Source organism: Salvelinus fontinalis, chromosome 10 (assembly GCF_029448725.1).
Source record: "Salvelinus fontinalis isolate EN_2023a chromosome 10, ASM2944872v1, whole genome shotgun sequence".
NCBI classification, from domain to species: Eukaryota; Metazoa; Chordata; class Actinopteri; order Salmoniformes; family Salmonidae; genus Salvelinus; species Salvelinus fontinalis.
The window spans coordinates 33,848,236-33,992,414 of NC_074674.1; the positions used below are offsets into that span (position 1 = coordinate 33,848,236).

Genomic DNA, 144,179 nt, shown 5'->3' on the forward strand with positions numbered 1-144,179 from the left:
GAAACACGATTTATCATAATAAAAATGTCCTACTTTGAGCTGTTCTTCCATCAGTATCTTGGGCAAAGGATCCTTTCTTGGGTCTAATCGTCTTTTGATGGAAAGCTGTCCTCTTGCCATGTGGAAATGCCAACTGCGTTCGGGATGAACTGGAAGCGTGCCCAGCGATTCACAGCGTTTCAGAAATAAATGTCCCAAAATCGCACTAAACGGATATAAATTGCTATAAAACGCTTTAAATGAACTACCTTATGATGTTTTTAACTCCTATAACGAGTCTTAACATGACCGGAGAAAGATTACTCCCAACACTAATGCTTGGAACAGGTGCGGGTCGGTGTCCTCCACGCGCATAACGCAGCTCCAAAAGACTTACTAGCTACAGGGTTTTTTAATTTATAGTGCCTGTGAACGCGCAATCGACCCCATTCAAATCGTCATCACGTAAAGGCATCCAGGGGAAGACGTAAGCAGTGTCCGTATACTCATAGCAATAACAGTGGCCTTTTAACTGACTCCAGATCAGGGGCCAACATTTCTGAAATCTGACTCCATGTCAGGGAAATTGCTGTAGAATGGGTTCTGTTCCACTTAGAGACAAAATTTCAACTCCTATAGAAACTATAGACTGTTTTCTATCCAATAATAATAATAATATGCATATTGTACGATCAAGAATTTTGTGGGAAGCAGTTTCAAAAATTACACGATTAGCATAAATAGTGACAACAGCGCCCCTAGCCTCAACAGGTTAAAGAAGAAGTTACAGGTCTGTGAGAGCCAGAAATCTTGCTTGTTTGTAGGTGACCAAATACTTATTTTCCACCATAATTTGCAAATAAATTCATTAAAAATCTTACAATGTGATTTTCTGGATTTTTTTTCCTCATTTTGTCTGTCATAGTTGAAGTGTACCTATGATGAAAAGTACAGGCCTCTCTCATCTTTTTAAGTGGGAGAACTTTCACAATTGGTGGCTGACTAAATACTTTTTTGCCCCACTGTATGAATGTGTATGACCCATAACCTGTGTTTGTGTTTGTTTGTTTGGGTGGATGTGGGTGGGTGGGTGGGTGGATGTGGGTGTGTGTGTGTGTGTGTGTGTGTGTGTGTGTGTGTGTGTGTGTGTGTGTGTGTGTGTGTGTGTGTGTGTGTGTATGTGTGTGTGTGTGTGTGTGTGTATGTATGTATGTATATATGTATGTATGTATGTATGTATGTATGTATGTATGTATGTATGTATGTATGTATGTATGTATGTATGTATGTATGTATGTATGTATATTCCATGTCAGATATATGTATTTTCCATTTTTTATTAAAATGGAATGGAGTAGAACAGCAAACCCACAAATGGCCACTGCGCCTGCTGCTCCACTCCACCCCATTTCCATATGAAATAGCCATTGGATGCTGTTGGGGGGAGGGCAGGCCCGCAACAATGGCCGGAGTTGAATGGAACAGCACTTCACCATAGTGACTGTGTTCCCTCTGCTCTATACAATACATATCTGTTTATTTTACGTGATGATACAAGGCTCATACATAACAAATATTTTTTTAAATGTTTTCTTTCACAGTGATAGCGACTCCGACTGGGAGCCCCCGGTGCCAAGGTGCCCATCCCCCACTGACGCGCGTTCATCCAGCCGGACCCCTGCTGTCTCCGGCTCCACACCTACCCCCGCCCGGCCATCTAGAGGTGTGAAGACACAAACAAAGAAGCGGAGGAAGGGAAGTGTGGAACCTGCTAGCAGAGAGGTAGAGGGGCAATGGCACTCTGTGCTGGAGGAGGATGTGGAGCCACGTCCTCCATAATTCAGACCAAAAAGGCCACCAGGACCTCAGCTGGACATGACCTCAAAATACAGCCCCATGCAACTTTTTCTATTGTTTTTCACCCCGTCAGTTGTTGATTCCCTGGTGTCGAACACCAATAAGTACGGGGCTAAGAAGCAAGCAGGAAAGAAAGAGTCATGGAATTCCATTTCCATGTCAGACCTTTTCTGCTATCTTTCACTGGTCATTTACATGGGGCTGGTGAAGTTAAAAATCCTCAAGGATTACTGGAAAATATCCCCACTCTATCAACTGCCTTTCCCCCCCACTGCCATGTCCTCTACAAGGTTTCTCACAATCTCACGGGCGGCTCACATCAGTGACCTAGAAGTTGATGAGGAGAATGACAGGAGGAGAGGCACCGCAAGGTTTGACAGGCTCTGCAAAGTCAAACCTCTCTACGCCAGCATGGTTGAGGCCTGCAAGACCCATTTTCAGCCCGCCCAGAACTTGTCCATAGATGAGAGGATGGTAGCCTCAAAGGCCAGAATTGGCCTAATACAATACATGCGTAACAAACCAACCAAGTGAAGTGGGGTTACAAGCTGTTTGTTTTGACTGATTCTGTGTGTGCCTACACATGCAATTTTTTTGTCTATGAGGGGAAGAACACTTGTGCGACCGGTAAGGGACTTAGCTTTGACTCTGTAATGGAGTTATTGGATTTTCAACTGCTGGGGAAGGGCTACAAACTTTTTGTGGACAACTCCTACACAAGCCCTACCATGTTTGCAGACCTGAGGAAGCTGGATATGTGGGCTTGTGGCACTATTCGGACCAACAGAGTGGGCTTCCCGAAGACAAAGGTAAACGACATGCCTAAGCGGGCTGAGCGGGGGACCATGCGATGGATCCGTGAAGATGACCTGCTGTTTGTGAAGTGGATGGATACCATAGAGGTGGTCATGTGCTCCACTATCCACAAGTCCTTCAGTGGCGATCACGTCGTCCGGCGTGTGAAGGACGCTGCTGGGGCATGGACCACCAAAAATGTCCCCATTCCTGCAGCTATCAAGTACTACAACAAGGGCATGGAAGGTGTAGACCTATCAGACGCACTGATAGGTTACTACAATGTTCTGCACAAGACAATACATTATTTTATCATTTCATTGACATTGCTGTGGTGAATTCCTTCATCCTGCAAAAGGAAATGGCGAAGAGCTGTGGACGGCCCCCCATCTCACAGCTAGCCTTCAGGGAGCTGCTCATCCGGGAGCTTGCTGGCTATAGCGCAAAGTCCACTGCATCAACTTCTGCCCCCTCTACCTCTGCCACCAGTGTTGTTCACATGCCAAAGTTCATAACTGCAGGCATGAATGTGCCTCAGGGCCAAAAGGGCACAGCATGTAGGCGTCATTGTGTTCTTTGCTACATGAAGTCCACCATCACCTGCACCATTTGTTCGGTTTGCCTCTGCTTTACAGCAGAAAGAGACTGCTATGGAACATGGCATCAGCAGCAAAATGTTGTGTAGAGGACTGACGGTCTTCCAAAGTGTCTACCCCTGTTTTTTTTGTATATATATTTTTTCAAATATTTTGTAATTTTTTAAATAATTTTTGGGGTTTGTTAGAATTGCTTTTTGATATGTTGTATATAGTTATTTGCACTGTTGTATATAGTTATATATCATTTCACCAATTCGGACACTTGGGTACATTTGGGCAACTTGTGTGGGACACCTGGGGGACTTCATGCTAAATGTCATGTAGCTCACCCATTCCTGAAGTTATCAGTCTAAAACTTTGCACAACTACAGGTGCCCTCTTGTTTTCTCCATCTCAATTGTCCCCAGCATCCTATCTGGCAGTTTGGCTATTCTAGTACATGTGAAAGATGATGCTACAACAATAAAAAAACAGAAAACGTATGCTCTTTCTTTCTCTTTTCTTCTACCAGATCTATTGTGTTATATTCTCCTACATTCAATTAACATTTCCACAAACTTCAGAATGTTTCCATTCAAATGATACCAAGAATATGCATATCCTTGCTTCTGGGCCTGAGCTACAGGCAGTTAGATTAGGGTATGTCTTCAGGCGGAAATTGAGAAGAAGGGATGCAGCCATAAGAAGTTAATAAAGGAACATGTACGCTTACAACGCTGCACCTTGGTCCTCTTTTTCCAACAGCCGTGACAGAACTTCCCACCACCAACGGACCAAGCAGCGTGGTAGAAAGGAGGAATGGATATGGGAGGACATCCTGAACAGCAAGGGATCCTGGACTTGGGAGGAGATCCTGGCCGGAAGGGATCGCCTTCCATGGGAACATGGTGTGGCACACGGGGAGTGTGGCACACGGGGAGTCAGGTTGGAGACCTGAGTCAACTCCCCGTGCTTACCGTGGCGAGCGTCATACTGGTCAGGCACCGTGTTATGCGGTGGAGCGCACAGTGTCTCCTGTGCGCGTGCACAGCCCGGTGCGCTACATTCCAGCTCCCCGCATCTGCCGGGCTAGGGTGAGCATCCAGCCAGGAAGGGCTGTGCCAGCACTGCTCTTCAGGCCTCCAGTGCGTCTCCTCGGCCCAGGATATCCTGCGCCGGCTCTGCGCACTGTGTCTCCGGTGCATCTGCACAGCCCAGTGCTTCCTGTACCTGCACCCCGCATCTGCAGGGCGAAGTAACCATCCAGCCAGGACGGGTTGTGCAGGCTCCTAGCTCGAGACCTCCAGTGCGCCTCCACGGCCCAGTGTATCCGGTGCCTCTGCCTAGGACAGGGCCTCCTGTATGTCTCTCCAGCCTCCAGTGATGATCCATGGCAAGAAGCCTCCAGTGATGATCCATGGCAAGAAGCCTCCAGTGATGATCCATGGCAAGAAGCCTTTAGTGATGATCCATGGCACGAAGCCTCCAGTGAGGAGTCATGAAACCTCCAAAGAAGGCCTCCAGTCCGGAGCCTCCAGCGAAGGTTTCCAGTCCGGAGCCTCCAGCGACATTCTCCAGTCCGGAGCCTCCAGTCCGGAGCCTCCAGCGACGTTCTTCAGTCCGGGGCCTCCAGCGACGTTCTCCAGTCCGGGGCCCCCAGTCCGGGGCCCCCAGCGAGGTTGTCCAGTCCGGGGCCCGCAACTAGGGTGCCCAGTCCGAGGCCCGCAACGAGGGTGCCCAGTCCGGGGCCCGCAACGAGGGTCCCCGCACCAGAGGTGCCACCAAAGTGGGGTGAGCCAGCGGTGGAGCGGGGTCTGCGTCCCACACCTGACCGTGGACCGTGGATAGATGCCCACCCAGACCCTCCCCCTTTGGGTGGGGGGGGGGGGGGGGGGGGGGGGGGGGTACTGTCACGCCCTGACCTTAGAGATCCTTTTTATGTCTCTATTTGGTTTGGTCAGGGCGTGAGTTGGGGTGGGCATTCTATGTATTGTGTTTCTATGATTTTCTATTTCTATGTTTTGGCCGGGTATGGTTCTCAATCAAGGACAGCTGTCTATCGTTGTCTCTGATTGGAACCATACTTAGGTAGCTCTTTTTTCCACCTGTGTTTGTGGGAAGTTGACTTTGTTTAAGGCACATAGCCTTTGAGCTTCACGGTTTGTTTTTGTAGTGTTTATTGTTTTTGTTTTGCGTCTTGTTAATAAAGGGACATGTACGCTTACCACGCTGCACCTTGGTCCTCTTTTTCCAATAGCCGTGACAATAGCCAAATCCACTAATTTGAAGGGGGGCCACATACTTTTGTTTATATAGTGTATGTGTGTTTAGCCTTAATATAGACCATAAATTAATATTTTTTATTTGTATGACTTAAAATTTGATAGATAACGCATCTCAAAAATCTCAACCAGTCGGTTGAGTTGCCCATTTAGGGTAAACTAATTTTGTATTGGAATTTCCATTGACATTATTAACATTATGTCTGTTTCAGTTACTTATACTAGAAGACATGTCTCGTTAAATGAGGACTGATATCAAATATTAATAAAATGTAATTTGTATGAAGATGAATATTTAAATATGTAAATGAATGTGTTTACTGTTTATATGTGTAACTCTGTGTTGTTGTATATGTCGAACTGCTTTGGTTTATCTTGGCCAGGTCGCAGTTGCAAATGAGAACTTGTTCTCAACTAGCCTACCTAGTGTAGTGGCATCTTTCTGCTTTACCAAATGAGGAGAGTTACAAACTACACACCAGTCAGAGTTACACTTAAAAACTTCTCTAGGGTAGGGGGCAGCATTCAGAATTTTGGATGAAATGCATGCCCAAATTAAACTACCTGCTTCTCGGGCCCAGAAGATATGATATGCATATAACTGGTAGATTTGGATAGAAAACACTCTGAAGTTTCCAAAACTGTTAAAATAGTGTCTGTGGGTATAACAGAACTGGTAGTTTTTTTTGTTGGTTTTGTAGTTTTCTATTCAATGCCATTCTGAATGAGTGGACCCTAAAGTGTCACAGAGCTTTTTCATGCACGAGACCGAGAGAGTGCGTTTCTTGTTTACCTTTAAAATTGACAACTACATTTTTAAAATAAATTATATCTAATTATTTATTATCCTATTTTAATGGTACGGTCCATGGCCCTATACCCTAGACACCCACATGAATGGCCCAGATACTAAGGAGAAGTCCCTAACTGTTTTATGTGCATGCTGTAAGCGGTCTGTATGCAGCCAAAATGAGGTCAGGGACCAAGAGCAGCACTGCCCCCTCAAGATTCTGAGCCTGCTTGGCAGGGTTGGTCCTGCAAAGCCAAAGCCCCCTAAAGGGAGAGCATAATAAACAAGGAAATTCTCAAAGCTGCTAATGAGAACCTTGACGACCTTGTACCTAGCCGGTGGGGATTCCGGTGGGGTGCCCCCACCCAGGCAGTGGCAGTGCTGGCAACACTAGCTGCAGTAACCCATGGGGAGGGGGTCACACTCGGACATTCAGAGAGGGGGTATATTATTGTGGCCCTGGTGGCACGAAACCAATCGGACTGCATGGAGATGCTTGGGAACATGGTCAAAATGGGTGACCGTATTGTGGGTGTTTCAGGAAGAAGGTGTACATTTGACCTCCATCATCTAGGATGTGACAATGTTAAATAAATCTCTACATTTATGCTCATTTTTTGCGCGGTCTTGCAGGCCTTCTCATGCAGCTGCAACTGCAAGTACATTTGTAAATCATGACACATCTTGAGTTGGGCTCTGGGTGGGTGCAATTGTTGAGAGGGTGAGCTTATGGTTGTGTGGGGGTAAGGGCTGAATGTGTGTGGGTGTATGTGTGTATCCCACAACTGTTGCGAAGGAAGAAGTAAAAGATGTTAGGGACTATAGAGGATGATTCACAGCAATATGTAATAAAAATCGAGGTGAGGGCGATGGAAATGCATTTGGCAATGGATCTGCTTCGGTTCGGTGGATGGCGCTGTGTGCACTTTTCGAAGGATGGATCCCAGTCGGTCCGGTGCTGTGCGATGCGGGGGGTTGGGGGTGGTCTGCCGGGCATTGGGATGACAACCCAACTCGAGATAGGGGCTTTTGGCGGGTGGAATAGTGGGGACCAATTGGAGGTTTGCTTAGTGGAGATGCAAATGTCATGGTACAACTATATAGACACTCAATCATTATGTTACTTTTTAATAGGACGTTTACAAACATATACTTTGATAAAAATAATTGAAAGGTGTGTCTCATTATGGTAAGTGGTGAAATAAGTATAGCCAGTTACAATTGTAATGGCTTAGCAGATAATAAGAAAAGACGATCAGTATTTACCTGGCTAAAAGAGAAGGATTATAATATCTACTGTTTACAGAAAACCCATTCGACAGTTTTAGATGAAGTTTTGTGGAAAAAGAACTGGGGGGGCGAAATATATTTCTCCCATGGGCAAAGAAATTCAAAAGGGGTGATCTTCAATATAGAAATGCTACCAAAAAAAACGTATTAAAACTTGTTACAAATGATGGAGTCACGCATGATTCACCAAATGATATTTTGAAAGAGGAAGTAAAGTACTTTAAGAATACATTTTCGTTTCAGGCTCCTCCATCTCCACTAACTGAAACTAATTGTATGGATTTTTTCCCTGATAATAATGTAAAATTAACATCTGTACAGAAAGACTCATGTGAAGGCCTAATTACAGAGGAGGAACTACTTGATGCAATTGGGGCCTTTAAGGATGGGAAAACTCCAGGACTGGATGGCATACCAGTGGAAGTATACAAACATTTTTTTGATATACTCAAAGGACCATTATTAGCTTGTTTTAACCACTCCTATATAAATGATAGATTATCAGACACGCAACAAGAAGGTGTGATATCATTATTACTGAAACAGGACCCAAGTGGTATATATAAAGATCCAGTCCATTTAAAAAATTGGAGACCTCTTACACTTCAGTGTTCTGATGCAAAAATCCTAGCAAAATGCTTGGCGCATAGAATAAAAAAAGTTTTGTCAGATATTATTCATCCTAATCAGACAGGTTTTTTACATGGACGATACATTGGAGATAATATAAGGCAAGTACTGGAAAAAATAGAACACTATGAAATATCGGGGACACCAGGCCTGGTTTTCATAGCTGATTTTGAAAAGGCTTTTGATAAAGTACGACTGGAGTTTATATATAAATGCCTAGAATATTTCAATTTTGGGGAATCTCTTATAAAATGGGTAAAAATTATGTATAGTAACCCTAGGTGTAAAATAGTAAATAATGTCTACATCTCAGAAAGTTTTAAACTATCTAGAGGAGTAAAACAAGGTTGTCCACTATCGGCATATCTATTTATTATTGCCATCGAAATGTTAGCTGTTAAAATTAGATCAAACATTAATATTAAGGGATTAGAAATCCAGGGCCTAAAAACTAAGGTGTCATTGTACGCTGATGATTCATGTTTTCTTTTAAAACCACAACTAGAATCTCTCCACGGCCTCTTAGAGGATCTAGATACATTTGCTATCCTCACTGGATTAAAACCAAATTATGATAAATGTACCATATTACGCATTGGATCACTAAAAAATACACATTTTACATTGCCATGTAGTTTACCAATTAAATGGTCTGACGGTGATGTGGACATACTCGGTATACAAATCCCAAAAGAAAGAAATGATCTCACTCCAATAAATTTTTATAGAAAGTTAGCAAAAATAGATAAGATCTTGCTACCATGGAAAGGAAAATACCTGTCTATTTGTGGGAAAATCACCCTGATTAACTCTTTAATCATATCACAGTTTACCTATTTGCTTATGGTTTTGCCTACACCTAGTGACCTGCTTTTTAAATTATATGAACAAAAAATATTCAATTTTATTTGGAACGGCAAGCCAGATAAAATTAAAAGGCCCTATTTATATAACGAATATCAATTCGGAGGGCAGAAATTATTAAATATTAAAGCATTAGACCTCTCACTAAAGGCATCAGTCATACAAAAGTTATACTTAAATCCAAACTGGTTCTCTAGTAGATTGGTACGAATGTCTCATCCTATGTTCAAGAAGGGCCTTTTTCCCTTTATTCAGATTACACCTGCTCACTTTCGGTTGCTTGAAAAGGAAATAATCTCCAAAATATCTTTATTTTTTAAACAAGCCTTAGAAAGTTGGTTGCAATTTCAGTTTAACCCACCTGAAAGGACGGAACAAATAGTACAACAAATCTTGTGGTTAAATTCAAATATAGTAATTGATAAAAAAAATGTATTTATCGAAGAAATGTTTAAAAAAGGTATAATTTTTGTGAATGATATCATAAATAGGACTGGTGGAGTAATGTCACACATGCAGCTAACACAGACATAGGGAAATGTCTGCTCTACCCAAAATTACAACCAATTAATTGCAGCATTACCACAAAAATGGAAGAGGCAGGTGGAAGGGGATAAAAGTAAGGAACTTGTATGTCGGCCTTATATTAAAGAACATAAATGGTTAAAGAAAAGTGTGATAAATAAAAACATATACCAATTTCATTTAAGGACCAAAAAACTTACAGCTGTGCCATATAAATTGCAAAATAGTTGGGAAGAGATTTTCGATGTACCCATTCCATGGCACATGGTTTATGAATTGATACGCAAAACAACGCCGGATTCAAAACTTCGAATTTTTCAATTTAAATTATTGTACAAAATTCTTGCAACTAATAGAATGTTATATATATCTGGGGGATACAATCTTCCCAGCTCTGTAGATTCTGCTGTGAGGAGGCAGAGTCATTAGACCATTTATTTTGGTATTGTCCGCATGTAGCTCGTTTTTGGTCACAGGTCCAGGAATGGTTGAAGAATTGCAACATTTGCGTAGAACTAACGCTACAGATAGCAATACTGGGGGATTTGAAAATCCATAGTCAATCAATCAATAATATAATAATTATTTTAGCAAAAATGTTTATTTTTAATTTACAATCCGTGGAAGCTATGAGAATAGGAAGATTCAAATCTTTTGTGAAGCATCACAGCACAGTTGAAAAATATATGGCAAATAAAAATCCGAAATGGATGATGTTGGAAGATAGATGGGAAAGGTTGAGTGGAGCTGAAGGGTGGGACTAATAACAAGATAAACAATGTAGGGCATACGGGATCTGTGAAATGTGTATAGGTGCGGAGCTATTGTGAAATAGCACAGTTACAAGTGGAAATCAAACTGGATGGACAACAGAAATAGAGGAAGGACTAAGAACAAACAAGAGAGAACTATTATAAAGTAGACTGTGTCTGTAAAATGTGTATAAGATGTATAAATTGAAGGTAAAAACAGAAATGTTTATCAGTTTACTCCAATTGGGGGATCGGTGGTAGGGTTTGCGGGGAATAATAATAAAGGTATACTCTTTAAAAAAGTATGTATGTCTATGTAGGTATGTGTATGTATATATGTGTATATGTATGCATACGTGAATGGATATATATATTTACCCCCCAAAAATATGGGGGATTGGAAATGATGCAGACAATTACATTGGAAGCAACATTCTTTCCACAATATTAAGCTGATCCGACCCCCAAAGAAAAAAAAAAGAAAAGAAGAGAGGACTGAACCTTCTGGAATATCACTTTATCATTCATGCTTTGAAAAAAAAAATAATAAATAAATAAATAATTGACAACGTTATTGTCCGGTTAAAATATGATCGATAATTTAGGCTAAAAACAACCTGAGGATTGAATATAAACATCGTTTGACATGTTTCTATGAACTTTACGGATACAATTTGGATTTTTTTGTCTTCCTGTTTTGACTGCGTTTGAGCCTGTGGATTACTGAAGAAAACGCGCAAACAAAACTGAGGTTTTTGGATATAAAGAGACTTTATCGAACAAAAGGAACATTTATTGAGTAAATGAATGTCTGCTGAGTGCAACCATATGAAGATAATCAAAGGTAAGTGTTTAATTTTTGACTTGTGTAACTATTTTACTTGGCTGGTTACTATTTGTAATGATTTGTCTAGTGGGCTATGTTCTCAAATAATCGTAAGGTATGCTTTCGCCGTAAAGCATTTTTAAAATCTGACACCGTGGTTGGATTCACAAGAAGTTAATCTTTAAACCTATGTAAAATATGTTTTGTTTTCTGAATTTTTATAATTAGTATTTCTGTATTTGAATTTGGCGCACAGCAGTTTCACTGGTTGTTGAATAGGTGGGAAGCTAACGTCTCACGTACCCAAGAGAGGTTAAACTACATCTTTAATAAGCTTTAAGCTTTAGCCTTTGACTTTCAACAATTCACTATCTATAAAGAACCATTGAGAGTGCCACCAGAAAAGTACAACGATCTTTTATAGCCAGGATACACCCCTCTCAAATTCCATGACGAACCACAGATCTTAGGAACAGTTCACAAAGGTTAAGATTTGTATGAAAGATATTTATAAAACATAGCAGACAGTTACTGCTGTGTCAACAGTTCTCATTGTAAAGACCAGTGTCTGGCCCCCTCCTACTCCAAACTGGAACCCGTCTCACCCTGGTACGGTATAGCACGAAAACATTACCTTTACTCTCTGGAATGCTTTTTAGGCTTCATTACCCAAAGACATCGTAAATCTCCTTTGTCAGTGCTATCTCATAGAGGCCCATCCTCAGTGGAACGAACACACACAATACTCTATTCTGTCGAATGTAACAACTATTGTAATGTAATACAAGCATTATAACATCATCTTACAAGCATTATAACATCATCTTGCAATTTTCCACGACACTGGTTAAATAAAGGTGAATTAAATAAAAAAATATATACACTCATTATACCTGTAAAACGTCATATACTGAATAATATTGTGAAATATATTTAATAATAATATTGTGAAACACATTTAAGATAGCAGGCAGACAGTAAATACTGATATGATAATGAAAATAGTTTTCTATTTGCACAGACAAAATAAATCCCATAACAATATTTCTCCATAGTCCAAAATAGCTAGCTATGACTAAATTGCATTTTTTTAATGGGCAACTCAACTGCCTGGTGGAGCATATTTTTCAAGAGTTCCTAAAATTATAAAACATGTAAATCATTCCAAAATGATGCTTCAGAGGTCAACAACATTTTACAGTCTTGTAATTTCCTTTTTTTTATGTGGTTAATGAGGTTAGGTTTTGCTAAAGTTCACTTCCTGGTTTAAAAATAAAGGATTCCAATAATGAAAACCACATGCTCATTTTACTAATAATATCATTTAAAATTGTTTGTCAAAATTTGCTCAATTGCCAGGAAATGCCCCAATCACTTCCATTCAAACAGTGCTGTAGCTCTGCCACCTTCCACCGCAGATGAGGAATGCAGACATCTGCGGGTGAGGTAAATTTAGTTTTTTTTGTAGGGGTTGATCATTTTTTTGTAAGGGAAAGTCAGGTGTGAAATTTCCAATTTGAAATTACAAACTTCGGAGGCCTTTTTAAACCTCAAATACACTACACGTTTTACATTTTCTGCATTGCAGGAAGATCCTACAAATGTAGTAGCATGCCTGGTAAGGAGGCATTACCAACGCTACAACATTACATTTTCATGTCATTCTATTACTCTTCTTGAGTAAACATTTAATCTAGGGGTTCAGGTGTTGCTGTAGCAGTGTGACTAGCAGGCTTACCTCTCTGTTTCATTAGATAGGACAAGGAAAGATCACTCTAGGAACTGTCTCGCTGAATCACATCTTTATGAGCTTTCTCAATGTGCTGTGTGATTACAGCAGCACCTCTATTTTTAGACACAGCAGGGTGAAAGGTTCTGCTCTCTTTTCATGTTATTATCATCCTACATTTACATGTTGGAATCCATGCAAAGCTGTCCTTAAGCATCAAACAGATATGATGAGCGAGGAGAAAGGATTTGCCTCTAGTTTGTTCAATGAAGCCGTCAGAGAATGGCTGAGAGCTTCTTAGCTTTTTCCTGATGATTGCTAATAAAAATATAAAACGTGCTTGATTCTAAACAATATCTTTACCCCGTTAGATGAGAATTAATGTTCTGAATAATGTTTTCAGTAATTAACACACTGGACTTGTTTTACTATACTAAATAAAAGGGTTGCAGCACAAACACTGTTAATCCATCACGAGTTGACTATAAAAAAGATAAATGTTTTAGGGTTTGTTGCAGTCAATGGATGATCTCCCTTCAAACCATACCAATTAAGTAGGACCAGGGTTACACAGGGAGGGTATACTACTGTAAACTTTAGAAGTTTACCAGTAAACTACCAAAATGTTGGCATCGTTCAAAGATTTTATGTAAGACATCTAGTTGCACTTTTGGGTACTTCAGATTATCAGAGGTGTCTGTAATTATCTCTGGCCCTCTGTGTGGCCTTATCACATGTCAAATAAATGAAATAATAAATAAAATGACAAAACTGTAAAAAATGTACCTAATTAAATATGAACCATCAACTTAGTGAATAGCATAGAGTGTTTCAGCATGAAATATCGTTTATACATTTTTACCATCTTTATTTATTTTACTATGTCGATATGTATTTGATGTCAATGTTTTTGCCGTCAAACTGGTGGCAGTTGTGAAAAAAGTCAATAGTAGGAAGAGCTGCAGAGTTACTTGAAAACAATGCCATTGCTGATTGGATGCTTTCTTCATTAATTAGACTATTTACTCTTGAACCATACGGTCTATCTATAAGAAACTCATGGACAATATGGACACAGATTTAATACATTAATTACAACTTTAAAAAAGTTATTCAAGTATAAATTACTAAAGTTATGACAGATTGCCAAAGCTTTTCTGTTACCAACAATGACTGAAGATTCTGGTAACTTTAGTAAATTAAATTACCAATAGGTTTCCAACCCTATAGGACAGATTACACAATGAAACCTTTTAAAGCTGCCCTTTGTAAGATGTGAGTCATCTTACTTCTGACTAGTGCAGTAAAGGACAGAACAGAATGATCTTGGGTAAACTTTGGTTTGGCCAGGCTGTTATTGTAAATAATAATTTGTTCTTAACTGACTTGCCTAGTTAAATAAAGGTAAAATAAAATAAATGTAAATAAATAAAAGCCTGATGGCCTTGAAGGTAAATTTGGTCTATGAATCCTTTGATTAAACTATTAGGTGAGTTCCAGGGGTGTACCTTTTATGTCAAGAGGTACAAGAGTAAGTGAAACATCTTAGTCCTTTGATTGTATGGTTGACGGGTTAAAATCTGGATAAGCTGTATTGATTTTATGGGAACCTTGATGACTTTCTGTGTTTTTAGGACTTTGATCAACAAAAAATTAAGTACGGTAATGAACAGGACTTATGAGAATCTCTGCTCACTCCAAAAGTGAAAAATAAATCCCTGAAAATTCTTTGTGTATTCAACTCTCAAAATGTACAAAATACTTATTCACATTTTTCTATTATTCAAGAGATAACAAATGTTATTGTAGCACCCTTGATCCTTGAAGGCAATTGCAAAGCAGGAGTGGGTAGTGGTTTGAATATAAAAACACATTGGCCATTTAGTGATAAACAAAAGAGTTTCAGTTTCATTGACCGCACAAGCGAATTAGCATTTGAATAATGTATACTTATTTTTAATGTAGCGATTTACATCAACTTTTTTGTAGGCATTTTTGAAGTTTATAATTGTATTTATTTATTTATAAAGTTCCCGGAGGCTTATGAAAAAGTGAAATCACACACACACACACACACACACACACACACACACACACACACACACACACACACACACACACACACACACACACACACACACTTGTTTTATCCTCGTGGGGACCTCAAATTTATTTCCATTCAAAATCCTATTTTGCTTAAAGCCTTTGTTCTCATGGGGATATGGGAAATGTCCCCACCAGGGAGAATGTTCCTTCTTTTACTATCCTTGTGGGGACATTTGGGCATTTCAGGTCCCCACAAGGAGAGAAGAATAAGTGCACATGCACACACACACACACACAAATTTACCTCCCTCTCCTAAACTTTGTCAAATGCCTCAAGAGCTGCATTGATATAAGATCCAGCCTGATCTCACAGCCTGACATTGTTGCACGTTAAAGGATTGAGAGGGGCATGACTGGTAGAGCATGTTAAAACTGGTATCAGCAATAGGATATTGCTGATATTGATTGATTGTCTAAGTAGGCCTACATAATGTTACCATAACTGGCAGTGACAAGACAGATGTTTAATTGAAAAGCCACAAGCAGTCTTTGGTAGTATTGGGTCTACACTTAATTAGAAAGCCAATTTTACAGATGTTCCATTCGGTGATAAATTGAAAACGATTTGCTAAATGAACATTTTCTTTCATCTGCTATTTTGAGACTTGTTTTCCTCTACTGCAGTAGATCGGACAGGCACTGTGACATTTTCAACACAATTTTCATTAGCATGTGGCAAAGGTCTAACAGTTAGACACACAGGCCTGTGACCAAATAGCTCCCAGAGTTAAACTGCTCTAGTGAATGCATTGCCATGAAGTGGTATGATAAATGAATTAGGGACAAACCAGATTGTGCGCTAAGTAATGAAATTTAAGTAATTGGTTGTGGTAATTGGATGAATAAGGTTGGGCAGATAATGAGGTGTCTGGACTAGCATGGCTCTGCCACGCATACACCACACTGACCATAGTGTCCTGTCTATCTGGGGCCAGGCTGGGAGGGCTCTGTCACTAGAGGGAAACGGCTACAAGATGAGCCTCGGTGGCAGTAGGTTGTAGAGGTCAAAGCCCTCTAATCCCTAGGTAAACTGTGAGAGCAGAGAGGAGCACACCTCTGAGAGTGACCTTGCTCTGGGTGCCCAAGTGGATGATTGGAGGATGAGGGAGGTTGAGGGTGAGAGACCGCAGGCTCTGTGGTTCAGTATCTGCTCTGTCGGGACAAATCAGGCATTAAAGCCCTCCACCATGAGCTGGCTCTGTGCACAGGGCCGTGATGAGCTATGGAGTAAATGATGCTCCTTTTTTGGAAATAACGGAAAAACGCATGGTATTTTTATCATGTCAATAGCGTTGGATAAAATCATAATTGTCAACTTTATACCATGGACATACATTAGTGGAACATCATTTTAGGACGCCTAGATGGTATGATGACACACTTTGTTGGTCACAGGAAGTGAATCATACTAAAGCACTGAAGAAGAAAACACTTTCGGATTGTCCACATACTGTACATGCCAGTTGGAACGAATGTTCAAGTCTGTTTACACACAAATAAAGTATTATTTTATGCATGAATATACTCCTGTATACAGTAGCATGTTGGCATTCCTCCAAGGACCATGCATCTCCTTCTAAATAATTACGTTTTGGGCCTTGGTGAAATGGTGTGTCTTTTCAGTAGAGAATGTGTAGAAGCTCTCTCTGAGTCAGTGAGGTAGTGTGGGCGCTGTTCAGCCTACCAGCTGAGGGAGGAGGTCAAGTCCGAGCCGGGGAGCTCTGTCAGTGCATCACCTATCGTTGTAGCGATAAGCTGTAGCACAATTCCTTCAAAGACGTTGCTAATGCATGCAGAGAGGGTCGCTCCCACACTCCATGGTTATCAATCCCACTTCTCACACAGAGGAACATGCACCATGCCCAGTGAGTGGGGTGCCTGCCTGGTTCTCTCCCACTGTGGAAAAAGGGATTTGCAGTCTCCCTGGCTCTGTGCAATGCTGAATGCAACATGAAGGAGAAGCAGGCCTTTAGTCATGTACCCAATAAACCAGGGACCAAGCAACCATTATAGCAGCAGGGAGATATCAGTTTGCATGGCCTGCATCTCAATCCACCACATCCGCTGATATCGCCCTTCCGCATCTGCGGTGAAAGGTGGCAGAGCTAAAGCGATGCTTGTCAGACCATGAGACATCCAGAAAATCGGTCTTCTGACGAAAAAATCTGTAGTGTCCGAACAGTTTGGCTTACTGTCACGTTCGTTGTATTGAGTAGACCAAGGCGCAGCGTGATATGAATCCATTCTTCCTTTTAATAAAGGAAGAACACTGAAAAAAGTAACAAAGTAACAAAAACGAACGTGAAGCTAAATAGAACGAGTGCTGACATGCAACTCCACATAGACAACTACCCACAAAACCTAAATGGAAAATGGCAACCTAAATAGGATCCCCAATCAGAGACAACAATAAACAGCTGCCTCTGATTGGGAACCAATTCAGGCCACCATAAACCTACATTACCTAGACATACAAAATCCCCATAGATAAACAAAAACCCTAGACAAGTCAAAAACACACATACCCACCCTCGTCACACCCTGACCTGACCAAAATAATACAGAAAATATAGAAAACTAAGGTCAGGGCGTGACACCTACAAACGATTATGACCACTCTATGAGATGCTCACTAACACGAAGGTGTTCTCCATTTTGCTCTAGGATGCTCACAAGCCTCACAATACCTGTATGAAGTTTTAAAAATGAATTGGAAGTATACAGTGCATTCGGAAAGTATTCAGACCCCTTGACTTATTCCACGTTTGGTTACATTAGAGCCGTATTCTAAAATGGATGAAATAGTTTCCCCCCACTCATCAATATACACACAATACTTCATAATGACACAGCTAAAACTTGCTTTTATAACAAAGAAAATGAATTATCATGGCACACCTGAATTTGAGGAGTTTCTCCCATTCTTCTCTGCAGATCCTCTCTATAGCTCTGTCAGGTTGGATGGGGAGCGTCGCTATTTTCAGGTCTGTCCAGAGATGTTCAATCAGGTTCAAGTCCAGGCTCTGGCTGGGACACTCAAAAAAAAGAGCTACCTAAGTATGGTTCTCAATCAGAGACAACGATATACAGCTGCCTCTGATTGGGAACCACACCAGGCCAAACACATAGAAATACAAAACTAGGACAACTTAGAACACCAGACATAGAATGCCCACCCAAACTCACGCCCTGACCAACCAAAATAGAGACATAAAAAGGATCTCTAAGGTCAGGGCGTGACAGTAGTGGTTGTCTCTCCTAGCTATCTCAATAAAGATGAATGAACTTACTGCAAGTTGCTCTGGATAAGAGCATCTGCTGAATGGTTAAAATGTCAAATGTAAATGTTTTACATACAGATCTCATATTACCGTATTAAATACGTACAGTATGTCATTGAACAACCATATGCCATGACTAGATAGTGAAAAAACACACCAATCTTTTTCATAATTTCTTTCAACATTTCCTGAAATGGATATAGCGTTTTGGAATGAAACTCTTCATAATGTATGCCCTGAAAAGGCCTGTCTCATGACTAGTTTCCAGGGAGATGTCTGCAGATTGTACAAGCCTGGAAGGGAGGGAATGTAGACAGAGCAGAAAATAGAGAGTGTCAGGGTCAATTAAAAGAAGAGGTGTGTTAAGTTATTAATCAAATGTGTTACAGCCTACTTCACCCACTTACCATCCTCTCAGTTGAGAGAGAAAAGCCATACACATTCTGTTACATGCCACCTGAGTCAGAGCAGTACAGCTACCAGCGGTGTCTTATCACTTGCCAATATACACACTACCTTGGCTTGCTTGTAAGCTTGAGATGTTTTTAATTAGTCATTCAGTGATATTCGGTTTTACATAAACATAGTGGGGATAATCCCAAAATAAACCAAAAAGGTGTCCACAATGATTTTTTAGGAAGACCTACACTGTATTGGCCTGCATGATGTTTCAGGATCATTTTGTTGACAATAAGATCATATTTGATGGCAATATAATATTCTTATCTTGTAGAGAGATAAATGTATGCATTTATTGGGGCAAAAAAGACATCTCAATAGATATTGATTGGACTCCCAAAAATTATGATTTTCAACTTAAGAAACTGATTTGTACCCTCATGGGTTTTCTTCAGTATGCGTTTCACAGAATGAAAGCAGTATTTCACACTGTGATTCGGATGTTTTAACTTTCCTTTGGGTCCACACAATCTCCCCCCCCCAAAAAAGCTAGAGATTGTTTCGGGTTCATAAAAAAGTAAGTAGCACAAAAATACAGTCACTAACAGCCTGTGAAGCCATATCTTTAGATGCGTCTACAAGATATAGAGATAGACGTTATATAGCAGGATACCCAAGGCTTTTCCTCATATCTGGTAATGTTCAGTAAGATATTGTTAATAAGATCCTTCTAAATTAACATAATTACACAATTCCTTTAGCATGATCTCTTTAAATACACTCTTCAGCAGCACAATGATACAAATGTAGAGCTCATAATGTCACTGCCCTTAGGGCTCTATTCAGCTTGTATTGATGAAGCGTCACAGATTGCGCGATAGAAATGTAAAGGTAATTTCTGATTGAGCAGACATTTGCAGCGTTTACCGTGAATGCAGTACCCGCTAACGTGGGAATATTGTCTTTAAATGTTAATCACATTGCAACACTGAACTTCTGTGATACGGATTTAATGGATCCCTTAGTCTTATCAACATTGGCCAAATAATGCACTACTTGTTTCGAGAGAGATGTGTTGTAAAGATACATTATTTTCCAAGAGTGTGACAATAACCAGGTTTCCATCCAACCATTTCACGAGGATGAATTAACTGACACTTGAAAAAAATCACGACCGGGCTAATGGAAACAGGATGTGCCGGTACAATTTTATAAATGCCGACAGACAATTTGTTCGTTGGACATGGTGGTATTTTTTTGTGTCTGTAAATGTAATTATGCAGGAAATTATGGTGGAAAAGCCTTTATGAGCAAATATTGATACATTAACCATTAGATTGAAGTTAACTTGGAGTCACACGATGTTATCCCAGTTAGCAATGAGCAATTGGAAGGTCGCCGTCCCTACTGAGTGGTCACGCACAACGCTTTTTTGCCCATCGCCTCATTCACGGAGCGCCAGTGAGTGGCGCTTTGCATCTTAGTTTTTTTGTAGGGAAAAAACAGATTGAGATTGGCTGGGCCTGGCTCCCCAGTGAGTGGACCTGGCTCCCAAGTGGGTGGGCCTATGCCCTCCCAGGTCTACCCATGGATGCGCCCCTGCCCAGTCATGTGAAATCTATAGATTAGGGCCTAATGAATTTATTCATATTGAGTGATTTCCTTATATGAACTGTAACTCAGCAAAATCTTTGAAATTGTTGCTTGTTGCATTTATATTTTTGTTCAGTATATATACAGTATATAAAGTGTAATATTGGGATGCAAACTGAAAATTGAATACACCATAACCAAGCCCATAACCATGTGTGTGAGGTGTATACTTTTGTTTCAAATTAGATTTGTTTAAGACTACCAAGAAACACTCTGTGTGACCCTGATTTAGGCCACTGCAGTTATTGACGCACTGGTTATTTTAGCAGTTAAGGCCAAATTAAATATTTTACAAAACAATATATATATACTATTTTTTTATACATAAAGGGGTCCTAAATTTCTAAATCAAATAGCTAAAGAATCCATAGCTGTCACGTCCTGACCGTAGAGATCCTTTTTATGTCTCTGTTTTGGTTGGTCAGGGCGTGAGTTTGCGTGGGCATTCTATGTCTGGTGTTCTATGTTGTCCTTGTATTGTATTTCTGTGTGTTTGGCCTGATATGGTTCTCAATCAGAGGCAGCTGTCTATCATTGTCTCTGATTGAGAATCATATTTAGGTTGCCTGTTCTCACCTGTGTTTGTGGGTGGTTGTTTCCGGTTTAGTGTTTGTGTCACCGTTCAGGACTGTTTGTTTGTTGTTTTGTTTAGTGTTGCATATTTTATTAAATGATATGAACACTTACCACACTGCATATTGGTCCTCTTCTTCTCCTCCAGACGACAAGCGTTACAATAGCATGACCATTTTAAAACAATTCTATATGTTGGCTTAGAACCCACCCCTCCGCCAAATACTTAGACTTTTAAGAATGAACTTGTATTTTTTATTTAGGTTTTTATCTGCAAATGTTATTTTTATGTGCACTACTTTAACATGCACAGACTTAAAAATCAGTTTGATGGGAAAATGCACATATTATTTATGCAGATTTTAGAATATTTATATGAAAATCTGTCACAAATTGGATGGACTCATACTCATATACAGTACTCCCCCCCCTGACATTGCTGGACACTATAGTACATGAGACACGTTTTAATCTGATAACATTCCCTGATATAATGTAAGGATTTAGTATTCGTTATGAAGATGAATATCATGGGAGTTGTGTGTGGTTGATGTTGACTAAATCTAAACAGACTTTGACATTGTCTCTAGAAATGATTTACTCATATAGGCCAAGAATAGTCTCACAAAAAACAGCCATCACACTAACCAGGAAGAATGGGATTACCTCATTGTTTGTCACTGGAGGAAATACTGTGCTTCCCCCTGGCACTGCTGGACACTGTAGTACACGAGCCACTTTTTAATCTAATAACATTCACCAATACATGTTTTTAGAATGTAAGGATTTAGCTTTTGTTATCAATATGAATATCATGGGAGTTGTGTTGGTCTAATGTTGACTAAATCTAAAAAAACGTTGAATTTGTCTCTAGAAAATGATTTACACATAGGGCAGGAATAGTCTCACACGCAACAGCCATCACACTAAACAGGAAGAAAGGGATTAACTCATTGTTTGTCTCTAGAGGAAATACATCATTAACAATGACCTAAAAATGGATTGCAAATTTGGATTGAAAGTTATTATGGTAATAGAAATCACAATTTTGTGCCAAATGTCATACGTATTCAAATCTTCAGTTTGAAAACTCCGGGGCTCTTGGACTTTTACTAAAGGAAAGTTTAGAGAATAGCATGTCATTACCATGTATACATGGTCAAGGGAAGTGGACGATAAACATAATCTCCTTTAGTATTTGGCAACAGACAACTGCTGTGGGGTGCTGATGTGCATCATGCTCAGTTAGACATTGGATTCCATGCAGGATCTTGGTGAAAGGCCAAGATGCCCAGAGGCACAGCGAAGTCCACTTGCCAGAGCCCCTATCTCCACGACACCATAGGCAACATCCAATTGACCATAATGTGTATTGTGAGATCATGCCCAAACATTCAATACAGTTTAGATTCAAAGGCATAAACATGGCCAAAGCCGATTCATATGATATCATTAAAGATATTTGACATGACAATATGAATATTACAATATATACAGTATATAGTTATATAGTCAATAGACAGCATTGCACAAACCATTGCCAAGAGTGCATTAGACACAAAGGAGGAAGGGGAAGACCATTCTCCTCAGTGAATTTCATAAAAATAAAAATTGTAAAACATTCAAAAAGTTATAATCTTTAGATAAAACTATACTGAATATATTCACTTGTAATCAAATAATTGATTAAAACACACTGTTTTGCAATTAAGGTCTATAGTAGCCTCATCAGCACTCTGTAGGGTAGCACCATTGTGTAGCCGGACAACAGCTAGCTTCTGTCCTCCTCTGTGTACATTGACTTTAAAACAAAACCTAGGAGGCTCATGATTCTCACCCCCTTCCATAGACAGTTATTGTGACAATGTTCGGAGGACATCCTCCAACCTATCAGAGCTCTTGCAGCATGAACTGACATGTTGCCCACCCAATCAAAGGATCAGATAATTAATCAAGTACTGAAAGCATAAGCTACAGCTAATTAGGACTGCAGTGCATAAAATGTGGTGAGTAATTGACTTTGAGAGAGAAAGACAATAGTTGAAGAGAAAGTAGAGACGGAGTTTTTCATTGTTTTCACTTTCAGTTTCACTTACTTAGCTAGCAAATGCAGCTAACTAGTTTTGCCTACTCAATCACCCTACTCAAACAGAGGGATGCTATGTTAGCTAGCTGGCTATGACTATCCAACACAACACTGGAACTCTTCCAAGTCAAGATAAGTTTTTGGTGTGACTAATTTATTGCCACCGGGGCCCGCCAGTGTAACTGCTAATCTGCTTACTGACTATACACTGTAACGTTACTGCATGATTGTAGCGTGTTTACTAACATGTTCTATTAGCTATGTTGACTATGACATTACTTTAGCTAAAATCAAATCAAATGTTATTGGTCACATACACATGGTTAGCAGATGTTAATGTGAGTGTAGCGAAATGCTTGTGCTTCTAGTTCCGACAGTTCAGTAATATCTAACAAGTAATCTAACCTAACAATTTCACAACAACTACCTTATACACACAAGTGTAAAGGGATGAAATAAGAATATGTACATATAAATATATGGATGAGCGAACGCTGAGCGGCATAGGCAAGATGCAATAGATGGTATAAAATACAGTATATGCATATAAGATGAGTAATGTAAGATATGTAAACATTGCTAAAGTGGCATTAGTTAAAGTGACTAGTGATCCATTTATTAGACTATCCAATGATTTCAAGTCTGTATGTAGGCAGCAGCCTCTCTGTGTTAGTGATGGCTGTTTAACAGTCTGATGGCCTTGAGATTGAAAAACAGCTTCTGTCTATCTGTCCCAGCTTTGATGCACCTGTACTGACCTCGCCTTCTGGATGGTAGCGGGGTGAATAGGCAGTAGCTCAGGTGGTTGTTGTCCTTAATGATATTTTTGGCCTTCCTGTGACATTTGGTGCTGTAGGTGTTCTGGAGGGCAGGTAGTTTGCTGGAGGGCAGGTAGTGATGCGTTGTGCAGACCACACCACCTTCTGGAGAGCATTGTGGTTGAGGGCGGTGCTGTTTGCATACCAGGCGGTGATACAGCCCAACAGGAAGCGAGGCGACCTTCTCTGTCGGCGCCAATATGGTGACAATGATGTGAAGCGGTTATGATATGGTTTGACTTGGAAAGGTTTTTTCACCTGGTCACATATAGCTGATGTGTTGTGCATTGAAGTCCACAAACAAAGGGAAAAAGTGAGAGGAGGAGAGCGCATAGATGCAATAAGGAATACAATGTGGCTGCTATGAAAGTGAACCGTGTTTACGCATGATCAAGGGTGTATTGATTCCGCAGATAAAAACACAAAAAAACTGAAACGGAAACAAACGGAATGAAACGGGGATAAACATACCTGAGTTTCTCCAATAGAAACGCTTGTTTGCAACTGTTGGACTAATGATTACACCCTAGATCAGCTAGATGCAGGCAAGTGTGCGAGGCAGTATTGAATATGTCATTGTCTGTCCATGTGTCACCTCCAATTTTTCTCTCGACCTATGTGAATCAACATTGTAAACTTTCATTCATAAGCTAGGTGGTAGCAACCTCATGATGGAAATAGGGAAAATGTAAGTATTATGTAGTAGCCTAAATCTATAAATGTTACATTGAGCTGGGTGAATGGATTATGAATGGCAGTCATCCAATATGCAATAATAGAAATAAGGCTATGCTCATGAAATAACAAAATCGTCCCTCATCTTAAACGGCACCGACCACCACTGGACGCACTCTAGCACTGTAGCACTAGAAATAGCCTCATGCACCCTCCAGGCAGGAAGCAGTACACATGCAGTACCCTGATCCCTACTTACACCTGCAGTGTTACTGTAAATAACCCCATGCAATACAAACCTGTCTTTATGTTCCACAGCCATATGTACTGTACCACTCCACAGTGGCTCATGTTGCCATGGGTACAATCTGCCGACCGCTGGGATCCAATCCGCCCAGAAACAGAAGTGAATGCATGTGCAATTTAATTGTTTCTCAAATTATTCATGAAAGCAGGTGGTGATCCATATTGAAACAATGGGGAGGCCTATCTATAGTGATATGATGTACTCAGGAGATGGATATACAGTATTCTGAGAATGAGAGTGCAGTCGCAGGCTCTGGTATGGTTGAAACAAGTTCATGCTCTGACAGCTGATAATAAAGGTCCTTTTCTTTTTAGGACCTGGTTGAGGTGGAATTGTCCAGAACATCTGTTAACAACAAACAATTAGCAGAAAGCATGCCCAGTTTAAACCCTCCAATCACAGATTACATGATTCAAGTGTAACCAATCACTTTGCCACCCATGTCCACCTTATAATAGTCAGCACCTCTTAGTAGGCCACCATCTGCACTGAACACTTTCTGCAGGGTCTCTTCTACATCTCACATTGAAGATGAGTTCTGCAGCTCAACATCTGTTTGCCTAGGAGCAAGAGACCGAGTAGAGTGTAGGTCAGGGTGTGGGGTCAGGTCAACCTGTTCTGGTTGTGTTGCACTGTGCTCTGTGCTATCAACACGCAATTCCCTTCGACAGCAGCAAGGTCCTGCTCCAACCCTGTTATCTCAGGGCATGATTCTGCTCTTAGCCATAGTCAAGGGCTGAGAAATCAATGCCGGCTACCCCTTGTCTCTTGCTATGTGTCTGACTGAAATGAATCCCCTTCGGATGTGTGCTGTGCTTCTCTTCTCAGATACTGTGGTAGGCAGGCAGGCTGGGTGTCAGAGCTACCAGGAGGCCACTTCCCCCAGGGAGTCATTTAGCCCCTGCAACATCTCCCAGATGACGGGTCAGACTGGTCTCAGGGGGGGGCAGAGGCTCCACTGCCATTCCCAGTCTTAATCTCATTCTGTAGAAGGATACTTGGCTGTAAGGCACAAACACACACAGAGGATTTTCATGAAGTCAGTAGGGAGAAACAGGTATTACAGCACTGGTCCCAAGAACTGTAAGCACATTATGTGCTGGACAGGAACCGGGTCAGGGCGAAGTCTATGTGTCCTGATATTATGATAACCATCAAATGCAATGTCTCTACACAAAGCTCCTTTACCAGCAATCAGTAAAAATAGTTGTACAAGTCTAATACTAATGTGCACACTTTAGGTTTCGGTTTATTCTGATGTGGTCATGTTAGTAATGTAGGCCATATACTGTTGTTGGGTTCTGAGAATATGAAATATACTTATTCATGTCAGTGAGGGAGTGGTTAGGTTTAGAGGGTCTACACCAGAAGTGAATGGTTATCTATAGGAGGAAAGTATATGGTGGGGGCAATTAAGCTTGGAATGTACTGAGTGTAGGGAAAGCGATCACATGTGGCAGGCATTGATAACGGGAGAGAGCCATGGATTAGTGATGAGGTCAGGTCACGTTAAAGGAGAAATAAAAGTTTATGGCCCATATTACTTAGTTTCCTGCTTAAGCAATAAAGATACAATGTTTGTTCAGATGTGTGAGAGGAGACTCAGCATAGAGAAAGGGTTAAATATCAATGTTTGTATGAACAATATCTTTGTCTAAATGCAGCTGTATTGACCCTCTGGGAAGAATAAACTTGGGTTAAGCTTTCATAGTGTCTGTTTAGTTTTTACTCTGAGAATTAGAGTAACTGTACTACAGTTAAGTGCTTTCCAACCAACACTATCTGGTGAATGTCCAATTAGAGAAAGATTGGAGACTCTGACCATTGCTCGACCAAAGAGGTTTTATTAATGTCAAGATGGACAGGCTAATCGGGCCAGTAGATTCCCTTGCATCCTCTTCCTTTTGTTCACTTCCCTGTAAACTCTCCCCAAGTATTTCTGGTGAGATTGTGTCGTAAATTAAGAGCATAGAAGCAGTAATTACATTTGATTTGTTTTGCTCCTCGATGAGTGTGTACTAAGGTGCGGAGAGCAGGTGGTCAGTCCAGTTTAAGAGTTCAGCAGTCTGATGGCTTGTAGATAGGAACTGTCTCTGAGCTTGTTGGTATCAAACGGAGTGAACAGCTTGTGGCTGGGGTGTGTGGGGACCTTTATGATGCTGCAGGCCTTCCTCTGGAACCATTTTGAGTAGATGTCCTGGATGGATGGGAGCACGGTCCCAGTGATGTACTGGGCCATCTTCAGCACCCGCTGGGGGGCCTTGCGATCGTGGGTGGAGCAATTACCGTACCAGGTCGTGATGCAACCAGTCAGTATGCTCTCGGTGGTGCAGCAGTAGTATTTGGAGAGGACCCGGGGCGGCATGACAAATTTCTTCAGCTGCCTTAGGAAGTAGAGATGCTTTTGAGAAGAAAATAATATTTAACCTTTATTTTACTAGGCAAGTCAGTTAAGAACAAATTCTTATTTACAATGACGGCCTAGCTCGGTCAAACCCTAACCCGGACGATGCTGGGCCAACTGTGCGCCGCCCTATGGGACTCCCAATCACGGCCGGTTGTGATACAGCCTGGAATCAAACCAGGGTCTGTAGTGACGCCTCTAGCAGTGAGATGGAGTGCCTTAGACCGCTGAGCCACTTGGGAGCCGCTTGACAAGAGTGTTGGTGTTGTTGGTCAATGACTAGTCCTCGGTAATGTGGATGCAGAGGAACTTAAAACTGCTGACTCTCTCTACTGCAGTCCCATTGATGTGGATCAGGCATGTTTCCTCCTCTGCTTCCTGGAGTCAACAGTCAACTCCTTTGTTTTGCTGACATCGAGGGAGGGGTTGTTGTCCTGGCACCATAATGGCAGTTCCTTTACCCCCTCCCTATAGGCTAACTCGTCGTTGTTGGTTAGAGAACCATGTTGTCAAGGAGCCAGGAGAGATGTGTTAAATGGAATTACAGCACGTTTGCCTCCCTCTTTCTTTACTAATTCATGAGTTTACAAGGCCCATATAAGTCTGAACACCTTTGGGGGGGGGGGGGTAAAACCATCAGGTTCAGTGTAAAAGAAGTGAACGCATGAGAAACACACAGGCTCAGAGGAGAGAGAATCAGGGCCGTCCACAACAGAATACATTGTTTACATTCCTCCTTCTTCAACTTACCTTCATCTGAACTCCATCAATACAATCACACTGTAGCGCTGAACTTCAGCGATATGGATTGAAAGAGCTCTTAGATAATGTGCTCTGCTGCTGTGTGGGAACAGTAGAGCGATAGGTTGGCTGGCACACAGTGGTTTATTCATATCAAAAGTAATTATGCTCTACTCTTAATTAATAATAGATTAGTAAACAAACGTTCGACTACTTATTGCGTTCATCAGAACCCAATTATGTTCAGTCATTTTGAATCCATGGCATGTAAATAAACTACTAATTAGATTTAACAGTAGAAGTATTGTTGCAATGCAGATTAACAATTTACAGGACGTTGTACAGTAAAGTACAGTACTGTGCAATTAGACAAACAAAGTTAATTATTTTCTGTTATTTTATGCTGTAGAGATTTTGACCTTGAACAATAAGTGTGAGAAATTCCTAGAATCAGATCATATACAGGTTTTTGTTGCTGACAATTTTGCTGCACTGAAGGAAATGCAGATGAGCTTCATGATTGACATAAAATCACTGAAAACACACACTAACACAGTAATGCATTTTTTATTTTCTGCTTTAACTTTCCAAATGTGATAACATTTTTTTAATTACAAGCCTACAGTTTTATGGGTAGTATCAACGATTTCTAATCCCCCAAATCTTCAGCAGAGAGAATAGTTCATAAAGTAACTGTCACGGATCCCCCCGGTACTGCTGCTCATTCTGTTCACCAGTTCTGGAGGACGACGTCACCGGCTTTCTATGCTTCACTGAACGGGATTCATTATCATCAACCCCGGACTGTCTTGTCTGATTACACACGCCTGGTTCCCATTTCCCCTGATTAGTATGTTTTATATGTGCCCTCTGTTCCCTCTGTCTTTGTCGGTTATTATTCCCGTGTCCGTTAGTCGTGTGAGTACCTTTGCGTTGGTGTAGCTGTTATGCTGCGTGCTTTATATATTGTGTATTATGGGTATCGTCACGTGTCGTTCAATGAGGTTTACCCTCGCTCTTTTGTTTGGGTACAGCCCAGTGTTTTTGTATACGTGTTTGTTTTGGAGGTATTAAAAACCCCTTTTGTGTATTCCTGCGCCTGTCTCCAAATCCTTTATACCAGCGTGACAGTAACACATCCACATTTCTTTTTCCTCAGATTCTAGTGAGAAAAGAAATAAAGAAGAAAGAAAGGACATTCACACATACAGTACACACATGGCACTGCTGAAGTGACATTTCATGTTAGTAAGGAAAGTTTACTGACAGGGATGAGAGGGGAACCCCCTGGGTCTGCTCTGACTCTAGAGTATCTGAACAGGTCACAGGTTCACCTCTCATATGTAGTGACATTTCAGTCTTCACTATCGTTCCAACCCAATCACCCAATCAATCTGATTCATACATTGTGTCCTCTCAATCAATACAAAAACGACAGCCACAAGCTGCAATGAAGGAGGTTTTAAAGATCCTCTTCTTTCTTTTTGTTATGCTGATGAAGGAGGACCCAAAAGCGACGTAATAGAAACAGAGTCTTTATTCCAGTCTTAGACAAAAACGATACTCCTGATATATCTAAGGTAAAAACAAAACAGGAAAACTGAAATCCTCTCGTCAGTAGAGATGAACGACTGGAGACGCGACCACTAGACACCTGCTCACATGCAGCATCTGATGAAGGCAAAAACACGACAGGGCGGAACAAGGACACTGAACAGCAAACATCAAACAAGAATCCGACAAGGACTGAAGCGGAAAACAGAGGAAGAAATAGGAACTCTAATGAGGGCAAAAATAGGGGACAGGTGTGAAAGAGTAAATGAGGTCGTTAGGAGAATGAGAAACAGCTGGGAGCAGGAACGGAACGATAGAGAGAGAGCGGGAGAGGGAGAAAGGGAGGAGGAGAGAGAAGGATAGAAAAGAGGGAAAGAACCTAATAAGACCAGCAGAGGGAAGCACAGGGACAAGACATGATGATCAAAAACATGACAGTACCCCCCCACTCACCGAGCGCCTCCTGGCGCACTCGAGGAGGAACCCTGGCGGCAACGAAGGAAATCATCAATCAACGAACGGTCCAGCACATCCCGAGATGGAACCCAACTCCTCTCCTCAGGACCGTAACCCTCCCAATCCACTAAATACTGGTGACCACGTCCCCGAGAACGCATGTCCATGATCTTCCGTACCTTGTAAATAGGTGCGCCCTCGACAAGGACGGGAGGGGGGGAGGGAAGACGAACGGGAGCGCGAAGAAAAGGCTTGACACAAGAGACATGGAAGACAGGGTGGACGCGACGAAGATGTCGCGGAAGAAGCAGTCGCACAGCGACAGGATTGACGACCTGAGAGACACGGAACGGACCAATGAACCGCGGAGTCAACTTGCGAGAAGCTGTCGTAAGGGGAAGGTTACGAGTGGAAAGCCACACTCTCTGACCGCGACAATACCTAGGACTCTTAATCCTACGTTTATTGGCGGCTCTCACAGTCTGCGCCCTGTAACGGCAAAGTGCAGACCTGACCCTCCTCCAAGTGCGCTCACAACGTTGGACAAAAGCCTGAGCGGAGGGAACGCTGGACTCGGCGAGCTGGGACGAGAACAGAGGAGGCTGGTAACCAAGACTACTCTGAAACGGAGATAGCCCGGTAGCAGACGAAGGAAGCGAGTTGTGAGCGTACTCAGCCCAGGGGAGCTGTTCTGCCCAAGATGCAGGGTTTCGAAACGAAAGGCTGCGTAAAATGCGACCAATCGACTGATTGGCCCTTTCTGCTTGACCGTTAGACTGGGGATGAAATCCGGAAGAGAGACTGACGGAAGCACCAATCAAACGACAGAACTCCCTCCAAAACTGTGACGTGAATTGCGGACCTCTGTCTGAAACGGCGTCTAACGGGAGGCCATGAATTCTGAACACATTCTCAATGATGATTTGTGCCGTCTCCTTAGCGGAAGGAAGCTTAGCGAGGGGAATGAAATGTGCCGCCTTAGAGAACCTATCGATAACCGTAAGAATCACAGTCTTCCCCGCAGACGAAGGCAGACCGGTAATAAAGTCTAAGGCGATGTGAGACCATGGTCGAGAAGGAATGGGAAGCGGTCTGAGACGACCGGCAGGAGGAGAGTTACCTGACTTAGTCTGCGCGCAGTCCGAACAAGCAGCCACGAAACGGCGCGTGTCCCGCTCCTGAGTAGGCCACCAAAACCGCTGGCGAATAGAAGCAAGCGTACCCCGAACGCCGGGGTGGCCAGCTAACTTGGCAGAATGAGCCCACTGAAGAACAGCCAGACGAGTAGAGACAGGAACAAACAGAAGGTTACTAGGACAAGCGCGCGGCGACGCAGTGTGAGTGAGTGCTTGCTTTACCTGTCTCTCAATTCCCCAGACAGTCAACCCGACAACACGCCCTTCAGGAAGAATCCCCTCGGGGTCGGTAGAAACCACAGAAGAACTAAAGAGACGGGATAAGGCATCAGGCTTGGTGTTCTTATTCCCCGGGCGATAGGAAATCACGAACTCGAAACGAGCGAAAAACAACGCCCAACGAGCTTGACGTGCATTAAGTCGTTTGGCAGAACGGATGTACTCAAGGTTCTTATGGTCAGTCCAAACGACAAAAGGAACGGTCGCCCCCTCCAACCAGTGTCGCCATTCGCCTATGGCTAAGCGGATAGCGAGCAGTTCGCGGTTACCCACATCATAGTTGCGTTCCGATGGCGACAGGCGATGAGAAAAGTAAGCGCAAGGATGAACCTTATCGTCAGACTGGAAGCGCTGGGACAGAATGGCTCCCACGCCCACCTCTGAAGCGTCAACCTCGACAATGAATTGTTTAGTGACGTCAGGAGTAACAAGGATAGGGGCGGATGTAAAACGCTTCTTGAGGAGATCAAAAGCTCCCTGGGCGGAACCGGACCACTTAAAGCAAGTCTTGACAGAAGTCAGAGCTGTGAGAGGGGCAGCCACTTGACCGAAATTACGAATGAAACGCCGATAGAAATTAGCGAAACCGAGAAAGCGCTGCAACTCGACACGTGACTTAGGAACAGGCCAATCGCTGACAGCCTGGACCTTAGCGGGATCCATCTGAATGCCTTCAGCGGAAATAACAGAACCGAGAAAAGTGACAGAGGAGACATGAAAGGCGCACTTCTCAGCCTTCACGTAGAGACAATTCTCTAAAAGGCGCTGGAGTACACGTCGAACGTGCTGAACATGAATCTCGAGTGACGGTGAAAAAATCAGGATATCGTCAAGGTAAACGAAAACAAAGATGTTCAGCATGTCTCTCAGTACATCATTAACTAATGCCTGAAAGACAGCTGGAGCATTAGAGAGACCGAACGGCAGAACCCGGTATTCAAAATGCCCTAACGGAGTGTTAAACGCCGTTTTCCACTCGTCCCCCTCTCTGATGCGTACGAGATGGTAAGCGTTACGAAGGTCCAACTTAGTAAAGAACCTGGCTCCCTGCAGCATCTCGAAGGCTGACGACATAAGGGGAAGCGGATAACGATTCTTAACCGTTATGTCATTCAGCCCTCGATAATCCACGCAGGGGCGCAGAGTACCGTCCTTCTTCTTAACAAAGAAAAACCCCGCTCCGGCGGGAGAGGAAGAAGGCACCACAGTACCGGCGTCGAGAGAAACAGACAGATAATCCTCGAGAGCCTTACGTTCGGGAGCCGACAGAGAGAATAGTCTACCCCGAGGAGGAGTGGTCCCCGGAAGGAGATCAATACAACAATCATACGACCGGTGAGGAGGAAGAGAGCTGGCTCTGGACCGACTGAAGACCGTGCGTAGATCATGATATTCCTCCGGCACTCCTGTCAAATCACCAGGTTCCTCCTGAGTAGAGGGGACAGAAGAAACAGGAGGTATAGCAGACATTAAACACTTCACATGACAAGAAACATTCCAGGATAGGATAGAATTACTAGACCAATTAATAGAAGGATTATGACATACTAGCCAGGGATGACCCAAAACAACAGGTGTAAAAGGTGAACGAAAAATCAAAAAGGAAATGGTCTCACTGTGGTTACCAGATACTGTGAGGGTTAAAGGTAGTGTCTCACATCTGATACTGGGGAGAGAACTACCATCTAAGGCGAACATGGGCGTGGGCCTCCCTAACTGTCTGAGAGGAATCTCATGTTTCCGAGCCCATGCTTCGTCCATAAAACAACCCTCAGCCCCAGAGTCTATCAAGGCACTGCAGGAAGCAGCCGAACCGGTCCAGCGTAGATGGACCGACAAGGTAGTACAGGATCTTGATGGAGAGACCTGAGTAGTAGCGCTCACCAGTAGCCCTCCGCTTACTGATGAGCTCTGGCTTTTACTGGACATGATATGACAAAATGTCCAGCAGAACCGCAATAGAGACAAAGGCGGTTGGTGATTCTCCGTTCCCTCTCCTTAGTCGAGATGCGAATACCTCCCAGCTGCATGGGCTCAGTCTCTGAGCTGATGGGAGAAGATGGTTGAGATGCGGAGAGGGGAAACACCGTTAACGCGAGCTCTCTTCCACGAGCTCGGTGACGAAGATCTACCCGTCGTTCTATGCGGATGGCGAGTGCAATCAAAGAGTCCACGCTGGAAGGAACCTCCCGGGAGAGAATCTCATCCTTAACCTCAGCGTGAAGTCCCTCCAAAAAACGAGCGAGCAACGCCGGCTCGTTCCAGTCACTGGATGCAGCAAGAGTGCGAAACTCTATAGAGTAATCCGTTATGGATCGATCACCTTGACATAGGGAAGCCAGGACCCTGGAAGCCTCCTTCCCAAAAACAGAACGATCAAAAACGCGTATCATCTCCTCCTTAAAGTTCTGATAAACGTTAGAACACTCAGCCCTTGCCTCCCAGATAGCTGTGCCCCACTCCCGAGCCCGACCAGTCAGGAGCGATATGACGTAAGCGATCCGAGCTCTCTCTCCTGAGTATGTGTTGGGCTGGAGAGAGAACACAATATCACACTGGGTGAGAAAGGAGCGACACTCAGTGGGCTGCCCAGAGTAACAAGGTGGGTTATTAACCCTAGGTTCCGGAGACTTGGAAGACCAGGAAGTAGCTGGTGGCACGAGACGAAGACTCTGAAACTGTCCTGAGAGATCGGAGACATGAGCGGCCAGGGTCTCAACGGCATGACGAGCAGCAGACAATTCCTGCTCGTGTCTACCGAGCATTTCTCCCTGGATCTCGATGGCAGTCTTGCGAGAATCCGTAGTCGCTGGGTCCATTCTTGGTCGGATTCTTCTGTTATGCTGATGAAGGAGGACCCAAAAGCGACGTAATAGAAACAGAGTCTTTATTCCAGTCTTAGACAAAAACGATACTCCTGATATATCTAAGGTAAAAACAAAACAGGAAAACTGAAATCCTCTCGTCAGTAGAGATGAACGACTGGAGACGCGACCACTAGACACCTGCTCACATGCAGCATCTGATGAAGGCAAAAACACGACAGGGCGGAACAAGGACACTGAACAGCAAACATCAAACAAGAATCCGACAAGGACTGAAGCGGAAAACAGAGGAAGAAATAGGAACTCTAATGAGGGCAAAAATAGGGGACAGGTGTGAAAGAGTAAATGAGGTCGTTAGGAGAATGAGAAACAGCTGGGAGCAGGAACGGAACGATAGAGAGAGAGCGGGAGAGGGAGAAAGGGAGGAGGAGAGAGAAGGATAGAAAAGAGGGAAAGAACCTAATAAGACCAGCAGAGGGAAGCACAGGGACAAGACATGATGATCAAAAACATGACACTTTTGCCTTTCAACAGCTGTAATATGCAACCAAAATGTTTGCACTGGGTCTATGAGAGTGTGATGTGCTTAAGAATCAATTTTTTGTTGTTGAATATTGAGTATCGCTGACAGTGACAGTGAGGTTGTTGTGAAAAGTTAACATTAGCAGAGTTTCTGATGAAAGAGACTTTATGACTTTGTAGAAGACTCAAACCTTCTTCTAACCTTCTATGTCAGTTGTTTCTAGCCATACTCTGTGAATGGTAAACGTCTATGCTTTGATGTGCGTTATGCTTTGCAAAATAACTACCCTTCAGAGACAAAGTTATTTTGAAATTAATTAAATTCAGTTGAAATGTATTACATTTCATTTAATGACACTAGTTGCAGTTATTGCTATAAATAACAATACATTGCAAGCATGTGCAAGTAAAGATAGAAACAAACACTTTCTCCACAATACAACAGACCTTGTTTAAAACCATCTCATTCTCTTTTATGCTTTTGCTGAAATGTGAAACTAAGGTGAAGAGTGGGAGTAAGCTGCCTGTTTCAGCCTACTCAAAACAAAGCCTAGAGCTAATAATGCTCAATAATGAGAGAATAAGCTAATAACGGGAGACAAAAACCATTGTATTAGACTTCAGTTTTAATGGCTGTGAATAAACCCGCTCTGAAGGAAATGGTTGGTGATGATAACAACTGCTAATTATGCTAATTATGACCTTTTGTGCTTGAATGATCCTGGCTCATGTCAAGAGTATCAGATAACACAAGTGCCCATAGATTTACTTATGTAAAATGCATGTGACATGTGCCATTTAGCCTCACAAGTCAATCCTCAAACACAAGCGTTTAACCTTTACTGCAGTTGGCTAAATCAGGGACACAAATCTACATTGAAACAAAAGTATACACCTCACACACATGGTTATGGGCAACAACAAAAAAGAAGAAGATACCTGTACCATGGCAGATATAGAGTTGGAATGTATTACATTGTGAGTTTGCATTCCAATATTACACTTTATATACATCACAGAAGACTGAAATATGACAAAACTCTTTAACATATAACACAGGATTTTCATCGTTTTATTTGTAATAATCGTTATGAATAATGAAATTATGAAAAATATTAATAACATTCTCACCCATGAGGCCAAAGAGGGCACTTTTGTTAATTGACTGCAGGAAAGGGCTAAACCCTGCTTGGCCTGAAAGGAACCATCCACAAATACTGATAGTAAGCTCTATGTGCACTGCAGTTCTGGTACTGTACAGTATATGATGTAACAATGGCCTTGAGATTAATCATAGACACTTGAATCAAAGTGGTGTCCCTGTCCCTGATATGACACCTGTTCATGTGTATGATTGGTTGCATGAAATGATGGTGGCTAATTAACTAGGAAACTAACACCAAGGGGGTTATTGTACATCTAATCAACTTCTAATGTCAAAGCTGCCAGTCTGATACTGAACTCTGCATTCTGCACCTGAGTTCTCCTCCTAACCTTTTCAACTTGAGTTTAGATCATCTTTGACATACTCTCAGATCACAGAAACAGCTTGAAAATAAGATGACTTGTCTGACCGGCAGATTAATGAGAATAATTTGGCCCATGATGCTTTTCAAACAGCATGTGTCTCTTCTTGTTCAGATCTGACTCGCAGGTCTACAATTTTCATCCCCTATAATTACCTACGGTGAGTTATGATGACCCATGGTATAATGATCGCTTCATGTAAATCATAATGATGACATACATATAAATAGCCTTCAGTACTCCTCAATGTGTGTGAGTTTATCTTCTGAATCAAGTCGGTAGGCCGATACAGAGTGTTTTGGGAGGAGGAGGTAGAAAGAAACGGGTTGCATTAAACATAAATCGGAAACCATGAGCTGTGTAGAGCAGTTCTTTGACAGAGACATCTGCAGACTAAACTGTCGGTTCCACTGCTGCAGCTCTACCTGATACACACACACACACACAGGCATCAGGGACACAGCCAAGCTCAGGCGCGCGCAATCACGGGCGCACGCTCGCATCAGACTGCACACTACAATGCCAGCCCTGATTTCTCTGCTCTCCCTCAGAATTCGACGATTTCTCTGGATGTTTGTGGCAAGACACCTATGAGGGCATCGACAACGGCTGTTCTTATTCTTTTAGCAAAATGTAGAGTTTTATTTAAACTTTTCATCATGCCTTTAGCATTATCGTTATGTTGTGTATTCCTGCTGTGGGTTAAACCACATCCGAACAAAAATATGAGTTCAGTGCGTCGGTAATAAAATGTCTTTAGGCTACGTCGAAAATAACCTAGATTCATGCCTAACTTGTACGACATTCTGAATATGACTAAAAGTTAACAAATCGTGGATAGCCTAGTCATGGGGGTACACTTGAATTTGGGGTATATAAACTAATAACGTTTGGATTAATTGTTTAACATGAGAGCAGGTGAGCCAGTCTTCGTGTTTGTCTAGTGAGGAGCTGCGCGCATTTCCCGCGGAAAGAACGAAGCGGAGTGTTGGAGAACGGTGGAGAACAGCGAAGTGATCTGTGCTGGGGATTACGCCTCCGAACACCGCATACAAGCCAGGGGCGCCGATATGGGTGAGTGGATACCGTCCGATTTCGAAACGATTGTGGCGGGGACCCGTTGGTACTGTTCAATTTAATAAATTAATAGTCAAGCACTATCTTTCAATCAAGAGCTGATGATTTGAGTCAAGTGAACATTTTTTTCTCACAAGGGTAGAGTGGCTGCAGTCTGCACAGGTAACAGGAGATTGAAGGGTATGAGATGAATATTTTGCCATAATCAAGATTCGAAGCGTAATGGACATAATATGAACCATTATACCACTGTTTAAAAATGCGCATGTGTCTGCTGCTTTTAATTGGAAGGCTATAAAAGGTGTGGTGGACTTGTTTACAGATCATTGGATGTTGCTAATTGCTTAACGATGTATTTGTTAATGTGCAATGCACTAATGCGTTATGGACAGTTTTTGAGATATTCTAGTTCTGCCAAAGTTTTGCTCTGCATGAGGATTACGCTTTTTTTTACTAGGCAAGTCAGTTAAGAAGAAATTCTTATTTTCAATGACGGTCTAGGAACAGTGGGTTAACTGCCTTGTTCAGGGGCAGAATGACAGAATTTTAACTTATCAGCTCGGGGATTCGCTCTTGCAACCTTCCAGGTACTAGTCCAACGTTCTTACCACTAGGCTACCTGCTGCCCCATTGTTAATCCTAATTGGTTAAACGTCTGTTTGGTCTCATTTGTATTTTTTTTCAGTGTATATATATATTTGACCTCTGCCCACCTTAGTCATCCAGTGTGGACCTAGCTGATGAGCTATCCCTGCCAGTCTGCAGCACCCTGGTACAGCCAGTTCTTAGGTTCTAAATACTAAGCAGTGAGGCAGGACCCAGCAGGTCAAAGGGGCAATGCAGTCAAAAACGTTATTTTCTTCTATTTTATATATATTTCCACACTATGAGGTTGGGATAATACTGTGAAATTGTGAAAATTATGATAATGCACATTTAGTGTGAGAGTTGTTTGAAAAGAGCTTCTTTCAGCTTCTTTGGCTGGGTGGCATCACCAGGCAGTATACACTGAGTATATAAAACATTAAGAACACCTGATCTTTCCATGACAGCCTGACCAGGTGAATCCAGATGAAAGCTATGATCCCTTATTGATGTTACCTGTTAAATACAATTCAACCAGTGCAGATAAAGGGCAGTAGTCTTGAGACAAGTCTTGAGACAATTGAGGCATGGATTGTGTATGTGTGCCATTCAATGGGCAAAACAAAATATTTAAGTGCTTTTGAACGGGGGTATGGTAGTATGTTTCAAAAACTGCAACGCTGCTGGGTTTTTCACACTCAGCAGTTTCCCATGTGTATCAAGAATGGTCCACCAGCCAAAGGACATCCAACCAACTTGCCACAACTGTGGGAAGTATTGGAGTCAACATGGGCCAGAATCCCTGTAGAACACTTTCAACACCTTGTAGCGTCCATGTCCTGACGAATGTGTTCCTAATGTTTGGCATATGATATACTCAGTGTAAGTGAATAGACGAATAACAAAGAGTTTTCCCTCCTCTCTGGCAGGTTAGCGTTTTTCGTCATGAATCTTGTTCTGGATGCAGCTCTGCAGAGTGGTTACTAGCTAGCACAGCCACAAAGTCATACAATCATATTTTAAACCTAACCTTAATCTTAACCACACTGCTAACCCTAATGCCTAACCCTAACCTTAAGACCAAAAAGCACATTTTTGTTTTCATGAATTTATACAATATAGCTAATTGTGATTTTGCAGCTGGCCTATCCAAGGGGACATCGCCCAGTTCTGTCTCCAGGACAAGACTCATGACAATAAATGTCCAAATGAAATCGTATTGGTCATGTACACGTGTTTAGCAGATGTTAGTGTGTGTGTAGCGAACTGCTTGTGCTTCTAGTTCTGACAGTGCAGCAATATCTAACAATTGCTTGTACCCAATACACACAAATCTACAGTTGAAGTCGCAAGTTTACATACACCTTAGCCAAACACATTTAAACTCAGTTTTTCACAATTCCTGAAATGTAATCCTAGTAACAATTGCCTGTCTTAGGTCAGTTAGGATCACCACTTTATTTTAAGAATGTGAAATGTCAGAATAATAGTAGAGAGAATTATTTATTTCAGCTATTATTTATTTCATCACATTCCCAGTGGGTCAGAAGTTTACATACACTCAATTAGTATTTGGTAGCATTGCCTTTACATTTTTTAACTTGGGTCAAACTTTTCGGGTAGCCTTCCACAAGCTTCCCACAACAAGTTGGGTGAATTTTAGCCCATTCCTCCTGACAGAGCTGGTGTAACTGAGTCAGGTTTGAAGGCCTCCTTACTCACACATGCTTTTTCAGTTCTGCCCACACATTTTCTATGGGATTGAGGTCAGGGCTTTGTGATGGCCACTCCAATACCTTGACTTTGTTGTCCTTAAGCCATTTTGCCACAACTTTGGAAGTATGCTTGGTGTCATTGTCCATTTGGAAGACCCATTTGCAACCAAGCTTTAACTTCCTGTCTGATGTCTTGAGATGTTGCTTTAATATATCCACATAATTTTCCTACATCATGATGCCATCTATTTTGTGAAGTGCACCAGTCCCTCCTGCATGAAAGCACCCCCACAACATGCTGCTGCCACCCCCGTGCTTCACAGTTCGGTTGGGATGGTGTTCTTTGGCTTGCAAGCATCCCCATTTTCCCTCCAAATATAATGATGGTCATTATGGCCTAACAGTTCTATTTTTGTTTCATCAGACCAGAGGACATTTCTCCAAAAAGTACGATCTTTGTCCCTATGTGCAGTTGCAAACCGTAGTCTGGCTTTTTTTATGGCGGTTTTGGAGCAGTGGCTTCTTCCTTGCTGAGCAGCCTTTCAGGTAATATCGATATAGGACTCGTTTTACTGTGGATATAGATACTTTTGTACCTGTTTCCTCCAGCATCTTCACAAGGTCCTTTGCTGTTGTTCTGGGATTGATTTGCACTTTTCGCACCAAAGTACGTTCATCTCTGGGAGACAGAATGCGTCTCCTTCCTGAGCAGTAGGACGGCTGCGTGGTCCCATGGTGTTTATACTTGCGTACTATTATTTGTACAGATGAACCTGGTACCTTCAGGCATTTGGAAATTGCTCCCAAGGATGAACCGGACTTGTGGAGGTCTACAATGTATTTTCTGAGGTCTTGGCTGATTTCTTTTGATTTTCCCATAATGTCAAGCAGAGAGGCACTGCGTTTGAAGGTAGGCCTCGAAGTAGTTTGTTAACAAGAAATGTATGGAGTGGTTGAAAAACGAGTTTTAATGACTCCAACCTAAGTGTATGTAAACTTCCGACTTCAACTGTAAGTAAAGGAATAGAATTAAGAATATATAAATATGGGGTCTCCCGGGTGGCGCAGTGGTCTAAAGCACTGCATCGCAGTGCTTGCTTGCTGTGCCACCAGAGACTCTGGGATCAAGCCCAGGCTCTGTTGCAGCCGTCCGCAACCGGGAGGTCCATGGGGCGACGCACAATTGGCCTAGCGTCGTCTGGGTTAGGGAGGGTTTGGCCAGTAGGGATATCCTTGTCTCATCGTGCACTAGCGACTCCTATGGCGTGCTGGGCACAGTGCTCGATGACCAGGTCACTAGATGTACGGTGTTTCCTCTGACACATTGGTGCGGCTGGCTTCCGGGTTGGATGCGCGCTGTGTTAAGAAGCAGTGCGGCTTGGTTGGGTTGTGTTTTGGAGGACGCATGGCTCTCGACCTTCATCTCTCCCGAGCCCGTACGGGAGTTGTAGCGATGAGACAAGACACTAACTACTAACAATTGGATACCACGAAATTGGGGAGAAAAAGGGGGTACAAAAATATTTAAAAAATAAGAATATATAAATACACGGACGAGCAATGTCACCGCGGCATAGACTAAGATACAGTAGAATAGTATAGAATACTGTATATACATATGAGATGAGTGCAAAATATTTAAACATGATTAAAGTTACATTATTACAGTGACTTGCATTTTTTAAAGTGGCCAATGATTTCAAGTCTGTGTATATAGGCAACCTGCTCCTCTCTGCCAATAATATCTAGTTTTCATGTTACACATCCCTCCCATTAGGCTCCTCCAATTAAGCCACTCTCTGACTACTCCCAGACACCAGACAGTCCTAGCAAAATTCTTCCTTGAGAAATAATATTTTTCTAAGAAGCTATTGAGATAAAAGAAAACGGCTGCATTGAACCTTTAAACCCAATTACTGCTTCGGCTATCGACTCCTTTAATCAGTGGCTAGAGATAGATTCCTCACGGAGTTATCAGCTGCTGCCGGCCACATCACTGCACATTAAGTTCACTCTAACTCCTCAGTATGGATAGCAGGGGAGAGATAGTCTGACTGGGGCTTTAGGCATACATTTCTACCTACCAATGCCATGGGTAGCTTTTCTGATGGGATATGTTATTCCTACTGATACCTGTGCGTCAAAATGTAAGTTCCAGTGATCTGACAGGCTCCACATTAAGGGTGGAAAGAGCTGTCCCATCTGTCACAAATGTCAAGTGCTGGTATGGTTGCATGACTGGAGGAAGGGGGGTTATTTTGATAGGACCTGATTTTGTCTGTTGAAGCATGATCTTTGTACACCTGGCAGCACTGTAGTCTGGTGGAAGTCCTAGAAATTAGGAATTCATTTGCTTTAATAATGGTGACATTTGACTCGCCTCGTGTGTCATAGCTTCATGTGTCAGAGGAAAGATGGACTGAAATCCAACAAACTAATTGGTTCTCATTAGTAGCACTGGGAAACTTTCATAAATATACTTGCTTCGCTTTGTATGAATTCTGAATGCTTCATACATATAGCAACCTGCATCACAATGAGACAAATCAATACTCACATGAATAACAGCTGTTTTTATTTAACCTTTATTTAACCAGAAAGTCTCTTGAGATTAATAATATTTTTCAATTGAGACCTGTATATCAAGCCCTTTTACCTTTAACTGTGATGGAGCAAATGAAAACAGTTATACTACCTTCTACTTAAAATCCCATCCCTACCCAATGACTGTACAGATCCATTGACGCATGTCTCAAGGGCCTCTTAAGAATTGGTGTGGTGGGAAATGTAAGACCAATCAACATTTCATTGGTGGGTCTTACCTACAAATGACTGTTGAAAACCATGACAGATAGGTGAGAGAAACCATTGGGGCTATAAGATGACATGGTCTAATTGCCAGCTGTCTGATGTAGAATGGTTCCTCTATCTGTCTGCTGCCATGCTCAGTTACTTGTTCCTGGCTCATTGTGCTTGTTAAACAAAGTGTAGTGTGGATGCATGTTTAATCCCCTCCGCCTTGCATGTGTACTAAAACAAGACATGCAGTAACTGCTCTCAGCTTCGTTGAGATCTGGAATCACATATGGCTTAATGTAGCCACCTACTTAATCTCCTACTGGATAAAGTACTTACAGATATGTTCTTTTATGGACATTTTTAACACACTTTGTGGTTGGGATTTCAAAGAAACAATGGAGGGGTCTATTTTTGATTTAGTTGCAATGTATTCCTTATTATTTATTCTAAAGCTTTGTCGTATGAACATAAAGCAAACAGGTATAAAGCATTATGGGGCGGCAGGTAGCCTAATGGTTAGAGCAGTGGACTAGTTACCGAAAGGTTTCAAGTTTGAATCCCCGAGCTGACAAGGTAAAAATCTGTCGTTCTGCCCCTGAACAAGTTAGCAGTTAACCCACTGTTCCTAGGCCGCCATTGAAAATGAGAATTTGTTCTTAACTGACTTGCCTGGTAAAATAAAAAAACTATAATGTGGTTATAATGCATTGCAAAACTTGTCATAAGCATGTATGACCCCCTCATAGATGCTTATAATAAGCATCTATAAAGCTTCATACCTGTCTGCTTTAAAAAAATAAGTTGTTGGTTAAGCTGCAAGGCTGCTCATTGATAATGGGTAATGAAACCCTAGAATTATATATAATCTTTTCATTCTTGTGATTATATTAGCTAATCAGCACTTAATGCTCATAATTGTGCAGTTTAATCTGGGCATTAACTTTTAACCCTTGAGTTGTTTTCTACTGGAATTATGGAATTCTGGAAAATATCGCTTTGCATAATTTAGAATATCATATGGAAAAATGTACCCACTACTATACTATTATATCATCTGCACTGACAAATACTAATAAGCACAGTTATGGCACAGAAACATAAAAAGTTAAATGCAAGCTAGTTCCCCCCCAAAGGTAGTCAAAGAGAGTGCAGAAGGCAGCTCTTGCTCTTCTCTTGAGCCTTCCCCGATATGTTTTTTTCTGAAATAATTTATTATGCTGTGCAAATCCCTTCCCCAGCCTCCCACTCCGATTCCAGGGTTGTGTGTGGGTTGGCCTCTCTCTCTCAGTTCTGCTTCGGCAGGTCAGAGATGTTCCAAATCTGCCTCATTCCAGCCACACAGAATTGGGCGTCAGGTAGCCAAGTGGTTAGAGCTTGGAATAGTAACCGAAAGGTTGCAAGATCGAATCCCTGAGCTGACAAGGTAAAAATCTGTTGTTCTGCCCCTGAACAAGGCAGGTAACCCGCTGTTCCTAGGCCGTCATTGAAATTAAGAATTTGTTCTCAACTGACTTGCCTAGTTAAATAAAGGTAAAAAAATAAATAATAATCATTGAGCTTGGTCCTCGTTGGTCCTCATTTCATTTAAGGCTCTAATTTATGCACTGTAATCCAGGCTGAGTTCCTCTCTCTGATTAACCAGCTCCTATACTATACGTCTAAAGCTCTTGCTGTGCTATACACTCGTAGAAAAAAGGTGCTACAGTATTTAGAACCTTAAATGGTTCTTTGGCTGTCCCCATAGGAGAACTCTTTGAAGAACCCTTCTGGGTTCCATGAAGAACATTTTCCACAGAGGGTTCTACATGGAATCCAAAAGGGTTCTACCTGAAACCAAAAATGGTTCTACCTGGAACCAAAAAGGGTTTCCTTTTGGAAGGAGAACCATTTTGGAACCCTTTTTTCGAGGAGTGTAGCTTTAGCTCCTCTACCTCTGCCTCCACTACCTCTGCCTTTGCTGCTACACTTCTGTTAGCTCTACCTATAAAATCTGTTTTTATCATAAATCAGTCGATTTTATACTGCTCCCTTCTTCTACTGTGAACGGGAATTACAGCTCTCTCCAATTTCTAAATTAATGTGTAAAATAAATGGGTGTAAAATAATGGGTTTAAAGTGTGTAAAGGGTACTTCATTTCAATATTGCAATTTAAGTGTGACCAATTAATCTGTGTTGCATGATGGCAGTCCTGCATTGGTAATATGTCCCAGGCTTATGTGGCTTGAAAGTCTGTTTCATTTTATGTGTCTTAAATCTGAGTGAATACACTCAGTAATGCAGTATATCACATACAGTGCTACTAAGCCAGACCTTGGCTCAGCACTAGTGTTGTCGTGAAACCCGAATGTTGACTTCGATACAGATACTAGGTTTAGTATCACGATACTCAATGCCGAAACAATATCACCAAAAAAATAAAGAAAGCTTATTAGCTAGTCACAGAATAACCACTGGCTTAATTTTTTTAAACATTGCACAATGTTGACTGGTAGATAACTGGTAGAACAACTAAAATAACAAATAGAATATCTTCTACATTCAATTTCTTTAAAAAATATAACGCCATATTAAATAACAGAACACTATTTTTGGGACTCAGAGCATACAAAGTATTTTTATTTATTTTTTACATCAACTGTTTAAAAATGTAATTTGATATATAGCAGGGTTAATTATTTGCTAATCTATGGCCATAATATTGGGTCAAATTACATTTATTAGATCTAAGATTCATTATTCATTACAAATATATGATTTAATGTATTAAATGAAGAGTTTAGTTCCAAAACAACTTTGAAGCTAATTTCTGAAGCTTCGATATTGCAATAGTCTACAATGGATTTTACACAGCATACTACAATTATTTTCAGTGCTTTTCAACTCCCAGGGTGCAATGCCTTCACAGGGCTGCTGGCTGGGTACTGTTAGAAAGGCCAGAGAAACGCGAAGTAGTCTATATACAGTATATTGTTGTCATAGAGAGCATTTCACACAACATTTTTTGTTGTAATCATATTATAATGCTCACATGAATGTCATGCAGAATATACTGTATGTTCATGTTAGTAGCTAGGTTTCCATCTAAATGGCGATTTTCATGCAAATGTTCTAAAATCCGCATAAAAACAAATTTTTCCCAGCAGAGATGTGTTTCCATTAGGGTTGCAAAGGGTCTGAAATTTTCTTGGAAATTTTGCTTAAATTCATCAAAAAAGTTAGCTTATACCAGTGAACCTTTTTTGTGGGATACACATACGGCAATTATGGGTCGTGTTGCATATTTTGGTTAAACTATCCCCAAATCAATGGAATTGCAACCCTCTGCATGCATTCTTTCATCGCATGTACAGCTGATTCTCAAGATCTTGCACACTAATGAGATGCTATTGAGCCCACTGCTACACTGTCTGAGCCAAGGACTACATGCTTTCTGTTAGATTTTGATTACAATACTGGGTGTGGTGAATATATTTTATATGACATACATGATTACATGAACTAGTAAATAGTAGCCTACAGCAAAGTGTGTTCAAATAATTTCTAACTTGTTAACAATTTCTGCTAGTTACCTTTTGCTACCATGTGGGTTTTAGCTTGCTTGAGCCTGCTAACTGAAGAGTGTTAATTCACCAGTTTCCATACATGTTTCATTTTAAAACATTTATCATTTAAAACATTTATCAACAAAAGAGTTGTTTAATCTAACTGCTTAACTATTTATCTGTACATGGAATTGTATTTGTTTTTTTATTACTCCTTTTTAAAATCTTTATAGGAAAATGCCACAGAAAATGCCACACTATCTGATGTGTGAAGACATTTCACTGCAGCTAATGTAGAAGGAAAAGCTGTGTACATTTGCAAATACTGTGCCAAATCATATGTGAAGAATGCAACAAAGATGCAGAATCATCTGGCACTTGGCCTAAAACAATGGATAGACTTTACAAGAGAGCCAAGGAAATGGTTAGGTATGTGAAGGGTCATCAAGTTATAGCAGCAATCTACCTCACCAAGCAAAGTGAGAAGAATAAGAGCACCACATTGAAGCTGCCCAGCAACACCCGTTGGGGTGGTGTTGTCATCATGTTTGATAGTCTCCTGGAGGGGAAGGAGTCTCCAAGAAATGGTCATATCACAGTCTGCCAATATGGACAGCCCCATCAAGAGGATTCTCCTGGATGGTGTATTTTGGGAGAGAGTGGTAAGCAGCCTGAAACTCCTGAAACCTATAGCAGTAGCCATTGCACGGATTGAGGGAGACAATGTCATCCTTTCTGATGTTCAGAGAAGAAATCTGTACTGCCCTGCCCACTTCACTGTTGCTCCAAGCAGAGGAAACTGCAGTTCTGAAATATCAAAAAGAGTGAAGACTTCTACCTGAAGCCCATACACGCCGCAGCGTACAAGTTGGAGCCCAAGTATCCTGGCAAGAGCATCCTGTCTGGTGCAGAGATCAACACGGCCTATGGTGTCATCACTACCGTGTCTCTCCACCTTGGCCTGGATGAGGGCAATGTTCTTGGCAGTCTGGCGAAGTACACTTCCAAGCAAGGGCTTTGGGATGTAGATGCAATATGGCAGTCATGCCAACATATCTCATCAGCCTCCTGGTGGAAGTGACTTTGTGGATCTGAGGCGCTTTCCCCTGTTGCCTCCATCATCCTCCAAATCTCACCAACATCAGCCGCCTCAGAGCGCAACTGGTCCTTGTTTGGGAACACACACACCAAAGCACGCAACAGGCTGACCAATACAAAGTGAGGCTTTTTGAGCCTGACAACGAGCCATCCTCAACAAGGTTGAAAGTGACAGTGAAGATGAGGCCTCAGAGTCTGATGTTCAAGAGGTGTACATTGAGGAGGTCCACAGAGAAACATGGAAGCCTGAGAGGAAGACAACCAAAGCTTTAGTTTCTGGACTATCATTTTAAAGATGTATGTTGAATTTTTTGGGGGAAGATACAATGGATCATTGGGATCATTCAATAATCCCTTTCTTTTGTTGTTCAGTGAAATCATTCCATGTGAAGAGTCAACTCATTTAATTAAAGTTCAATTCATAACTAAATTGTTTTTAAAATTTCTATTGGAAGTGTTGCAATTATCTCTACTTATGATAAGGTAAAAGGTTTTTGTTTCTGTCTCCATATGATATGGTAAATATATCCAATGCAAAAAAAATCTCCATTAAAATTGTATTAGTATTATTCTCATATATTTCCATTAATTCCCATATATTCCCATGAAAATTTTACACCTCTGAATAATCCCCAAAATGTGCAACCCTAGTTTCCATCAAATGTACTTGTTGCGGATAAAAGGCTGTGTGTGATGATGTAATGCACATAAGAGTTTCCGTCGCATTTTCAACTCTACTGATGGTTTTCTCACAAAAAATGTGGCGTTATATACCTAGTGTGCACATTCTGGTATTGACACCTGCATTCTAGCCAATAGCTCGCAGATACAGTGCGGGGTATAAGCCTACGTTATGAGATTTGTCAAAAGGCAGCCAGGCATCGATCATCAAGTCACCAGAATAAGAACCTGGATATTTATTGTAAAGGAGCATCAAGCTCATCACCGTGCACTTTCACCACACTGTGAAGTTCATCATAACTTCTTTCATCTGTAACCTAATAAACTTCATGTTTTCCAAGTCATAGTGGGAGGACCACACACTATATCATCACTTGACTCCAAGTTTACTTCAATATAATGGTTATTATATCAGTATTTGCGTATAAAGGAGTTTCCACTGCCATTTCTCACATATATTAATTTTACAGAGACAAAAATATCCCCCCCTTCTCACACCCAGGTGGCGACAGGCATTTCTGCGCGCTTGGCAGATATCTCAGTTTGGATATCGGCCCACCACCTCAAGCTCAACCTTGACAAAACGGAGGTGCTGCTCTTCCTCCCGGGAAAGGCCTGTCCACTTCAAGACCTCTCCATCACGATTGACAACTCCACGATGTTCCCCTTCCAGAGTGCAAAGAACCTTGGTGTGACCCTGGACAACACCCTGTCGTTCTCTGCAAACATCAAACCAGTGACTCGCTCCTGCAGGTTCATGCTCTACAACATCCGTAGAGTACGACCTTTCCTCACACTGGAAGCGGTGCAGGTCCTAATCCAGGCACTTGTCAATTCCCGTCTAGACTACTGCAAATCTCTGTTGGCTGGCTCCCCACTTGGATCGGCAAGGGGAACTTCACCCTATCTCTTTGAAGAGTATCTTAAATAATAAAGAAGTACCCCCCAAAAAGGTACTTATTTTTTCCCACTTACACTGACCTTGCTGATAAATTTACTTGATACAATTGTGATGTGTTGTTGTCTCACCTAGTTATCTTAAGATGATTGCACTATTTGTAAGTCACTCTGGATAAGAGTGTCTGCTAAATGACAAAAAAAGGGAAAAAATGTAATGTCATACGAACCAATTATCTGTCGGCATTGATCTTTTTTTAATTTAGAAGAATAACGTTACAGTGCAAATGTCATTTGTAAAATAGTTTTTATGTCGTTTTGGAACTAAACCTCACTTGCGCTGCACTGCTTTGTAACACCTCTTTCTTATTTGTTTTGGTGGGCTGGCCCTCATCATCCTTACCGTAGTTCACTTCTGGAGACAGTTTTGTAAACTAGATGCGGGCGAGAGATAATGTTTTTGTTAGAAGTCATTCTGTCAACATTTTCTCCCTTTCTCGCTTGCTCTTCAAAAGTTGCTCTTGCTATGTCAACTGCATGTACAAGTAGCCTGGCTAGCTTACTACTGATCCCCCTGAAAATACTCAGACAAATTACTAGACAGACTCGATCCTCTCAATCTGTATCTGACGTGAGACACATTTGACAGAAGTACTGAAAGTAACAACAATTCTAGTACCGAACCGTTTTTCATGTTCTAGCATCAAAAGAATACCGTGCAACACTACTCAGCATTATAACATACTTTAAGCTGTCTGCTCTTGTGTCGCAAAGAGACACTAACAATGGATGATTCTAGACTGTGGATTCTCTTGCGTCCATTACTTTCCTTATCCACTCACTAACCTTAACACCAGAGACCTTGAGTTAGCCTGGGGTAATGTACTATAAAGGAAGTGTTTGATCTTGCTGTTTTTAATAGTCCTCCATTTTGTTATTCTTTTAACCCCTGGTAACTACCCACTATAGAGGAGAGCATGTTTACATGTATGCAGCAGCTCAGGGTAGAATACCAGAGATGTTCTACTTAAGCAATAAGTCCCGAGGTGGTATGGTCTATGGCCAATATACCACGGCAAGGGCTGTTCTTAACCACGATGCAACGCGGAGTGCCTGGATATAGCCCTTAGCAGTGGTATATTGGCCATATGCCACAAACCACTGAGGTTCCTTATTGCTATTATAAACTGGTTTCCAACGTAATTAGAGCAGTAAAAATCTATGTTTTGTCGTACCCATGGTATGCAGTCTGATATACCATAGCTGTCAGTTAATCAGCATTCAGGGCTCGAACCACCCAATTTTTTATGTTTGATATAAGACTGCTTTCAGCCAATCAGCATCCAGGACCCAAACTACCTGGTTCATAATCACCAGTGGTGGAAAAAGTACCCAATTGTCATACTTGAGTAAAGATACCTTAGTAGAAAATTACTCAAGTAAAAGTGAAAGTCATCCAGTAAATTACTACTTGAGTAAAAGTCTAAAAGTATTTGGTTTTAAATATACGTAAGTATCAAAAGTAAAAGTATACATAATTTCAATGTCCTTATATTAAGCAAACCAGACAGCGCCATTTTATTTTATTTATGCATAGCCAGGGGCACGCCCCATCACTCAGACATAATTTACAAACGAAGCATCTGTTTAGTGAGTCCGCCAGATCACGCAGCAGGGATGACCAGGGATGTTTTTGTGATGTGAATTCAACCATTTTCCTGTCCTGCTAAGCATTCAAAATGTAACGACTACTTTTGGGTGTCAGGGAAAATGTGTGGAGTAAAAAGTACAGAAATTTCTTTAGGAATGTAGTGAAGTAAAATAACAATTTTCAAATATAAATAGTAAAGTACATTTCAGATACCCCAAACAACGACAACGTATTTTTTACTTAATCAATCAAATTAATTTATAAAGCCCTTCTTACATCAGCTGATGTCACAAAGTGCTGTACAGAAACCCAGCCTAAAACCCCAAACAGCAAGCACTTACGTACTTCACACCAGTGATAATCACTGACATTGACGTTTTTTACGGAGCTCTTAACATACAAATTGAGTATCTTATTCTTCATTTCAAAGACACATTACAAATAAACCATTTTGAGCCATGTTATCTTAAGACCACATTTTATTTCCCCATTGCTAGAAGTTTAATGTCCATATTGATTTATACTTATCCAGGAAATCTATTACTGAGTGTGATTGAATAAGTTGTTTTTTTAGACATCCTATACCGTATCTGACCCATGTTATATGCTGAGGGCTTTGGCTATATGCAATATTTTTGGGTTCTCTGAAGTGCTCCACGGTGCAGCTCTCACGGTGCTGGCCGCTCTATTAACATGGGCACTCTGGGTAATAGCCTTTGTGTCAGCGCACCACAAGAGCACTGTGCATTCAAATGAAATATCAACTTGTCGCCCCGCCAAGGAAGATGACAGCTGACTCTGCCGTGGCCGCCAGAATCCAACTCAGTCTTATGAAAGAGCCAACCTCTGTTTTAGATGATTTTAAATTAGTTGCTTTTAAATGAACTGACCTCGGAGGAGCTCGATGCCATCAATTTACAGTATTTTAGCAACAGGGAAAAGCTGGGGGAATTTGGATACCTTTTTATTTGCAGCGCAACCCTGATGTGGTAGCTATGCTTACACCAGAACCTTGTTTCATGCCTTCGACTATGAAAAGAAGGTTCTGTGGAATGTACTAACATTCTGCAACGGCCTTGAAGTAGAATGTTGCGGTTGAAAATGGCATTAGAATAAGTTGAGCTGCCAGTATTCATCCTTTTATGAGATGTTCCTCTCACTGATGATTGTGGCAGAAGTAGAACACTGGGAGGCACAAGCTCAATGTGTTCATCCCAAAATCAGATGAAAAAGTAGCCGTAGTCTCTAAGTGTAGCATTATATCATTGGATAGAGAGGGTGCCAGATAAAAACCTGGCTCAGACTATTTTATGTCATGGTTATGTTAGCTAGGCATCGTGATGAATATAAAATAAGTGTGTGTGTGTGTGTGTGTGTGTGCATGTCTCTGTGTCTGTAAGTCATTGTAGTCCTTTGTCATTGCACCTCTCATGTTCTTTCTTAATTCCCCTCGGTATGCCTACAGAGGCAGGCAGGGGCATAACAATTTGTTTTACTCTATTTATCTAATAGGCTTGTTGATTAATCTCTGTCAGGCAAGTGGTTTCTAGAGAGCATTAGCCCCACCTTGGAAAGGTGGACTCCTGGCAGGCCCTATATTATGTCAGATCCATGTGATAAGGGAAAATCAGGTTACGGCTGAACAGGATGTCACGTTTAATGACCAGTAATGACCTGATGATCAATCTGAGACGCGTGGCCACGTCTCTCTGCCAGGCGCTCTTTAAAAGCCCTAGACACTAGGGTGGGTTTTATCGCTCCACGTCCGTTCTGAGATCTATGTTGTGCCGACGTGTGCTAATTAGCGTAGCCGTCATGCGGAGATGTCAATGAGCCCAAAGCATGAGGTAAAATGGTCCTGCCCCAGATTATATGTTACATCTGGGGAATGTTCCCGGAAGTCCAGGTGTGTCTATTGATTTCCTCCCTATGGAGCGGCACGTGTGCTCATGCAAGCCACCAAATGGTGTGTAAGTGATCTAATAGGAGAGAGGGTTCTCTGTAGGCTTTCGGAGGGACATGCTAACCGTACCAATGGAATTACCATTTAGTTGAAAGTGATGAGTCTGTAAATTGCAGTGGATGCTTGGCCAGCTCTGTTGGTGTACTCTTAATGAAGGTGAGGGCCCTGGCATACTGTATTGGTTTAATGACCTCAGGGCTTCATTTACACAGTATCTTGAATCATCATTTCCAATACACAGTTTGAATCATAATTTCAGAAACTGCAAGAAGTATTGGAGGCTGCGTGATTTTCTCTCAGATGAGTTTTTCCTCCAACTATGAGTCAGAGAATCATGGGAAAAGAGATTATAGGAGGAAATTGCCTCTCCTGTAATGGATTTAATTTTGATGCCTCAGAATATCAGGATTGTTCGGGGCTGCAATGGGTGACTGATCAAATGCAGCCTCAAATTGGATACTGATCATTTTGTGACCATACTTGTTAGTCAGAGTTTAAACAAGTTTACATGGGTGAAAGGCAACTGAAAGCCAGAACCAAAGGACTGTGAGATGAAGGATAAAACAAGGCATCAGCGCATTTATTCATCCAAACCAAGTAAGAACTCTGATCAGAGTCGTAACAGGCTACTAACAGGCTTCTGTTTCTTCATGTCTAGTGCATGTCCAGTTCTGTTACTAACACCACTGGACACGAAGAAACAGAAAGATCTTAATAGACACTAAAGCCAATGTACGGCAATAGTCTGTCCTCTCAAACCACCAAGGTCAGAACATGATCAAATACTGAGGGAGCACAAAATGTAAATGCAATTCAAAGCCCAGACATGTACTGCATTTAAAAAAACATGACATCATGAAAACAATACATCTTTTCATCAGTGAGCTGTGGTTATACCATATAGGTTAGGACATTTCAAATCAGAGATTGATATTCCATTGGAAAAAGGAAAACCTGCACTTACTGGAAATAGTCTTTAAGTTTAATTTTCTTAAACAGCTGCAAAATACTTACTATGACTGTGATATGTGGTTGTCTCACCTAGCTACCTTAAAATGAATGCACTAATTGTAAGTTGCTCTCTGTAAGTGTGTCTGCTAAATGACTTAGAACATAAATGTACATTTTACATTTAAGTTTCAATATTCAATAGTTTCATTGTGCTCAAGTCCAGGGCATGATATCTAGCATTCATCAGTGGCATGGTGTGGTAATTAGGACAGTCAATAGATAATAGTTGCACCTTTATGTCCTCACGGATATCGAGTGAGGAACACTGCTCTAGAAAATTGGCTGCTCTGATCAGGGGCCACATTAGACTTGTCATACCTTCATACTGACATTTTGCTATCTCAGGATACTCGGTAATACCGGCACTGAACACAAGGGGTGCTATTTTCAAACCCCACTGTGCCACTGTAATCCGAAGATTAGCAACACTAACAAGTACATGTAAAATTCTATAGCGAATGCTAGCTAAATGCTAAAGAGCGCATTGCAATCATTTTATACAGTCTCTGACAAACTATTTGCAGGACAGACATCCCAGCTCCTAAAGTTATACAAGGAACAAAAAATGCTACTCAGAGTTTGCTGCATGCACAAAAAAATATTAGACAGCAAGGAAGGTGATTCCCTGCTGTTACCAAGATAAGCTTGATTTTGCAAGAAGCTAACCACTTAGCTAGACAACTAGCTACTAAATAAGCAAACCAAATGCACAACTGCAGAGCATTTAGCACATTTTAGACCGTTAACTTAATAGTTAATATTCTATACTGTAGGTAGATCACCTGGCGTGTGCTGCAGTGACTGACTCACAAGGATCTGGTCTGTTGTCCTTGTGTGCTTGTAAACAAACACCATGTGACTGGGGACTACCGGTAGGGTTCAAATTTAAAAATTATGTGATAGGTGAAATGAAGAACGCAATCTGCTTTATCTCCTAACGTATTGCACTGTAGGTATTTACATTAAAAGTAGCTACAAATATTAAAATACATTTTTTAAACTTCAATTAAATAGTTTAAATGGTATTGAAGGTCTTGAAAAACTATCCCATTACTATTTCCAAATACCCTGGTATACTGTATATACCGCGGTATACCGCCCAAGCCTAGGCACCATGTCAATGTACTGTACAGAGCATCTGATCTCACACGCAGTCTTCCATCCGTAGACTACAGACCTCCTTGATAACTGAAGCAGCAATTCAGCTGAAGGGGCCACTTCATGGACACACATCAGTGCTCAAGGGAATCCAATGACATGTCTGAGGCTATAATCCTTAATTTAATCACAAAGCGGGCATCCCGCCACTGTTTTGGTATAAATCTGAGAGATGGGCCTAGAGAAATGTAACAACTTTCAAATTCATAGACAGAGCTATGGATGAAAGAACTGTAATATACACATTCACCCTGTTTCTAGCTCCTAGACAACTTTGCAGTATTTGTTTTGTGTTTTTTCTTACATTATTTGCTCAGAACGTTACTTGTATTATTACCTAAAGCTGAAAATAACTTTTGGATATTAGATCGTGGTCACTTACCAGAAATTTGAGCAGAAATTCGACTTCCCTGAACTGGACCCTTTGTTTGAACTTCCCGAGGCAGCTCTATTCATCCCGGGGACTGCAACGAAACGCTGACGCCGGAAAAGAGGAAGAAGAAGTAGGGCCCTAGTCAGACTCAAGTGGCGTGCATATCATCCACCACTTCTAAGTACATTACTCGCTAACGTTCAGTCCCTGGACACTAAAGTAGACGATCTCAGGGTGAGGATCTCCTTTTATTTATTTTATTTATTTAATCTTTATTTAACCAGGTAGGCAAATTGAGAACACGTTCTCATTTACAATTGCGACCTGGCCAAGATAAAGCAAAGCAGTTCGACACATACAACAACACATAGTTACACATGGAGTAAAAACAAACAATAATAGTCAATAATACAGTGAAAAAAAATAAGTCTATATACAATGTGAGCAAGTGAGGTGAGATAAGGGAGGTGAAGGCAAACAGATATATGTATAAATAAATAAAATATAAAAAGGCCATGGAGGCGAAGTGAGTACAACACAGCAAATAAAATAAAAACTAAAAAACACTGGAATGGTTGGTTTGCATTGGAAGAAAGTGCAAAGTAGAGACAGAAATAATGGGGTGCAAAGGAGCAAAATAAATTAATAAATAAATACAGTAGGTAAAGAGGTAGTTGTTTGGGCTAAATTGTAGATGGGTTATGTACAGGTGCAGTAATCAATGAGCTGCTCTGACAGCTGGTGCTTAAAGCTAGTGAGGGAGATAGGTGTTTCCAGTTTCAGAGATTTTTGTAGTTCGTTCCAGTCATTGGCAGCAGAGAACTGGAAGGAGAGGCGTCCAAAGGAAGAATTGGTTTTGGGGGTGACTAGAGAGATATACCTGCTGGAGCGCGTGCTACAGGTAGGTGCTGCTATGGTGACCAGCGAGCTGAGATAAGGGGGGACTTTACCTAGCAGGGTCTTGTAGATGACCTGGAACCAGTGGGTTTGGCGACGAGTATGAAGCGAGGGCCAGCCAACGAGAGTGTACAGGTCGCAGTGGTGGGTAGTATATGGGGCTTTGGTGACAAAACGGATGGCACTGTGATAGACTGCATCCAATTTATTGAGTAGGGTTTTGGAGGCTATTTTGTAAATGACATCACCGAAGTCGAGGATTGGTAGGATGGTCAGTTTTACAAGGGTATGTTTGGCAGCATGAGTAAAGGATGCTTTGTTGCGGAATAGGAAGCCAATTCTAGATTTGACTTTGGATTGGAGATGTTTGATGTGGGTCTGGAAGGAGAGTTTACAGTCTAACCAGACACCTAGGTATTTGTAGTTACAGAGAGACAGACGACAGGGACTGTAACATACTCTGTTTTACGGAATCATGGGTCTCTCCGGATATATTATCCCCGGGACAGGAAGAACAAACATTCTGCGAAAAAGAAAGGCAGAGGGGTTTGTTTCATTATTAACAACTCATGGTGTGATTGTGGTAATGTACAGCAATTCAAGTCCTTTTGCTCTCCGGATTTGGAATACCTCACCATCAAATGCCGACCACATTACCCATCAAGATAATTTCTTTGGTCATTGTCACTGCCGTGTATATTCCTCCCCAAGACAACATCACAATGGCTCTAAAGGAACTACACTGGACTATGTGCAAACTGGAAACCATGTAACCTGAGGCCATATTTATTGTAACCTGGGACTTTAATAAACAAAATCTGAGGAAAACGCTACCGAAATTCTATCAAGACACTTCCTGTCCTACACGCGCATCATGGACTGAATCATTGCTACTCTCTCTTCCGGGATGGCTACAAGGCCCTCCCTCGCCCTGTAGCCATTGCATCCATTCTGCTCCTCCTCACCTATAGGCAAAAACTTAAGCAGGAAGCACATGAAGTAAGGACTGTACAACGTTGGTCTGACCACTCGGAATCTATGCTTCAAGATTGTTTTGATCATGCGGACTGGGAAATGTTCATGTCGCCTCTGAGAATAATATTGACGTAAACACTGACTGGATTCAGCAGGAAGTCGATAGAGAATGTTGTTCCCAATCAACCAAAAACTGTGGATAGATGGCAGCATTCTCCCAAAACTGAAAGTGTGAACCACTACATTCAACCATGGCAAGGTGACTGGGAACATGGACGTGTACAAACAGACCATCTATGACCTCTGTAAGGCAATCAAAGAGGCAAAACCACAGTACAGTACAGTACCAGTCAAAAGTTTGGACACACCTACTCCAGTTTTTTAACACTATTTCTACATTGTAGAATAATAGTGAAGACATCTGTCATCATGAAGTGCTTTGAGAGGCTAGCTAAGGACCATATCACCTCCACCTTACCCGACACCCTAGACCCACTACAATTCACATACCGCCCCAACAGATCCATGGACGTCACAATCGCCATCACACTGCACACTGCCCTATCCCACCTGGACAAGAGAAATACCTTTGTAAGAATGCTGTTCATCAACTACAGCTCAGTCTTCAAGCCCATCATTAAGCTGAACCCCCTAAGGGTCTGAACCCCTCCCTGTGCAACTGGGTCATGGGCTTCCTGATGGGCCGACTCCAAGTGAAGAAGGTCGGCAACAACACCTCTACTACGCTGATCCTAAACACGGGGGCCCTACATGGGTAAGTGCTCAGCCCCCTCCTGTACTCCCTGTTCACCTATGACTACGTGGCCAACTCAATCATCAGGTTTGCTGACGACACAACAGTGATAGGCCTGATTACCAACAATGACGAGACAGCCTATAGGGAGGAGGTGAGACCCCTGGCAGAGTGGTGCCAGAAAAAACAAAAACAAAGGAGCTGATCGTGGACTGCAGGAGAATGCAGAGAAAGCACGATCCCATCCACAGGGCTGCAGAGGAGAGGAAGCACTACCATCTAAAAAGGCAGAGACAGTACAGATGCATCAAAGCTGGGACCAAGAGACTGATAAACAGCTTCTCAGCGCCTTTTCAACCACAGGAAGCTGAAGAAATTCATTTTGGCCCGTAGACCCTCACAGACTTCTACAGATGCACCATTGAGAGCATCCTGTCGGGCTGTATCACCGCCCAGTATGGCAATTGCACCGTTCGCAACCGCAGGGCTCTACAGGGGGTGGTGTAGTCTGCCCAATGCATCACTGGGGGCACACTGCCAGCCCTCCAGGACATCTACTGCGCTCTGTGTCACAGGAAAACCAAGTAGATCATCAAAGATCTCAGCCACCCGAACCACAGCCTGTTCACCCCGCTACCATCTAGAAGGTAGAGACCAGTACAGGTGCATCAAAGCTGGGACAGAGAGACTGAGAAACAGCTTCTATCTCCAGGCCATCAGACTGTTAAATAGTCACCATTAGCCGGCTTCTGCCCAGTACCCTGCCCTAAACCTAAGTCACTGTTACTAGCCAGCTACCACTAGGTTCTCTACCCTGTACTTTAGAGATTGCTGCCCTATGTACAATGAGTCATTGAACACTGTTCACTTTAATAATGTGTACATACTGTTTTACCCACTTTAAATGTATATACTGTATTCTAGTCAGGGTTCATCCTATATAACTACTGCTGTACACACCTTTTCTATACTGTTCATACACACCATTTTATATATATTCCGGACTCTGACATTGCTCGTTCTGATATTTCTTAATTTATTCCTTTTTACTTTTGGATTTTGTGTATTGTTTTGGATTTCTAGTTATTACTAAACTGTTGGAGCGAGAAACACAAGCATTTTGCTACACTTGCGATAACATCTACAAATCTGTTTACGTGATCAGTAAATTTGATTTGATTTGACCATCCATGATTTCAAAATGATAGTTTTAACCATGTTTTAAGGCTATACAGTGTTTGTTTACTTTTACATTGTTTACAAACATTGTGGTAAAATAAGCTTTTATTTTGGCTTCTCATGGTGTGTGACAGTTGAACTAAACTCATGAGGCATTTATAAGTTATATTATTCAAGAATCAATGGGTATGGGGCCTCCCAAGTGGAGAGGAGTCACTACAGACCTGGGTTTGATCCCAGGCTGTGTCACAGCCGGCCGTGACCGGGAGACCCATGAGGCGGCACACAATTGGCCCAGCGTTGTATGGGTTAGGGGAGGGTCTGACTGGCCAGGATGTCCTTGTCCCATTGCACTCTAGTGAATCCTTGTGGCGGGCGACTTCGGTCGCCAGCTGTACGGTGTTTCCTCTAACACATTGGTGCGGCTGGCTTCCGGGTTAAGCGAGCAGTGTGTCAAGAAGCAGTGCGGCTTGATGGGATTGTGTTTCGGAGGACGCATGGCTCTCGACTTTCAGCTCTCCCGAGTCCGTACGGGAGTTGCACCAATGGGACAAGACTAACAACCAATTTGGATATCACGAAATTGGGGAGAAAAAGGGATAAAATAAAGAATCAATGGGTATATATCATTATACCCCCCATTCTCTCTAAGTTGTTCCTTCCACTCTCAAACCATCCTAGAGTACCCCTGCCCCCATATGTTCCCTAGTAAGTGGTTCCTTCCACTGCCAAACCAACCAGGCCAGAGACTAGAATAAGAAGCTGTCAGGTCGGAGTGTGTCTAAGGAGAGAGCTCAGCTGAACAGCCCCATCCTGTTGCTACCTCAGCCTGCCTGCACAGCCGTTTTGCTCACAGTCACTTCACGCTGTCTTTATGTGCAAAGGGACGACATCACACAGCAGGCAGCAATGTGTCTCAATTAGAGCTAAATCTACGGGTGTTCTTGTTTCCCAGCAAACGGTTTAAAATGGGGACAACCCATTACTGTCTGCTGCACAAAGAGAACAAAGAAAAGAAAGAATAGGATTAAAGCTTTGAATCACAGAGGGGTTGAGAGGAGTGTTATTTGTAGGGTCTTGTCTCCTGTTTATCAGGGCATGTGCTTAGTCTGTGTAATGTCTGCTTCAGCATTAGAAATGTAAAAGCTGTAACAGAAGACAAAGACCCCTGCACAGGTTTACCGGGGTGAAAAGAGAGCACACCAGTTACCCAAAACAAACATTGTGTGCGTGCACTTTGTCATAGCAAATGAAGTAGGCATGTTTTTTTAACTGCTGTCTATCAACAGACCCTGAAGGTATGGGATAGATAATGTACTCATTTCTTGTACATCAATGTAAAATTGATTACAACGAGAATCTAAAAACATGATGTATAAGTGTTTACTTACAGTATATGTATTCATTTCAAATCAAATATTTTTTACAATGTACGGAGCGTTCTTGAATGTGGCCATGATAAACGTACTCTAATTTAACTACAATTATTAGTATTTATCCTTTTATGGGTATTTCCATGGATCAACATTAGTAAAAATTCCTCTCTAACATGCCTGCTTCTTCTCTCTCTCTGTCTCTCTATCTGTAGGTTCCAGGCTGTGTGATGCACGACCGGCGCACCCCATCCTCCTCCTGCTCCTCGTCCTCCAGGCCATGCTGCCGCTCTGCTCTGGTGAACGCACCTGCCCTCACAGCTGCCGTTGTGAGGGGAAGATAGTCCACTGCGAGTCTGCTGGCTTCTTGGACGTCCCTGAGAACATCTCAGTGGGCTGCCAGGGCCTCTCTCTTCGCTACAACGACCTGCACACGCTGCTCCCCTACCAGTTTGCCCACCTGAACCAGCTCCTCTGGCTCTACATGGACCACAACCAGATCTCTTCTCTAGACAGTCGGGTCTTCCAGGGGGTTCGCAGGCTTAAAGAGCTGATCCTCAGCTCCAACAAGATCTCTCAGCTCCACAACGCCACCTTCCACGGGGTGCCCAACCTCCGCAGCCTGGACCTATCCTACAACAAGCTGCAGGTGCTTCAGCCGGGGCAGTTCCACGGCCTGAAGAAGCTGCAGAACCTCCACTTGCGCTCCAACGGCCTCACCTTAGTCCCCATCCGGGCCTTCCTGGAATGCCGCAGCCTGGAGTTTCTGGACCTGGGCTACAACCGTCTCCGGGCCCTCACCAGGACCACCTTCCTGGGGTTACAGAAGCTCATGGAGCTGCACCTGGAGCACAACCAGTTCTCCCGGATCAACTTCTTTCTGTTTCCACGTCTTGCTAACTTGCGAGCGCTCTACCTGCAGTGGAACCGCATCCGAGCAGTCAACCAGGGCCTTCCCTGGACTTGGCACACGCTGCAGAAACTGGATCTGTCTGGCAATGAGATCCAGACCCTGGACCCTGCCGTGTTCCACTGCCTGCCTAACCTCCAGACCCTCAACCTGGAGTCCAACAAGCTGTCCAACGTGTCCCAGGAGGCAGTGTCTGCATGGATCTCCCTGAACTCTATCAACCTTGCAGGTAACATGTGGGACTGTGGGACAGGCATCTGCCCCCTGGTGGCCTGGCTGAGGAACTTTCGTGGCACTAAAGACACGACCATGATATGCAGCAGCCCAAAGCAGCTCCAGGGAGAGAAGATCATGGAGGCTACGAGGAACAATGGAATTTGTGAGGAAACTGATTACTTCCAGACAGAAACCCCTTCACCAACCCCAGATTTCATTGAAACGACATCTGACCCAACCCCTGCTCCCACCAGCCCACTTCCACCCCTGCCTCCACCTACCACCCTGGCCCCCCTACCCCCACCTCGGCCTCAGTCCCCCCCCCGGCCTACTTTTCCCAGCCGGGTAAGGATTGACCCCAGAGACTCCCCTCCACGGGCTCCGCCCTCCCTCCGCAGCCTGGTGGTGACTCAGCCCCCAGAGCCGGAGCACATGTCCTTCCACAAGGTGGTGGTGGGCAGCGTGGCACTCTTCTTCACCATGTCACTCGTCCTGACCGTCATCTACGTATTATGGAGGCGCTACCCGAATGCGGCACGGCTCCTGCAGCAGCGCTCCGTGGTGGGCCGCAAGCGGCGGAAAAAGAGCCCGGAGCCTGAGCAAAACCTGAGCTCCCAGCTGCAGGAGTATTACATGAGCTACAATCCGGCCGCCTCCCCGGAGGGCTTGGAGGTGCTGGGCAACGGGACTGGCTCCTGCACCTGCACCATCTCCGGCTCCAGGGAATGCGAGGTATGACCCGTCGCATCAGCCTTTAAAAACAAAACCCAAAAAGCAAAAACACAAAGGCTCAAGAGAGAGAGGTAAATCCTTTTTCAGGCATGAACTGTTTAGAGAGACTTTGAATCAGGGCTAAGCACCCTTGACTCTTGGTTCATAACATGCTCAACCTAGAACTTTGAATGTTTCCAATTATTTCTGCAGTTTTCATTCATAAATTGAATTGGACACTGGAAACATGAAAATGACATTTAGAACCAGGAGGCAACGGTAACCTAGCTCAGGTTCAGAGAGCTACATTATTGCACTGCCACAAAATACCTTTTGTTCACTTTTTTGTTTGTTTAGTTTATTGGTCAATCAGCTTATTTTTGTTCAGCGTTACACTTCAGCAGCGTTTTGAAGCACAATTCTTAATCATGCTTGCACACTGTTCATGTTTCAAGGTCTCACACAAGTCATTGCTACGACATCATGGCATGGCTCACTGGATGCTTTGATATACAGAACCAGTAAAAGTTTGGAGGCACCTACTCATTCCGGGGTTTTTCTTTATTTTTTACTATTTTCTACATTGTAGAATAATAGTGAAGACATCAAAACTATGAAATAACACATATGGAATTATGTAGTAACCAAAAAAGTGTTTAACATATCAAAATATACGTTCGATTGTATGTTCTTCAAGGTAGCCACCCTTTGCCAAGATTGTGCAAAGCTGTCATCAAAGCAATCTCTCAACCAGCTTCATGTGGTAGTCACCTGGAATGCATTTCAATTAGCAGGTGTGCCTTGTTAAAAGTTAATTTGTGGAATTTCTTTCCTTCTTAATGCATTTTAGCCAATCATTTGTATTGTGACAAGGTAGGGGTGGTATACATAAGATGGCCATATTTGGTAAAAGACCAAGTCCATATTATGGCAAGAACAACTCAAATAAGCAAAGAGAAACGACAGTCCATCATTACTTTAAGGTAATTACTTGAACGTCAGTCAATGCGGAAAATTTCAAGAACTTTGATAGTTTCTTCAAGTGCAGTCGTAAAAACCATCAAGCGCTATAATTAAACTGGCTCTCATGAGGACCGCCACAGGAATGGAAGACCTAGAGTTACCTCTGCTGCAGAGTTCAAGTAACAGACACATCTCAACATCAACTGTTCAGAGGAGACTGCGTGAATCAGGCCTTCATGGTCGAATTGCTGCAAAGAAACCACTACTAAAGGACACCAATAATAAGAAGAGACTTGCTTAGGCCAAGAAACATGAGCAATTGTCATTAGACCGGTGGAAATCTGTCCTTTGGTCTGATGAGTCCAAATTTGAGAGTTTTGGTTCCAACTGCTGTGTCTTTATGAGACACAGAGTAGGTGAACGGATGATCTCTGCATGTGTGGTTCCAACCGTGAAGTATGAAGGAGCAGGTATGATAGTGTGGGGGTGTTTTGCTGGTGACACTGTCAGTGATTTTATTTAGAATTCAAGGCACACTTAACCAGCATGGATACCACAGCAATCTGGTTTGTGCTTAGTGGGACTATCAATTGTTTTTCAACAGGACAATGTAGAAAATAGTAAAAATAAAGAAAGACCTTTGAATGAGTAGGTGTGTCCAAACTTTTGACTGGTACTATATATGTGTTTGTTTGTATATGATTGTATGTGTTTATTATGTGTAGTACACTATGTGTGTGAGTAAGTGAATAGGTACATTTCTTTCAAGGCCAAAAATGAAAGACAGGGCAGGGGTTAGCTTAAGGCCACTAGCTTTCCCAGTCTTGACCAAACTGGAAAGGTTAGCTCTCCACCTCATGAGATGCCAAAAAAACAAACTCCAAATCGATTCAAGCCAAATCACAACATGGATTAATGAGGTATTGATCAACATTGGTTGGATGCCCCATAACAGAGCGACTGGAGCTCCATGTGCTCTTATGTGGCAGAGTAGAAAAAGAAGAGGTCCCAGTCCGCATGGCTGCATGCCCATTACTGGTGGTTTATTTCACTTCCTCAGTGGCCCTGTACAAGCTACATAGTCCACCTGCCGGCCAGGCTGCAGTAGCTACGGCCCTCTTTAGCCTAATCTCTTCAGCCACTTAACTCAACAGTGTGTTTAGTAAAATAGTAGAGGGCATAGTGGAAGGGGCATTAGCTCCCGCCTGTTTTGGGAAGATATATGGTAATCTCAAAAGAGCCATAGTGATATGTGTAATCCCAAATCTTATGAAATGCTCATTAATGCAGATGGATCCCTCCGGCCTGCCAAGATGAGGCACCTATTTATACCCAATACCAGGGTAATTACAATCACCAGCCATCGCACTGCGTCTGCGTTTGATCTCAGGAAGCATGTTTTCCTACACAGATGTGCTGTTTTATAAAAGGATATTCACCTGAAGTGATTTTGTAAAAGGGGATTATTTATGTTCAGAGAGGAACTGTTTTGGAAGGAGGAGAGAAAAAAATTGCAGAAAGTAATCTGTTTATTACACTCCACTGGAAGGAACCAAAGATCACAGGAAGCAAAAATTAAAACCCTGTAAATGTTTGGTTTGTATAATGAGGAAATGAACTGACACACTCGGTGGTTTTACAGGTTGAATTAATGATTCTATGACAGTGCTGCAAAACAAAACAAGTCCACAGAGCCCATCTTATCCATATTAATTATCACATTCAACATTATCCTTTCTGCTGACTGCAGTTTGCTACATTTTTTTATCAAGAGTTTAGATTTTTGCTCAGTAAGCCTCCAACATCATTAATTCTATTGAAGGAATAAGGCGTTTATTTAATATCAGAACTCCCATGGCGCCAAATTCAAATTTTTATTCTGCTCAAAACCTTTTCTAATACTTTTTATATGCCTAACGTTTCATGAGTTATTTCAGAAATATGACATGAATCACCTATAGGCACCAAGCTACCAAGCCATTCATTTTAATTCCTCTGACTGGCAAAGCAACTCTATGACACGGAGAGCTGTTGCGTAACTAATTATTTTTGCACTCTGTCAACGCGTTATACCCTTAATCCATGGAGATAGAAAGACCTCTTATTACCTGCAGTGTGATTAACTCAACTTTGAAGGCTGGCATATTATTTCTGATTGGAACTTCATTTAATTCAATCTGAGTTTCTCGCAGACAATGCATAGATTTTCCCGGAAGTGGATCGCAAGGCCTGTACTTTCTTTTTTTTCATGGAAACATGGCAGTGAAATGAAGTACAAATGTGTTTCTCCCAATTACAGTGACAATGTGAATCTCATCCCCTCAAACACAGACACTCTTCTCCCTGTTCTCTGCAAAGTACTAAAGGGGGTCTGCAGAAGTTTTTTTTCTATGTTATGTTGTTGCTCATTTCGGTGAACGTTTAATAATTGAGGAGCAGGCGTCAGCTCGGTTTAACTTGATGAAAGAGCCATATTGCCGGCCGGCACAGCTGGCTGTGCCTTTCATTATGGCTCAGTGCGGTGCAGGCAGTCCCAACGGAAAACGGTGAGAAAGACTGGGAGCTGCGGCACGCTCTCAACTGTGCCTGTGATGAAATAAGAAACAGTCAGGATGAGAGAGGAATACCGGGTCAAAGCCCAATTAAAGCACCGAGGAGAAAGTATCAGAGATGGTGTGATTTTTCCTCTGTGGCTGATTCAATTTGGTCATGTTTGGACGCACCAAAACTTCTATTCAGAATGATGATGTTTTGTATCATCATGATGATGTGGCCGGTGACACTTTGCTTCTTGTAAGTACAATATCTTGAAAACCTGACTGCTGACATGCAAAACATTTGGGACTGTATCAACAGTGGACTATTGAGAAAAAAAAAATTATACTTTTTGGATTTTCCCTTTTGAAAATAAATAGTTTCACCATATTTTACATTTATATTTTATATTTTAGTCATTTAGCAAACACTTTTATCCAGAGTGACTTACAGTTAGTGCATTCATCTTAATATAGCTAGCTGGGACAACCACATATCACAGGCATAGTAAGTACACTTTTCCTCAATAAAGTGGTTATCAGCAGAGCTAGAAGTGTTGGTTCAGGAAATTCATTTTTATTTGTATTTATTTTTAAAAACAAGAGTTCAGTTGTCACGAACCGGCTCAAAGCCCGTAACAAAAAGGGAGACAATGTGGAGATAAGGAATAACAACATATATTTATTAACTAACGTAACCTATATACAAATAAACAATAGTGTGTCTGCATGGAGAGAGTCCCAATGAATGGGGAAGAGGTCTATTTATCCTGGGACACACCTGGGCCCAGGTGTTTCCCATGTCGCTGACAACCCTCCCGGCTCCGCCCACCGGCATCCTAATAAGGAAACAAGAGCAAAGAGAGAGAGAATACGACAGACAGAGTGGGAGGGTCGTCACACAGTTCACGTAACAGGGTTGACATTAAAATGAAGGATAGGTTTTTTTTTTACCGTAAAATTAATCACTAAGCACGTTAAATAGTTATGATCTTCAGAAATGACTATGTCAAAGCAACAAAATAACTAGGGCTTTACAATGATGGTGAAAACTTGGAGAAATGTTGAGGTTAAGTAGGTTAAAATATCCAGAGAAGTCACAAGTGTGCACAGAGGAACATGTTAAAATGCTGAATTTCGGGAACTTTAGCAAGTCTTTATTCATATAATTTCTTTTTTAATGTGGTCTATATTAAAGGACACTTAATTTAATATAACAGGCTTTTAAAATCAATGTTTTATTTAAAATATGTAAAGGGTCACGAAAGGGATTTATTTTGTGGAACGACCCTTGTAGGGAGGCATATCTCTTGCATACTAAATCAGACTTAAGTCTTCTTCCTTCTCAAAACTCTAATAATTGACAAGAAGCGACCATGCATTTTGCCCCAAGAGCTCAAATAGAAGAGATTTACATTCAGGCAGCTCCAAAACACTAGAATTCGTATTTAAATACCTGTACAATTCCCCCCTCTCTCTATTTGAAAATAAATGTCTGAGTGTTTTCTTGGCAGTGGTAATGGAAAATAGCACTGAGATAAGCAAACTGAGAGCATAGTCACACTACCTTTTCATATGGTAGAAGTCATAACAGAGATCTATTTGAACTTATTGGCTGAAACACAATGAACCACTCAGGAAATAACAGACAAGGTTTTATGATGAAAAACAGCAGTTAGGTGCAATTAATGGAATAATTTTACATTGAAAAGTGCTTATCACGATAAGCATTCAATCAGCATGATAGTTTGAGTATTAGTATGATGCATTGCTTCAATTGAGTAAGCCACTTTTCCTCATCAGGAAATTATGAGCTACTCTCCGCTCACCACTACTGGATAGAACTGTTTCAGTCATCTGTTAAGTGATTGAACATTGTCTGCTTCCTCAATGGATATGGTCAGAATAGGCCGTTTAAAGGCACTTAACAGTCACCAGCGTATGAGCAGTTTTATGTTCCCTTTAATCTGAAACCTAAATTGAACTGCTTCTCATATACCAAGTCCCTCACATGTACACGCCTTTCCGATGGCCTCAAGGGCACCATCCCACTTCTGACACCATCGTAGCGAATTTGGGGGGTAGCCCTAAGATGTTGGCTTGACAGCAGCAGGCTTGACGAGGTTGCTAGATGTTGGGTTAAGTTTTCTACAGTATGTTTATTAGTGTGATATCTTGTTTGTTATGATTATGAACATATTGCTCAATATGAGTGCTAGGAACAGGTTACTGGCTACCTCAACGGCTGTGGAAATTCAAACTGAAAAATAAATGTACAGTATTAGGATTTTTGTGTTAGATATTTCCATGTCATAAGATTTCAAGTCAGGTATAACTACCTTTTTGATCTGCATCTCTTCTCAAAGAGAGCTGCCCCCTATTCAAAGCCCTATATATACGTATGTAAGAAGGTAAAATGTTCTTTAATTTCAAATAAACTATCATCTCGTTTTCATACCCCTGGATATTTATCTAGATACTAGATATTGCTGCTGACATGATCTTGTACAATATATCGGAATCTTTGCATTGTGATCCAGGTTCCAATATAATATTACATCAGGCAGACACATTAATAAAAATCAGTGTCAAATCAGTGCCGCTATTGAGGTATTGTTCATGTCTATCTTGTGTTAGGGGAAATACATGGGTCCTCCATTGGGTCCCCTTTCATACCGGGTCTACCCTGCAGCACAGAGTGACTTTCAGAGATGCCCCTCCTCCCCTCAAACAGCTTTGAAGACTGGGGGCATGTCATGCAGCCCGACAAAGGCCTCCCTTGGCTAATTTCCCTTCACGTCCCGTTCAACTTGACAGGCATTCCTCCAAACACCATTTACAGAATGCTTTCATTCTCCACTGCCTCTCCATCTCTTTCTCCCCCCTTTCTCTCTCGCTCTCTCTGCCTCATCGGCTTTAAGTAGCCATTAAGTGCTTAAACGCACACATTCCACTGAAGCTTCTTAATGAATATCCAAAAGATTCTGGTTTGATATTTTGTCCCCATTTATCAAATCCCGTCTCATCCCTCTTAACGGGATCTATGGTCTGCAAGAGAGCTGTTTAATGTGTGCGTCATCTGATCTTTTTCACTTACACTTTAATGATGAATTAACTGATAAATTAATTGATTCAGTGATCAGGTCAATATTGTCTCCGTAACAAATAGGGGTGTGGGGGGTAGTCTCACGGTTAGAGGGTTTAGGTGGAGGATGATGAACTAGTCCCTGAACACTCTCCATCCATCTCTACATCACACTGCCAAGGAGAGTCTAAATCTGTCTATAAAAAGACAGTGACTGACAGAAACAAGACTAAATAGCATTGAGGCCTGTGAGGCAAACGCATGATCCACCTGATGGTTCTTTCATGCCAATGTTGCCATCCCAAGATTGAACTCCTCAGCTCTGTTTCTTAGGGACATGGCTTTGTTCCTCCTTGCCTAGATTGCAGGCATGACCTCAAATTGGTGCCAGTGTGCAGTAGCTCCTCAGGACACCCAGTGTGAAGACTCTGGATGGATGGATAGGATACCCCAGGCCTATGCAGGTTATTCCCTCGTCCCAATCCACCCGCACATCAAATCAAATCGAATCTTATTTGTCACATGCTCTGAATACAACATGTGTAGACCGTACCGTGAAATGCTTAATTACAAGCCCTTAACCAACAATGCAGTTCAAGAAATAGAGTTAAGAAAATATGTACTAAATAAACTAAGGTGAAATAAAAAAAATAGAAAAAGAGTAACACAAGGAAATTACAGTACATAACAATAACGAGGCTATATATAGGGGGTACCGGTACTGAGTCAATGTGCGGGGGTACAAGTTAGTCGAGGTAATTTGTAAAATGACTACACATAGATAATAAACAGAGTGTAGCAGTAGTGTAAAAACAAAAGGGGGGGGGGGGGGGGGCAATGTAAATAATCCAGGTGTCCATTTGATTAATTGTTCAGCCGTCTTATGGCTTGGGAGTAGAAGCTGTTAATTAAGGAGCCTTTTGGTCCTAGACTTAGTGCTCCGGTACCGCTTGACGTGCGGTAGCAGAGAGAACAGTCTATGACTTGGGTGACTGGAGTTGTTGACAATTATTTGGGCCTTCCTCTGACACCGCCTAGTATATAGGTGTAACAGTCCTGACCTATTTATGTTAGTTTTTATGTGTTTATGGTCAGGGCATGTGTTGTGGGTGGGCAGTCTATGTTATCTGTTTCTATGTTGGTTTCGGTTTGCCTGGTATGGCTCTTGATTAGAGGCAGGTGGTTTGCATTTTCCTCTAATCAAGAGTCATATTTAGGTAGGGCATTCTCACTGTTTGTTTGTGGGTGATTGTCTCCTGTGATGTCTTCGTTTATGTTTCGATGTATTCACTTTTGGAGCTGTTTGGCTGTTCGTATGTTTCGATGTCCGTTCCTGTTCGTGAGTTTACGTTTGTCTATGTAAGTTTATGTTCAGGTTGCGTCAACGTCGTTTTGTTATTTTGTAAGTTTTGAAAGTGTTTTGTTTTGTTTAGTCTACGTCGTATTTGTAATAAAAATGGCTTATTTCCCTGACTCCGCATTTTGGTCCGAAGATCCTTCTCTCCTCACCTCATCCGAGGATGAGGAGAGCGACAGCTATTACAATAGGTCATGGATGTCAGGAAGCTTGGCCACAGTGATGTACTGTGCCGTACGCACTACCCTCTGTAGCGCCTTACGTTCAGATGCCGAGCAGTTGTCATACCAGGCGGTGATGCAACCGGTCAGGATGCTCTCGATGGTACAGCTGTAGAACATTTTTAGGATCTGGGGACCCATGACAACTCTTTCCAGTCTCCTGAGGGGGAAAAGGTGTTGTGCCCGCTTCACAACTGTCTTGGTGCATTTGGACCATGATAGTTCATTGGTGATGTGGACACTAAGGAACTTGAAACTCTCGACCCGCTCTACTTCAGCCCTGTTTATGTTAATGGTGGCCTGTTCGGCCCTCCTTTCCTATAGTCCACGATAAGCCCCTTTGTTTTGCCAGGTCTCTGACCTCCTCTCTATAGGCTTTCTCATGGTTGTTGGTGATCAGGCCTACCACTGTTGTGTTGTCAGCAAACTTAATGATGGTGTTGGAGTCGTGCTTGGCCACGCAGTCGTGGGTGAACAGGGAGTGAAGGAGGGGACTGAGCATGCACCCCTGAGTGGCCCCAGTGTTGAGGATCAGCATGTTAGATGTGTTGTTGCCTACCCTTACCACCTGGGGCGGCTCGTCAAGAAGTCCAGGATCTAGTTGCAGAGGGAGGTGTTTAGTCCCAGGGTCCTTAGCTTAGTGATGAGCTTTGTGGGCACAATGATGTTGAACGCTGAGCTGTAGTCAATGAACAGCATACTCAAATAGGTGTTCCTTTTGTCCAGGTGGAAAAGGGCAGTGTGGAGTGCGATTGAGATTGTGTCATCTGTGGATATGTTGGGGCGGTATGCGAATTGGGTGGGTCTAGGGTTTCCGGCATGATGGCATTGACGTGAGCCATGACCAGCCTTTCAAAGCACTTCATGGCTACCAACATGAGTGTTATGGGGCGGTAATAATTTAGGCAGGTTACCTTTGCTTTCTTGGGCACAGGGACTATGGTGGTCTGTTTGAAACATGTAGGTATTACAGACTCAGTCAGGGAGAGGTTAAAAATGTCAGTGAAGACACTTGCCAGTCGGTCCGCGCATGCTTTGAGTACACGTCCTGGTAATCCGTCTGGTCCAGTGGCTTTGTGAATGTTGACCTGTTTAAAGGTCTTTCTCACATCGGCTACAGAGAGCGTGATCACACAGTCATCCGGAACAGCTGGTGCTCTCATGCATACTTCAGTATTGCTTTCCTCGAAGCGAGCATCAAAGCCATTTAGCTGGTCTGGTAGGCCCGCGTCACTGGGCAGCTCGCAACTGGGTTTCCCTTTGTAGTCCGTAATATTTTTCAAGCTCTGCCACATCCGACAAGCGTCAGATCCAGTGTAGTAGGATTCAATCTTGGTTCTGTATTAACGCTTTGCCTGTTTGAGGGCTTTGCAGGATTTCTTATAAGCGTCCGGATTAGTGTCCCGCTCCTTGAAAGCGGCAGCTCTAGCCTTTAGCTCTGTGGATGTTGCCTGTAATCCATGGCTTCTGGTTGGGAAATGTGCGTATGGTCACTGTGGGGACGACGTCAATACACTTATTGATGAAGCCAGTGACTGAGGTGCCATTGGATGAATCCCGGAACATATTCCAGTCTGTGCTAGCAAAACAGTCCTATAGCGTAGCAGCCGCGTCATCTGACCACTTCCGAGTCACTGGTACGTCCTGCTTTAGTTTTTGCATGTAAGCAGGAATCAGGAGGATAGAATTATGGTCAGATTTGCCAAATGGAGGGCGAGGGAGAGCTTTGTATGCGTCTCTGTGTGTGGAGTAAAGGTGGTCTAGAGTTATTTCCCTCTTTTTCACATGTGACATGCTGGTGGAAATTAGGTAAATTTGGCTCCCAAGTGGCGTAGCAGTCTAAGGCACTGCATCTCAGTGCTAGAGGTGTCACTACAGCCCCTGGTTTAAATCCAGGCTGTATCACAACTGGCCGTGAATGAGAGTCCCATAGGGTGGCGAACAATTGGGGTGGTTGGGGTTTCTCAGCTGTAGCAGGCAGCCTCCGAGCTAACTCCCTGATTTGCTCCATAATCTCCTTAAACCCATGGTCGTGGCGTTCCCTCAAGGAACGGAGCCCTCCCAGAAGGTCCTGTAACAGCTCCTCATGTCTCCCAATAGTGGCTCCCTGCAGAGAGACAGCGTGGCGGAGCTGATCCAAGTCTGCTGGGTCTGTCATGGCCAGTTCGTACTATAAGGCACTAGGTGAGACCCAGATGCAGACACAGGAGGCAGATGGTTAGAGTCTTTGTCGTTTATTTACAATCCAAAAGGAGTAGGCAAGAGAATGGTCGTGGACAGGCAAAAGGTCAAAACCAGATTCTGAGACCAAAAGGTAAAGAGTGCCAGACAGGCTCGATGTCAGGGCAGGCAGAAGGGTCAGGCAGGTGGGTACGGAGTCAAGAAAAACAGGCAAGGGTCAAAATCGGGAAGACTAGAAAAAGATAATAGGAGCACAGGAAAAACACACTGGTTGACTTGAAAACATACAAGACGAACTGGCACAGAGAGACAGGAAACACAGGGAGAAATACACTGGGGAAAATAAGCAGCACCTGGAGGGGGTGGAGACAATCACAAGAACAGGTGAAACAGATCAGGGTGTGACACTGCATGTCCTGCCGATACACGGAGAAGCTAGTCAGCGCTATATTATCCGTGTCGTCGTTCAGCCAAGTCTCGGTGAAACATAAGATATTACAGTTTGTAATGCCCCGTTGGTAGGATAGTCTTAATTGTAGATCGTACAGTTTGTTTTCCAATGGTTGCATGTTGGCCAATAATACAGAGGGAAGTGGCAGTTTACCTCTGCAAGCTCTTCACGCTAATGACGGGCCTTGTCTTGACAAAGTAGTATAACCTTTGCGTCAGACTCATTAACTAAAATATCTTCGTCCAGTTGAGTAATCGCTGTTCTGATGTCCAGAAGCTATTTTCGGTCATAAGAGGTGGTAGCAGCAACATAATGTACAAAATGAGATACAAACAATGCAAAAAATACAAACAAAATAGCACAGTTGCTTAGGAGCCCGTAAAACGGCAGCCATCCCCTCTGGCGCCATTATAACCCTACTGAGCTGTTATTTTAAAGCTGCAGATGGCACCACAACGGGCCCTGAAGCTAAGACAAATAGGGAGGGGAGAGTGAGGGGAGAGATTCTAAGACTGATCTGCTGCTGTGACACCTAAAGGAAACATATGCAGTGGCAGTGTGGCACCTTATATCAAATCTACCCCCTCCATTACCTTAAATTGAATTTTGTAATCTTCTACCTGCTTCTGTTTCCTTTTGCCACCGGCGCTGGCAGACACTTTGTACTGTGTCCACGGATAACAGTAACATCCACCCACCTTCCAGCACACCCACACACACTGCTATAGTCTACATACAGCAACGCAGAGTTGCAGACCCACACACATACACGTGTGTGCGCAGGCTAGCACTCAAGCTTTCGCACGCACGCACGCACACACACACAAAGTCCAATCGCATACAGCAGGTGATTTTGAGAGTGTGTTATTCTTTCAAACAGACAAAAACTACTTTACAGTATTGTCCAGGTTCCTCCACGCAGGTCTTCAGTGTCAAGCCATTTGTCATATTAGAAACCCCAACCTCATTTATTTTGCTGCCTTCTCCTCCCCACTTCCTTGTATCCCTCTGGTCCATAAGCAAGGAGAGGTCAATTAAATGGGTTGATGGACAGAGGGGAAAAAGCCTGCAGGGATTCAGCTGTGATTGAAAGCAAAGAATGAGCGGCTCCTGCACTCCAGACTCTATTTATATCAAGATGACGTGGGAGGATAATGTGCCATCAGCTAGGAGATGGCATTAAATGAACTTTGATCAGGGAAACATGGATCCAGCCCTTGAGAGAGGCTTAAGTCCTACAGCCCAGTCTGTCCCTTTACGGAAGGGTAAAGGAGGAGATATGGATCTGCGTCTAGGTACGCTTGGTCTACAGGACAGTGAACCTTACCAGTTACCACTGGGAACCACAAAGGACTTTCATCTGACAAGCCAATACAGCTGTTTCCCTTTGACTTGCTGAATACAATTACATGTCACATATGGCAGTTTCTAAAACATGATTTGGCTTTTCACCTATTTTCTGAAAAGTCAAAGTAAGGTATTTTCATACGTAGATACACATACCACATTTCCTTTCAGAGTATTGTCTGAATAGTTACATTTTGGCATCTTCACAGTGTAGTTATTTTAATTGAAGAGCCCAAAGCTAAGGAGTCCAGAGCCCCAAGGTCTCATAGAGACAATATCATTTGATAAGGAGATTCTAAAATGAAGCAACAGTGTTTTTGTCAATTCCCCCTCCTAGCCACTAACTGTACATCACATGATTTGACTGTACCATTCCTAGGGTTGCTTGAGTGGAGGCATATTAGAGGGATTAAATTCCTTTGAAAGCAATGGACTAAACATTGCCCTGTGTCACCTCTGTCATCTCCTCCTGAAGACAAATGCATTAATAGAAAGACTGTCATTGAAAACCAGATCAACAGCACCAGTAGGCATCAACACGACTAACTTCTGCTTTGAAGATTAAAATGTTTTATATCAGGGACAATGTTTTGCCTATAACGCTTTTACAGAACCTATTTACAGCTTTGTTCTCTTGTCACATTAATTTTAATTCACAAAGACTTTGGCTCTCTTTCTTAGCAAATGTTTGAATTATTAAAGGTGGTTTTCAGAGGGGAACGGAGACATTTGTCGAGATCCACATATTTTTTAAACGTGCCCTATAGGCTCGTTCACTCTGTGCCTGTGTTAGCCACAGTCACTATCACAGTGAGAATACAACCCACGCTTCCTGTGTTCTTTACTTATTTTTGCCAGTTTTCCAACAAAGCCACTTTTCTACTTAGTGGTATTACAATACAATCCTTCTTTGTGTAGAAATGAATGATGCCGCTTGAAGAATAATGGTGGGAGGAGATAGCCTTGTTTGCCCTAATTTAACCACGGAATTACAGCTAAAGAAGGCTGATTTCTTTGTTAGATATTCAAGGTGGAGAGCTTATCCCTATTTAGGTCGTTTGATAAAACATGAATAAATGGGTAAATACATGGATTAAAGAGGTACACTCAGTCAGCGACAGAAAACTATTTTAACCTCTTTGTAATATATTTTAATTTGTATTTAACCTTTATTTAACTAGGCAAGTCTGTTAAGAACACATTTTTATTTACAATGACGGCCTACTGGGGAATAGTGGGTTAACTGCCTTGTTCTTTGTTGGAATTAAGAGTTTGTTGGATTTTTTAAAGATATTTGTTTGTGTGTGCATGTGTCAGAGAGGGAGGGATAGAGTGAGATTGTGTTGGAAGGAAGCTGCCGCTCCTAATGGTGTCGTCCATCACTGTCATAAATCATAAATCATAACACACACATACACACACACACTTTCATTGTGACATGTTTGGTTGGATCCTCTACAAGTAAATTGCATCACATTTCCTTTGAGAGATCCTTGAGCCACCACCATTCCTAAAGCATGGCTTATGTGTCTTTTTTCTGCTCTCCTCTGCAATGCATGTACAGTATATACACAATCATTCTCCACCGCCACCAGAATCTTATCGCTATTCTATCACATACTTAGTGACTGCAGCAGTCCATAGTTAAATCCTATATATGATAATTTGTTCCAATATATCTCAGCTACTGCCTGTGCTGGCTGCCTGCCTACCTTTGTAAGGCTCCTGGAGATTTGTGCACCCTGTCACGCTGAAGTTTGCGTTCCAGTTTGAGTCATGATACACGTCTCTGGGCAAAATATTACTCTTGCTGTCAAGATTTATATATTCATGCATTCATGCTTTCAGCACTACAATTAATCTGTGCTTTTATTATTTTCTTCTTAAGGAGGAGGGGAAATGGTATACATTCAAAATAAGATAATAATTCAACACTATGTTTAGACATCGTATGATGTGATCACATTGTCCTGTAATAGCACAGTATATTGGGCGGTAGGTAGGGACCTCCATGAGAATGTGATCAAAAGAGTTCCTATTAATCAAATTTGCCTCCAGTATAGTTACAGATGGTTGATACTCCATTTAGCTTGTTTGTTTTTAGATCTACCGATGTCAGATCCTAATTTGACCCGTTTCTTTGCAGCAGGAAAATTATCCTGCAGCAGGAGGATTTGAATATCTGATTAAATATTTTGAATTGCCGCCAGGGAGTAGCTGGAAGCGGTGTTCATATACAATGCACACTGTACCTATATTGTACTTTATGTAGGCTACGTGCAGGCTACAGCGCGTCTCGTGTTAATGTTTATGTGGATTATCATAAATTGACATATTTGTAGGGGTAGATGTATTTTTGATAGGGAATATCTGTTTTTGTTAAATCAATTGTTGAATGATATTTTGAAGGGAAGCAATACCCACAGCCACTGACCCCAGCACACATATGACAGAGTTGGTGTCACTTTCTGACCTTAGTTCCTTTTTTATGTCTTTATTTTAGTTGGTCAGAGCTTGAGTTGGGGTGGGCATTCTATGTTGTTTTTATATGTTTTGTTCTGTTGTTCTATTTCTATGTGTTTGGCCTAGTATGGTTCTCAATCGGAGGCAGGTGTCAGTTGTTGTTTCTGATTGGGAGCCATATTTAGGTAGCCTGTTTTCATTTGTGTTTTGTGGATGGTTGTTTCCTGTGTCTGTACCATACGGGACTGTTTCGATTTTCGTTTGTTCTGTCACTTTGTTTTTTTTCTATTTTTGTAGTGTTCATTTTTACATATTAAAATGGACACTTACCACGCTGCAAATTTGTCCGATATCTCTTACTCCTCGTCAGAAGAAGAGGAAAGTCGTTACAGAACCACCCACCAAAAAAGGACCAAGCAGCGTGGTATCGGGCAGCAGCGAGTTCTGGACTCATGGACGGGAGGAGATTCTGGAAGGAAAAGGACCCTGGGCACAGGCTGGGGAATATCGCGGCCCCAAGGCGGAGCTGGAGGCAGCGAAAGCTGAGCGGCGCTGGAATGAGGCAGCGCGGCTGGGACGAGAGGCAGCCCCAAAAATGTATTGGGGGGTGGCACGGGGAGTGTGGCTAAGTCAGCTAGGAGACCTGAGCCAACTTCCCGTGCTTTCCGTGGAGAGAGGTGGTCCGGGCAGGCACCGTGTTATGCGGAGAAGCGCACGATGTCCCCAGTGCGCACGCATAGCCCGGTGCACTACATTGCCGCTCCTCGTATCGGCCGGGCTAGAGTGGGCATCGAGCCGGGAGTAATGAAGCCGGCTCTGCGCATCTGGTCTCCAGTGCGTCTCCTCGGTCCGTGTTATATGGCACCAGCCCTATGCACTGTGTCTCCCGTGGGTCTGCACAGCCCAGTGCGTCCTGTGCCTGCGCCCCGCAAGTGCCGGGCTAAAATCAACATCCAGCCAGGACGGGTTGTTCAGGCCCTTAGTTCGAGACCTCCAGTGCGCCTCCACGGACAATCTGCCAGAGTCTCTCCCTCCAGTCCGGATCTGCCAGAGTCTCTCCCTCCAGTCCGGATCTGCCAGAGTCTCTCCCTCCAGTCCGGATCTGCCAGAGTCTCTCCCTCCAGTCCGGATCTGCCAGAGTCTCTCCCTCCAGTCCGGATCTGCCAGAGTCTCTCCCTCCAGTCCGGATCTGCCAGAGTCTCTCCCTCCAGTCCGGATCTGCCAGAGTCTCTCCCTCCAGTCCGGATCTGCCAGAGTCTCTCCCTCCAGTCCGGATCTGCCAGAGTCTCTCCCTCCAGTCCGGATCTGCCAGAGTCTCTCCCTCCAGTCCGGATCTGCCAGAGGCGCCCATCAGTCCAGAGGCGCCCTCTACTAGGGTCTTCAATCCGGGGTCGGTGGTGAGGGTCGCCGCTCCTAAGGTGTCACAGAAGTGGGCCAAGACTATGGTGGAGTGGGGTCCTCGTCCCGCTCCAGAGCCGCCACCGCGGTAAATGCCCTCCCAGACCCTCCCCTATAGGTTCAGGTTTTGCTGCCGGAGTCCGCACCTTTGGGGGGGGGGGGGGGGGGGGTACTGTCACGTTCTGACCTTAGTTCCTTTTTTATGTCTTTATTTTAGTTTGGTCAGAGCGTGAGTTGGGATGGGCATTCTATGTTTTTCTATGTTTTGTTCTGTTCTATTTCTATGTGCTTGGCCTAGGCAGGTGTCAGTCGTTGTCTCTGATTGGGAGTCATATTTAGGTAGCCTGTTTTCCTTTGTGTTTTGTGGGTGGTTGTTTCCTGTGTCTGTGTTTACACCATACGGGACTGTTTCGATTTTCGTTCGTTCTTTCACTTTGTTATTTTGTATTTTTGTGGTGTTCAGTTTTACATATTAAAATGGACACTTACCATGCTGCAAATTGGTCCGATATCTCTTACTCCTCGTCAGAAGAAGAGGAAAGTCGTTACAGTTGGCATGGGTTTGAATCTGGTCCACTGCTCATGGATGAATGTCTATTTCTGATGGGTTAATTCTACGTGGTTGCTGGGTTAAGACAGAAACAACTCAAAGGTTAACAGTTTATGCATTAATTCTGAGCGATTAAGGTTAGGGATATGGCAGGGGTAGGCAACCCTGGTCCTGGAGTGCCGCAGGCACTTCATGTTTTTGATTTAACCTTTCACGCCTCTCTACCCCGGGTCCGGGAGCACCCCCCCCCCCCCCCACACTGAGTAGCATCGCTAGCATAGCGTCACAATTAAATAGTAGCGTCTAAATATCATTAAATCACAAGTCCAAGACACCTAATGAAAGATACAGATCTTGTGAATAAAGCCACCATTTCAGATTTTTTAAATGTTTTGCAGGGAAGACAAAATATGTAAATCTATTAGCTAACCACGTTAGCAAAAGACACCATTTTTCTTTGTCCACCATTTTTTCTCTCCACCAGTAGCTATCACCAATTCGGCCAAATAAAGATATTGATAGCCACTAACCAAGAAAAAACCTCATCAGATGACAGTCTGATAACATATTTATGGTATAGGATAGGTTTTGTTAGAAAAATGTGCATATTTCAGGTATAAATCATAGTTTACAATTGCACCCACCATCACAACTCGACTATAAAAAATACAGAGCAACGTGTATTACCTAATTACTAATCATAAAACATTTCTTAAAAATACACAGCTCACAGCAATGGAAAGACACAGATCTTGTGGATTCAGACAACATTTCAGATTTTCTAAGTGTCTTACAGCGAAAACACAATAAATCGTTATATTAGCATACCACATGTGCAAACGTTACCAGAGCATTGATTCTAGCCAAAGAGAGCGATAACGTAATCATCGCCAAAATATATTAATTTTTTCACTAACCTTCTCAGAATTCTTCAGATGACACTCCTGTAACATCATATTACAACATACATATAGAGTTTGTTCGAAAATGTGCATATTTAGCCACCAAAATCATGGTTAGACAATGACAAAAGTTGCCCAGCTGGTCAGAAAATGTTGTGCGCCATATTAGACAGTGATCTAGTCTTATACATAAATACTCATAAACTTGACTAAAAAATACAGGGTGGACAGCGATTGATAGACAATTTAATTCTTAACCTGTTGAGGCTGGGGGCGCTGTTGTCACTATTTATGCTAATCGTGTAATTTTTGAAACGGCTTCCCACAAAATTCTTGATCGTACAATATGCATATTATTATTATTATTGGATAGAAAACAGTCTATAGTTTCTATAGGAGTTGAAATTTTGTCTCTAAGTGGAACAGAACCCATTCTACAGCAATTTCCCTGACATGGAGTCAGATTTCAGAAATGTTGGCCCCTGATCTGGAGTCAGTTAAAAGGCCACTGTTATTGCTATGAGTATACGGACACTGCTTACGTCTTCCCCTGGATGCCTTTACGTGATGACGATTTGAATGGGGTCGATTGCACGTTCACAGGCACTATAAATTAAAAAACCCTGTAGCAAGCAACTCTTTTCTTGGTGCGTCATGCGCGTGGAGGACACCGACCCGCACCTGTTCCAAGCATTAGTGTTGGGAGTAATCTTTCTCCGGTCATGTTAAGACTCGTTATAGGAGTTAAAAACATCATAAGGTAGTTAATTTAAAGCGTTTTATAGCAATTTATATCCGCTTAGTGCGATTTTGGGACATTTATTTCTGAAACGCTGTGAATCGCTGGGCACGCTTCCAGTTCATCCCGAACGCAGTTGGCATTTCCACATGGCAAGAGGACAGCTTTCCACCAAAAGACGATTAGACCCAAGAAAGGATCCTTTGCCCAAGATACTGATGGAAGAACAGCTCAAAGTAGGAACAATTTATTATGATAAATCGTGTTTCTGTCGAAAAATGTTAGTGGCTTAGGACGCCATGTTTTTTGACGTAGCTTCGCTTGGCGCAAACTGTATTGAAAAGTAAGGATAATTTAAAAAATGTAATTCCGCGATTGTATTAAGAATTAAATTGTCTATCAATCCCTGTCCACCCTATATTTTTTAGTCACGTTTATGAGTATTTATGTATAAGAGTAGATCACTGTCTAATATGGCGCACGGACATTTTCTCACCAGCTGGGCTACATTTCACATTGTCTAACCATGATTTTGGTGGCTAAATATGCACATTTTCGAACAAACTGTATATGTATGTTGTAATGTGATGTTACAGGGGTGTCATCTGAAGAATTCTGAGAAGGTTAGTGAAAAAAATAATATATTTTGGCGATGTTGACGTTATCGCTCACTTTGGCTAGCATCAATGCTGGGCTGCTTTGTGCTATGTGCTATGCTAATATAACGATTTATTGTGTTTTCGCTGTAAGACACTTAGAAAATCTGAAATATTGTCTGTATTCACAGGATCTGTGTCTTTCGATTAGTGTATGCTGTGTATTTTTACGAAATGTTTGATGATTAGTAAGTAGGTAAACACGTTGCTCTATGTAGTTATTCTAGTCCATTTGTGACGGTGGGTGCAATTGTAACCTATGCCATCTACCTGAAATATGCACATTTTTCTAACAAAACCTATCCCATACCATAAATATGTTATCAGACTGTCATCTGATGAGTTTTTTTCTTGGTTAGGGGCTATAAATATCTTAGTTTAGCCGAATTGGTGATAGCTACTGGTGTTGGTGGACAAATAAAAGATGGTGGATTATGCTAATGTGTTTTTAGGTAATAGATTTACATCTTTACATATTGTGTCTTCCCTGTAAAACATTTTAAAAATCGGACATGTTGGCTGGATTCACAAGATCTGTGTCTTTCATTAGCTGTATTGGACTTTAATGTGTGAAAGTTAAATATTTTTAAAAAATATTTTTTTTGAATTTCTCGGCTCTGCATTTTCAGTGGGGGTGGGGGGGGAGTGCCGCTAGCGGCACCCTCAGCCTAGACAGGTTAATACAATCGCTGAATTACATTTTTTAAATTATCCTTACTTTTCAATACAGGTTGCGCCAAGCGAAGCTATAACAAACAAAATGGCGGCATAAGCGTTTAACATTTTTCGACAGAAACACGATTTATCATAATAAATTGTTCTTACTATGAGCTGTTCTTCCATCAGAATCTTGGGCAATGAATCCTTTCTTGGGTCTAATCGTCTTTTGGTCGAAAGCTGTCCTCTTGCCATGTGGAAATGCCCACTAACTTCGGGCATGAACTGGAAACGTGCCCAGCGGTTCAAAGTGTCTCAGAAAGAAATGCCTCAAAATCGCACTAAACGGATATAAATTGCTATAAAACGGTTCAAATTAACTACCTTATGATGTTGTTAACACCTATAACGAGTAAAAACATGACCGGAGAAATATTACTGGCTAAACAGCAGGTTGGAAGGAGGCGAGTCCGACGTCCTTCGTGCGTCAGGCGCAGGCAGCCAAAGGAAGTTACTTCCGGTATTTGGTGATTTATAGAGGCCCTGATTGCGCAAACGACTCCATTCAAAGCGTTATCACGTACTGACATCCAGGGGAAGACGTAAGAAGTGTCTGTTTCTCCATAGCATTTACAGGGACCTTTAAACTGACTCCAGATCAGGGGCCAAGATGTCTGAAATCTGACTCCATGTCATGAAAAGTGCTGTAGAAGGAGTTCTGTTTCACTCAGAGACAAAATTCCAACGGCTATAGAAACTAGAGAGTGTTTTCTATCCAATAATAATAATAATATGCATATTGTACGAGCAAGAATTGAGTACTAGGCAGTTTAATCTGTAGAGCAAATTATGCTAATCGAAACAGCACCCCCTATATTCGCAAGAAGTTAACTGACCTGGAAGACCAGGTGTGTTGAATTTAAGCCATCACTGAATTGATCAATTAGCTCAGTTGGTCAGGTGTGGTGCCTAGTTGGAACATCCTGCACTCTAGGAACAGAGTTGCCTACCCCTGGGGTATGGTTTGGGGAAGGCTGACAACACAATTATTTAAAAAACGATGCCTCTTTGTTTCATCAGTATTAATCATATTCTTGGTGGTTGCTAGAGCATCGTGAACTGCCGTAGTGCAGTGGTCCAAGCAGTGCCCTCTGGGTCCGAGCCTCATGAATTAGGCATGCACTGCTGGCCGATAGTGACCAGCCTGAGCCTACATTAGGACCCACAAGTTAATTGTGTTTGTTTCAATATTTTCAAGAAGTAAAATGAATATGATAATTTACACATCAAACAAAAGTGTCTCACCCTCAACAAAATTGTCTTTGGATATGCTCATGCATAAACATCTTGACAGCTTTACGAAATGAAATATTAAAGCCACACAATACATGCTTTCAATCCTCGCCAAAGAACAGAACTATATTGACAAATTATACATAGGTGAACTATAAAACGTGGACTAGTATCCACACTGGGGGAAAGTTGATCATTCTACTGTAGGCCTACATCTGTCAATCAACTGATGGCCCAAATCAAGTCAGCCAGAGACACACAATCTGTAGCCTATTATGGGTTTTCACACCTTTCATTATGTGACAATGGACAGGCAAATCAAATAACAAGGAGCCTATTGCAACCATCGATGGAACTAGATCATCGCCATCTGACGCCTTATTAAACCATCAGCAGGGGCTGATCTCATTTGCAACCATTATTGGTGACCTTATTACCGCCCGCTAAAAGATGATGTCGGTGTTACCCTTATGCCTCGATCATGTGCTAGTCAGAACTAGGAAACTCTGAAATGTCCGACTTGCTATCTGGTTGTAGTTATACACGTGCCGTTACACAAGTCCTGCTTGCAACCAGTCTTTCAATTTATGTTCGCCCTCTTATTGGTATTGTAATCTGAACAATTTTGGCCTTTTTGAACAGACTAAGGGTGATTGAGCTATTTGACAAGCATTCTGTACAATAGAAATATACAGTGGTGTAGTGGTTCCTGGAGAAGTGGGTATACTCTAATTTACCAAACATTTGCCAAACGGCCCGCCAAATCATATAGACTCACAAAAAAAGAAACATCCCTTTTTCAGGACCCTGTCTTTCAAAGATAATTTGTAAAAATCCTAATAACTTCACAGATCTTCATTGTAAGGGTTCAAACACTGTTACCCATGCTTGTTCAATGAACCATAAACAATTAATGAACATGCACCTGTGTAACGGTTGTTAAGACACTAACAGCTTACAGACGGTAGGCAATTAAGGTCACAGTTATGAAAACTTAGAACACTAAAGAGGCCTTTCTACTGACTCTGAAAAACATCAAAAGAAAGATGCCCAGGGTCCCTGCTCATCATGCTGCAAGGAGGCATGAGGACTGCAGATGTGGCCTAGGCAATAAATTGCAATGTCCGTACTGTGAGACGCCTAAAACAGCACTACAGGGAGACAGGACGGACAGCTGATCGTCCTCACAGTGGCAGACCACGTGTAACAACACCTGCACAGGATCGGTACATCCGAACATCACACCTACAGAACAGGTACAGGATGGCAACAACAACTGCCCGAGTTACACCAGGAATGCACAATCCCTCCATCAGTGCTCAGACTGTCCGCAATAGGCTGAGAGAGGCTGGACTAAGTGGTTGTAGGCCTGTTGTAAGGCAGGTCTTCACCAGACATATCCGGCAACAACGTTGACTATGGGCACAAACCCACCATCGCTGGACCAGACAGGACTGGCAAAAAGTGCTCTTCACTGACGAGTCGCGGTTTTGTCTCACCAGGGGTGATGGTCGGATTCACGTTTATCGTCAAAGGAATGAGCATTACACCGAGGCCTGTACTCTGGAGCGGGATCGATTTGGAGGTGGAGGGTCCGTCATGGTCTGGGACGGTGTGTCACAGCATCATCAGACTGAGCTTGTTGTCATTGCAGGCAATCTCAATGCTGTGCGTTACATGGAAGACATCCTCCTCCCTCATGTGGTACTCTTCCTGCAGGCTCATACTGACATGACCCTCCAGCATGACAATGCCACCAGCCATACTGCTCATTCTGTGAGTGATTTCCTGCAAGACAGGAATGTCAGTGTTCTGCCATGGCCAGTGAAGAGCCCGGAGCTCAATCCCATTGAGCACGTCTGGGACCTGTTGGATCGGAGGGTGAGGGCTAGGGCCATTCCCCCCAGAAATGTCTGGGAACTTGCAGGTGTTCATACAAATATTTACACATGTTAAATTTGCTGAAAATAAACGCAGTTGACAGTGAGAGGACGTTTCTTTTTTTGCTGAGTTATGCATGCAACAAAGATGTAGAATCATCTGGCCAAGTGCATAAAGTTCCCTCAGTGCTCACAACAAGCAACCTCTGACAAAAGTCCCTCCCCTTCTATTCGATGTGAGATTGATGAATCATACACCTTATCGATAGCAACAGCTCATGGTCATCCTGAAATCAGAAGTTTTTTTGACTCAATTTTTTTATTTTTTTATTTCACCTTTTATTTAACCAGGTAGGCTAGTTGAGAACAAGTTCTCATTTGCAACTGCGACCTGGCCAAGATAAAGCATAGCAGTGTGAACAGACAACAACACAGAGTTACACATGGAGTAAACAATAGACAAGTCAATAACATGGTAGAAAAAAGAGAATCTATATACAATGTGTGCAAAAGGCATGAGGTAGGCAATAAATCGAATAATTACAATTTAGCAGATTAACACTGGAGTGATAAATCATCAGATGATCATGTGCAAGAAGAGATACTGGTGTGCAAAAGAGCAGAAAAGTAAATAAATAAAAGCAGTATGGGGGTGAGGTAGGTAAATTGGGTGGGTAGTTTACAGATGGACTATGTACAGCTGCAGCGATCGGTTAGCTGCTCGGATAGCAGATTTTTAAAGTTGTTGAGGGAGATAAAAGTCTCCAACTTTAGAGATTTTTGCAATTCGTTCCAGTCGCAGGCAGCAGAGAACTGGAAGGAAAGGCGTCCAAATGAGGTTTTGGCTTTAGGGATGATCAGTGAGATACACCTGCTGGAGCGCGTGCTACGGGTGGGTGTAGCCATCGTGACCAGTGAACTGAGATAATGCGGCACTTTGCCTAGCATAGCCTTGTAGATGACCTGGAGCCAGTGGGTCTGACGACGAACATGTAGCGAGGGCCAGCCGACTAGGGCATACAGGTCGCAGTGGTGGGTTGTATAAGGTGCTTTAGTAACAAAACGGATGGCACTGTGATAAACTGCATCCAGTTTGCTGAGTAGAGTATTGGAAGCTATTTTGTAGATGACATCGCCGAAGTCGAGGATCGGTAGGATAGTCAGTTTTACTAGGGTAAGTTTTGCGGCGTGAGTGAAGGAGGCTTTGTTCCGGAATAGAAAGCCGACTCTAGATTTGATTTTGGATTGGAGATGTTTGATATGAGTCTGGAAGGAGAGTTTGCAGTCTAGCCAGACACCTAGGTACTTATAGATGTCCACATATTCTAGGTCGGAACCGTCCAGGGTGGTGATGCTAGTCGGGCGTGCGGGTGCAGGCAGCGAACGGTTTGGTTTTACTAGCGTTTAAGAGCAGTTGGAGGCCACGGAAGGAGTGTTGTATGGCATTGAAGCTCGTTTGGAGGTTAGATAGCACAGTGTCCAGGGAAGGGCCGGAAGTATACAGAATGGTGTCGTCTGCGTAGAGGTTGATCAGGGAATCGCCCGCAGCAAGAGCAACATCATTGATGTATACAGAGAAAAGAGTCGGCCCGAGAATTGAACCCTGTGGTACCCCCATAGAGACTGCCAGAGGACCGGACAACATGCCCTCCGATTTGACACACTGAACTCTGTCTGCAAAGTAGTTGGTGAACCAGGCAAGGCAGTCATTAGAAAAACCGAGGCTATTGAGACAGCCGATAAGAATATGGTGATTGACAGAGTCGAAAGCCTTGGCCAGGTCGATGAAGACGGCTGCACAGTAATGTCTTTTATCGATGGCGGTTATGATATTGTTTAGTACCTTGAGCGTGGCTGAGGTGCACCCGTGACCGGCTCGGAAACCGGATTGCACAGCGGAGAAGGTACGGTGGGATTCGAGATGGTCAGTGATCTGTTTGTTGACTTGGCTTTCGAAGACCTTAGCTAGGCAGGGCAGGATGGATATAGGTCTGTAACAGTTTGGGTCCAGGGTGTCTCCCCCTTTGAAGAGGGGGATGACAGCGGCAGCTTTCCAATCCTTGGGGATCTCAGATGATACGAAGGAGAGGTTGAACAGGCTGGTAATAGGGGGTGTGACAATGGCGGTGGACAGTTTCAGAAATAGGGGGTCCAGATTGTCAAGCCCAGCTGATTTGTATGGGTCCAGGTTTTCCAGCTCTTTCAGAACATCTGCTATCTGGATATGGGTAAAGGAGAAGCTGGGGAGGCTTGGGCGAGTAGCAGCGGGGGGGGGCGGGGCTGTTGGCCAAGGTTGGAGTCGCCAGGTGGAAGGCATGGCCAGCCATTGAGAAATGTTTGTTGAAGTTTTCGATTATCACGGACTTATCAGTGGTGACCGTGTTATCTAGCCTCAGTGCAGTGGGCAGCTGGGAGGAGGTGCTCTTGTTTTCCATGGACTTTACAGTATCCCAGAACTTTTTGGAGTTAGAGCTACAGGATGCAAATTTCTGCTTGAAAAAGCTGGCCTTTGCTTTCCTGACTGACTGCGTGTATTGGTTCCTGACTTCCCTGAACAGTTGCATATCGCGGGGGCTCTTCGATGCTATTGCAGTTCGCCACAGGATGTTTTTGTGCTGGTCGAGGGCAGTCAGGTCTGGAGTGAACCAAGGGCTATATCTGTTCTTGGTTCTGCATTTTTTGAACGGAGCATGCTTGTCTAATATGGTGAGGAAGTAACTTTTAAAGAATGACCAGGCATCCTCAACTGACTCAATGGAGGAGCTGTATATGCAACTGGTTCACCTCTGATGCTCACAGGCAATGTGTATTGGAAGAGATTTCTGAATGTTCTTCACCCAGCATACACCCAACCAGACATGCTTTATCTACTCATTTGCTAGATGCAGAGTTCAACAGAGTTCAAGTGAAGGTCAAGCAAATCATAGAGAAAGCAGACTGTATTGCAATCATCTCTGATGGGGTGGTTGAATGTCCGTGGGCAAGGAATAATGAACTACATCATCTCCACCCCTCAGCCAGTATTCTACAAGAGCACAGACACAACATAACCACCAAGATGGCGTAGCAGTCAGACGTCTTTGTCATCGTCTTTTCGTGTCCCATGTATATATCTTTTTATATCTTTTTTCTTTGCATATCTTTTTTATATTTTTCTAAACCTCAACTTCAGAACACTCTCCTGCATCCCACCTCAATGTGGTGTGGATCGGCCTTTTTCTAAAGTATTTTTCTTTACTTTTGAACCGGAACCCCAACAGAAGCTAGCCAGCTAACTACCTACTAGCTAGTAGTCGGCTAACCACTGCTAGCGGTCATCAACCTTTAGCTCGGAAAACTCTCGCCAGTTTGCACAACGCGATTCAAACCAGAGCATACCGGACTTATTTTCTCTCCATATCCCCGGATTCATACCGTAAGTTCTGAAGCTTTTCACCTGGATCATCGCAGCTAGCTAGCTGCAATCCGAATGGCTACTCCTGGCTAACGTCTCTGTCCCAAAGCAAGAACCAATTTGGCTGGAGCTAGCCCATACTAGGCCCATCTCCCGGCTAGCTGAAGAGGTCCATCAGCCACTCCTGGGCTACAATACCTATTTTGCCAATTTTGCCAATTGGCTTGGACCGCTTTTACTGCCGGTTCGGAGCTCCACCAAACCTTCACGACTGGACTACCGACGTAATCTGCCAGAGGGGGTTCTTCAACTGGCAACAACGTTGTGAAGTCCCCTGAATGCCCATCTGCTAGCCTGCTAGCCACAGCCCGCTAGCTGTCTAGAGCATATTGGACTGTTACCTAAAGAGATCCATCGGCCAATTTTTTTTTTCTTGGGCCACTACACCTATTTTGCCAATTGGACTGGACCCCTTTACTACAACGAACCCTACTAATCCATTACGACTGGTCTGCCGACGCAACCGCTGTAATTTGAAGAAACTAATTTGAAAGGAATAATATCAAAAAAATGCTTAACTATCACTTTTCAATCTCTGTACAATAATGTCACCAACTCACCAAGATTCTCAACACATAGAACCCCCCCCCCCCCTGTGGCACAACCCCAATACAACACACTAGGTTTATTCTCTGATCCCATTTTTTTCGTGTTTCACTATTTTTATTTTTATGAAATTTCACTGAGGAGGATGGTCCTCCCCTTTCTCCTCTGAGGAGCCCCCACTGGTGCCAACTGTAACGTTTTGTGGAGGAGGAATAATGGTCTAGGGCTGTTTTTCGTGGTTCAGACTAGGCCTCTAACTTCCAGTGAAGGGAAATCTTAACACTACAGCATACAATGACATTCTAGATGACTCTGTGCTTCCATCTTGGTGGCAACGGTTTGGGGATGGCCCTTTCCTGTTTCAGCATGACAATGCCCCCGTGCACACAGTGAGGTCCATACAGAAATGGTGTGGAAAAACTTGACTGCCCGAAACAGAGCCCTGACCTCAACCCCATCAAACACCTTTGGGATGAACTGAAGCGCCGACTGCAAGCCAGGCCTAATCGCCGAACATCAGTGCCCGACCTCACTAATGCTCTTGTGGGTGAATGGAATCAAGTCCCCGCAGCAATGTTCCAACATCTAGTGGAACGCCTTCCCAGAAGAGTGGAGGCTGTCATTGCAGCAAAGGGGGGACCAACTCCATATTAATGCCCATGATTTTTGAATGAGATGTTCAACGATCAAATGTCTACATACAGTGCATTCGGAAAGAATTCAGACCCATTCACTTTTTCCACATTTTGTTCCATTACAGCCTTATTTTAAAATGGATTCAATTGTATTTTTTCCTCATCAATCTACACACAATATCACATAATGACAAAGTGAAGAGGTTTTTAGACATAAAATAAATAAATATTAAACATAAAAACAGAAATACCATATTTACATACTGCAAGTATTCAGAACCTTTGCTATAAGACCTGTCCGGGGGCATCGTCGGACAGGGCCACAGTGTCTCCCAACCCCTCCTGTCTCAGCCTCCAGTATTTATGCTGCAATATTTTATGTGTCGGGGAGCTAGGGTCAGTCTGTTATATCTGGAGTATTTCTCCTGTCTCATCCGGTGTCCTGTGTGAATTTCAGTATGCTTCCTCTAATTCACTCTCTCTTTTTCTCTCTCTTTCTCTCTTTCTCTCTCTCTTTCTCTTTCTCTTTCTCTCTCTCTCTTTCTCTCTTCTATTGGAGGACCTGAGCCCTAGGACCATGCCTCAGGACTACCTGGCCTGATGACTCTTTGCTGTCCCCAGTCCACCTGGTTATGCTGCTTCTCCATTTTCAACTGTTCTGACTGCAGCTATGGAACCCTGACCTGTTCACTGGACGTGCTACCTTAACCCGGAGCTGCTGTTTTGGACCCTCTCTCTACCGCACCTGCTGTCTCTAACTCTGACAGATCGGCTATGAAAAGCCAGCTGACAATTACTCCTGAGGTGCTGACCTGTTTCACCCTTTACAACCACTGTGATTATTATTATCTGACCCTGCAGGTCATCTATGAACGTTTGAACATCTTGGCCATGTTCTGTTATAATCTCCACCCGGCACAGCCAGAAGAGGACTGGCCACCCCTCAGAGCCTGGCTCCTCTTTAGGTTTCTTCGTAGGTTCTGGCCTTTCTAGGGAGTTTTTCCTAGCCACTGTGCTTCTACACCTTCATTGCTTGCTGTTTGGGGTTTTAGACTGGGTGTCTGTACAGCACTTTGTGACATCGGCTGATGTAAAAAGGGCTTTATAAATACATTTGATTGATTGATTTGATTGAAGTAGTGACGTGCAACATACACCTTGTTTCCTGAAACTAGTCACATATTTGATATTTCCAAAATGCTCATTTGAATGGTGTAAAGCGAAAGGGAGAGAGGGAGAGAGAGAGCAATACAGAGAGAGAGAGCGTCCCAAAAATATTTGAGGTGAAAAGCTCCAGAGTTTTACTGTATATTAATATATGACCAGCAGGATACATCATTAACAATGTGCTATCCTCTACAGAGACAGGCAGAGGGAAGGAGATAGAGAAGCTCAGTTTTACTCCCCTTTCATCCCTCTCTCTTTTGTCCTTTTCTGGTGAGAAGATTAGAGCTGCCACACGTCCATAATGATCTCATTTGTTGGCGGGGGTGAATCACACAGTCCCCAGTGTGCTTCCTCACACTCACCTCCTCCCCAGTCCTAGCAGACCTTGTTAATCACATGCCCTACAAAGACCTAGCATTGGCCGTGTTCATCCACTGCCACCGCAACCCGGTCCACGATCCATGCACAGGTCACTGAAGCATCATTTAGCTCTTCTAGTTTCTTCTGCTTGCTGTTTCGTCTCACAATGTTGAATATGAGAGGAGGGAAAGCTTCAGTAAAAGTAGTACAAGAAATTGGTGGCTAATTGGAGCCCAGGGTGGAGGGAGAGAGAGGGAGAGAGGACCCTGTGCTCCCAGAAAGAGAGCCTGTTATATGTCTTTGTTAGCTCCCGCTACTCTGGCACAGAGCAAACTAATTACCTCATGTTTATATCATCCTAATTAGTGCACACTCTAACAGGCTAATTACACAGTGTCGCAAACTCTCAAAAATGTTCCTGTAAAGTAGAAGACTTTCTAAGAAGTGTTGACATTTTGGAGTGAGGAATCTCTAAACTGTACTTTGTTTGTGATGAATACGTCTTTGTGCTTTGTTTTTATCACTTACATCATAGCTACAGGTGTAGAATCTTAATTTGAGCCAGATTGCTACAGCAGAAAAATTATCCTGCAGAATAATTATGTGGATTATAATGAATGGACATTTTTGTAGGGGTTGATACATTTTTTGTAAGGGAAAATCAAATCTGAAATGTCAAAGTGTAAAGTACAATCTTCAGACACCTTTTTAAACCTCAAATACACTACAAATATGAAATGTCCTGCATATCCAACAACAAGGTGAGAAAATTAAGATCCTACATCTGTAACACAGCTAACACCCATGGCATGGTATGTAAATTAAATAAAACATTTACGATGGCGCCGGAGGGGAGGGCTGCCGTCTTATCGGCTCTTAACCAACAATGCTATTTTGTTTGTTTTTTCGCGTTGTTCGTAACTTGTTTTGTACATAATTTTACTGCTACCGCCTCTTATGACCGAAAAGAGCTTCTGGACATCAGACCTGCGAATGCTCACCTCAAACTGGACAAAGAGTTCTTCTTCAATGAGTCAGATGGGAGGGATATACTACTACAGACACCCGACCAGGCTCAGATCCCCATCATTCGCTGGAGAAGGAAACTGAGATTTTGTGGAAAAAGATCAGGGTGCTTTGCGAGGATCAGGTGACGAGTGGCTAATCTGCCCCTGCCTTCCGTCCTGCTAGCTAATTTTCAATCACTGGAAAATAAATGGGACAAGCTGACAGCACATATATCCTACCAACGGGACATTAAAAACTGTAATATCTTATGTTTCACCGAGTAGTGGCTGAACGACGACATGAAGAACATAAAGCTGAAGGGTTATACACTATCGGTAGAACTGCAGCCTCTGGTAAGACACGGGGCGGGTGCCTATGCATACAGTTAAAGTCGGAAGCTTACATACACTTAGGTTGGTTTTATTAAAACTCGTTTTGCAACCACTCCACAAATTTCTTGTTAACAAACTATAGTTTTGGCAAGTCGGTTAGGATATCTACTTTGTGCATGACACAAGTAATTTTTCCAACAATTGTTTACAGACAGATTATTTCACTTATAATTCACTGTATCACAATTCCAGTGTGTCAGAAGTTTACATACACTAAGTTGACTGTGCCTTTAAACAGCTTGGAAAATTCCATAAAATTATGTGCTGGCTTTAGAAGCTTCTGATAGGCTAATTGACATCATTTGAGTCAATTGGAGGTGTACCTGTGGATGTATTTCAAGGCCTACCTTCAAACTCAGTGCCTCTTTGCTTGACATCATGGGAAAATCAAAAGAAATCAGGCAAGACCTCAGAAAAAGAATTGTAGACCTCCACAAGTCGGGTTCATCCTTGGGAGCTATTTCCAAACACCTGAATGTACCACGTTCATCTGTACAAACAATAGTACACAAGTATAAACACCATGGGACCACGCAGCCGTCATACCGCTAAGGAAGGAGACTTGTTCTGTCTCCTAGAGATGAATGTACATTGGTGCGAAAAGTGCAAATCAATCCCAGAACAACACCAAAGAACCTTGTGAAGATGCTGGAGGAAACAGGTACAAAAGTATCTATATCCACAGTAAAACGAGTCCTATATCGACATAATCTGAAAGGCCGCTCAGCAAGGAAGAAGCCACTGCTCCATATCCGCCATAATAAAGCCAGGATACGGTTTGCAACTGCATATGGGGACAAAGATCGTACTTTTTGGAGAAATGTCCTCTGGTCTGATGAAACAAAAATAGAACTGTTTGGCCATAATGACCATCATTATGTTTGGAGGAAAAATGGGGAGGATTGCATGTCCTAACCGACTTGCCATAACTATAGTTTGTTAACAAGACATTTGTGGAGTGGTTGCAAAACGAGTTTTAATGACTCCAACTTAAATGCATGTAAACTTCCGACTTCAACTGTATGTCTGAATTCAATAATGGGAAGGCTATTTTACAAGTACCCCCATTGAGTTATCTGTCTCTATTGCATAAGTAACATTTCTGTCACATGTTTGCTTCAGTGAATTTATTTGTTATAGTGTCCTGAGGTAAAGGTTGTCTCTGTGAATGTCTGTCGTCAAAGTCTCTCTATGTGTGTGTGTGTCCCTCTGGCTGTAGGAGGTGTGTTAAAGTTGAACTTGCATGAAGTTCTAAGATTAACTCAGTGCACCGTTAGATCCCCCACCTGAGAGACTAAAATGGCATATATTATATTATTAATTTCAGCGAGAGATGAGTGAGTTTTGTCTGGCTGTTTGATAACAGGCTTAATCAAAGTTGGGCTCAGGGCGTACTATAGATGTAGCCTTACGTCAAAGGGAGACAGGATCTGACACTCACACACACAGTTATCTAAACTGTGGCACCAAAACCCTTCACCTTCATAATTCCATGCAGATTCTAAGAGGTCCAGAAATTGCTTAGGACTGCAAAATCCAAAGTGTCTCAGTACATGTACATTATTAACACTGGATTTACCTGGAGCCAAGCCCACAAAATAAGATTTTTTTAAAGGCTAAAATGCAATACTAGTGGTTTTAAGGAGGGAAAGGCAAAGAGGCAACCTTGGTAAGTCTACTGCCACTGTTCGGGTTTAAGATTAATTGACAGCTTGTGGCTCTGGAGTTACAGTAAGTGTGGAGATTCCATTACCTAAATACAAGCTGGAGTGGAGCTCAGTGAATTTCATTGGCATTCAAAACACTCCAGGACGAATGAAGATCTTTTTTTTACCAGGTTAATGGACATTTAACCCAAGGGAGAAAACACATGTGTGACTCGTTTCAGAAAACTAGGCGTATGTCGCGGGTCACTACTTCACACGAGAGCCATTTGAAGTTAAGTTAAAGTTTTTTATCAAAATGCGTTTTTGGCAGAAATGCATTCTAGAACATGTGAACTTTCATGTACCTTAATAACAGACGTGTATGCCATCTGTAAATACGAATACAATTGTTAAATTACGAGCCTAGTTGGTTTAGCCACCGAAAAAGTAAGGAACCTTCCCGCTAGCCATTATTGGCTGAGATACTGAGTGGGCTGGACATGCTGAGAGATGAGTTCGGATTGGTCTGCTAGCTGGCTAACATTGAACCTGGTTGGTTAGCTACCTGCAGATTCATGCAGGGTAGTAATGTCATGAGTTGTGATTATGGCTCATTGTTTATCTAGCTAGCTAGCTACATGTATTAACAAAAGACCCTACCATGCAAGTAACCATTTCATTAGAATGTCGCTGCAACAACTGTTTATAGACATAGCTGGTAAATCCGCTCTGGCAATCTACTCCGATTTCAGAGCACTCTCATCTGAGTGTACCAGAGCGCAGAATAACTGATGAATTTAAGAACACACAACACCCGTTGAATATGGCCGGTGTCAGTAAACGTTGGCAAAAAAAGCGTAAATTGTTGCCAGCTGCATAGATGCAGTCACCAACGCTCTGGATAACATAAAAACAACCTAACAAGCTCTGCTAAGGCGAGTAAAATGGTCAGTGAACGGTTCTCTCACGTTAGCCAGTTAGCTTCAGTGCTTGACTGTTGTTGTTAGGACAGAGTGCTCGGATCAACCGTTAAAGTGATGGGTGGGGCTAAAGCTTAAGAGGTTGTGAATGATGCTGAATGGGTGTAGACAAAGAAGAGCTCTCCAGTAGGTACCAAAAAATTCAAAGACCATTTTCTCAAAAGTGAAGTTACAAGTTTATCAACTTTCACAGCAGAATTACTTTCCCATTGTTCCTCAAATGCAGTGTATGAAATACCATTTTGTAGCTCTGTATCTCTTCTTTTATCCAAAGTAAAAAACACCATTTCAAATTTTGCTACATAAGACCAAATCAAGGCGGTCGTCACATCTGTGGTTTGGAGGAGCAACATGGGTTAATTCATTCCCATATCTACAGACTGCTAGCTGAGATGTGTCATGTAATTACAGATGTCTTTCACAGGGGGAAACATCATGTAGCCTAATACAGTAGGTCTGCACCAGAGCGATTTTTTACATTGAGGCCTTTATCGAACAAGAGGGTAATGGAGATAATGATCATTGCGCACAATACACATTACCATTAGTATTCAGAAAGGATTTTAAAATTTTGTTTAAGGTAAAATGTAAGCAAGGTGAATTGAACAGAATAGAATATTTTGCCGAAACTTCAATTAACATTTTTGAAAATTAACATGGATGAAGAGTCAGTATTTAAATTTTGTGGAGTCTCATAGTTCTGTCTCTATCATTAAGTGAAGCCACTCCATTTCAAACTTCTAAACCGTCCAAGCGGTGTCAATTTCATTCTCTGCTTAATCGCTTATCCTAATTTGCTTTGCCTGCATTGTCATGGCTGCTGTGTGTCATGATCAGAATAACCAGGAACTCTACTTAACTTTATGTTGTAACCACCACCAATGTACCATACTCACCGGCTGCTAGATTGTTTTAACTTTGGTATCTTTATCTTCCCCTCAGAGTGAATACACATGTCCTCGTCCACTACCTGGAGCTTGGCTTGGAGACGTACCCACCATTCACTAGGAGACATGTACGTTTTACCAGCCAGTTGCTAACAAGCAGAGGAATCAGGGCCTACAACACTATGGCTACCCCATTACTGTCTGTCCTGACATTACGGTGGCACTCTCTAAACATCTGCTACAGACATATGTCAAACTATACCTCAACAGGTCCATGGACAACGTAATTTGGAAGCAAGAATGACTTTCATATTTCTACCACTCCGAATATTTATGTTTTCTTTTACAAGATCTATATACTCTTTCTGTATCTTAGGTTCTCAGCTGCCCTACAGCAGTGTTCATCCAACTATGACTAAAGTTGCTGTTAAAGCATTGGCCATGTTAACTCTTTGATTGGCCAATTAGGCTGGTCCAGATTGGGGGGGTTTGGAACACTTCACGTCTGCAGCACCTCTCTGGCCGTTGGCATGGAAACTTGGGACTCTGATGGGGCGGCCTGTGCCACGATGGGCGGTATCACTCTGCTGGAGGCTGGCGAAGTGAAAATGGGCTGTGGAGCATATGGACCATTACAGTTAATGAAGGTGACTAGTGAACAGGGCGATGGCCGTCCAGACGCAGATTGTCCCTTCTTTCCCGGCTAGGAACCACAGGCTTCACAGTGAAGTGTCAGCCCAGCAACGATTTGATGATGTGCACTGAACAAGTAGCTCTGACTGCCTAGCAAAATGTAATGTGCAAACTAGGGTGTGTAATTTAAAATACATGTCCATGGTTTTTCTTTGCTGTTGAACAACCCATTATTTGCAGCTGTGGTTTCGAAAAAGATGAATAATTTCTATTCTGCCAAGATGGCTTCAAAATAATCTATGCTCTCGGCTCAGAAGTGTTCATGTGGATTTTGTTTGCTTTATAAGTTTACAGCGTGTACCTGTCTCTTGAGTAATATTTGAGTAAAGCTCTCATTGTTCATTTAGTCCCCTGGGGAGAGCTGCATTCAATAGCTGGAGGTACTTTTCTGAGAAGTCTGAGGATCTAGTCTGGAGAACAGCTGATCTTCCTGCCAATCACACCTGGTGGTGGAGGAACTCAGTCTATTCCCAGACACACAGACAACTGTAATTACACATCTTGGCTCAGGACAGGAAAGAAAAGAAAAAATTAAACTGAGACTCAAACTTCTCAACTGTATATGACTATTTACAGTATTATTTGTTGCTACCATCTCTCTCTGACACCAAAGGCCTTTAGGGGTGGGTGTTTTGGATCTCTGTCTCGTGGGCACTGGGGAAAACTCTAGCTTTGGTGGTTCTGTCTCATTAAAAGGACCAGAGGATTTCACAGCAGAACCATTTCAAAGCGGAGTTGCCTTGGGGGATAATCTCACTGATATGAGACTAGTGCCATAGGGTGAGAAGACTATAGAGATGGATGTTCTGTATGAGACATTTTATCTGTGTGCGTGTGTGTTGGAATGATGAACGTTCCAGAGAGGTTTCCTTGAATTTCTCTGGAATCTTTGAAGATGGATGAAGCCTCAACGTTCTTATAGTACTACCATGCTCTTGTGCCAAATCAACATGCATGTCTGTGTGGGTGAGGGGGTGTATGTGTGTGTGTCTAGCGTGTCTGACTTCATTCATGAGTCTGCTTGCATTGCTTGACAGTGGTTTTGAACAAGAGATTATGTATGTGTGTCACAAATACGGTTCCTGCCACTGCTAACAAATTATGAGTACCGCTGAATACATGCTGTGTCTACATCAACATCTCCTTTAAAGGATATGTCAAATCCCCTTTAAACGGATGTGTTGAATTTGTGTGTGTGTGGGTGGGTGGGTGTGTGGACAAGTGGGGACATTTCACAGGTCCCCAAAAGGAAAACTGCTATTTAGGTTTAGGGGTTAGGTTTAGGGTTAGGATTAGGGTTAGAATTAGGGGTTATGAAAAGCAGTTAGGTTTAGTTTTAGGGTTAGGGGTTAAGGTTAGGTTTAGGGTTAGAGGTTAGGGAAAATAGGATTTTGAATGGGAATACATTTTTCGGCCCCCACTTGGATAGTAAAACCAACGTGTGTGTGTGTGTGTGTGTGTGTGTGTGTGTGTGTGTGTGTGTGTGTGTGCGTGCGTGCGTGCGTGCGTGCGTGCGTGCGTGCGTGCGTGCGTGCGTGCGTGCGTGCGTGCGTGCGTGCGTGCGTGCGTGCGTGCGTGCGTGCGTGCGTGCGTGCGTGCGTGCGTGCGTGCGTGCGTGCGTGCGTGCGTGCGTGCGTGCGTGCGTGCGTGCGTGCGTGCGTGCGTGCGTGCGTGCGTGCGTGCGTGCGTGCGTGCGTGCGTGCGTGCGTGCGTGCGTGCGTGCGTGCGTGCGTGCGTGCGTGCGTGCGTGCGTGCGTGCGTGCGTGCGTGCGTGCGTGCGTGCGTGCGTGCGTGCGTGCGTGCGTGCGTGCGTGCGTGCGTGCGTGCGTGCGTGCGTGCGTGCGTGCGTGCGTGCGTGCGTGCGTGCGTGCGTGCATGCATGCATGCATGCGTGGAGAGAGGACTGGGGACTCATATTCACTGCTTTCTTCATTAGTGTTCAAATGGGGTTGAGCTCGGAGGCATTTGGCATATCTCAAAACAGTATCAATGGATTTCTACATTAAAAAGAGAACTATTTTGTACTGTATATTTCTGCTTTCTCCCCATAAAGGTATTGATCATTTTATAATTAACTGTGTTATTTGTTCACTGAAAAATGTTCTGTTTTATAATGTAAATAATAACTGAATCAATGGTGAGCAATAGAAATTGGTCAAATAGAAATGGTCATTGATCCTTTTTTTCTAACATACTTTAATGGAAACCATATACATTTGTTACAAAGCTGTTCTCAAGCATATGGATTTTCAGGGTGTACACCATTTAATAAAATCAAAGAAAACGTGAGCATGAGCACAAAAACTTGAGAAAGTATCAATCGTGTTTGAATGAGCTTGTTAGTGCCATACTTGTGTGTGTGTGTGTGAGGGGGGGGGGGGGGGGGGGGTCTGTCTGTGTTTATGTCCATACGCAAGTATTAAATATGTATGAAGTTGTATGATGAACTCAATGTACCTGCTAGCTACTGTACCAACAAACCAAGACATCAGCACAAGAAATGCGTGTGACTGAGACTGCAAATGACTGACTGCCACACAGTATGTGTTTATTTGTATATGTCTGGTTTGTGTTAATGCTCGATAGAGTCTATCCTATTCCCCACACATCTCTCAGTGATGGTCCTGTCACATCACCATTATTAGTCCCATTAATTCGGAGATTGGAGGATTGATCTCTGTTCGACCGTATACTGTTCATGGTGACACTTACCACGGGCGCCGAGCCGCTGCACCGGCCCAATAATTACGCTCCATGTACCACAGCATTACTTTTCTCAAGAGGGGGCCAAGTTTGTGAATTTGCTTCTACGTTTCACTGCTCTTGGAACGTGTCAAGCTGTCAGCTCAGAGGTCCAGATGGCAAATATGCCTTGCATTCCCTGTGGCGTTCCTTACTCCCCGTCTCTCTCTCTCTATGGCTCTACCTCTATCTATCTCTCTCTTCCCCCTTTTTTCACTCATTTTACCCCCTCCCCCATTTCTCTATTTCTCTCTCTCTGTCTCTTTTTTTCTCCCCCCCTCTTCAGTGATGGTAACACAGACAGAGTGCTGTGTTGAAGTGACTACACTGATTGAATAATGCATGAGGCTGTATAGCCCCTGTGCGGACCAGGGTCCAGACCAGACAGTTAGCAGTCCATAACATTTCTTCCTCCAGAAAGGCCCCAGAGTGAGTATGTTCAACTATGTGAAAATACACTGGTGTGGCCTTTACTAACTCTGGTCGTGACACTGTACACAATCCAACTTGACACAGTGAAAGTACTACTCCGTCACATGTCTTTCCATGTGGGTGCAATATGGATTACATACACAATCACAGCTGAGTCAAACAAACAAACAAACAAGAGAAAAAAACAGTGGGTTCAGGCCAGTCTGTTCAGATTTTTCTTAGATTTTGCACGGGTATAGACACTCCCCTCAATCCTTGAACACAAAAAGAAACAACCTGGACCACCCTATTGACGAAAAGTTTTTCTTTATTTTTAGTATTTTCAACATTGTTGGTTAATAGTCAAGACATCAACACTATGAAAAAGCACATATGGAATCAAGTACGAACCAAAAAAGGGTTAAACAAATCAAAATATATTTTTGATTTTAGATTAATCAAAGTAGCCACCCTTTGCCTTGATGACAGCTTTGCATACTCTTGGCATTCTCTCTATCACTCTCCTTGGTCAAATAGTCCTTACACAGCCTGGAGGTGTGTTTTGGGTCATTGTCCTGTTGAAAAACAAATGATAGTCCCACTAAGCACAAACCAGATGGGATGGTTTATCGCTGCAGAATACTGTGGTAGCCATGCTGGTTAAGTGTGCCTTGAATTCTAAATAAATCACAGACAGTGTCCCCAGAAAAGCACCTCCACACCATCACACCTCCTCCTCCGTGCTTCACGGTGGAAACCACACATGCAGAAATCATCCGTTCACATATGTCTCACAAAGACACGGTGGTTGGTACCGAACATCCCCAGATTTGGACTCATCAGACCAAAGCACAGATTTCCACCGGTCTAATGTCCATTGCTCGTGTTTCTTGGCCCAAGCAAGTCTCTTCTTCTTATTGGTGTCCTTTACTAGTTGTTTTTTTGCAGCAATTTGACCATGAAGGCCTGATTCACACAGTCTCCTCTGAACAGTTGGTGTTGAGATGTGTCTGTTACTTGAACTCTGTGAAGCATTTATTTGGGCTCCAATCTGAGGTGCAGTTAACTCTAATGATCTTATCCTGGGGCTTCCTATCCTGTGGTGGTCCTCATGAGAGCCAGTTTGATCATAGCGCTTGATGGTTTTTGCGACTGCTCTTGAAGAAAATGTCAAAGTTCTTGAAATGTTCCATATTGACTGACCTTCATGTCTTAAAGTAATGATGGACTGTCATTTCTCTTTGCTTATTTAAGCTGTTCTGGCCATAATATGGTCTTGGTATTTTACCAAATAGGGCTATCTTCTTTATACCACCTCTACCTTCAAATCAAATCAAATCAAATTTTATTAGTCACATACACATGGTTAGCAGATGTTAATGCGAGTGTAGCGAAATGCTTGTGCTTCTAGTTCCGACAATGCAGTAATAACCAACAAGTAATCTAACCTAACAATTCCACAACTACTACCTTATACACACACAAGTGTAAAGGGATAAAGAATATGTACATAAAGATATATGAATGAGTGGTGGTACAGAACGGCATAGGCAAGATGCAGTAGATAGTATAGAGTACGGTATATACATATGAGATGAGTACTGTAGGGTATGCAAACATAAAGTGGCATAGTTTAAAGTGGCTAGTGGTACATGTATTACATAAAGATGGCAAGATGCAGTAGATGATATAGAGTACAGTATATACATATGAGATGGGTAATGTAGGGTATGTAAACATTATATTAAGTGGCATTGTTTAAAGTGGCTAGTGGTACATTTTTACATCATTTCCATTAATTCCCATTTTTAAAGTGGCTGGAGTTGAGTCAGTATGTTGGCAGCGGCCGCTAAATGTTAGTGGTGGCTGTTTAACAGTCTGATGGCCTTGAGATAGAAGCTGTTTTTCAGTCTCTCGGTCCCTGCTTTGATGCACCTGTACTGACCTCGCCTTCTGGATGATAGCGGGGTGAACAGGCAGTGGCTTGGGTGGTTGTTGTCCTTGATGATCTTTATGGCCTTCCTGTGACATCGGGTGGTGTAGGTGTCCTGGAGGGCAGGTAGTTTGCCCCCGGTGATGCGTTCTGCAGACCTCACTACCCTCTGGAGAGCCTTACGGTTGTGGGCGGAGCAGTTGCCGTACCAGGCGGGGATACAGCCCGACAGGGTGCTCTCGATTGTGCATCTGTAGAAGTTTGTGAGTGCTTTTGGTGACAAGCCGAATTTCTTCAGCCTCCTGAGGTTGAAGAGGCGCTGCTGCGCCTTCTTCACGACGCTGTCTGTGTGGGTGGACCAATTCAGTTTGTCCGTGATGTGTACACCGAGGAACTTAAAACTTTCCACCTTCTCCACTACTGACCCGTTGATGTGGATAGGGGGGTGCTCCCTCTGCTGTTTCCTGAAGTCCACAATCATCTCCTTTGTTTTGTTGACGTTGAGTGTGAGGTTATTTTCCTGACACCACACTCCGAGGGCCCTCACCTCCTCCCTGTAGGCCGTCTCGTCGTTGTTGGTAATCAAGCCTACCACTGTAGTGTCATCCGCAAACTTGATGATTGAGTTGGAGGCGTGCATGGCCACGCAGTCGTGGGTGAACAGGGAGTACAGGAGAGGGCTCAGAACGCACCCTTGTGGGGCCCCAGTGTTGAGGATCAGCGGGGTGGAGATGTTGTTACCTACCCTCACCACCTGGGGGCGGCCCGTCAGGAAGTCCAGGACCCAGTTGCACAGGGCGGGGTCGAGACCCAGGGTCTCGAGCTTGATGACGAGTTTGGAGGGTACTATGGTGTTAAATGCTGAGCTGTAATCGATGAACAGCATTCTCACATGGGTATTCCTCTTGTCCAGATGGGTTAGGGCAGTGTGCAGTGTGGTTGCGATTGCGTCGTCTGTGGACCTATTGGGTCGGTAAGCAAATTGGAGTGGGTCTAGGGTGTCCGGTAGGGTGGAGGTGATATGGTCCTTGACTAGTCTCTCAAAGCACTTCATGATGACAGAAGTGAGTGCTACGGGGCGGTAGTCGTTTAGCTCAGTTACCTTAGCTTTCTTGGGAACAGGAACAATGGTGGCCCTCTTGAAGCATGTGGGAACAGCAGACTGGGATAAGGATTGATTGAATATGTCCGTAAACACACCAGCCAGCTGGTCTGCGCATGCTCTGAGGACGCGGCTGGGAATGCCGTCTGGGCCTGCAGCCTTGCGAGGGTTAACACGTTTAAATGTTTTACTCACCTCGGCTGCAGTGAAGGAGAGCCCGCAGGTTTTGGTAGGGGGCCGTGTCAGTGGCACTGTATTGTCCTCAAAGCGGGCAAAAAAGTTGTTTAGCCTGTTTGGGAGCAAGACATCCTGGTCCGCGACGGGGCTGGTTTTCTTTTTGTAATCCGTGATTGACTGTAGACCCTGCCACATACCTCTTGTGTCTGAGCTGTTGAATTGCGACTCCATTTTGTCTCTGTACTGGGACTTAGCCTGTTTGATTGCCTTGCGGAGAGAATAGCTACACTGTTTGTATTCGGTCATGCTTCCGGTCACCTTGCCCTGGTTAAAAGCAGTGGTTCGCGCTTTCAGTTTCACGCGAATGCTGCCGTCAATCCACGGTTTCTGGTTTGGGAATGTTTTAATCGTTGCTGTGGGTACGACATCGTCAATGCACTTCCTAATGAACTCGCTCACCGAATCAGCATATTCATCAATATTGTTGTTGGACGCAATGCGGAACATATTCCAATCCGCGTGATCAAAGCAGTCTTGAAGCGTGGAATCAGATTGGTCGGACCAGCGTTGAACAGACCTGAGCGCGGGAGCTTGTTGTTTTAATTTCTGTTTGTAGGCTGGAATCAACAAAATGGAGTCGTGGTCAGCTTTTCCGAAAGGGGGGCGGGGGAGGGCCTTATATGCGTCGCGGAAATTAGTATAACAATGATCTAGGGTTTTTCCAGCCCTGGTAGCACAATCGATATGCTGATAGAATTTCGGGAGTTTTGTTTTTAGATTAGCCTTGTTAAAATCCCCAGCTCCGATGAATGCAGCCTCAGGGTGTGTGGTTTCCAGTTTACAAAGAGTCAGATAAAGTTCGTTCAGGGCCATCGATGTGTCTGCTTGGGGGGGAATATATACGGCTGTGATTATGATCGAAGAGAATTCCCTTGGTAGATAATGCGGTCGACATTTGATTGTGAGGAGTTCTAGATCAGGTGAACAGAATGACTTGAGTTCCTGTGTGTTGTTATGATGATCACACCACATCTCGTTAATCATAAGGCATACCCCCCCGCCCCTCTTCTTACCAGAAAGATGTTTGTTTCTGTCGGCGCGATGCATGAAGAAACCAGCTGGCTGCACCGACTCCGTTAGCGTCTCTTGAGTTAGCCATGTTTCCGTGAAGCAGAGCACGTTGCAATCCCTGATGTCTCTCTGGAATGCTACCCGTGCTCGGATTTCATCAACCTTATTGTCAAGAGACTGGACATTGGCGAGTAGTATGCTAGGGAGTGGAGCGCGATGTGCCCGTCTCCGAAGCCTGACCAAGAGACGCTACGTTGTCACAACACAACTGATTGGCTCAAACGCAAATTCACTTTTAACAAGGCACACCTGTTAATTGAAACGCATTCCAGGTGACTACCTCATGAAGCATGTTGAGAGAACGCCAAGAAGTGTGCAAAGCTGTCAAGGCAAAGTGTGGCTACTTTGAAAAATCTCAAATAGAAAAATATATTTTGATTTGTTTAACACTTTTTTGGTTACTACATGATTCCATATGTGTTATTTCATAGTTTTGATTTCTTCACTATTTTTCTACAATGTAGAAAATAGTAAAAACTGTCTACATTGACTTCAGTTGCAGAATAGCTAGCTAATGCTTAAACCAAAGTAGTGGATTTTTTCTTGAAGAACCCCTTTCATTACCCACATGAGATTCAAGCTACTTGGAAAAAACCACATCGACTGTCACGTTCTGACCATAGTTCTTTTGTATTTTCTTTGTTTTAGTGTGGTCAGGGCGTGAGTTGGGTGGGTATTATCTATGTTTTCTGTTTCTATGTGGGGTTTCTCGTTTGGCCTGATATGGTTCTCAATCAGAGGCAGGTGTTAGTCATTGTCTCTGATTGGGAACATTTACATTACATTACATTTAAGTCATTTAGCAGACGCTCTGGATAAGAGCGACTTACAAATTGGAAAGTTCATACATATTCATCCTGGTCCCCCGTGGGAATTCAAGCCTGGTCCCCCCGTGGGAATTGAACCCACAACCCTGGCGTTGCAAGCGCCATGCTCTACCAACTGAGCCACACGGAACCATATTTAGGTAGCCTGTGTTCTATTGTGTTTTGTGGGTGGTTGTTTTCAGTCTTTGTGTGTCTGCACCAGATAGAACTGTTTCGGTTTTCACTTTTGTTGTTTTGTATTTGAAGTGTTCTGTTTTTTGATTATTATTAAATTAAGATGAACACTAACCATGCTGCGCTTTGGTCCTCTCCTTCCACCGACGAAAGCCGTTACATCAACCATGTAACGGACGAACATCTGCTTATTTAAACTGTGCAACACAACGAGAAGGTAAGAAGAAAGTGTCACAAGAAGCTTATCGGCAAGAGTTGGCTTTTACTTAGAACCACAATGAGAGGGAAAGCTCAGCTAACAAGGCCAACTACAAGGAGCTTACAGAGGTAAATGCACATTACGATTCTTTACTTCCTAAGCATGTGAATGTTTCTACTTCTCTGGGATGTCAAAATCAATTCAGAATGAATTTTAATCGTCCATTAAAAGTGAGATTGAAGTGAGAGTTTAACGCAGTGCATTTTTTTGCGCACTCTCAAATAGGCTTTCCACTTTCTTCCAGTATTTATTTAGCAAAGGTGATAACACAATCACTCCGGACAGACAAGCAAAATCTCATTACATGAATGTTGCAGCAGCCTAATTAAACATTAGAGATCTGACATGATGTATGGGATGAAAACGAGACGATTGTTCAGTCTGATCAACTGTAGGCTACTTTTAATAGCAGATGTATACAGCCTATGCGCCGTATCCATCTGGTCAGCCTAAACAAATTGGTAACGTTATGTATTTATAATCCATTTGTTTGTCAGGAGAAAATGTGAATGTGATTTGGTTTATATTAAAACTTGGGCTGGTTAGGCTGCCTACACCTTTTCAAGACAAAATTATTAACTGGAATTAATCAATCAACATAATAGTGATGTGACATGGACTGTGAGTACATTTTCAATTAGGCCTACAGTTGCATAGGCCTGGATGATGCAAACATGCATAAAGCAAGCTCAGCCCTTTGAGTTCTATCTGTATCTAGGTAGAGGAATCCCTGTTAATCTAGTCTAAATATAATTCATACAAGTGTAAGGTTGCTGCAGTTTAACAGGGTTTTCATCCTCCCAAGGGCCAAAAGTTTTTACCAGGAGTTTTTTTTAAACCATATAAAACCTTTTTACAACTGATTCATCACTGTCATACCCATTATGATCATCATTTCCCAGGTTAGGTTACCAGATAAGAAAAAAATTATGCCCCACCACTCTGGGACCTATGGTGCCACCAGTCTACTCGCAGTTGTCAGTTATAGTCAGGTATGTGGATGATCAGGGCATTACTGAGAAACGTTTCAGGTTTGCCCCAGATGCAGACAACGTCGAGTTAACAACAATTTAATAATCCAACAGGGGCAGGCAAAAGACAGGTCAAGAGCAGGCAGAGGTCAATAATCCAGAGGTGGGTCAAAGGTACCGGATGGCAGGCAGACTCAGGGGCAGAAAGAGTGGTCAGGCAGGCGGGCTCAGAGTCAGGACAGGCAAGGGTCAAAACCAGGAGGGCGAGAAACGAAAGACTGAGGAAAAGCAGGAGCAGAGACAAACTGCTGGTTTACTTGACAAACAAGACGAACTGGCACAGACAGACAGAAAACACAGGTATAAATACACAGGGATAATGGGGAAGATGGGTGACAACTGGAGGGGGTGGAGACAAGCCCAAGGACAGGTGAAACAGATCAGGTTGTGACACTACTTTGATGTGTCAAGTGGGCGTGATAAGCAGTCTGTGTTTGACATTGGAAATTCTAAGAGGTCTAAATTTAAATTCATGGAGAAACGTGTTGCCCAAACCTATCATAACGTCCCTGCTGTAATGGAACATATCTGCTATTTGTATTTACAGCTAAGTCCCCTCCTGTTCCCTGATTAAAAGGTGATGACCACTCCACTACCATTGTCAACTCTCTCCTGACATGAACTGAAGCCATGTGCCCCCTCATCCACTGGCACATTGAACGGTTCCTCTCCAAGCACTGTCAGTAGACCTGTACATTTTCTCTCATTACTGTTGTAGAGTCAATCACATAGACAAACACAATCACATTATTACACATCAATGATTTTACTCCTTGCTTGGACTAACTCATTCTTGGCTCTTTTGACTAACTGTGTAGTGTATTATGTTATTGTTTTCTGTCTTCCCAGTCAAATCCTGTCCTGCCCTCAGTTGAAGTGTGGAGCTCTTCTTCAACACTATTTATCCATGATGAGCCTGTCCTGCACCGAAGCCTCTGAACACCTCAACTCATGCCTCATACCTTAATTCAATCACTGCTGTGATCCCTTCCCAACACCGTGTAAGTAGCCCTCTCATTCCTATTGCCCATAATATTGCACTATAAATGTCTTTATTAAATGCTTTAGGTTAACATAATTAGTCTTTGGGCCTCCCGAGGCTCGCAGCGGTCTAAGGCACCGCATTGCAGTGCTAGAGGTGTCATTACAGACCCGGGTTCGATTCCAGGCTGTGTCACAACCGGCTGTGATCGGTGCACAATTGGCCCATTATTGTCCGGGTTAGGGGAGGGTTTGGCCGGGCGGCCTTTACTTGGCTCATCACGCTCTAGCAACTCCTTGTGGCGGGCCGGGCGCCTGCATTCTGACCTTGGTTGTCAGTTGAATGGTGTTTCCTCCGACACATTGGTGCGGGTGTGTGTTAAGAAGTGCAGATTCCCATACTCCTAAATTGTCACCAGGCTCCACTGGTGTGTTGGTATTTTAAGTACAGCAGGTGAGATACTACACCCTATGCCCACATATTGCACATTGAAATGAATTCTGACCCACAAGGGACCTATTTGTCCTGTGGCCCCTGTCTAAAGTGCCCAAATCAGAGACCAAATGGCTCTGTCTCCTGGCTCTCCAGGGGCCCACAAATTGGGCTGCTGGCTTAATGTAATTGGACTGGTTTAAATGAAACCAGTGAGAACGAGCGGTTGATCCACTGCAAGCAAGTGATAACGAAGACAAATAATGTGACATGGCATCGATGGAGACCAAGTACCGCCGGTGTGAGATATACCCCTACTAGGGAGCCTGGGCCAGACAAAAAGCTTTTCGATCAACTGTGCAATCGAGCGATAGCGATTAAATCACTTTCACTAGGACGTAATCCTTGTATGACTGGTTCATCCATCTCACACTCATCCAAGTGTGTGGAAGTGCATTGTGTGTGCGTGTGTGGGTGGGTGCATGTGTGTGTTTGAATGAGTGAGTGAGCACTGCCGGGCGATCCTCCAAAGCTGCGTTAGAAGGTTTTTGCTGCTCTTTGGGAAAAACAACATATCATAAATGTGCTTTTCAAAACCCAGTCAAAATCAGGTTTTGAAAGGAGCGTGATCCTCTAGGATAAGAGTGTGGCGTCCATCTATTTATTTCTCTTTTAACAAAAATACCTAATTTAATGCAAATGAAACCTACATTGTTGGCTACCTGCTGAGCAAACATGAAGAAATGTGGAATATTCTAAGAATGAAGACAAACCATATGAGAAGGCTACGTATTGTATTGTCCTCTATTTACCATTCTACTGGTGTACTGTCCATGCCATTTGAGAGTGAAATGCATGTCAATTTGATTTGACACACTACTGATCTTGTTAGCCTATGATCATTTCTGTATTCTTCTCTAATGGAATAACTCAGAGGCTGATAACTGTATAATTTGATTTGATGTTATGAAATTATTTGATTTATGGCTTAATACGACTAGGGAATCTGGTCGATTCAATCCGTATCACGGAAGTTCAGCACTGTTGAGCAATTTAAAGGTAATTTTCGATTGAGCTGACATATGTGACATATGCAGTCAAAAGTAAAAGTTTTTTTTCTTTAATATAGGTCTTTTCCTGCACATTATAGGGTACAAGCATGACATTTTTTTAAGGGCCCGATTCCGACTTAGGAAATTACGTCTTTCTTACACACGTCTTTCCTACATACTTCTCAGTAGCTGGTATTCAGACTTACCTTATGAAGGTGCATAACAGGTTTTGCAGGCTTAGTTCCCTTGTGCGTGTGCGAAATAAATGTAATTCAACCACTGAAATCCCTCCCACTTGCTGGCCAACATATTTTCTTGTGGAGTTTTTATTCACTAGGGTTTTCTGTACGTTTATCTTAAGCCATCCCTTTAAATATGGTGTACCTTTAAGTTAGACTCAATAGAATATATCAAGAGAACGGGTTCAGAATATTTGGGATCAATGTAAGAAAGCCATCTAAATATATGCATATTCATCTCAGTTTCAGCACCAATTGGTAGAATTAAAAACACTCTGATTTTGTAGATTATTTAGGGTTAGAAAGTCTTCATGAATCATAAAAAACAGGATAGAAATAGGAAACCCGAGAAAGTTGGGGTACCCTACAATTAAGACATTCAAGAGTGCCCATCCCTGCAAGTTAAAAGGCTGGACAATTGCAGCATTTTATACATTTTACTGTGGAAAAGTTGATATGTTGATATGCTTCAGTTGGCTGCCATATGACTAGTTTCACATTTGTTTACAGCGATTATAAGGTTAAAGAAATATCTAATACAAGTGTCATTTATATTTACCCTTCACTTATCCAAACAGATTACTCAATTACCTAGTTCTTATCAAAAGCTCTTATCCAGTTGTAGATTACAGTGCATGGAGAATGATGTTATTTATATGGGGAAAAATTTAGTAGATGCTTTTTCCACTTTGAACCTGTAGGTTTGCTAGACCTTATTCATGATTTTCTTGTGCGTAAAGGAGGTAGAATTTTTTACTGCAGTGGGCTAAATGAGGGTCAGAGTGATTCTTGGTAGTTTTTTCTTGCACCTTGTTCTGGAGACAGTAAAAGGCCACTCTAAAATGTGCAGTTTTGTCACACAACACATTGCCACAGATGTCTCAAGTTTTGAGGGAGCATGCAATTGGAATGCTGACTGCAGGAATGTCCACCAGACCTGTTGCCAGATAATTGAATATTCATTTCTCTATCACAAGACGCCTCCAACGTCGTTTTAGATAATTTGGCAGTACGTCCAACCTGCCTCACAATTGCAGACCATGTGTAACCACGCCAGAGGTAGCCTGTGTTGACCTCCACATCCGGCTTCTTCACCTGCAGGATCATCTGAGACCAGCCACACGGATAGCTGCTGAAACTGATGAGTATTTCTGTCTGTAATAGTTTATTATGAAAAATATTAAAACATTACACACATGAGGCCAAAGATGGCACTTTTGGTCATTGACTGGAGGAAAGGGCTACGTCAAGTTCAGAATAAGGTGGACACACCTCAGCCACACTGGATATTAGATATCCACCCAAAATGAATAGCAAGTGAATAGCACGCTATTCTCATGCTAAAGTTCAAGGTCCGAATACACATAGAGAGTAAAGTGCATGAAAAATAAATTACTTTCCATTTACTTGCGCTGAACTCTGGTTGGAATCGGGCCCTAAATTAAAACATTTCCACAAAGCAAACAGAGTGTGCACTGTACTGTATGTCAGAGATAATTCAATCACATTAAACGTCTTTAAAGGCATTTCCCTCTCAAGTGGATGTTTAGTCAACACAACAACATGTTTTACTCAGCAATGCCGCATAATGACAACATTTTTGCAAATGTATTAAAAATAAAATGTACATAAATTGTACTTATTTACATAAGTATTCAGACCCTTTGCTATCAGATTCAAAATTGAGCTCAGGTGCATCCTGTTTCCATTGATCATCCTTGAGATGTTTCTGCAACTTGATTGGAGTCCAACTGTGGTAAATTCAATTGATTGGCCATGACTTGGAAAGGTACACACCTGTCTATATAAGGTCCCATAGTTGACAGTGCATGTCAGAGCAAAAACCAAGCCATGAGGTCGAAGGAATGGTCCGTAGAGCTCCGAGATTGCATTGTGTTGAGACACAGATCTGGGGAAGGGTACTAAACATTTGTTGCAGCATTGAAGATCCCCAATGACACACTGGCCCCCATGATTCTTAAATGAAAGAAGTTTGGAACCACCAAGACTCTTCCTACAGCTGTCCGCCCGGCCAAACTGAGCAATCGAGGGAGAAGGGACTTGGTCAGGGAGGTGACCAAGAACCCGATGGTCACTCTGACAGAGCTCTAGAGGATGGGAGAACCTTCCAGAAGTACAACCATCTATGCAGAACTCCACCAATCAGGCCTTTATGGTTGAGTGATCAGACTGAAGCCACTCCTCAGTAAAAGGCACATGACAGCCCGCTTGGAGTTTGCCAAAAGGCAACTAAAGACTCTCAGACCATGAGAAACAAGACTGGGGCGATGATTCACCTTCCAACAGGACAACGACCCTAAGCACACAGCCAAGACAACACAGGAGTGGCTTCGGAACAAGTCTCTGAATGTCCTTGAGTGGCCCAGCCAGAGCCCAGACTTGAACCTAATCGAACATCTCTGGAGGGACCAGGAAAATAGCTGTGCAGCAACACTCCCTGTCTAACCTGACAGAGCTTGAGAGGATTTGCAGAGAAGGATGAGAGAAACTCCCAAAATACAGGTGTGCCAAGCTTGTAGTGTCATACCCAAGAATAATCTATTTTGAAATATCTGCCAAAGGTGCTTCAACAAGGTACTGAGTAAATGGTCTGAATACTTATCTAAATCGGATATATAAATAAATATATAATAATAATTGCAAAATATATTATAAACTTGTTTTCTTTTTCTTCGTGGGGTATTGGGTGTAGATTGATGAGGGGGGAAAAAATAGTTCAATGCATTTTCGATTAAGGCTGTAATGTAACAATATGTGGAACAATCTCAAGGGGTCTGAATACTTTCCGAAGGCACTGTGATATATACACAGTGCCAGTTAAAAGTTGGGACACACCTACTCATTCCAGGGTTTTTCTTTATTTGAACTGTTTTCTACCTTGTGGAATAACACATATGTAATCATGTAGTAATCAAAAAAGTGTTAACAAATTAAAGTATATTTCATATTTGAGATTTTTCAAAGTAGTCACCCTTTGCCTTGATGACAGCTTTGAACACTCTTAGCATTTTGTTAGGTTACAGACTGATTTTAGAATTGATTAAATTGGGTTTCTATCCTCATCAATCTACACACAATACCCGATAATGACAAAGCAATAACAGGTTTTTAGAAATGTTTGCTAATTTATTGAAAATAATTTACATAAGTATTCAGAGCCTTTACTCAGTATATACACTGAGTGTACAAAATATTAAGAACAACTGATCTTTCCATGACATGCTGACCAGGTGAATCCAGGTGAGAGCTATGATCCCTTATTGATCAGTGTAGATGAAGGGGAGGAGACAGGTTAAAGAATAATTTTTAAGCTTTGAGACAATTGAGACATGGATTGTGTATGTGTGCCATTCAGAGGGTGAATGGGCAAGTAGGTGCCAGGTGCACCGGCTTGTGTCAAAGAACTGCAACGCTGCTATGATTTTCACGCTCAACAGTTTGCCTTGTGTGTCAAGAATGGTCCACCTCCCAAAGGACATCCAACCAACTTGACACAACTGTGGGAAGTATTGGAGTCAACATGGGCCACCATCCCTGTGGAACGCTTTTGACACCTTGTAGAGTCCATGCCCCAACGAATTGAGGCTGTTCTGAGGTAAAAAGGGGCGGGTGAAACTTAATATTAAGTTGGTGTTCCTAACGTTTGGTATACTCAGTGTACCTCATTTAGTTGACACTTATATCGAAAGTGACTTACTGTATAGTCATGTGTGCATACATTTTACGTATGGGTGGTCCCAGGAATCGAACCCACTATCCTTGCAAGCACCATGCTCTACCAACTGAGCTATAGAGGTTTGCTGCCACAAAGCTAACGTCCAGAGCACTACCTTCCGAACCTGTCCAATCCAGACTCAGATCTGTGGCTGAGCCAATAGGATGTTCTGTGGAAGGTGTGGGTTGGCATGGGCCAGAGTCATGGTTCTGGTTCTGGGCAGGCTACACAGCCTCCTGCTCCTCCTGGGTCAGGGTGAAAGGCCACAGCCTGGCTACAACCTCCAGGGCTGCCCTCTGACCTGACTAAATAGCCCCATCCATGTAGCCACACCACTGTGTGGCCATCTCTGTGTGTCACGCCCTGGCCTTATTATTCTTTGTTTTCTTGATTATTTTAGTTAGGTCAGGGTGTGACATGGGTAATGTTTATGTTTTGTTGGTTTTGGATGTTTATTTGGTAAAGGGGTTATGGGGTGTAAAATATGGTTTTGTGTCTCCTGTGATGTCTTCGTTGTGTTCGATGTTATTCACTATCGGGACTGTTTGGCTGTTTCGTACGTTTCGATGTAACGTTCCTGTTCGTGAGTTTACGTTTGTCATGTGAGTTTATGTTCAGGTTCCGTTCTACGTCGTTTTTGTTATTTTGTAAGTTTTGAAAGTGTTTTGTTTTCGTGTCATCAGTTTTCGTATATTTAATAAAGATGGCATATTTCCCTGACTCCGCATTTTGGTCCGAAGATCCTTCTCTCCTCACTTCATCTGAGGATGAGGAGAGCGACAGCTATTACAGAATCACCCACCAACAAAATGTGACCAAGCTGTATGGGAAAAATCGACGGAGCAACAAGGACTTCTGGACTTGGGAGGAGATCCTGTCTGGTAGAGGACCCTGGGCGCAAACTGGAGAATATCGCTGCTCTCGTGAGAAGAGTGAGGCAGCCACAGCCCAGGAGCGCTGGTATGAGGAGGCAGCTAGGAGACGTGGATGGAAGCCGGAGAATCAAGCTCGTAACCGGAATTATGAGGGGACTCGTTTTGCACGGAAGCCCGAAAAGCCCGTGAGTAACTCCCAAAAATTTCTTGGGGGGGGGCTAAAGGGTAGTGGGCTAAGGGCAGGTAGGAGACCTGCGCCCACTTCCCAGGCTAACCGTGGAGAGCGGGAGTACGGGCAGACACCGTGTTACGCAGTAGAGCGCACGGTGTCTCCTGTACGTGTGCATAGCCCAGTGCGGGTTATTCCACCTCCCCGCACTGGTAGGGCTAGATTGGGCATTGAGCCAGGTGTCATGAGGCCGGCTCAACGCGTCTGGTCTCCAGTGCGTCTCCTCGGGCCGGCATACATGGCACCTGCCTTACGCAGGGTTTCCCCGGTTCGCCTACACAGCCCGGTGCGGGTTATTCCACCTCCCCGTACTGGGCGGGCGACCGGGAGCATTCAACCAGGTAAGGTTGGGCAGGCTCAATGCTCAAGAGAGCCAGTACGCCTGCACGGTCCGGTATTTCCGGCGCCACCTCCCCGCCCCAGCCTAGTACCTACAGTGCCTACATTACGCACTAGGCTACCAGTGCATTTCCAGAGACCTGTTCCTCCTCCACGCACTCTCCCTATAGTGCGTGTATCCAGTTCGGTGCCTCCAGTTCCGGCCCCACGCACTAAGCCACCTGTGCGTCTCCCAAGTCCTGTACACACTGTCACTTCTCCCCCTACTAATCCTGATGTGCTTGTCCTCAGCCCGGCGTCACCAGTGCCGGTACCACGCATCAGGGATAGAGTAGGCTTTGAGAATACAGTGCGCCCTGTCCCTGCTCCACGTACTAGTAGGAAGGTGCTTATCATTAGCACGGTGCCTCCAGTTCCGGCACCACGCACCAGGCCTACAGTGCGCCTCAGCCGGCAGGAATCTGCCGTCTGCACAGCATTGACTGAACTGCTCGTCTCCCCAGCGCCATCTGAGCCATCCGTCTCCCCAGCGCCATCTGAGCCATCCGTCTCCCCAGCGCCATCTGAGCCATCCGTCTGCAATGAGCCTGCAAAGCCGCCCGTCTGCCATGAGCCTGCAAAGCCGCCCGTCTGCCATGAGCCCACTGAGCCGTCCGCCAGACAGGAGCCGCTAGAGCCGCCAGCCAGACAGGAGCCGCTAGAGCCGTCCGTCAGACAGGATCTGCCAGAGCCGCCAACCAGACAGGATCTGCCAGAGCCGCCAACCAGACAGGATCTGCCAGAGCCGCCAACCAGACAGGAGCAGCCAAATCAGTCAGCCAGCCATGAGCAGCCAGATCCGTCAGCTAGCCATGAGCAGCCAGATCCGTCAGCTAGCCATGAGCAGCCAGATCCGTCAGCTAGCCATGAGCAGCCAGATCCGTCAGCTAGCCATGAGCAGCCAGATCCGTCAGCTAGCCATGAGCAGCCAGATCCGTCAGCTAGCCATGAGCAGCCAGATCCGTCAGCTAGCCATGAGCAGCCAGATCCGTCAGCTAGCCATGAGCAGCCAGATCCGTCAGCTAGCCATGAGCAGCCAGATCCGTCAGCTAGCCATGAGCAGCCAGATCCGTCAGCTAGCCATGAGCAGCCAGATCCGTCAGCTAGCCATGAGCAGCCAGATCCGTCAGCTAGCCATGAGCAGCCAGATCCGTCAGCCAGCCATGAGCAGCCAGATCCGTCAGCCAGCCATGAGCAGCCAGATCCGTCAGCCAGCCATGAGCAGCCAGATCAGTTAGCCAGCCATGAGCAGCCAGATCTGTCAGCCAGCCATGGGCTGTCCCTCAGTCCGGAGCTGCAGTCCCTCAGTCCGGAGCTGCAGTCCCTCAGTCCGGAGCTGCCGTTCCTCAGTCCGGAGCTGCCCCTTACCCTGGAGCTGCCCCTTCCCCTGGTGCTGCCCCTTACCCTGGTGCTGCCCCTTACCCTGGTGCTGCCCCTTACCCTGGTGCTGCCCCTTACCCTGGTACTGTCCCTGACCCTAGTACTGCCCCTGACCCTGGTACTGCCCCTGACCCTGGTACTGCCTCTTACCCTGGTACTGCCCCTTAGTCTGGAACTGCCCCTGAATGCAATGGGGTTAATGTGGAGGGGGGTCGTTTGGAGGAGGCCTAGGAGGTGGTTAGGTACTGTGGTGACGTGGGGACTACGACCAGAGCCGGAGCCGCCACCGTGGAGGGGAGCCCACCCAGACCCTCCCCTAGACTGTGTATGGTGCGCCCGGAGTTCGCGCCTCAAGGGGGGGGTTATGTCACGCCCTGGCCTTATTATTCTTTGTTTTCTTGATTATTTTAGTTAGGTCAGGGTGTGACATGGGTAATGTTTATGTTTTGTTGGTTTTGGATGTTTATTTGGTAAAGGGGTTATGGGGTGTAAAATATGGTTTTGTGTCTCCTGTGATGTCTTCGTTGTGTTCGATGTTATTCACTATCGGGACTGTTTGGCTGTTTCGTACGTTTCGATGTAACGTTCCTGTTCGTGAGTTTACGTTTGTCATGTGAGTTTATGTTCAGGTTCCGTTCTACGTCGTTTTTGTTATTTTGTAAGTTTTGAAAGTGTTTTGTTTTCGTGTCATCAGTTTTCGTATATTTAATAAAGATGGCATATTTCCCTGACTCCGCATTTTGGTCCGAAGATCCTTCTCTCCTCACTTCATCTGAGGATGAGGAGAGCGACAGCTATTACACTGTGCCAGCCCAGTGGATCCTGGGAAGGACAGTTCATGAAGATATTGTCATGACTGATCATGAGACTCCAAATAGGTCAGATTAGGTTTGCAATGAATAACTTCAATCAGGCCCTCTTTCACCCATAGAGGGGAAGGAAAGAACTTGTGAGGATTAAAAACTCACGTCCTGTTGTAAATCAAGGGAGAAGATCCAAATTCACCAAAGGAATGTGCTTGTCTCAACAGACCTTTTTGCTGCTGAAACTCTAACATGTTCAAAAGCAAATACTGGAACAATATTTCTAATGTAGAATGTGGGGAATGGTCAGAGTCGATCTATAGAACACTAATGTAATTTTGTTTGTTATTTTGTAATGTCATTAAAAATGTTATAAAGGAAATACTGTAACTTGGAAAGTATATCCACTACACATAGGACGTTTCCATACTATGCATTGTGCATGTAATATGAAAAATTATGCTTCAAAGAAGCATCTTCAAGAGCGAATTTTCAAGCGTGAAAATCAACTCTGTAATTCTTTTCAGGACTACACGACAAGTCACTGGATACCGAACAACTACAAAGAAGGAACACAGTAGAAGACTTGTTGGAACCATTTCGTACAATCAGAGCCTTACAAGTGTGCCACAAAAAAGTCCAACCCCCTTTCCAAGGCTGTCCTGTTCACCGAGAGATCCATGGCGAACCCAGGCATTTCACGTAAATACATACATTTTTTACTCAAAGTGGGCAGCGGTTCGTGTGCAAAGTATATGGTTACTGTAGGGGAAAGTTTTTTCTGAATGTACCAATGTTAAGTGTCTCTGTCCCTCTCTCTCTCCATCTCTTCTTTAACAAGCAGCCATGTTGTTGTCATTCCGCTATAGACCTGTTTTCAGTGTATTAAGTCTCCAGTCAATAACCGGTGCAGAGTGTCACAACCTGATCTGTTTCACCTGTCTTTGTGATTGTCTCCACCCCCCTGTGTATTTATACCTGTGTTTGCCTCCATTAGCCCCTGTTTATTTATGTGTTCTCTGTTTGTCTGTTGCCAGTTCGTCTTGTTTGTCAAGCCAACCAGCATTTTTGTGTCATCTCCTGCTTTTCCCCAGTCTCTCTTTTCTCGTCCTCCTGGTTTTTGACCCTTGCCTGTCCTGATTCAGTACCAACCCACCTGACCACTCTGCCTGACCCTAAGCCTGCCTGCCATCCTGTACCTTTGCCCCACCTTTGAATTACCGACCTCTGCCTGACCTGACCCTGAGCCTTCCTGTCGTCCTGTACCTTTGTCCCTGTTGATGTAATAAACATGGTTACTTCGACATGGTCTGCATCTGGGTCTTACCTTGATACCTGATACAGAGTGTGTATGTTTATCCTGTGTTCCCATTTAATTAGCTAGTAAATAAAAAATTAAACCAATTTGTGTAGTACTGAATCATAAGTAAGGCTCAGGTTTTTGCAGATGCAAGGAGGTTACGACTGTTCAGAATGATGATATGATACGAGGTTATGATTAATAAGTTGACTGTTTATAGATGTGATAGGTAAACACCTTTTAGAGTTTCATTAGGGAGATGGTAACTCTTTAAACAACTGATCCTAATGAGTTAATTGTTACAAGACTAATTTAATCGGCTAACAATTAAACATAGTTAGTTAACTTCTTCTGGCTGCAAGCCCGAAGCCGGGCACAATATGACAACGGCCAGCTCAAGTGCAGGGCGCGAAATTAAAAATATATTTTTTAGAAATATTTAACTTTCACACATTAAAAAGTCCAATACAGCATTTGAAAGATAAACATCTTGTGAATCCAGCCAACATGTCCGATTTTTAAAATGTTTTACAGCGAAAACACCACGTATATTTATGTTAGCTCACCACCAAATTCAAAAAAGGACAGACATTTTTCACAGCACAGGTAGCATGCACAAAACTAACCTAACTAACCAAGAACCAACAAAACTAACCAAGAAACAACTTCATCAAATGACAGTCTTATAACATGTTATTCAATAAATCTATGTTTTGTTCGAAAAATGTGCATATTTGAGCTATAAATCAGTTTTACATTGCAGCTACCATCACAGCTACCGTCAGAAATGGCACCGAAACAGCCAGAGTAATTACAGACACCAACGTCAAATACCTAAAAAAACATTTCTGAAAAATACATGGTGTACAGCAAATGAAAGACAGGCATCTTGTGATTCCAGCCAATATTTCCGTTTTCTTAAGTGTTTTACAGCGAAAACACAATATACCATTATATTAGCTTACCACAATAGCCAGAAACACAAGCCATTCCCCAGCAGCAAAAGTTAGCGATCGCAACAAACCAGCAAAAGATATATAATTTTTGACTAACCTTGATAAGCTTCATCAGATGACAGTCCTATAACATCAGGTTATACAAACACTTATGTTTTGTTCGAAAATGTGCATATTTAGAGTTATGGTTATACATTGTGCTAACGTAGCATCTTTTTCCCACAACGTCCGGATATTTTTCTGACACTCACATATTCTGACCAAATAACTATTCATAAACATAACTAAAAAATACATGTTGTATAGGAAATGATAGATACACTAGTTCTTAACCTGTCTAGGATCAGCGTGGCGCTAGCGGCACACCCCCCCCCCCCCCACTGAAAAACCAGTGCCGCGAAATTCAAAAAAAATATTTTTTTAAAATATTTAACTTTCACACATTAAAGTCCAATACAGCTAATGAAAGACACAGATCTTATGAATCCAGTCAACATTTCCGATTTTTAAAATGTTTTACAGGGAAGACACAATATGTAAAGATGTACATCTATTACCTAAAAACACATTAGCATATTCCACCATCTTTTATTTGTCCACCAACACCAGTAGCCATCACCAATTCGGCTAAACTAAGATATTTATAGCCCCTAACCAACAAAAAAACTCATTAGATGACAGTCTGATAACATATTTATGGTATGGGATAGGTTTTGTTAGAAAAAAGTGCATATTTCAGGTAGACTTCATAGTTTACAATTGCACCCACCATCACAAATGGACTAGAATAATTACAATGAGCAACGTGTTTACCTAACTACTAATCATCAAACATTTCGTAAAAATACACAGCATACACGAATCGAAAGACACAGATCCTGTGAATACAGACAATATTTCAGATTTTCTAAGTGTCTTACAGCGAAAACACAATAAATCGTTATATTAGCTTAGCACATAGCAATTAGCAGCCCAGCATTGATTCTAGCCAAAGTGAGCGATAAAAGTCAACATCGCCAAAAGATATTAATTTTTTCACTAACCTTCTCAGAATTCTTCCGATGACACTCCTGTAACATCACATTACAACATGCATATACAGTTTGATCGAAAATGTTTATATTTAGCCACCAAAATCATGGTTAGACAATGTGAAATGTAGACAAGCTGGTAAAGAAAACGTCCTTGCGCCACTTAGACAGTGATCTACTCTTATACATAAATACTCATAAACGTGACTAAAAAATATAGGGTGGACAGGGATTGATAGACAATTTAATTCTTAATACAATTGCGTTATTACATTTTTTAATTTATCCTTACTTTTCAATACAGTTTGCGCCAAGCGAAGCTACGTCAAAAAACATGGCGTCCTAAGCCACTAAAATGTTTCGACAGAAACACGATTTATCATAATAAAAATGTCCTACCTTGAGCTGTTCTTCCATCAGTATCTTGGGCAAAGGATCCTTTCTTGGGAGAAATCGTCTTTTGGTGGAAAGCTGTCCTCTTGCCATGTGGAAATGTCAACTACGTTCGGGATGAACTGAAAAGCGCACCCAACTTTTCACATCGTTGCAAAAATAAATGTCCCAAAATCGCACTAAACGGATATAAATTGCTATAAAACGCTTTAAATTAACTACTTTGTGATGTTTGTAACTCCTATAACGAGTGAAAAGATGACCGGAGAAATATAACAGGCTAAACTAACGCTTGGAACAGGAGAGGGTCGGTGTCTTCCACGCGCGTTACGCAGCAAGAAAAGACTTGCTAGCTAAAGGTTTTTTTCATTTGTAGGGCCTGTGAACGAGCAATCGAGCCCGTTGGAATCGTCATCACGTAAAGGCATCCAGGGGAAGACGTAAGAAGTGTCCGTATAGTCATAGCAATGACAGAGCCCTTTTAAATGACTTCAGAAAAGTGGCCAACGTTTCTCAAATCTGACTCCATGTCAGGGAAATTGCTGTAGAATGGGCTCTGTTCCACTTAGAGACAAAATTTCAACTCCTATAGAAACTATAGACTGTTTTCTATCCAATAATAATAATAATATGCATATTGTACGATCAAGGATTTTGTGGGAAGCCGTTTAAAAAATTAGCCACATTAGCATAAATAGTCTAAACAGCGCCCCCATCCCCAACAGGTTAATGCAATCGCCATGTTAGAATTCTAAGAATAACTTCATTACGATATGCAGTTTACGTTATGGCGAGAGTGTGCCCAAAACCTGGCCGCAAACTACTAGTTCACATGTACGACAGATATATGAAATAACATCATAAAATGGGTCCTACTTTTGCTGATCTTCCATCAGAATGTTGTACAAGGGGTCCTTTGTCCAGAACAATCGTTGTTTGGATTTAGAATGTCCTCTTCTCCAGTCAATTAGCATGGAAAGCTAGCAAAGTGGCGCGAAGCTCTCCTTCCTGAACATACGCAGACAAAGCAACACGCCTAACGTCCCGAAAAAATTTCAATAATCTAATAAAACTATATTGAAAAAACATACTTTACGATGATATTGTCACATGTATCAAATACAATCAAAGCCGGAGATATTAGTCGTCTATAACGACAGCTGTACAGAAGGCAAAACCAGGTCCCTTCGCGCGCTCTCCAGAAAACAGGAAACTGGTGACACGTCATACAAAGATCTTTTATTCGACCCCAGATCAAGTTATACACTCCATTTCTTCTCTCACTGCCTGTCGACATCTAGTGGAAGACGTATGAAGTGCATGTATACTGATATATATCAAGGACATTTATAGGCAGGCCCTAGAACAGAGCATCAATTTCAGATTTTCCACTTCCTGTCAGGAAGTTTGCTGCAAAAGGAGTTCTGTTTTACTCACAGATATAATTTAAACGGTTTTAGAAACTAGAGAGTGTTTTCTATCCAATAGTAATAATAATATGCATATTGTACGAGCAAGAATTGAGTACGAGGCCGTTTGAAATGGGCACCTTTTATCCGGCTACTCAATACTGCCCCTGCAGCCCAAACAGGTTAATTAGATAAATAAGTCTTCAGATTAATGTTAAAGTCAAGTCACAACAACAGTTACCACTCCCTGCCAGCTGTCTTCACTTTGAGAGGTTTATCATGGTTATTTCATTGCCTGCCAATGCTAGATAGGAACAGATTTCATCGATGAGTACAATTTATTTGCTTCCTGAAACAAGCGAGTTGGCGATTATGTATGAAATCAGAGTGATAATGAGAAATGACACCAGCACTAACAATATGCTCTAAGCAGAGCAGTATATGTTATTACTTTGATTGAGATATTAACACTAGAACTTCTCAAACAAAGACATCTGAAATTGTGTTTTTCTTAGCTTTGTAAGAAATACCTCACAGGCATAGAAATATTTGTTGTACTTGGAGTGTTGCAATATTAAACCCTTGTCAAGTAAACGGAACCTCATATTACTTTGAAGCCTTGGCGAGAGAGCCTGCAGCAGAACACTCCATTCTGAAATGTCATTTGGTACTATTACACAAGACTTGCTACTTTTTCCACTGACTATCAACATCTATAAATAAAAAACAATGTCCAAATGTTCTAACAGATACCATTTTCAGAAGGATGTGTTTTGGGGGGAGTGAATTTGCTACTTCTCACGGTCAAAAGAGGCTGTTTTCTGTGCACAGTATTTACTCTGAATGCATTATGGATGTGTAGGCTTACTTATCCATGAATCTCTGGGGTCACTTTACCAACATTGCCTTTCAACAACTGAATGCTCCCCCCCCCCCCCCCCCCCCCCCCCTCTCCATACGGATCACTCACATGTGAGTGGCGGATGTTCATGTGTTGGGCTGTCCTGCACAATAATAGACGGTAAACACACTCTCTCTCTTACTAAAACGACCTCATCCCCTGGTTAGGGCTTCCATTCATTGGGGAGCTCTTAAAAGTAATTACAGTTTCTTACATTATTCATCATCTCCTCTAAATATGCAGTAATCTTATAGCACTTCATGGGATTGGATGAGATATATAATGAGAGGTTTGGCTAGTCCACTGATTCTTTCGGCTTCTATATGTACCTTATTTGTTCATTATTGGTTTATTTGGATCCCCATTCACTTTTGCAGAAGGTACTCTTCCTGTAGCCCACAAAGAACACAACACATGTCAAGTAACAAAACACTGATACACTGATAGACAAGGACAGTCACACACATTTTAAATACAACTATATACAAACAATAAAACTTAAAGATAATGTGTGTGTGTTAGAGTGTCTGTGTGTGCAGGTGTTTGTGGTTGTGTCCTGCCATTCCATGAGATGTTGTTTAATAAAAAAATGTAAAGGTCATTTTGATGTTTGCTTGAGTAATTGGCGATGGGAGATCCATGCGACCGGGGCCTGTATAATACTGTGCGTTGCCGTGAATTCATGTTGGACTTGGGGACTGTGAAGAGACCCCTGCTGGCATGTCTTGTGGGGCGTGTACAGTATGGGTATCTGAGCTGAATGTTATTTGATAATGCAAACAATCTGGAATTTACATCACAGTAACATTTCTTATAAAAACTACAAGAGATGTAGTTAAAATCATCAACCCTCTACCAGGAAAGACTGGCATGCATGTTGTTGATGTTAGTTTTGTATGTGCAGTTAAGGGCAAGGAGTGCTGCTTTGTTCTGTCTTTATTTGCTGCATTTGACCGTATTACCAGACAGTCATCAAGATGGGACCAGAGCCTGAACAACTAGTACAGTTGTTTTTTGTGTAAAAAAGGCAGAACATCATTTTATAACAGACATACTTCTTTCTCCCCATCTTCACAGCAACTTTGTCAATATCACCATGATAATTGACCATCCAATGTTACACCTTGTCATGTATACTCCCTCTCTGGCCTCTAGGTCATCAGGCTGCTGATTATCCCGCACACCTGTCATCATCGGCTCGCGCACCTGCGCCTCATGACACTCACCTGGACTCTATCACCTCCTTGATTATCTACCCTATATCTGTCACTCCCCTTGGTTCTTTCCTCAGGTGTTATTGACTCTGTTTTCATGTCGGTGCTTTGGTTGTGTTTGGTGTTCATTGTTTCTTTTATTTATTAAAACACTCGCTCCCTGAACTTTCTTCCCGACTCTCAGCGCACTCGTTACACACCTGGAAGTTTAGCTACCTCAACGGTCACACCCTTTATGCACAACTCAATTCTTAGAGAATGTTTTGAAGCAAATACAATCGTTTTAGATGTATTTAATACCAGTTTATTATGAATCACCCCTTACTGATCGTAACTCCTTATTTCAGTGAGCTCACTGGCTTTGGGTGCTGACATGTTGAGTGTGGAATCATTCGCATATGTAGTCATTTTAGCTTTGTGTAAGACCAGTGGCAAATCATTTGTAAAAACAGAGAAGCGTAATGGCCCAAGGCAACTGCCTTAAGGGAAACCACACTGTACATATCTGATGTTAGAGAAGCTTCCATTGAAGAACAATCTCTGGGTTCTATTGGATAAATAACTTTCCAACCATGTGATGTAAAGCCATAGCAAGTGAGTTTCTTCAATAACATAAAGGGTGCACTGAAATCTAACAATACAGTTCCAACTATCATCTTATTATCCATTTATTTTAACCAATCATCTGTCATCTGAGTCAGTGCACTACAATTGGTGTGCCCTTCTCGAGTGCGTTGCCACGCATGACTCAATACTGTCATGAGTTTGCCTACGACACAACAATGGTAGACCTGATCACCAAAGATGATGAGACAACCAATAGGGAGGAGGTCAAAGACCTGGCAGTGTGGTGCCAGGACAACAGCCTCTCCCTCAACATCAGCAAGACAAAGGAGCTGATCGTGGACTACAGGAAACGGAGGGCAGAGCACGACCCCGTTCACATCGACTGAGCAGTCGAGAGCTTCAAGTTCATCGATGTCCACATCACTAAGGACCTTTCATGGTCCAAACACACCAACGGAGTCGTGAAGAGGGCACGACAACGTCTCTTCCCCCTCAGAAGGCTGAAAAGATTTGGCAAAAAGTTCTACAACGGGACCATTGAGAGCGTATTGACTGGCTGCATCACCGCTTGGAATGGTAACTGCTTGGCATCTGACCGTTATGAGTTACAGAGGGTAGTGCGTACAGTACATCACTGGGTCCGAGCTCACACATAGACACACATTCACACATGATGCTGCTACTCTGTTTCTTATCTATCCTGATTGCCTAGTCACTTTTACCCCTACCTACATCAAATCAAATTTTATTTGTCACATGCTTTGTAAAGAACAGGTGTAGACTAACAGTGAAATGTTTACTTACGAGCCATTCCCAACAATGCAGAGAGAGAAATTTTTATATTTTTTAATTATAACACGAGGAATGAATATACAATGAGTAATGATAACTTGGCTATATACAGTACATGGGGTATCAGTACCGAGTCGATGTGTAAGGGTACGAGGTAATTGAGGTAGATGTGTACATATACAGTACTCTCTCTCCCTCTCGTTCTCTACATCCATCTTTCCTGCTCTCTCCATCACCCTCTCCTCTCCCACCTCTCTCTTGTCCATTGATTTATTTATGTATTTTACTATAATTGTCATTATCCGACATCAATAGCGACAGCTAGTCATACTGGGGTCCGACACATAACGAAAAAGACACAACAGACAAAAGTGTGACTAGTGTGCAAAGCTGTCATCAAGGCAAAGAGTAGCTACTTTGAAGAATCTTTTGTTTAACACTTTTTTAATTACTACATGATTCCATATGTGTTATTTTATAGTTAGGATGTCTTCACTATTATTCTACAATGTAGAAAATAGTAAAAATAAAGAAAACTGTAATGAGTAAGTGTGTCCAAACTTTTGACTGGTATTGTAGGTAGTGACAAAGTGACAAGGCAACAGGACAGATATTGGTACATATTACCACATTGACTTTGTTTCGGTACTCCTTGTATATAGTCTTGTTATTGTTATTTTATTGTGTTACTATTTCCTTTGTGAATAATATGCACTTTTTTCGCACTTTTTAACTCTGCATTTTTGGGAAAGGGCTTGTAAGTAAGCATTTCACTGTATAGGCTACATCTGCTGTATACGACGCATGTGGCAAATACATTTTGATGTATGAATGCTGAAAGTCCGTAGTTAACCTGCTCTCTAAAAAATTGCATTGTATTTGTTCAAACACAATTATCTTCATCAGTTTTCTAAGAACAGGCAGCAAACTGATTGGGTGGCTGTTAGAGCCAGCAAATAATGTTTTACTATTTTTACGCAGTATAATTACTTTAACTTACTTCCACACATGTAGACAAACACACTCCTTTAGGTTTTGGTTAAAGATATGCTACTATTCTCAATAGTTTCCCATCAAGATTGTCTATACAATATACCATTCATTGTTGTCCTTTCACTTCTGAGTTGTCCACTTTACTAGTGAATAAGTCATTAAAATTATTGGCAATATCAAAAGGTTTTGTTATAAATGACCCATCAACTTCAACGAATGATGGAGATTAATTGGGTTTTCTGCTCATGATATGTTTTAAGTCATTTATCTTGGTTTGGTAATATAATTGCTCTTTTTGATAAGTTTAATCGCAACATTTCTCAGTTTACAGTGTGTCAACTGATCAGTTGAGCAGCCTGACTTGTTTGCCAACTCTTTTGCATAATTTCTTTGAACCAAACTATTTTTCAATTCATCAATCCAGGGGGCACTAACAGTTCTCACAGTTCATTTCTTAACAGGTGCACGCTTGTCAACAATTTGCATGAATAATTGTACAGATACTTCCAGTGCTGGGTCTGCACTTGGTGGCCTATAGCGGCACTCCAAAAAATAAGCTTTAGGTGAGGCAGGTGAATTTGCAACCACAACACTTCAACAACATTTGAAAAGAGATCCTCTCTAAGCTTTACAGCAAGGGTCGGCAACCTAAGGCACGCGTGCACCAAGGCTTGCCAAGCCACCCCCCAAAAAAACATTTTTTTTTTAAATATTTATTTGATTTGTTATTTTTTTGTGTGGCGTGCCAAGCCTTGGCTTGACATTTATTATCTAATTTATTTCCGCCAGTAAATATTTTTTATAAACTGGAAAAAATTACTGAAATTGCATGCATTGGTTTCAAAATTGCATTGATATTCACTGCAATGTCGTAGTTCCCAAGGTATGTCATCCCTGATAAGCCTTTCATGATTTTGCAGGAGTTTCATATTATTAATTCAGTGCAAGATGACCCTCCTCGCCTCTCCCGCCAAATTCAAAAACCACGTTGGCACTGAAGATGAGCGATTCGTTTCGACATGGCTAGCAGCTAGCAAGCTTTCTTTTGTTATTTAAAAAAGTTCAGGGCGCAAAATGTCATCATCAAAGAAAATTGAGGCAGATGTCCGCTAAGTTATTGCCTCTTGGACAAAGGAATATGGATTCGTTTTACTGAAGGGCCAGGCTGTTTGCGCTCTCTGTTGTCGGACGTCAAGTGTACAGCGTCATTTTGAAACGAGACATAAGAAAAACTTCAAGGATGAGGCGGACAAGGCTGAAGGAATCAAGAGGGCCGTGTCCAGGTATGAAAACCAAAGCAGTGTGTTTACAAATCTACATGTAGTCAAAGATCAAGCTATAGAGGGGAGCTACAAAGTTGTGCAGTGCATCGCTAAACATGGAAAACCATTTACTGATGGGGAATATATCAAGAAGGCTTTCCTCAGTAGTTCGCAGGCTTTATTTGGGGGATTGCTTAACAAAGCCACAATCACCTCAAAGATAACAGAGATGCCTGTTTCTGCCAGAAAGGTTGAAAGGCACATTACTGAAATGGTTGAAAATGTAAAGGAGCAGCAAACTGTAGCGTTAAAAGATGCCCCTGTGTTTAGTGTGGCTCTTGATGAGAGTGTGGATGTGAATGACATTCCATGTCTGGCAGGTGTTGCAAGATACTGTGATTCAGAGCAGGTACATGAGGAGCTGCTTTGTCTATAACCCATGCATGGTACTACTGAAGAGGAAGCTGTAGCAAAAGCCTTCACTGATCATTTGGAGGAGAGGGGTGTCGATATTAAAAACGTATTCTCTATTACAACTGATGGTGTCCATGCTATGGTGGGGAAACATAAAAGATTTGCAAAGCTGATTGAAGATAAGATTGGCCACCCCGTGGTTAAATGTCACTGTATCATTCACCAAGAGAATCTGTGTCCCAAGACTTCAAATTCCAATACTGTAGTTAAAATCGTAAATTTCCTTGTTGTGTGCTCATCTTTGACACACAGACAGTTTCGGTCACTGCTGGAAAAGATGGAACAAATCCACAAAGACTTGCCCCTCCACTGCAGTGTCAGGTGGTTAAGTGGAGGGAAGGTTCTGGAACGGTTTGTGAAGTGTTTGGATACGGTTAAAACCTTTCTGTCTGAAAAGGGCCAAAACTACGCAGAGCTTGCGGAGGATTGGCTTGTAAAACTGATGTTTCTCACTGACATAACAGGTCATCTCAATGAGGTCACCCCACCTTCAGGGTGCAGGCCAAATGGTGCTGGATCTGTACGATGCATGGAAGCCAATCGTTGCCAAGCTAGACATCTACTTGCGGGATATTCAAAGTGGAACGTTCCGCTACTTCAAGTAACTCAAAGGGCTGTCAACGCGACACAATGTCAGTACTGACATTATCGGGGTGTACCCAGGACTTTGAAATGTAGCTGATCAAGCTTAAGGCATCCTCCCTTTGGTCGCAGAGCTGTGCAAAGAACTGGAAGGGACTGAGAGAGATCAGGGGTTCTCCCTTATGCACTGTTGGAAGAGCCTGCCAATGAAATTTGACAGTCTGAAGGTTGCATGTGCAATGCCTTCTGCATTTGGATCCACGTATCTATGTGAACGGAACTTTTCACACATGAAGTCAATCCTGAGCCCCTCTCGCAGCCGGCTGACAACGGACCACTCAGAGGCCTGTGTGCAGCTCAAAGTCTCCAAAAATAGCCCAGATATTACGCGGCTTAGCGATGGAAAGCAGGGACAAGGATCACACTAAATCGATAAGATGTGATTTTTAATACCAAATTATATAACCTTGTAATGTTCATGACAGTAAATTTCAGCAAGTAGTAATGTGAACGTGTGTGTGTGTATTTGTGTGTTGCAGGGGATTTGGAATAAGATGGGGGAGATGGGAGACGGAGTAGGCTACGATTCTCAGCAGCAGATATGGAGATATGGAGTTGATAATATGGAAATAAGATTGCTTTTTCTTACATTCAGTTATGTGTAGGGCTGTTGGTAGGCCTAACAGTCGTCTCAGTCGTGTCCTTTTATTGAACCTTGTAATTTTCAATAAAAAAATACAATAATTTAATGTATTATTTGGCATTTGTCGTTCTGTAGCCTGTATTGAAATGGGTCTGGTCCACAAAACTACATGAAAGAGGAGCAATTTATACACATCATTATTATTACAAACAAAGATGTATAAATCATAAATCCCATATATAAACAATCGAAATGTCTGATAAATGCAATTGAAAACAGCAGAAGACACGAAACTAAATCTTGATTCTATCGTGATAAAACGCTTCAAAGGAATATTGTCCATAAATAAAAGGAACAGTTAGACAGCTTTACGAAACAACATATACATAAAGACACTACTACAGGGTATTAAGTCACAATAAGGCCCACTTCAAATGCGGACATCAAAATTAAACGCAACTGCATGTCAGACAAATACACATAATGCAAGGGAATCAGATGCATAATATCAAAGGAATTACTTAAAATCATCAAGGACACTTGCCAAACAATGGCGAAAATCAGGAAATACAATACAAATATCTATAGATCCATTTTAAAAGGAGGGAAGACCGCACAAGGTTCAGCACCAAGGACAGCGCCATAGTGCGGCATCGCTCATCTGATTTTATTAACCTAGATATATTAACATGGTCTATTCTTAGCCCTTTCCATCGGAAATAGACATTTCCATCGGAGATGGACATAATATGGAGAAAGAAAAAGTCAAATTTAAACATTGTTTAATAGAGTTAGTCAATCAGGCACACGTGTGTGTGTGTGGGTGTGTGTGTGTGTGTGGGTGTGGGTGTGGGTGTGGGTGTGTGGGTGGGTGTCATGTTCACCTTACGTAATGAGATTCCCATGGTCCCCACGGACTTAATTGACCTCTCTGTCTCTATCCCTCTTGCATTTCTTCACCCCTCTCCATGCTGTTTCTCTCTCTCTCTCTCCCTCTTGTTCAATGGCGACAGCTAGTCATACTGGGGTCCGACACATAACGAAAAAGACACAACAGACAAAAGTGTGACGAGTGTGCAAAGCTGTCATCAAGGCAAAGAGTAGCTACTTTGATGAATCTTTTGTTTAACACTTTGTTGGTCACTAAACGATTCCAAATGTGTTATTTCATAGTTTTGATGTCTTTACTATTATTCTACAATGTAGAAAATAATAAAAATAAAGAAAAACCCTGTAGGTGTGTCCAAACTTTTGATTGGTACTGTACATTTAAAAACATTAACATATTGTATGTGTGCATCTATCAGTTACACATACATATTAATACATACACACAAAAAGTAGGTCAAATAGGGGAGAGGCGTTGTGCTGTGAGGTGTTGCTTTATTTGTTTTTTGAAACCAGGTTTGCTGTTCACTTGCGCTACATAAGATGTAAGGGAGTTCCATATACTCATGGCTCTGTATAATACTGTACATTAGTCATTTCACTTCTGAGTTGTCCAATTTACTAGTGAAAAATATATTTAAATGATTGGCAACATCAAAATATTTTGTTATAAATTACCCATCAACTTCAATGAACGATGGAGATGAATTGGGTTTTCTGCCCATGATATAATTTAACGTACTCCGAAGTATTTTTCCATTGTGTTTTAAATCATTTATATCGGTTTGGTAATATAATCTCTTGTTATTTTTGTTACATTTGGTCACAACATTTCTCAGTTTACAGTGTGTCAACATTCCACTGAGCAGCCTGACTTGTTTGCCACCGCTTTTGCATAATTTCTTTAAACCAAACAATTTGTTGCTTGGCAACAAAAGTATCATCAAAGGAATGATCTAAGTGAGTTTCAGAGTTGGCCAGTATATGAATGGTATCCGATGTTAGCAACTTATTGATTTTATGAATCTTATTTATAAGGCAAGATATATTAACATGGTCTATTCTTAGTCCTTTCCTTGGTAGCTTATCAGAGATTGACATAATATGGAGAAAGAAAAAGTAACATTTAAATAAAAACATTGTTTAGCTAATGCACTCATGGCTCTGAATAATACTGTACATTTCCTTGAATTTGTTCTGGACCTGGGGACTGTGAAAAGACCCCTGGTGGCATGTCTGGTGGGGTAAGTGTTTGTGTCAGTTCTGTGTGTTGACTATGCAAACTGTTTGGAAATTAATGTTTCCTATAAAAACATGAAGTGATGCTGTCAGTCTTTCCTCAACTCCTAGCTAAGAGAGACTGACATGCGTAGTATTGATATTATCCCTCTGATTACAATGAAGAGCAAAACGCGGCGCTCTGTTCTGGGCCAGCTGCAGCTTAACACTAGAACCGCTGGGCCTCGGGGGAACCCCCTTCAAATTAATGAGCAATCATTCTGACTGCAAAATTCTAACAGTAATTAATACATTTAATATTATATATGGTACAGCAAAAATAATAATTTGGTTGTGTTGGCCTTTGGTAACATGAAGGCCTTTGGAGGCATTTGGTAACATTAAATGTTTATTTTAAATAAAACAATAGCATTATCATTTGTGTATGTTACTGTAGGCTATACGTAAAAACCAGTGGCGATCTTAGCATGTAATTCTTGGTGAGGCAAACTCCCCCCCAAAAAATGTGATGCATGCCAGCAAAGCCACTACACAACACAACACTAAATAATACATGAATTAGACTATAACAGTGACAAACAGTTCCCACAAACGTTTAGGGTCTACAACAGCAGTCCAAACATCTTACCACTGTTACACCTGGCTATCAGTGGAGCCTTGTCTGGCAGCAAAACAGTTAATTCAGCCTCATTTACTGCCTTTAAAAATAACATAGCTGATATGGCTGACTTTCTTAATTAAATGGTTTCTACTGACAATTGAGATGTACAAACTATGGCATAAGGGGAGGACAAACAGATAAGAGGCAATATGTACTTTTGATTGAGACATTATTGAGCGAGCTAGGATGGACGTAGTCAATATAACTATTTATTCAGCACTTTTGAAATGTATTTTCTTTTTATTTCTAACTTTAGATGTAAACCCCCTAATTGAGAAGTGGACACAGGCAAAGACATAGTAATGTGTGTCTCCTATCCTTCATGAGGTCACCAAATGAGACAAACTCAACATGACTGTTGTCACGTTCGTTGTATGGTGGAAGAGAGGAGGAACAAGGCGCAGCATGATACGAATACATACTTATATTTAATAAACGAAGAGAAACACTAAACAGACTAATACAAAACAACAAAACGAACGTGAAGCTATAAATGACAAGTGCAGCCACAGGCAACTTACATATAGACAATAACCCACAACCCACAATACAAAACAGGCTACCTGAATATGGTTCCCAATTAGAGACAACGCAAAACACCTGTCTCTGATTGAGAACCATATCAGGCCAAACACATAGAAATAGACAAACCAGACATACAACATAGAATGCCCACTCAGATCACACCCTGACCAAACAAAGCATAAAACATACAAAGCAAACTATGGTCAGGGCGTGACAACTGTTCCTTAAGTGTTCACGTACCACTCCCACATTCTCAAAATATAAATATTGTTTAATTATTCAAAATGTTGATGTCCAAGTCTCTCTCTGCGTTACAGTTTACATTCCAATCTCGAACACTACAGAGCATAGATACAGCGTATTTTACGACCGCCATAAAACAGTGGACTTCCAGCTCTCCCCCTCTACAAGAGAGAGCACGCTGTAGAGCGGACCCACTGTAACCTGATCCTTCAGATCGTCACAGGAGTTATGACAATGGACACACAGGCTTTGTTTAATGCCAGTGGCAGGTCATTGGTAAAAATAAAAAAGAGTAGAGGGCCAAAAGAGCAGCCCTGAGACACACCACACTTTAAATGTTTAACATGAGAGAAGCTTTAATTGGAGAAAACCCTCTGTGTTCTATTAGATAGATCGCTCAGAATTCACGATATGACAGAGGTTGAAAACCCATAACACATACATTGTTTCTCCAACAGGTTATGGTCAATAGAATCACTGACATCTAACAGTGCAGCTCCCACAGTCTTCTTATTAACAATTAATTTCAACCAATGATCAGTCATTCGTGTCAGTGCAGTACATGTTGAGTGCCCTTCTCTATAAACATGCTGAAAGTCTGTTGTTCATTTGTTTACAGAGAAATAACATTGTATTTGATCAAACACTATTTTCTCCAACCGTTTGCTTAGAGCTGGCAGCAAGCTGATAGGTCGGCTGTTAGAACCAGTAATGCCCGCTTTACCATTCTTGGGTAGCGGAATGCCTTTGGCTTCCCTCCAGGCCTGAGGACAAACACTTTCCTCTAGGCTCAGATAAAAGAATATGACAGATAGGAGTGGCTGTAGAGTCAGATACCATCCTCAGTAGCTTTCCAACTAAGTTGTCAATGCCAGCAGATTTGTCATTATTGATGGATAACAATAATGTTTCCACTTCTCCCATACTAACTTTACAAAATTACATAATTCTTTATTTTTTTAATATGAAAAAAAATATGAATTTTTTATAATGAATACAATGACTCACTGATTGCTGTGGGTCAATTTCCTGCCTAAGTTTCCCTACTTTGCCAATGAAGTACTTATAAAAAATAATTGGCAAAAGCAATAGTTTTGTGATGAAAAAGCCATCTGATTCGATGAAAGATTGAGTTAAATTTCTCTTTCTGCCCATATTGTCATTTAAAGTGCTACAAAGTTTTTTTTTCCATCATTCTTTATATCATTGATCTTGGCTTCATAATACAGTTTATTTTTATTTTTGTTGAGTTTAGTCACATAATTTCTCAATTTGCTGTACGTCAGCCAGTCAGATGTGCAGCTAGACTTACAGTATGAGCAACTCCTTTTGCCCAATCTCTTTCAACTGTACAGTTTTGGGCCTCAACTAATGTCTCCTAGTGAAGAAGTCATCAATTACTGTATATTGTTTGTCCTTTGGTTAGTTCAGATTGTTGCTCAGGAGCTAGCTGGTGCGGGTTTGTTATGGGGCCGGATGGGGGATACAGAGGCTGATTGTGTGTGTGTGTGTGTGTGTGTGTGTGTGTGTGTGTGTGTGTGTGTGTGTGTGTGTGTGTGTGTGTGTGTGTGTGTGTGTGTGTGTGTGTGTGTGTGTGTGTGTGTGTGTGTGTGTGTGTGTGTGTGTGTGTGTGTGATACGGTGGAAGGAGAGAGCATAGACAATATGTGGGTGGAGAAAGAGTATAGTGTAAGGGCTGTCATAGAAGGTGTGTTGGCAAATATACAGGGTAGATGCTGTATGTCACTGGTGTTGCACGCTGGTAGGATGGTGAACAGTAGCAGCTTAGCAGTTAGCAGGGTTTATTAACTGCCACAGGGCCTGCGGAGGTCGGGGTGGTAATATGTCAGCAGCACTGGTGCCATGACATTAACAGTACTCCTCCAAGGCCCAGTCCTGACCACACACAACACATAACAGAACACAGAACACACAATCCTGCAACACAAAACTAAACACATAGTAGAACACAAAACTAGAACTTACTGTACAGTCCTTCAGAAAACTCACAACACAGCAGAACACAAGTTGCAGTATCTCTACTAGAAAAACAGCAGCAAAGACACAAACAACAGCATCTCTATTCACTACATATGTACAATACAACAGCTTCTATGTTCATGTGTTTACATTTATAACCATTGCATGTTTAAATTGATCAATTACTGGAAACCATGAATTCCTAAAAGAAGATCATGTGGTTTGTGCTTGTCTCTCACATTATGCTTATTTTCTCTGTAATATTATATCTCAACCAGTCATACCTCTTAAGAGGCCAATCTGCTCTATGTCATATTCCCACTGTGTTGCGAGTAAATTCATTAACCCACTGACTTCCTCTCTGTCTTTACTGTATCTCATACTTGTTGATATCCCTCTATATTGTTTCTTCCTCCAGAGTCTCATAACCAGTCAAGCAGGGAAAATCCTCCTCCTCCATCCCCTCTCAAGCCCTGCACTCCTCAGGGCCAATTCTTCCTAGCCACTCAAAGCTTAAGCACACGAAAGGCCGCCCAGGGAGCAGAATGCTAACATATTGCTACAGACAACGTATGTCAAGCCAATGTGCTCGTTTGTCAATCTGGGCAGTGAGTTGTGTCACAGGGACAAGCGATGTGTGTTTTCCACTTCCCCACAAGACTGACTGATCCCAGGGAAGCTTTTATTGACCGGTGAACTTCATGCTGTTCAAATGTTTTTGCTGGAGAGATGTTTTGAGAAAAACCAGCGGGCAGTTGTTGAGTTCAGCTCTGATGGCAGTTATTACCTGAGTCGGCTCTACGGGGTGGCAAAGCCGGACATCGACCCCCCATGATTTGAGGAGGGGGAGGGAGGGGGGATGTGATAATGCCATATGTAGTAGTTACATTTTTAAAAATGCATTCTGATTGTGCACCTAGCCATGCATTGTCATAAGGTACTGCATTCATTACCTTATTTAGCTATAGGTCATGAAAGAGACAAGGGAGAGAGAAAGAGACACAGCTGCATGTGAGCTCTCGCATTTTTCAACATGTTTTTTACAAAAGGATAGATTTGTAGTTAAACAAACTTGGATTATTCAGAAGGGACATATGCAGGATGCTACCCTCCACAGCTTGGCCTTCGCTCCAGATCAAAACTCAAAAAAAGGCAAAATGACCTGGTGGTATTACTGCTTCCAAGGTTTCCTGTTTCCAAGCTATACGGAAAGTGCTCTGGCAAACAAACAGCAGAGACCTGAGGACACCATCCAACCTGGAACTGAGTGAGTAGTGTTTTGTCTGATGCTGTTTTGAAAGCCAAGAAGAAGAAGAAAAAGTACATTACAATGACATATTTTCCTTTGTGGGGACTGAATGCTGAGTAAAGGATGCTGCTAGGACAGACCAGATACGACTTCAATTAGCACTAAGGTGTGAAGTGAGAGGTGTTGAGGCCTTTGGGCCCAGCAAGTGGCAGTAGTCTCTTGCAGCTTGCCCCACCAAAATCCAGAGGCCTTTGAAGCCCCCTGCTGCTGTTCAGAGACCATCCACTGGTATTTTCTACAAGAAATCTGCCTTCAGAAATAAAAGCTTCTACCAAGTGGGTGTGACACCAACTCCCGTTGCCTACTGCACTGCTGCTTGGATTTTACCTGGCGATCTGTTCACCGTCTGCCCTGGCTTGTCTCCCCCTGTCTGGTAAAGGTACCCCACCACATTCACCCCTCTCTCCTGAGCTTTCGCTCACCTCCAGCACACACTGGGGCGAGTGACTCTGAACTTACAATGGCTAGCCCCAAGTCATTATATATTCTTTTATTATAATTTTGTCACGTTCCTGACCTGTTTTCCATTGTTTTTGTATGTGTTTAGTTGGTCAGGGCGTGAGTTGGGGTGGGCATTCTATGTTATGTGTTTCTATGTTGGGTTAAATGTGTTGCCTGATATGGTTCTCAATTAGAGGCAGGTGTTTGACGTTTCCTCTGATTGAGAACCATATTAAGGTAAGCTGTACTCACTGTTTGTTTGTGGGTGATTGTCGCTGTGTCTGTGTTTTGTTGCACCACACGGTACTGTCTCGTTCGTGCATTCGTTTTTCCTGTTCGTGCGTTCTTCGTTTCATGTAGTTCTCATGTTCAGGTCTGTTTAGTTCGTTTTGTTATTTTGTCATTTCTAAAGTGTGCTTCGTCATCGTTATTCTTTTCTTTATTAAATTCATTATGTATTCATCACCCGCTGCGCCTTGGTCCGCTCATTCACCACAAGACGACCGTTACAATTTTTTATTGTGCTTTTTGCTATTTTGCTGTTTGTCTCATGACTCCTGCATGCTTTGTTGACTATGAACTTGTTTACCCAACTGTGGGACAGACTATGTTTGTTCCCACACTTGGGACTCTGACTCTCTATTGGTTACACAGACTTTTGGCCTCCCATCCTATTCTAACCACCTCTCGCCGGCTTTGTATTCATGTTACCTGATGAAATTGTTGTACAATATGATCTTGTTGGCATCTAATGCACATTCAGATGTCATAAATCAACATTGCAGAGTACTCCTGTACTCTGCCGTGCCTTCATTGTATTACTGTTGATAATATCTGGAAATGTACATGTACACCCTGGCCCATCTACTGTTGCTAGCCCCAATTCTGACTTCACTGTTTTCTGCTCTTGTAAAAGTCTGGGTTTCTGCATGTTAACACTAGAAGCGTATTACCTAAAATGGATCAATTGAAAGTGTGGGTTCATAGATCCAATCCAGATGTGTTGGTCATTACTGAGACGTGGTTACAGATTTTAACCTTTCTGGTTATAACCTTTTTCGGCAAGACAGATCTTACAAAGGTGGGGGAGTGGCAATCTTTACCAAGGATCACATTCAATGCTCGGTTGTTTTAAGCATTCAACTATCAAATCGCTCTTTGTTGACTGTTTCTGGGTGCTATCATCCGCCATCAGCACCGGCCTGTACCCTACCTGCCCTAGGCTCTCTCCTGTCCCCTTACACTAAGTCTGAATTTGTCCTGCTAGGTGACCTAAACTGGGATATGCTAAACCACCTGACCAAGTCCTAAAGCAATGGGACTCCGTACATCCTTCTCGTTATTACCAATCCCACAAGGTATGACTCCAAACACACAGAAAAGACTACTCTCCTCGATGTTATCCTCACAAATAATCCTGATTGATATCAGTCTGCTGTTTTCTGTAATGACCTTAGTGATCACTATTTTACAGCCTGCATTCGTAATGGCTGCTTAGTGAAATTACCTGTCCTGATTTGTCATAGATGCTTGCTAAAAAACTTTCATGAGCAAGTCTTAATTCATTAACTGCCCTCTGTAAAATGGTATAAACTCAGATTGATCCCCTCTGTCGAAGATGCTTGGACCTCCTTTTTGATATTTTCAGTGGTATTGGTAACAAACACGGCCCCATAAAGAAGATGAGAAATAAAAACAGGGTCAGCCGCTGGTTCAATCGTGATCTCAAGAATTGCATTTGGCGAAAGGCTCGGCACACGCAGATTCAGGCTGACTGGCTCTCGTTCAGGCAAATGAGAAATAAGTGCACTCAGGCTATCCGGAATGTCAAAGTTAGTTACTTTAAGGAGCAGTTCTCTCTCTGTGGGTCTAACGGTGAAAGACCTGGAGAATAAACCCTCCTCCTCACAGCTGCCCTTGTCCCTTAATGTTGATGATGTGGTTGTTACTGACAAGAAGCACATGGCTAAGCTCTTTAATCACCACATCATTAAGTCAGGATTCCTATTTGACTCAGCCATGCATCCTTGCCCGTCCAACATTTCCTCATCTCCCACCCCTCCTAATGTGACTAGACTTGAAGCTCCTCCCTATTTTTCCCCTACATCCATACAAAGTTTCTCCCTGCAGGCGGAGTCTGAGGTGCTAAAGGAGCTCCTTAAACTTGACCCCCAAAAACATCTGGGTCAGATGGTTTAGATGCTTTCATCTTTAAGGTTTCTGCTCCTATAATCGCCAAACCTATCACTGACCCCCTGTCTCTCCTCTCTGGGGAGGTTCCCATTGCTTGGAAGGCAGCCTCAGTTCATCCTTTATTTAAAGGGGAGATCAAGCTGATCCTAACTGTTATGGGCCTATTTCTATTTTGCCCTGTTTATCAAAAGGGTTGGAAAAACTTGTCAATAATCAACTGACTGGCTTTCTTGATGTCTATAGTATACTCTCTGGTATGCAATCTGGTTTCCGCTCAGGTTATGAATGTGTCACTGCAACCTTAAAGGTCCTCAATGATGTCACCATTGCCCTTGATTCTAAGCAATGTTGTGCTGCTATTTGTATTGACTTTGCCAAAGCTTTTGATACGATAGACCATTCCATTCTTGTGGGCTGGCTAAGGAGTATCGGTGTCTCTGAGAGGTCTTTGGCCTGGTTTGCGAACTACCTCTCTCAAAGTGTGCAGTGTCTAAAGTCAGAAAATCTGCTGTCTCAGCCATTGCCTGTTACCAAGGGAGTACCCCAAGGCTCAATCCTATTCCCCATACTTTTCTCGATTTACATCAACAACATAGCTCAGGCAGTAGGAAGCTATCTCATCCATGTATATGCAGATGATACAGTCTTATACTCAGCTGGCCCCTCCCCAGATTTTGCATTAAACACTTTACAACAAAGCTTTCTTAGTGTCCAACAAGCTTTCTCTGCCCTTAACCTTGTTCTGAACACCTCCAAAACAAAGGTCATGTGGTTTGGTAAGAATAATGCCCCTCTCCCCACAGGTGTGATTACTACTTCTGAGGGTTTAGAGCTTTTGGTAGTCACCTCATACAAGTACGGCTAGATGGAGTATGGCTAGATGGTACACTGTCCTTCTCTCAGCACATATCAAAGTTGCAGGCTAAAGTTAAATCTAGACTTGGTTTCCTCTATCGTAATCGCTCCTCTTCATCCCAGCTGCCAAACTAACTCTGATTCAGATGACCCTCCTGCCCATGCTATATTAGGGAGACATAATTTATAGATTGGCAGGTTAGGGTGCTCTCAAGCGGCTAGATCTTCTTTACCATTTGGCCATTAGATTTGCCACCAATGCTCCTTATATGACACATCACTGCACTCTATACTCCTCTGTAAACTGGTAATCTCTGTATACCCGTTGCAAGACCCACTGGTTGACGCTTATTTACAAAACCCTCTTAGGCCTCACTCCCTCCTATCTGATATATCTACAGCAGCCCTCATCCTCCACATACAACACCCGATCTGCCAGTCACATTCTGTTAAAGGTCCCAAAAGCACACACATCCCTGGGTCGCTCATCTTTTCAGTTCGCTGCAGCTAGCGACTAGAACAAGCTGCGACAAACACTCAAACTGGACAGTTTTATCTCAATCTCTTCATTCGAAGACTCAATCATGGACACTCTTACTGACAGTTGTGGCTGCTTTGCGTGATGCATTGTTGTCTCTACCCTTTGTGGTGTTGTCTTGCCCAATAATGTTTGTACCATGTTTGTGCTGCTACCATGTTGTGCTGCTGCCATGTTGTGTTGGTACCATGTTGTTGTCATGTTGTGTTGCTACCATCCTGTTTTGTCATGTGTTGCTGCATTGCTATGTTGTTGTCTTAGGTCTCTCTTTACGTATTGTTGTGTTGTCTCTTGTCATGATGTGTGTTTTGTCCTATATAAAAAAAATATCCCATCCCCGCAGGAGGCCTTTTTGCCTTTTGGTAGGCCGTCATTGTAAATAAGAATTTGTTCTTTACTTACTTGCCTAGTTAAATAAAGGTTAAATAAAACATTAAATAAATAAACATTTATGAAGCTCATTGGATCCCACCCAGGACGGCGTCAAATGTAATGTTTTTTTTTGTCACAGAGAGGGAAAGAAGTTGTTTACCTTACCAGAGAGCTACAGCTAATAATAGACTAGCTAGTAGCTACTAGATCTGTTAAGTTTTAGTAGTGGTGAGATGAATAATTATAGCTGGCTAATCAGCATGGATATCCGAAAATGGCTGGGCACTGCCAAGAGCAAAACAACTGAGGACCACCATATCGACTACGATGCTGAGCTCACCGGGCAGCCTGCTGACCTGACCCCCGAGGTTGAGGAGCTTAGCAGCAAATGTAATACTTGCCCATCCCCCACGCTGCCTGCTGACCAACAGCATGAGGGTAGCATCACAACAAGTACCTGCACCTCCGTTACCCCAGCCCCTACCACCTGACGACCTGTTGGATCTAACCAAAACTGAACCAGTGGAAGCCGAGTTTTTTGATTCTTGCAAAGTGAAATCGCAACCATAGCCAGCAACAACAAATGGACCCCACTCAGTGTTCTTCAAAGATATGGCAGGCCTTTGTAAGCAATGCCAGCTGTGCTGTTGGCAATGAAACATGAATTTGGATTAACATTTGGGACATCTACAGCAATGTGCAAAAATTCCTTCTCCGCTCTGAAGAACGTATTCAGTGAACACAGACGCAGCCTGTTACAACAACGAAAAGCCCAGCTTGTCCAGCTGGCAATTGAGAAGTAAATTTCGCCAGGAAGGCCAATGGAATCAAACTTCTCATGAGGTTTAACACAGCATGGAGGAGGCTGCAACTCGTCTAAATGGTAAACTACAACCTTTATGTCCCTGGCCATCATGCCAGAATTATTCATGAATAGTTTTTCCCTCATATAAGCCTACTGGTTGTTTGGCAGATTTTTTAATGTAATGTACAGTTTAGGCCTTTGCTTTTTACTTCAATGCATATTTTAGAATTATCTGTGATTCTTAATGTCATTGCTTGCTTTTGCAGGTCTAATTGCTATTGATAGATATACAACTTTGCGTTATTTGACGGGTATTGGAACAATGTTGCCTATTGGTTGTGCTCTGAGGTGACGCTGAAATTGGAAGTGCATCTTATGTTATCCTTTCATCAGGCTGACTGGCAGTAGCCTTCTGTCCATGGTATTGAATGATGGTTAAGGTGTGCTGTTTTATCGAGATTATCTTAGGCTACCAGTCTTCTCTTCAACATTGCGTACTTTCTTGTGTGCAAAATGACAGTTTTTGTGTGAATGGATGCTTTTCAGATAGGCATACGTTTTTTAAATGTTCTTTGCTCAAACAAGTAGGCAAACGTTCACTCTGTTTTCATTCATTTCCATTACACAGTTATTGTATGATAGGCTACTGTAAAAGGGATGTCAATACGATTAAAATGACACAGCCTACTTGTTCGCCCCTGCCTGCTCTCTTGCTATAGCGTGTGTTGCTCTCAGAATGGGCATTTACTCTTATTCACGGCAGATTCAAATGACCTACTGCCATGTAGGACATTTCACAACAGCTATGACTATAGAATATTCACTTAGTTTGTTTAGTTAGGTTTTCTGAAACTCTTTCAGGTTTTTTGAAACTCTCTGGCTTGTTACGCTTATTACGTAATGTCATAAATTCAACAGAAACGTAGCCTATAGTTTTAATTATTGAAGTTGATGCTATGAAGCCTGTAAAAGTTTTTGATAAGCTAGTGATGCTCATCTTGTCGAGCTGATCTGTGAGTGTTGGTATGCGCAAATTATATGTAGGCCTACTGCAGCTGGCGCTGCATTTCAGATACACATGTTGTAGTGGGCCCCATATCTTTCTCGTGTTATTATATAAACCAATCTTTGTTGATGTGCACGGCTACATTTCAGATACATGTTTGTACATTTGAATAGTAGCAGGACCAACCTACCTTATGTTATTAAGGCTCTAAAGCAATACTAGTTGTGCCCCCCCGTGGATTTAAAATGGCCCCTCAGGCATGTAATCCTGGAGCCGGGCCTGGTTATTTCCCAGGGACCGTAGTAGCAGACGGAACAGTGGGCTTAGTGGAGAGGCTCCAGTCTACTGCTCATCCAACACAGTCCACAGGTTTCCCAGTGTCTTTAAACCAAAGCGATTTCTTACTATATAAAGAATATTATAGGAAACATATTATTAAATATGAAGAGTTTAAGGGAATGTCCTATTCAGGCATGACATTCTATGAAGTTCATATCTAGGCCAATAGAAACGTACTTTCTCCTCATAGCAGTTGTAGCTTGCGACTCCCTCTCCCTGGTATTTTACCAGGCTGAACAGGAGGATAAATTAGACTTAAATCTGACGCTCTCACTTCACATTGGCTCGTCATGCATAGAAATATGCTTGGCCTGTTAAAATATGAATGTAGTTCCAAGAAGCCCGTTCAAGCTAAGGTCCGCCGATCGATGGGCTAATGCCTTCACATGACATGGAACCCTGTAATAAGTTGGACTACCCTCTCACCAAACACTATTACAGTACTGTACATACTACAATGTACATTGTTGTATTCAACATGGGGATACATGCAGAGAGGGCAGCTATAAACTAATCCTGAAAGGAATTTGTCAGAAAGGGAAAGGTGTTTTTAAAATCAAAGCATAATTATTGGCTTATGGGATTAGGTCAGTGAAGGCTGCTGAGGGGAGGACGGCTCATAATAATGGCTGGATGACATGGAAGCCATGTGTTTGATGTATTTGATACCATTCCACCTATTCTTCTAAAGCCATTACCATGTCCTGCCAATTAAGGTGCCACCAACTAATCATGTGTATTAGGTGTTATTAAAATGAAAATGAACGAGGAGGAAATGGCCTAATGTCAACAGTTTGCTTTCTTTCTCATCATAGTATTCCCCTAAAACTCAATTTCATGACATATAATCAGGGTGAGAATTACAGGGGAGCCAGGGGGGACTCAGCTCCCCTGACTGAGATATTAGCTCCCCCCAAATCCAACGAAAGTCAAACTTTGGGGGGGTCTCTAAATAATGCTTATTTAACCATTCTCCTATTTGTTTAAAATGCAGTGGTAAATATGTTTTACAGTAGTAAATATGAAAATAAAAGCTTCCAAATGAAATGAACACCCCCACCTCTCTATCATGGTTTAAACCATTTATTTCTATGTGACTATATTAAACCGACGCCCTGTCCGTGAATGGTATAATTTTATAGCTGGCTAGACAGCAGCACTGTCCACTCAGTAGTGCTGAATTATGCCCTCAACTGAGCTCCCTTAAACTCCATTTGTTTACCAATGCGTCCTTGATAAAAATTGCCTTTATTCCACTGCATTAGATTTATCTGTTGATTTATAATAATTTTCTTTTATCAGTCAGCTGATTAGAGCGCTCATTGCTTTGTTTTTCAGGTGTGCCCGGGTACTGGTGTTCTCCGTGCCCTCCGTGGCCAGAAGAAGTAGACCATTTATTTAACTTTAAGGGGGGTGGGGGTTCTACTAAGATAACATATGCAATTGTTTTAAGATGGTCATACCATGTATCATAAAGTTATTCCTTTTTTTAGGACCTCTTTTGGTATAAAAAACATACAGAAAATGTTTTGATAAAATATTTAATTTGGCCTTTACTACTATAGCCCATAGAAACGCATTGAATAACACATTCATAAATGGCAATATATCCTAAGTAATAAGGTTTTGAAGTGTCTGTCCTATATCTGGGAGATTTAAGAAAGCTCAGGAAATATCTTAGTTTTTTGGGCACATACTGTATTTAACCCCTTTTTTTTGGGGGGGGGGGGGAGGGGCACAAAACTAGCTCCATACTTCCTTTAATTTGTATGGGTTACCTTCAGACCAGTCCGTGACACTTGTGGGGGTCATAGAGCAAAATACCATCATGTTCGTGAGCGTCTCGTCTTTCCATAGAGTGGTCATAATAGGTATTAGGCCAAACCATTCGGATGCTACAGACATCACCAATTTTCGGAATGTCTCCTGGTCTGACAAACAGTACTGTAGCTCTGCCACTTTCCACTGCAGATGCAGAAGACAGACATAGGAGGATGTGGTAGATTGAGAAGCAGCCTATCCAAAACAGATTTCTCTTGCTTAAACTGACAAATTATTATGGAGATTTTTTTATCATGTTAATTAGATTGACGCATGGGTGCGTCAATAGACTCTTCAGGATTTTA

General features: G+C 42.5%; 1 protein-coding gene across 3 annotated transcripts; it reads left to right on the forward strand.

Moving 5' to 3' along the window:
* Nucleotides 1-36,637: 36,637 nt before the first annotated feature.
* On the forward strand, nucleotides 36,638-96,811 carry LOC129864068 (leucine-rich repeat transmembrane neuronal protein 4-like). 3 transcript variants are annotated; one of them, XM_055936646.1, is made up of 4 exons: nucleotides 36,638-36,872; nucleotides 37,158-37,313; nucleotides 60,184-61,826; nucleotides 95,613-96,811. In XM_055936646.1, exons 2-4 carry the CDS (start codon nucleotides 37,310-37,312, stop codon nucleotides 95,676-95,678), a joined length of 1,713 nt encoding a protein of 570 aa, XP_055792621.1. In that variant the 5' UTR covers nucleotides 36,638-36,872; nucleotides 37,158-37,309; the 3' UTR covers nucleotides 95,679-96,811. The 3 variants fall into 3 exon arrangements, 2 of the variants coding, with proteins under 2 accessions (XP_055792621.1, XP_055792620.1); XR_008761050.1 differs by having other exon boundaries at nucleotides 36,639-37,313; nucleotides 60,184-61,897; nucleotides 95,613-95,700; XM_055936645.1 differs by having other exon boundaries at nucleotides 36,640-37,313.
* Nucleotides 96,812-144,179: the final 47,368 nt, after the last annotated feature.

Excerpts from the sequence above, each read along its gene's own strand:
- LOC129864068 (XM_055936646.1), top strand. Across the intron at positions 61,827-95,612 it reads CCGGCTCCAGGGAATGCGAG|AGTGAATACACATGTCCTCG; the intron begins GTATGACCCGTC and ends TCTTCCCCTCAG.